At 40.9% G+C, this 110,380-nt stretch overlaps 2 protein-coding genes across 2 annotated transcripts; one reads left to right on the top strand and one right to left on the bottom strand.

Moving 5' to 3' along the window:
- Positions 1-7,958: 7,958 nt before the first annotated feature.
- On the bottom strand, positions 7,959-14,409 carry atox1 (antioxidant 1 copper chaperone). Its single transcript, XM_034690555.1, has 4 exons — positions 14,236-14,409; positions 12,602-12,677; positions 10,064-10,212; positions 7,959-8,713 (listed from the first exon to the last, which is right to left on the bottom strand). Exons 1-3 carry the CDS (start codon positions 14,239-14,241, stop codon positions 10,088-10,090), a joined length of 207 nt encoding a protein of 68 aa, XP_034546446.1. The 5' UTR covers positions 14,242-14,409; the 3' UTR covers positions 7,959-8,713; positions 10,064-10,087.
- Positions 14,410-21,593: 7,184 nt separating this feature from the next.
- On the top strand, positions 21,594-107,156 carry slc36a1 (solute carrier family 36 member 1). Its single transcript, XM_034690905.1, has 13 exons — positions 21,594-21,807; positions 29,870-29,949; positions 35,122-35,262; positions 43,677-43,791; positions 43,924-44,014; positions 46,933-47,021; positions 49,375-49,464; positions 49,644-49,728; positions 56,855-57,082; positions 60,391-60,489; positions 62,471-62,637; positions 65,565-65,734; positions 105,178-107,156. The coding sequence occupies exons 3-13, from the start codon at positions 35,226-35,228 to the stop codon at positions 105,453-105,455; spliced, it is 1,449 nt and encodes a 482-aa protein (XP_034546796.1). The 5' UTR covers positions 21,594-21,807; positions 29,870-29,949; positions 35,122-35,225; the 3' UTR covers positions 105,456-107,156.
- The last annotated feature ends 3,224 nt before the right edge of the window (positions 107,157-110,380 follow it).

Genomic DNA, 110,380 nt, shown 5'->3' with positions numbered 1-110,380 from the left:
CCTAAACTTAGGAGTCATCTGGCAACAAAGAAAGGCAGAAAACTCATTACATTTTATATTTTCAGGGGTTTATTTCAAGTTTAGCTACTATTTGTGTCTTTTTTTTAAACTATAATGGGTAAAATGTACTATTTTTAGATAACTTTAAAAAGAAAAACATTCTTGAAGGCATCTCATGACCCCCCCATTTGTGTCTCGTGACCCCCTAAGGGGTCTCAACCCACGCTTTGGGAACCCCTGTTTTAAATGAGAGCGAATCGAAAAGCCTTCTTGTAATATTGTTTCATCCACATCTATTTTTAATATACTTGTTTTAATGTTTTTCTTTCATTCACTCATTGTTTTGATTTGTTTTACTGATTTTAAATGTTTCATTGTTTTAGATTAGATTAGATTAAATTCAATTTATTGTCATTGAGCATGTAACAGGTACAAACAAGCAATGAAATATAGATAGCATCTAACCAGGAGTGCTTAGCAGTAAGTTAAATAACATGATTAATACAGATTATACAAATATGACTGATAAAGAAATATGATATAATATGTATCTACATGAATGACTAGATCAGGGGTGTCAAACTCATTTCAGTTCAGGGGCCACACACAGCCCAAACTGATCTGAAGTGGGCCGGACCAGCAAAATCCTAACATAATATGTTTGTATGGTCTTTTTTGCCATGATGAGTCTCACAGTGGGCTTTTGCTCTTTAAGCACTGAGACCTGCTGCGAACACACCAAACACACAAGTTATCCATTCACCTGACACAGAGTTTAATGTTTACTGCAAAAGAACAGATAGATTATAATAATGAAGAAGGGAAAGTGGACTATTTTGGACTCCTCAGTTCCAGCACGAACAGTTTGCTTGCTGGACAGTGTTGTATGCAGCGGTGTAGTGCTAGTGTTAGTAGTTAGTGGATCATCTTATAGTGCCCAAAAAAATCTTTATGAATCTCAATCGGATTATGCAAACAGCAAGTCATTTATTTTATCACTTTGAGAAAAAAAGTCCTGAAAAAAAAAAAAACTCTTTTCAGCTTCTGGTTCACTCAGTCAGCACCATAGACTGTATACAATATGCTGCTCGACTGCTGTCGAGCTATTGTGATGTAAAGAGGCTGGCTGACTAGTCAACAACTACAGTGTTCCCGCCTGTCAGTCAAGTCAGCTGTGCCTCTCATTGGAAGACTCATAATCTCAATATCTTCCAAATTGCTGCATTAGAAAAAAACTCAACCCCTACAGTGTGAGCCGATAGAGAAACGAGCTATCCAGACTACACTGGTCTTTTGTACCAGGCTGTAAACATGTTTATTTCTACTGTAAAGATCGTCTTGAGCCAGCCTCAAGCGGATCCTCAATGAACTGCAGTTTTTAGCACTTCCACATTGGACTCATATTTTATAGACCAGAGGTTGCCGCCTGATCTCAACTGAATTTTGCAAATAGCAAGTAATCTATCTTCTCACTTTAAGAAAAAAAGCATTGTTCAGGTTTTGGTTTACTCCTATGATTTTATGTGACCCCCCAGAGGACAAATCTGAAATAGTAGTTACTTTCATTGAAAGATTCCAGTTAATGTGTTCTCTGTAAGTTCTTCACTTTGCAAAGTGGTTCCGCGGGCCGGATTTGAACCTTTGGCGGGCCGGTTTTGGCCGCATGTTTGACACCCCTGGACTAGACTATATATGTACAGTAGTGCATAGGGGTTAAAAGAGATTTACATTTTACAGTTGTTGTTTTTTTTAATGTATATATATTTTTTGGGCCTTTTTGCCTTTATTTGTTAGGACAGCTGAAGAGAGGCTTGAAATATGGGGAGTAGAGAGCGGGGGGAGACATGCAGGAAATGGTCAACCGGCCGTGAATCGGACCAGCGACCCTGCGACAAGGACTGTAGCCTCTGTATGTGGGGCGCTTAGACCGCTAGGCCACCAGCACCCCATACATTTTACAGTTTTAATTGCTTTTAGTAGTTTCTCTTTTACTCTTTTATTCAGCTGTTCCTCTTAAATTGTCTTGCTCTATATGCCCCCCCCCTCCATGCTTTGTTTATTATTGTGTTTTTTTTCTGATGTAAAGCACTTTGTAACGTCTGTTTTGATAAGTGCTATATAAATAAACTGTATCATTATATCATTATAGTATTGACATCCAACATTTACCTTTACATACCTTTAATACCACCTCTGTAACGCCAAGCGTATCATATTTGATACCTCAGTTTTTGAGACCTCTACCTCTCAGATACATGCAGTGCATGGATAATCCACCAGGTGTGAGTAATTCATGCACCAGAAGGACGTCACTTGAGACATCCAGAATGTCAGCTGTGGATCAGAGACCCACTCGAGGTTTTTCAGGCATAGTTTTGCAAATTTAGAAAAAGTTTTGGGGGAAAAAAACATTCAAATTGTTCCTGAAACTTCAAGAGGAATAGTTACTGGATTGATGCAATGTGAAACTAATTAATATTTCATAACTTTATTCACAGTCAGACTGTGTTGAAAATCTGTGTCATTTTTTTACTTTTCATACATTATGCATTCAAAAAGCAACATGCAGTCTTTTTATTATTCAAGAAAATGTTTGAATGACATTAAATGATGTATATTTAGAGTAGAAATTGAAATATTCATAGCCTATATTGTATTTTTATATATGCAACCTGCTGTATCATGATGATTGATGACTGGTTGAATGTTACAATGACTCCCTAGTTAATAATTGTATTTTGTTTATTGAATTCCACTGAAAACTGAACAATTCAGGGAGGAAATGTTAAATTAATGTGTGTTTTTTTGATAGCTTAATTGTAGCAGATACAGAATATGTATGATGTTGTGCAAAAGGGAAAAAATTGTAATTTCTGTTTGAAATTACCTGGGGAAAAATTTAAGAAAACTCAAAGTTTAATCGGTTTAAAATGTTGATTTAATATGTTTTTGGTTGTTTAAAAAAGAAGAAACTTTGAGCCATAAATTGCACCAAAATACCCAATGTATCAAATATGATACAAATTAATACTCATATGAAAATTGGTATTTAATGTTTTATTTTTTTGTATTTGTCAGAAGGTCGATTATTTGGGTTTTTAAAGACCGACAGCTAACTGTGATCCTCTCAGACTCTTACCAGCCTGTCTTACACCTGGTTAACCACAGTTTCCCTCCTTAGTCATGATGCTTTTGGTGTTTTCTGTGAGGCACTTTGAATTGCCTTGATGCTGAAATGTGCTATACTGTATATTAACCTGCCTTTTAATAAAAAACAACCTTAAGTGAACAAAATCCCTGTTTCCTTCTTTCCCAAATCACAGACTCAGATTCAGATTCAGATTCAGGAACATGCCTTATGTTTTCATTTGAAAGGAATATGAGGAAACTGCTAACAATAAGAAAAGATAAGAAAAGATAAGATATACTTTATTGATCCCAAATTGGGGGAAATTATTTTGTTCCAGCAGCTTACAACACGGGACAGGGGAATACAACAATTATACTTACATATTAAAAATATAAGAAGAAGAAGAAGAAGAAGAAGAAGAAGAAGAAGAAGAAGAAGAAGAAGAAGAAGAAGAAGAAGAAGAAGAAGAAGAAGAAGAAGAAGAAGAAGAAGAAGAAGAAGAAGAAGGAGAAGAATAATAATATAGGTAAAACTGAAATAAAATAAAATAGAATACAATTAAATAAAGCACATATTACAGATATATACACACTGTGTACACTTCTATCTTATGAATGGATAGTGAGGTAAAATAAGTTATTGCACATGGATCTCAACCTTTTTTACCTTTCTGGTATTTTGGTCGTTCTACTGTAACACTAAATCAATGAAATATCTTTCAATTTGTCCGTGCATGTCTTAAAATACACCTGAAACACCCTCTTCAGGAAATACTAAGGCCATTTGTTGCACACCTGTCTCAGGAGAGAGACACCTGCCTGCCTGATTTGACCAGAAACATTAATTAATTTCACGACTCCTATCAGCTGATTCACTTCCTTCACTTATGTCCCACTTAATACCTGCTTTTTGAGGTCTTCAGGACACACATATCTACTCAAGGAGGCACATGAGAACTCTCAAGAAGCAGACTGCTTGATCTGACAGTGCCTCCTGGTGGTTGAAGGGTTGAGTTATAATGCAACATGTCCTGTTTCATGCCTCTAATTTGCAATGAGAGAGGAAGCATGCCAAGAGTTAAGCATGTGGTGGAAAGAGGACTATATAGGTGGACTGGACTCCTGCATCATGTGCACTGTCTATCCTGCAGTATCTGGAGACAAACCAAATATTTTAACAGTTCTGAGGCATTAAAGAGCCCATAAGTTTGACTTCTTAAGCCTTTAGAAACACACTTTGTACAAAGGGATGTAGAAACAGCAGAGGATCACCCTGCAACAACAAGATTGGGTATTTATCTGTAAGTCTAATATCACAGATCATGTTTCCTATTGTGCTCTATAGCCTGACATGTCCTCATATGATACCTGCTAATATTTTCCTGGATAATTGTATTAAAATATCTGGCCTCCAGCGAGAACTTTGATAAATACATGAAGGCAATTGGTGTGGGCTTCACCACTCAACAAATAGGCAACATGGCAAAGCCGAACCTGGTGATCAGCTTGGAAGATTCTGTCGTGGTTTCATTAAAGTCTGAGACCACTTTCAAGACCCCAGAGATCAAGTTTAAGGTGAACGAGGAATTTGAAGAGACCACTGCGGAAGGTGAAGCCCATGGTGAAGTGCTGAAAACTGCAGTTCCTCGAGCGTCCACTTGAGGCTGGCTGCAGAAACACAGGAAACCACATACACACCCATTCAAAGGAGACGATCTTTACGGCAGAAATAAACATGTTTACAGCCTGGTTCAAAAAACAGTTCAGGTCTGAATAGATCATTTCTCTCTCTGCACACACTGTACAGGGGTGAATTATTATAACACAGTGTTTTCTGAGCTTTTAAATAGGGATGGGCATATACTTTGAATATTTCCTCATTTTAAAAGTACAATTTTTCATTGTTTTTACTGGTGCCTGGTTGGTTCCCTGCGCTGTACAAGAAGGGACAAAGCAGACTCTTTCTGCTCAGGAGACTCAGGTCTTTTGGTGTGGAGGGGGCTCTTCTGAAGTCCTTCCTTGACTCTGTGGTGGCATCAGCCATCTTCTTTGGAGTGGTCTGCTGGGGAAGCAGGATCTCTGCTGCTGACAGGAAGAAGCTGAACAGACTGGTGAAGAAGGTCAGCTCTGTCCTGGGCTGCCCACTGGACCCTGTGGAGGTGGTGGCTGACAGGAGGATGATAGCAAAGCTATCTTCTCTGATGGACAACACGTCACCCCCCCCTCCAGGAGACCATAACACTGGGGAGCTCATTCAGGGACAGACTTCTTCACCTGCGGTGTCTCACGGAGAGATGCCACAGGTATTTTCTTCCTGCAGTGGTCAGACTATATAACCAATAATATAGATATATATATATTTGTTTTTTTACCTGTTTAATTTTAATATTAATTGCTAATAACTTTTTAATAATTGATATTTTATAGGCTCTTGTTTGCTTTATATTTTTTGCACTGTCTACTTGCTACTGTGACACTTGAATTTTCCCATTGTGGGACGAGTAAAGGACTCTCTTATCTTATCTTAAGAAAGGTAGCTGACATTCTGGATGTCTCAAGTGACGTCCTTCTGGTGCATGAATTACTCACACCTGGTGGATTATCCATGCACTGCATGTATCTGAGAGGTAGAGGTCTCAAAAACTGAGGTATCAAATATGATACGCTTGGCGTTACAGAGGTGGTATTAAAGGTATGTAAAGGTACTTTATTGATCCCCAGGGGGGGAGTTAAATTTTTTCACTCATGCTATTTTTTTGGACATGCTGCACATAGTTTTTCTGGTATATACATACAATGCACACACATGCAGTGAACATGCTTAGGGAGAGATGCACCCGGAGCAGTTGGGGGTTTGGTGCCTTGCTCAAGGGCACCTCGGCAGTGCCCAGGCAAGTGAACCAGCACCTCTCCAGCCACCAGTCCACTTGCCAAACTTAGTCCATGCTGGGACTCGAACCGATGACCCTTGGGTTCCCAAGCCAAGTCCCTATGGACTGAGCTACTAACTGCATTAAATAGCAAAAGAAGAAGAAGAAAACATTAGTGACAGGGATTTTCTCCGTTTCTGAATCTCACACTACTACACACGTATTTCCAGAGACTGAGCATGGCTGTAAAATGTAAACATGACCTGGTTAACGTGACTGCCACACAAACGGGCCGCTAATTTTGGCTTGAAATGCCAATCCCTACTATTAAACGTATGAGTTTTGCCCAAATAAGGGCATGCCTGACTTGACCGACAGGCAGGCAACCTGTAGCTGTTAGCGGAAAGGATAAAGGCCCGCCTCTTTACCCAACACTAGCTCGGACAAAGTTAGGTTGAGATCGGCATTTCCAATATGGCACCCGCTGATGATTGGCTTCAAAACAGTGCTTCAGAAACAGTTGGGTGACGTCACGGGTACTGAGCTACCGAAGGCATCCTCCTGCTGCGGAGTTACGGTTCTGGACTCCAGCGGCAACAGCTTCTACTACTCGTCTCATCACTATCACCTCTCTCTCTTATTCTCCTCTATCCCTCTTTCCAGACCCAACTCGGTCTCAGCAGATGTGTGTCTAACATGAGTCTGGTCCTGCTGGAGGTTTCTGCCTGTTAAAGGAAGTTTATCCTCACCACTGTAACTAGCTAAATACTGTGATGTGCAATGCTCATGGTGGATTAAGGTGGGGTCAGACCGAGTCTTACCCTGTCTTGGTGTTGGGTCTCTGTTCATAATTTGACATAGAGTGGTCTAGACCTGTTCTGTTTGTAAAAGCATCTTGAGATAACGTTTGTTGTGATTTGGCGCTATACAAATAAAGATTGATTGATGATTGATGCGTCCATCGTTTTTACAGTCTAGGTTTTTTTGCACATGAATAAACCTACCAGTATGAGTGAAGTTATCACTTAAAGGTGACATATCATGCAAAATGGACTTTTTAATGGTTCTATACCTGAAATATGTGTCCCTGTCTACAAACCCCCCTAGAATGAAAAGAATCCATTCTGCCCCTGTTCTGATTTCTCCACCTTTCTGTAAATGTGTGTGAAACGAGCCGTTTCAGTTTTCAGTGTTTTTGTTACGTAACAACAATATCCGGTCTGTCACGGAGTCAGAGCTCGGAGCTTGTTCAGCCCATAGACTGTATAAAATAATACTAAACCCCTCCTCCGTTTTTCATTACCTGCACACGTGTGCTAACAAGGAGCTTAGGAGGGAGGCATGCTAGTTGTAGGCTGTCTTAATAAACACAAAGGTCGGTTTTACTCCCCACGTCTGCAGATTTGAAGATCTAGTGGATGATTTTTATTTATCATGGATAAGTGCTAGCGCTAGTTAGCATAGCCACATAGCTACATGTTCGTAGCTGTGTACCAAGACACACGTCTACATACTGACAAATAAAACAACAAGAAACACTAAATCTGTGACCAATCCTTCAGAAAGGTCCTGCTGCAGGCGCCTCTCCGTCAGGATCAGATTCTGGATCAGATTCAGAGGGTTGAAGTAACGCGATCTCTGAGCAGCCGTGTATATTCAGCCAACATGTAAACATTAGATCAACGTGCTGGAGAGCCGACGCACATCCACTTCCTGAGGGGGCGTCGTCAGAGGGAAAACAGAGTGTTCTGAGGAGGACTGAAGAAGAGGGTTTTTCAGGCAGACCAAAATCTGATTTCAAAGTGTTTTTTTGAGCATAAACTTTAAAGACATGTTTTGGGGACCTCTTAGACCAATATATGTTGATGAAAAAAGCGTGTTATGTCACCTTTAATAAGCCCTGAGTAACTTGACTTTAATATGATTTAAATAAATAGTCCTAGTAATGAAACAATGAGCTGTTTTTTTCTGGCAGAAGTGACTTTATTTCTCTTGTGCCTTCACGGATTCAGACAGACAGTTAGAAAAGTACAGGAGAAGAGAGCTATATGTTTCATAAAGTAACAGAATCAAAGAGTTCATCACGTCGTTCAGAGACAACAAAGACACGTGTCAGTAAGTCTCAATAAACATGATGGATTTGACCTGTTGTGTTAGTGGATTATCGTAGTGTAAAGCGTGATGAGGATAAAAGGAAGCTGGTTGGACGGAGGTTTCTCCCTTGTGATTACTTTAAAGAATACTAAACGCAAAAATATAAAAACTAAGGATGGAGAAAACATGGCCGACTGTGCAGAGTAAGTCAAATTTAGGGAATGTTCTTGGATTGTGTCGGGAAGTTTAGTAGTGACCGGAAGAAGAGTCAAAGAGGTCTGAAAGTCAAATTTAAAAATCCTTCTCTCATTCAAACTCCAGCTAATTGCATCAGTTTACTGAACAGAGGCATGATGGGAAATGTTAGTAGAGAGATGATTTAAGAAACGCCTCTGTGTTCTTCTCATCTTCCTCACTTTCTTCTCATTCCTTCATTATATACCGATGTGTGCGTTTTGTTTCGTTACCCACACATGCTCAGCAGTTCTGTCGTCATGAGTTATTACATTTGAGATGTTTGTGCGTGTAAGCGTGGAGGGAGGAGGTGTTGGCCCGTCCGACTCTTCCAGTCAGTTAAAGAACAGCATGAATCTTCACTTTACATCAGCAGCAGTGATTTCCTGCAGAAAACACAAAGAGATAGAGGATATAAGTTAACTCCAGCGACTTTTAGGATTAATATGCTCCATTTGGATTCAGATTGAAGAAGAAGATACACTGAAATGATTTGTTTTGGCTTCTGATCCAGGAGGACAACTAAAAGTAAAGATATCTACAGGATCACTGTGAAGTATTTAGGAGGGGATATTGGAAGAAACACATCATGTAGGGGGTTAAAAAAATAGCTGTGTGAGAAATGCCTCCGGTCCGTCTCCGATCCGTCACAGCACCAGATCTGATAGGTTTCTATTCTAGTCAATGTGTTATCTTCCACTGGATCCGATCCGTTGTGTTCCGGCTGCATCTCTGATCCATTAGCTCGGAGCTCTCCGGATCAGATACACAAGACTTTTATTTTTGCCTGATGCCGGAGCACGACGCATCAATCTCAACAGAGCAGATGGAGCGGGACAGGAAGTCAGGCTCCGTCAACACCCACCGGTTGTGTTTTCAAAACACAGCACAGAGCAGGACCGCTGGACAGCTGGAGTCATGTGACAGAGGTTTTCCAGTAATCCCTGAATCAAGTATTCTCCTCCTCCTCCTCTCCTCATCCATGTTGTCTTTCTGGTCCTCTGAAAACCTCTGACCTGTTTAGGACTTGGTTTGGTTTGGATTTCCAGTTCAAGTCCAGATGAGTCAGTACAAAATGTGAACTGGTTTCTGCAGAGGAGCTTGTTCATCCTCTGTGAACTGCTGAACTGCAAGGCATTCAACCCTTTTTTCTGCTCTGTGCAACTAGGTTTTCAACGCGGTAATCACTGAATCAAGGATCCTCCTCCTCCTCCTCCTCCTCCTCTCCTCATCCATGCTGTCTTTCTGGTCCTCTGAAAACCTCTGACCTGTTGACTCCAGGCCTGGCTCCGCTCATCATGACTTTGGTTTGTTGTTGTAGTTAAGTGAAATACGATCTGGTGATAACACAGAGTGTTTTATTCTGAAAATTAACCGGATGTTTTCATTTTGTTTTGGTGAAACCTGACTTCCTGTCCCGCTCCATCTGCTCTGTGGAGATTGATGCGTCGTGCTCCGGCATCCGGCAACAAATAGAAGTCTTGTGTATCTGATCCGGAGGACTCCAACCTGCCGGATCAGAGACACAGCCGGAACGCAACGGAGTGGATCCAGTGGAAGTTAACACATTGACTAGAATAGAAACCTATCAGATATGGTGCTGAGACGGACCGGACACGGATCTGGTGGAATTTGGCCGTACAGTTCTAATCCCCTTTTTTCTCTTCATAGAAAATAACAAACAGGTTCCGGGGCAGAAATCACAGACATATGTGTCAAATCCAACATTACATCACCTGATCCACGTGGAGCAGGTTCCTTCATTTAGTGCCGTTGTACTTGACCTCCTTCCCACATTTCTCCAGCGTCTCCTGTAGAAACTTCACCTCTTTGTCAGACTCGATCCAGACCAGCTTCTTGGGCAGGTCGATCTCAAACTTCACACCTGAAGGAGCAGAGAACAAATCAGGAGCACGTTTAATAACTCCATGCACAGCGACGTTCAGAACCTGTCACGGTGTCATATTGCTCATGTTGTTGTTAAAGGGAGGCGTCCGGGAGTCATCCTTATCAGATGCTAAGATGTGACCTTCTTCATAAGACGTTCCGATGTGTGCTCTGATATCAACTGTTCCAAATATCCAAGAAACAACCATAACGAGTTCACCTGTGTGTTTCCTTCTGTTATTTTAAAATCAGTGGATTAAAGGTGACATATCTTGCAAAATTGACTTTTTAATGGTTCTTTACCTGAAATATGTGTCCCTGTCTACAAACCCCCCGAGAATGAAAAGAATCCATTCTGCCCCTGTTCTGATTTCTACACCTTTCTGTAAATGTGTGTGAAACGAGCCGTTTCAGACTTCAGTGTTTTTGTTACGTAACAACAATATCCGGTCTGTCACGGAGTCAGAGCTCGGAGCTTGTTCAGCCCATAGACTGTATAAAATAATACTGAATCCCTCCTCCGTTTTTCATTCCCTGCACAAATGTGTGCTAACAAGGAGCTTAGGAGGGAGGCATGCTAGTTGTAGGCTGTCTCAATAAACACAAAGGTCGGTTTTACTCCCCACGTCTGCAGATTTGAAGATCTAGTGGATGATTTTTATTTGTCATGGATAAGTGCTAGCGCTAATTAGCATAGCCACATAGCTATATGTTCATAGCTGTAGCTGTGTACCAAGACACACGTCTACATACTGACAAATAAAACAACAAGAAACACTAAATCTGTGACCAATCCTTCAGAAAGGTCCTGCTGCCTTTCTGGTAGAGGTCGGTTTTACTCCCCACGTCTGCAGATTTGAAGATCTAGTGGATGATTTTTATTTATCATGGATAAGTGCTAGCGCTAGTTAGCATAGCCACATAGCTACATGTTCGTAGCTGTGTACCAAGACACACGTCTACATACTGATAATAAAACAACAAGAAACACTAAATCTGTGACCAATGGTTCAGAAAGGTCCTGCTACAGGCGCCTCTCCGTCAGGATCAGATTCAGAGGGTTGAAGTAACGTGATGTAAACATTGTAAACATTAGATCAACGTGCTGGAGAGCCGAGGCACATCCACTTCCTGAGGGGGCGTGGTCAGAGGGAAAACAGAGTGTTCTGATGAGGACTGAAGAAGAGGACTTTTCAGGCAGACCAAAATCTGATTTCAAAGTGTTTTTTTGAGCATAAACTTTAAAGACATGTTTTGGGGACCTCTTAGACCAATATATATTGATGAAAAAAGCGTGATATGTCCCCTTTAAATATGCACTCTTTCTTTAAGAAATATAGCACAGCTTTAATAGTTGAACATTTGTACAGTACAATCCTTGTCAATAAACTATGAGGTCAAAAATCAAATAAAAAAAGCATTGGTTATTTATCACAACCAAGGTAAAATGTTCAATTAATAGGGATATCAATTTGAGGCCATATCGCCCAGCGCTATAGGATAGTTTAATAATACATGCCTGATATCCTGTCCCAGTTCTAAAACAGATTTAATATCCTTAATACATCAGGTCAAGAGGATCTGACAGAGAAGAAGATCTGAAGGGAGGACTCTACTTTGAGGGCAGGGTGCATTTCACTTCAGCACACAGCACTGACTTGATGCCAAATGAAAAGAACAAACAGAGCGCATCATGTGACACGGAGGATGACTCATTCTGAGACGATGAATCACGGGACGATTGTGATCCTTTAAAAGCTTTCGAACCGCACTGACACTGGAACAGAAGACAGCAGCGGGTCACTTACTGAATCAGTCTTCGGTTTTATTTGTTTTAACATGTTGGACGGTTTCTTCAATGATGTGATGAAGGAGCACATTCCAGAAAGGCCTCTGGTGTTTTGCTGAAGGGACGGCTGTTCAAATTTTATGTTGTCATCAGCACAACAAGATGATGCAATAAAAACAAACCTGGTGTACAAGTTAAAATTTAATCCGGAGGTGATTTAAGATTTAAATGTCAAAGCATTTGTGATAGCTTTTACAAATACACAATCTGGAATGTCTGCAAGGATTTATTCTTGTCCGTCCAAAGCCTCAGAAGCTCTCACATGGTGACACAATTTAGATGCAACAGTGTGAGAATCTTTGATGTACTCAAAGAGGAGATTTTTATTGCAGGATAGACTTTAAATTGTAAAGTATTGTAATACTGCAGGTGTGAAAGGTTAATGTTAGGTACCTGAGGTGTTAAGAGTCAAACATATCAGTGAATAAATAATAAAATGTCCTGGCCTGCTAACATCCAGCGTACCGACCTGCATGACATACAAGATAATCTGAGTGTCAGTCTTTTCTGAGAGATGGAGACAACCTGTCAGCCTCACCTTCCACCTTGTTGAGGATTCTGGTCACAGCTCCTGAGCATCCCTCACACGTCATCGCGACCTCAAACTCGTGCTTCTGTTAGAGACAGATTAAAACAATGTTATTATAATCCCACTGCGGTGCTACTGAGATGACTTCTTCTTCTGCAGCATGGAAATCCTCTCCTCTGAATCAACAGTCGGGCAACAGTTTAATTTCTTTATCAGGTGCATGTCTGGAGACAAGTTAAGAGTGCAGAAAAACATCTGCAGCAAGGAGGACAGGGTGTGTGAACAAACCTGCAGCATGCTCGCCAGAGATCATATCATAGGAGAATATAATGACAAAGTTATAAAGCTTCTCCTGTTTCAAACATGTCCCAGTCCAGTCCTGGCTTTGGGTGAGTAGCTACACAGTCTTTAACTCTTCCTGTCCCATTAAAAATACAAACCATAGACCTTTCTGGAGTCCCTGAGCTCCCTTGTCTCGTAGGTTCCTCTGGATCTCTGCTGTTGTGGACGTGCCAGACTCCAGCTGCTACAACTACTACTATCCGTCTCACCACTATCATCTCTCTCTCTTCATCTCCCTCTATCCCTCTCTCCAACACAATCTCAGCAGATGTGTGTCTAACATGAGTCTGGTCCTGCTGGAGGTTTCTGCCTGTTAAAGGAAGTTTGTCCTGGCTCAGGCTTGGACCAGCTCTTAGTTATGCTGCTATAGGCTTAGACTGTCAGGGAACTGGCACACTGGGATCCTGTCTTTCCCTCTCTCTCCTCTGTCTGCCCTGAGTCCCTGAGCTCCCTTGTCTCGTAGGTTCCTCTGGATGTGGACGTGCCAGACTCCAGTTGCTACAACTACTACTATCCGTCTCCCCAATATCATCTCTCTCTCTCTCTCTCTCTCTCTCTCTCTCTCTCTCTCTCTCTCTCTCTCTCTCTCTCTCTCTCTCTTCATCTCCCTCTATCCCTCTTTCCAACACAATCTCAGCAGATGTGTGTCTAACATGAGTCTGGTCCTGCTGGAGGTTTCTGCCTGTTAAAGGAAGTTTGTGCTGGCTCAGGCTTGGACCAGCTCTTAATTATGCTGCTATAGGCTTAGACTGTCAGTGAACTGGCACACTGGGATCCTGTCTTTCCCTGAGTCCTACTTTAACTCTTCCTGTCCCATTAAAGTTACTAACCATAGACCTTTCTGGAGTCCCTGAGCTCCCTTGTCTCGTAGGTTCCTCTGCATGTGGACGTGCCAGACTCCAGCTGCTACAACTACTTATATCCATCTCACCACTCTCTCTCTCTTCATCTCCTCTGTCCCTCTCTGTCTCAGAAGTCTGTCTAACATGAGTCTGGTCCTGCTCCAGGTTTCTGCCTGTTATATATAACCCAGTTAGACAGAGTCCTGTACCAGAACTAGCTTTAGGACATATGAACAGTTATGATACGAGCAACGATTCATTCTAATACTCAAACAAAAAAATAAAGACAGCTGATTTTTCTGTCACGTGGTCTTTAACTGTGATATTGTGAACTTAAAGGAGACTGAACCAAGTTTCACAGCGAGCTGTCATCCTGCTCGGCTCTGCGCAGGAGGAGAGCTAGCTGTGTTAGCTTCTCGGAGTAGCTCTAATTCAGATTAAATATCTGTAATGACTCACCGTCATGTCTGAAGAGATGTGGTCTAACCTCCGTCAGCTATCAGGTCTAACTCTGAGTGACGACAGTGTTGTGTAATCTCACAGAAACGCTCACTGCTAGCTTGTCTCTGTGAAGCTAGTGGGTTTTGGTCTACGTAGCTTTACTTCTTCTTCTACGGTTGTGTCCTGGCAGACATGAGTGGCGCATTACCGCCATCTAGCGGATTGTCTCAGTATTACAGCGCCAACAGTTTACATTATCTACAAAGTTAAATGTGCAAATAAAGAAGTTTCTGCAACGATGAAAAGTGAATTGCATGAGTTTCAGAAGTAAATCCTTTTTTTAAGCTTGTTAGTTATTATGCCAAACTTTAAATGGGCATAAATACTTTTGAAAACCAGCTTCCTTTCTGCTTTTTATTTGGAAAACTAAAAGCACAAAAAGTCCTTTAAGATAAGATAAGATAAAGATAAGATATTACTTTATTGATCCCCCGGGGGGGAAATTTAGTTGTTACAGCAACCCAGACATAAGTACAATCAAGAAGAAGTTTCAATAAGTAAAATAAAATAAAATAAAATAAAAATAAAATAAGATAAGTAAAAATAAAAATAGATAAATAAAGCTAGAATACAATTTAGATATATACAATGTTCCAATGGACTTTAGATTAAATAGCAGTAATTACAGGCAGTATTAAAAATGTTTCAGTAGTGACAGGTTGACATGGTGTGATTATGGTTGGTAATGACAAATTAAGCAATAAATAAAAATAATTTGGGTATGTAATATGACCATGAGTTGTAGTTACAATAATAATGTAATATAACACAATATGATATGGCAAAGATAATTATAATACAGTGTATTATGCATTATAATGCCAGCAGCAGTCAAGAGAGTCAGTTCAGGATGAGATGATATGGAGTGTGACAGACAATGCAGGGATGGTATGGATCTGTTCCGGTGGGGGGGGGGCAGTGGTGAGCGTGGTGCAGTCTGTGGCCTTCGTTCAACAGTCTGATGGCGGTGGGCACAAAGGAGCACCTGAAGCGTTCAGTCTTGCACCGTGGTGGAATGATGCGCTGACTGAACGAGCTCCCCATCAGCCACAGCTCATCCTGGAGAGGGTGAGAGGGGTTGTCCAGGATGGCTCGCAGTTTGTCCATCAACCTCCTCTCAAGCCACTGACTCCAGACTGTCCAGTTCTAGGCCAACCACAGAGCGGGCCTTCTTTACCAGCTTGTTGAGCTTTACTGTGAGGACTCTACTTTGTGCTTCATTTATATAAAACCTCTTTGTTGAATAACTCTTATAATTACTTATTTGTTATAATTTGTGCAACTTGACTCAAACTTTATTTAAAAGTGCAGCAGATGCAACCTTTATCATCCAGATAAGAAAAAGACTCCCTGAGGCATCTTGTAAAACCACCAGAACAAACATCTAAAAGCAAAGATCATGAATTGTTAAGCATATATGACATTTAGCACTCTGCATCAAATGCAACTTAAGGGACTTAAATTGGGCATATGTACATCATTTTACAGATAATCAGCTTGAATTGTGGATATGAAGGCTATCATGAGATTTCAGTGCAATATTACATCATCACATTTTTATTTAACCTTTATTGAACCAGGAATTCCCTTTTTTCTTAGAATAACTTTATTTATAAAGCACCATTCATACATATAAACATTCAGCCCAAAGTGCTTCACAAAATAACAGAGAGACAGAAAACAGCAGCAATGGTATAATTATAAAAGGCTTGGTTATAAATGAAATACTTAAATATAAAATAAATCAATACAGTAAAATTAATAAAATACGTAAGAGTGGAAAGAAAAGTTAGAAATAAGATAGCGTTGATAAGATCTGATGAATACAAGAAATAAATAGACAGTTAAACAAGATAAATAAATGTTAAATCAATGATTAAAATAATAATAATGCAGTCCAGGGCTAAATGACTTTAAATTAAAGGCCAGATTAAAAAGTTAAGTCTTAAGTTTACTTTTAAAAACGCCCACAGAGCTCGCCGTTCTAATGTCCAGAGGCAGAGAGTTCCATAGCTTAGGGGCTAAAAACAGAACAAATGTTTGATGCCTGTGTGAGACACACGAGGAACATTTCAAAAGGAATAAGCATCCTTCCCACGTTTAGCACCAGTGATGAGTTTATAACTGGTTATAAAACAGATAGCATTTAAAATTGAATGTCTTTTTATGACTTTTAAAAGCAAAAGAAACATCACCAAGGAGAGTTACTGTTATATTTTTAATTTCTGAAACCACCACCTGGGGGTAGCCTAGGTGTCAGAGCAATTAATTACTTAAAAATATCACCTTTTACAGCATCATGAGTAATACATTAAATTAAAGAGAGCTTTTTGTGTGTGAAAAAAAATAAAGGAATTTCACAATGCTTTGACTACAAGGAGTGAAATAAACACAATACATGTTGTATTATTACAGAAATCACATCTTTAATTCAAGCAAGGAATAGTGTCACATATCTTTTTTAAATAGTATCAAATAAATAAATGAATACAATGCAAGAAACATATTGTAACAGGGAGCTGGAATTTAAAGTCTAACTGGGGCTGCTGATTATCTATTCATGGAGAATGTTGTCAAGCTGTTTTAGTTACATTTTATTTTCTGATAGGTTGGAAGAGATCTCACAATAAGTTGACTTTCCACACAGAACACTACAGCTTGGTTTTAAGGATGTGAAATTAGCCAACTAGACAGATAAGGTAGCTTTGTCATGGGGTTGTGCTTTTGTTACAATTAAGAAACCAGATATCTGGGAAACGTAGTCACAATAATAGAAACTGTCTGGGAAAGTAACCTTGATGTGTCGATCAGGAATTAATCAGAATTTATAATTAAAAGATACAAAATAAATTATAATATATAGTATATAATATTAAATTAAATTAAATTAAATTAAATTAAATTAAATTACATTAAATTACATTAAATTAAATTAAATCAAATCAAATTAAATTAAATTAGATTAAATTAAAATAAATTAAATTAAATTAAAATAAATTAAATTAAATTAAATCAAAATAAATTAAATTAAATTAAATTAAATTAAATTAAATTAAATTAAATTAGATTAAATCCCAACTTTTTGTGGCAAAGTCGAAATTTATTTTACTTTAGTGCCACATGCTCCATGCTGTTTTTTTTCTGTCTCCCAAGAGTTTTTTTTGTCGTCTTTAAAACCACCACTTGTGTTTTTAGAGTTGAAGCCTAAATCATGGAAATTACAGAAAGTCAGCGATACTATTTTTAAAGCAGGACTCTGTGTCCATGGCAACAGCACGTCGGACAGCACGACACAAGGTGTGTTCAAGTACACCTCGGAAACTTTCACTTCCAGTGTCTTGGGATCGTTTGTCTGTCTTTGATGAGGAAACAAGATGGGTGTTATATAAAGAAGGTGTATTATGTTTTTTATACATATGTTTTTTTTTTTTAAGGTTTTTAATGAAAAGACAATTATGACGTTTATGTGACTTATTGCTTTAATAAATTAGTATTTTACCCCAGAGAGCCGCCTTTGGTCCATTAATTTGTGTGCAATATGTGGTCAGATTAACTGACAGAAATGTTGGTAAAAAATAATCCCCCAACGATTCTTCATCCTTCATGAGACTTATTTCAGTCTGGCTGTTATGTAGGGTTTAACTTTATTACTTACTTTTTGCTGTTATATTGATTTAAATGTTGCTTTATTATTTAACTAATTTTAACAGCTTATCTTATTTTATTTTTATTTATTCATTCATATATTTATTTTAATTTATCTGCACAGTTTTATTGACATTTTAGCCTTAATTTTATTTTAAACTCTTATCCTTACCCTTTTTAAATCTATTTATTTTAACTATTTATATTCTTAATATTAATTTGACGCTTTGAATTATTTTAATGACACATTTTATAGTTTTTGGTGTGCATTAGTCTCTATTTTTAAATCCATTTTTGTTTTTTAATATGTCTTGCCATTATTATATTTCTGCTTCTTTCTTGTTTTCAATCGCTGTAAAGCACTTTGGGTTGCATTTGATTTGTACGGTGGCCCTGAAGGACAAAACACATTTACAAAAGATGAAACACTTTTACAAAGTTGGAGACAATTTTACAAACGACGGAACACTTTTACCATTTCTGAAACAAATTAACATTTCATTTTTACTTAAAGGTGACATATCATGCAAAATTGACTTTTTAATGGTTCTTTACCTGAAATATGTGTCCCTGTCTACAAACCCCCCGAGAATGAAAAAAATCCATTCTGCCCCTGTTCTGATTTCTCCACCTTTCTGTAAATGTGTGTGAAACGAGCCGTTTCAGACTTCAGTGTTTTTGTTACGTAACAACAATATCCGGTCTGTCACGGAGTCAGAGCTCGGAGCTTGTTCAGCCCATAGACTGTATAAAATAATACTGAATCCCCTCCTCCGTTTTTCATTCCCTGCACACATGTGTGCTAACAAGGAGCTTAGGAGGGAGGCATGCTAGTTGTAGGCTGTCTTAATAAACACAAAGGTCGGTTTTACTCCCCACGTCTGCAGATTTGAAGATCTAGTGGATGATTTTTATTTATCATGGATAAGTGCTAGCGCTAGTTAGCATAGCCACATAGCTACATGTTCGTAGCTGTGTACCAAGACACACGTCTACATATTGATAAATAAAACAACAAGAAACACTAAATCTATGACCAATCGTTCAGAAAGGTCCTGCTACAGGCGCCTCTCCATCAGCATCAGATTCAGAGGGTTGAAGTAACGCGATCTCTGAGCAGCCGTGTATATTCAGCCAACATGTAAACATTAGATCAACGTGCTGGAGAGCCGAGGCACATCCACTTCCGGAGGGGGCGTGGTCAGAGGGAAAACAGAGTGTTCTGATGAGGAATGCAGAAGAGGACTTTTCAGGCATGCCAAAATCTGATTTCAAAGTGTTTTTTTGAGCATAAACTTTAAAGACATGTTTTGGGGACCTCTTAGACCAATATATATTGATGAAAAAAGCACGATATGTCACCTTTAAAGGGAATGTACCAAATACCGGAAGTGATCTGGAAGTGATCGAGTGAGGGGTCATTTAGTTTGTTTTGATGGAGAGAAACCAAACAGAGATGGGCATGGTTTACATATTAGGACATCCTCGGGTCTCAGAGAGGGGTATCAGACCTCAGATGAAAAAGCATCATGTCTCTGTAAAAGCTCCGTCATATCTCCGTCATAAACCTTCATTATGTGTCAGAGTCCAGATGAAATGTTAATTTGTTTCAGAAAACATCTTTTGTAAATGTGTTTCATTAAATGCAAATTTGTTTTGGCCTTGGTAAAAGTGTTTTGCTAATGCAAACATTGTTTTTATTTATCTTTGCTATTTTTTTGTATGTATTTTCTTTAATTGTGCAAATAAATAAATAAACAATAAAAGTCAACATGCTCATCACCGGCCCTCAGTCTCTTTTGTCAGGGTTGAATGTGTCCCTCTGACAACACTCTTGGCCCCAGCCTGGCCCTCCCAGTAAAACTGGTCTGGAACAGGGGTCAGCAACCTGAGGCTCTGGAGCCGCATGCGGCTCTTTCATCCTTATCCTGTTGCTCCCTGTGGCTTTGGAAAATAAATGATGAGTAATCAATTTAAGTGTATTCTATTTTTGTTCATTGATTTTTTTTTTTTTATTGTAATTCTAAATTTAAAGATTGTTGTAAACTTGTAACATTAAAATAAAAAACAGCTTTATTTGTTAATTTTTTTGTCGCTCAAAATATGCTTCACAATCTTCGAAATTCCAGCTGATGGGTCTCACACATCGGCACTTATACTTTTCAAATATGTATTTTATTAAAATAAAAAATTCAATTTAAGTCAACACTCTGCTGCACGCTCTGGTACACAAAGGATGACGGCACACAGCATTTTTGTTTTGCAGATGGATAATTTGAGTTCAGCTTTTTATGACATAAACCTTCCCAGCGTGTTTTTTCCCCCCAGAGTTTAAAATGATCAAAATGTTTTCTTTGCATACAGAAATACAATTTCATTTTCCCTTTAGCACTTCATTGATTTCATAAGCAACACACTATAGTTTTTTACACATAGCATAAAGGTAGAACAATAAATAAACAATAAAAGTCAACATGCTCATCACCGGCCCTCAGTCTCTTTTGTCAGGGTTGAATGTGTCCCTCTGACAACACTCTTGGCCCCAGCCTGGCCCTCCCAGTAAAATTGGTCTAGAACAGGGGTCAGCAACCTGAGGCTCTGTGGCTCATGTGAACCTCTTGTTGACTTGGGCCCTTTGGCAGATTCTTTGAGGCCAACAGTCTCAAACTTGGGTTTTAAGATGGACAGTGATTTTAAATTGGATCGTCAAATTAGCTCTGTAGTGAAGTCCAGCTTTTTTCAGCTTAGGCAGCTGGCAAAGGTGAAGCCTTTTCTTGCACAGCAGCACTTTGAGACAGTAATCCATGCTTTTATTACATCTCGGCTGGATTACTGTAACGCACTTTATATTGGAGTTAGTCAGTCCTCCCTCACACGTCTCCAGTTGGTGCAAAATACAGCTGCTCGCCTCTTAACTGGAGTTTGTAAGAGGGAGCACATTACTCCGATCCTGGCCTCCCTCTACTGGCTCCCTGTGCACTTCAGAGTCCATTTTAAGATTCTGTTATTTGTTCTTAAATCTTTAAATGGTCTGGCCCCGCCTTACCTCTCTGAGCTCCTTCACCCCTACCCTTTTGCTCGGTGCCTCAGGTCAGCTGGTCTGCTGCTCCTGGAGGTACCGAGGTCCAAACGGAAGCTCAGAGGGCATCGAGCTTTTTCCTGTTGCTGCTCCAAAATTATGGAATGAGCTTCCCCTCCACATTAGACTCCTCACTGTCCATTTTTAAAACTCATCTTAAAACCCATTTTTATTCCTTGGCTTTCAACCCTGCATGAGACTCTGCTCCTGTTTTAGTGTTTTATGGTTTGTTTTTAATTATTGTTTTATCGTTTTCATTGTTTTATTATCCTGTGTTTTAATTGTTTTTATGCCTGCGTTGTTTGTCTATTTATGTACAGCACTCTGTTCCGGCTGTGGTCGTTTTTAAAGTGCTTTATAAATAAAGTTGAGTTGAGTAGGAAAACAAGATATGCACTGTTATCTTCTATTTAGATGTCAAAAGGGATTTGCGGCTCCCAGGGTTTTTCTTTATTGTGGAATCAGGTCCAAATGGCTCTGAGTGTTAAAGGTTGCTGACCCCTGGTCTAGAACCACCACTGCTTGATTGATTGATTGATATTTCAGTCGGAGTCTAATTCGTCCGATTTTTCAGTGAACACGTGAACGCATCAGTCCTGAATAGGTCACATGACCGCTTCACTGCCTCCTCAGTCGACTCCTGTTTTGCCTTCAGTCCCTGCTCCTCTGCCGCTCCGAGTCCTCCCTGATATGGATCAGAATAGGAAAATTAAGAGGTCCACGGTGAGGTTAGCTTAGCCTCTTGTGAAAAAAAACCCAGACCAGAGACCAGGACAGGAGGCGGATTCCAGGTTTCTCCGAGGCAGGTTGGTGTTGACACAAAGATAGCTTGCTAACCTCGGCTGTGTTAGCTAAACTGCTGCGTACACAGAACAGATAGAAACAGGTGAAGTCATGCTCACAGCTTCATTCTCAGCATGTGGTTCTCTTCTTTAATATGTCAGTCCCTAACCCTGTTGTCCACAGTCCTGTTTAACAGCACAGTGAATCAGGAGGGCAGAGTTTCCTGGATCCCATCACTGGTGTTTGTCTGCTTATCTCTCCTCGTGCATGGAGACCACGGTGACCCTCTCACGCCTCCTGGACTCAGATTAGTCCAAAATGATGAGATTATTGGGTTTATCCGGGTCGTAGGTGTGTGTAGGTGTGTGTGTGTGTGTGTGTATTGGGGAAACTGTTAAAGGACAACAGATACAGGAGGATTTGGCCGCACCCATGACTCTGAAAGAATGTGTGTTTGGTTCTCACTTGTAAACAGTGAATCCTGAACATTTGACTTCCAGACCCTTTGAGTGTAAAGGTAGATTTCAGGAGATACAATGTGATGCATTTCTTCTGTTTAATTATATGGATTGAATATTTTGGAGTCTGAGCCACTTAATTTCAATCAATCAATAATAATAATAATACTGCATGGACCCAAATAGAAAGACATATATTGAAGATACAAGACCTGTCTTACACTCCCTACTGTTTCACGACTAAAAATATGAAGACATTCACGGCTAATCCCATCCTTAGCCACTCGGTGAAGGTATGGGAGGACGTACATAAATATATGAAACAACCAATCTCCCTCTCACCAAAAACACCTATAACGCTCAACAGTACTTTACCACCGGCCCTAAAAGACCAAGCTTTTAAGATATGGGCACAGAACGGTATTGAAAGATTCGAAGATTTATACCAAGGGAATACATTTAGATCATTTGAAGATCTGCGGGATGGCCATCAAATCCCAGCCACACACTTCTTCCGATTTTTACAGATACGACACTTCATACAGTCCAAACAAGGCGGTTCTTTGGATAGGCCGAAGTACTCCCCACTTGAGTCTTTACTGACTAAAGACAATCTGAGCAAACATATATCACAGATATACAGTTTATTGTTAGAATATTCAACGACCAACACAACAGCACTAAAAGACAGATGGGAGAGGGACCTGGGGATTAATATAACAGATGAACAATGGAGCCAGATCAATGAGCAAACACAGAGAAGTTGCATTAACACCAGGTATAGGCTCTGCAACTACAATTTTATACACAGGGCATATTTTACACCTGAGAGACTGGCTCATATTAAAACAGATATATCCCCTCTCTGCCTTCGATGTAAACTGGAAATTGGTTCGCTAATACATACAGTGTGGTCCTGCAATAAGTTAAGACAGTGGTGGCTGGGAATTGAGAATATTCTTGAGAAAGTATTGTCGCAGAATATTTCCTTGTCACCTGTGATAGTAATGCTAGGGGACTTGACCGACTTAAAGCTCCCCTCCCAAAGCTTAAAGGGTTTTGTGAGCCTAGCCATTACAGCTGCCAAGAAATGTATTACATCTAAGTGGAATCATGTAGACCCTCCAAACATTATTCAATGGATTAATGAGGTCAATTCATGTGCTCCTTTGGAGAAAATCACCTATTCCATCAGAGGTAGCCCACAGCTGTTTCACAAGACCTGGGACCCCTGGATGGCCTATCTAGAGTCCGGTCAATACAATGTTTAACTTATTGGTACTCGTACTTCATCTGTGTTCAAATATCAGCCACCTGTAGATGTGTGAGTAAAGTGTAAGGGGAAGATATGTATGTATGTGTATGTTACATTGAAGATTGTGGGTGCATCTCTCCTAATAATAATAATAATAATAAATAATAATAATACATTTTATTTATAAAAGCGCTTTAAAAGATTCTCCAAGCGCTTTACAGGAAAATAAGATTATACAATAGAATAGAAAAGCAAAGGAAAGGAAAACAGTGCAAAATAGCAAAGAAAAGCAAGGCAGCAAAATAAAACAAAACAAGAAACAATAAAACAAAACAAAATTAAAGCCACAAGCGGCGATGAACGGGCCCTCGCACACCCGCAGCTGCCGCCTACGCAAGCCGCCGCCACATGTAAACCGCTGCCTGATATTTGCCACCACATGATGCGAAAGCTAGATAGAAGCTTTTGGCAGATTGCCCACAAATTTTTGACTGAACAGAATTCCTTTAACAATAATTTAATCGTCAATATGTCTGCTATAGAATGTGCCTTGTTTGGACTGAATCAGAGAAAAACTCTAGGAGGAGCTCTCAAAAGTATGCACCCTTATTTGGGCGTCATTCTTCACATTCAAAGCTGTGTGTGCGTTTCATGCCCCGCCTCAACGCCTGCCACGCCCACAATTTTAGTCTGAACAGAATTCTTCGAACAGTTTTTAATCGTCAGTGTGTCTACTATAGGTTGCCCTTGGTTTGGACTGAATCGGAGAAATGGCTTCGGAGAAGATATGCACCCTTATTTGGACGCCATTTTTCATGTTCAAAGCTAGGTGGCGCTCTTCCTGTTAAGTTTGGGATATGGGTGCAAGAGGCTTTTTTGTGCGTCCTGATGCCATGAATATGTGTAAAATTTTTCAAGCATGTAGCTCAAAATAACCTCTATAGGGAGGGGTTTTTATAAACTGTAGGGGGCGCTAGTGAGCAAATTTTTTCAACTTTTTTTGCAAAACCCATAAATTGTTGCAATTTTTCCCTGCACTGATGAGTGTGTTGGATGAGGTGAAATTACGTGCATTTTAAACGTGACGTTTTTTTTTTATGCCCCGCCCCAAAGTCTGGCACGCCCACAATTTTCGTCTGAACGGAATTTGTTCTGATAATTCTTTCTCGTCAATGGGTTTACTATAGGTTGACCTTGGTTTGGACTGAATCGGAGAAAAGCTCTAGGAGATAATAGCGAAAGTATGCACCCTTATTTGGACGTTTTTGGACACTTTTTGGAGCCATTTTTGATTTTCAAAAATACGTGACAAAGAATAAAAATCAATCCTTAGAAGAACAATAGGGCCTTCGCCACCAGCGGTGCTCGGGCCCTAAAAAACAATCAACTATACTTTAAAAGCCTTTGTAAAAAGGTCGGTTTTGAGTCCGGATTTGAATGTGGTGAGTGAGGGAGAGAATCTGAGGTGTTGGGGGACAGAGTTCCAGAGGGTGGGGGCAGCGACAGAGAAGGCCCTGTCCCCCCAGGTTCGGTGCTTGGGTTTTGGTGAGACGGGTGAGGAGGTTGGCGCTGGTGGTGGGATTGTACGGCTGCAGAAGGTCGGTGAGGTAGGAGGGAGCTAGATTGTGGAGGGCTTTGTAGGTGATGAGGAGGGTCTTGTACTGTATTCTTGAGGGGATGGGAAGCCAATGGAGGTTCTGGAGGACTGGGGTGATGTGGTCTCTGGAGCGGGAGTGAGTGAGGAGGCGTGCAGCTGAGTTTTGCATGTATTGTAATTTGTTGAGGAGGGTTTTGGGTGAACCGTAGAGGATGCTATTGCAATAATCAATCTTTATTTGTATAGCGCCAAATCACAACAAACATTATCTCAAGACGCTTCTACAAACAGAGCAGGTCTAGACCACTCTATGTCAAATTATGAACAGAGACCCAACACCAAGACAGGGTAAGACTCAGTCTGACCCCACCTTAATCCATCATGAGCATTGCACCTCGCAGTATTTAGCTAGTTACAGTGGCGAGGACAAACTTCCTTTAACAGGCAGAAACCTCCAGCAGGACCAGACTCATGTTAGACAGCCATCATGCCTCGACCAAGTTGGGTCTGGAAAGAGGGATAGAGGGGAGTAAGAGAGAGAGGTGATAGTGATGAGACGAGTAGTAGAAGCTGTTGCCGCTGGAGTCCAGAACGTCCGCAGCAGGAGGACGTCTACGGCAGCTCAGAGGAACCTACGAGACAATGGAGCTCAGGGACTCCAGAAAGGTCTATGGTTAGTGACTTTACTGGGACAGGAAGAGTTAAAATAAGTGATGAAGGGGGTTAGCTAGGATCCCAGTGTGTCAGTGCGCCAGTTCCCCCGGCAGTCTAAGCCTATAGCAGCATAACTAAGAGCTGGTCCAAGCCTGATCCAGCTCTAACTATAAGCTTTATCAAAAAGGAAAGTTTGAAGCCTACTCTTAAAAGTAGAGAGGGTGTCTGCCTCCCGGACCCTGACTGGTAGATGATTCCAAAGGAGAGGGGACTGCAATTTGCATCATCTTCATCATTATGTAATCCCACGTCATCATTATTCCCACCTACAGCCTTGATAAGGATCATATTCAGAACAGAAGGCTTTATTGTGATCATATTTCCTCATTAAGAAGATCATTAACCAGACTAACGTGGTGTCAAAGCTCAGGATGCAATGATTAAATGGTTCCACTGTAAGTAAGTAAGTCCAATTTTATTTAGTATAGCACCTTTTCATAATCACAAAGTGCTTCACAGGAAAAATATTCAAATTAAAATGAAATCATGAAATGTTCAAAGGAGCAGACAATAAGATAAGATGCTCCTTTATTCGTCCCACAACGGGGAAATTCATGGAGTTACAGCAGCAAACAAGACGGTGTACAGAACAAGAATTTCAACAAGAATATATATAGGAAAGAAATGTCCATCAGAGACGACAGCTTGACCATAATCCTCCTCTCAGCCACCACCTCCACAGGGTCCAGGACTGAGCTGGCCTTCTTCCCCAGTTAGTTCAGTCTTGCTCTCCTGTGTCCTGTCCGCCCACAGCAGGTGTAATCCTTCCAATGTGGCGTTCGTGTCCGGTGTTAGCTCTGTTAGCATGATGCTACTCTGGTGCTGGGTTAGCTCGTCCACCTTATCGTAGATAGATCTTACATTCCCCATAACGGTGGGTGGAAGGACAGGTCCATGTCGTCTTTTCTTAGCTTCTTAGCACCTCAGTACCAGCACGTCGTCCTTGCCTCCTTCTCCTCAGCTCGCAGGGAACATCGGGTCTAGCATCGTTTAGCATTCGATATGGTACGTGCTGCTAACAGCTGATCTCGTATGTAAACAATGTTACCATGGATACACGCAGGATCTCCGAACACACACAGGAACAAAAATAGTGAAAACACCCCTGCAAACGTATCCAGTTTGGTGTCTATGGCCAACAAAGGGGTCATTAAAAGTCCTGAAAGGCTCCAAATACAAAGAGAACTAAACAGATATAAGAACAACGAAGAGAGAGCTGCTGCAACAAGCAGCCACTCGAGCGGCGCTTAGCAACGGAAAGGATAATATAAAAGCATAATTAGAACATTAGTCTGTACAAGGTGAGTCGAAGGCCTGTTTAAAGAGACAACGGAGACAGCTGAGTGAATATTTACAAGAAGATCGTTCCACAATGTTGGTGCCACCACTTCAAACGCACAGTCACCTTTTGTCCTTAAGGCTGTTTTATACTTCTGCGTCGAATCGACGGCGTACCCTACTACCGGGGGTCCGCGTAGCTCCCGTACCTACGCCAAGGCATACGTACGCAGCTGACGACGTGCACCTCCTCCAAAATGTAACTACCCGTACAGCCGACGCCGACCGCAAGCCCTGTGATTGGTCTGCTTGGCAGCGTTGTCTTTCCCGGCATGTTTATTTCTGCTGTAAAGATCAGCTTTTTTGAATTGGTGTGTATGTGGTTTCTGGTACTTCTGGAGCCAGCCTCAAGTGGACACTCCATGAACTGCAGTTTTTAGCACTTAAGCATTAGACTCATATTTGTAGACCGGAGGCTGCCGCTTGGTTTACAGCCTGGTACAAAATCGGCACACACTGTATGGGGGGGGTGAACTTTTTCATGACGCGGCAATTTTGAAGATATTAAGATTATGAGTTTTCGCCCAAATAAGGGCATGTCTGACTTGATTGACAGACTGCACTTTTAAGAGTTTTTAATTATGTGATTTTAACTGATGACTCGGGTGACTCTGTCATTTTGGTACTTTTGGACCTATCTGCTGCGTTTGACACTGTCGACCACACAATTCTCCTGTCACGCCTTGATAGTTGTGGAATTAAGGGTGTAGCACTCCGTTGGTTTCAATCCTACCTGACAGACAGAAGTTTCTCTGTCCATTTAGGAGATTTTTCCTCTGAGACAGCCCCTCTTACTTGTGGTGTTCCTCAGGGGTCTGTTTTGGGCCCTATCCTGCTCTCGTTGTATATGCTGCCCATGGGATCTATTTTCCAGAAATATGGCGTCTCATTTCATTGTTATGCTGATGATGTGCAAATTTATATGCCGTTCAGCATAAAGAGGAATGGATCCCTGCAGTCCTTATTCAACTGTTTGAAAGAGGTAAAGTTATGGCTGAGCCTAAATTTTCTGCACCTTTAACGAGGAAAAGACTGAGGTCATTGTATTTGGACAGCCCCAACAGTTCGATGGGAGCACTCTCGGCCCTCTCGCAGCAAATGTTCACTCCTCTGTAAAGAGCCTTGGAGTTCATTTTGATAGTGCCTTCAAATTTAGGAAACAAATCTCTTCTGTGGTTCAGTCCAGCTTCTTCCAGCTGAGACTCATAGCGAAGGTGAAGGCATATCTCCCTCCTAAGGATCTAGAGAGAGTTGTACACGCCTTTATTACGGCTAGGCTTGATTATTGTAATTCTTTGTATGTCGGCTTAGACATGGCGTCTATTCAGCGCCTGCAGCTTGCACAGAATGCGGCAGCTCGCCTCCTGACTGGCAGGAAAAAGAGGGAGCACATCACACCTGTGCTGCGTGCTCTCCACTGGCTCCCAGTCCGTCACAGGATTGATTTTAAAGTTGCACTTTTAACATACAAGGCCCTAAATGGATTGGCACCATCCTACTTGGCTGATCTTCTCCATGCTCACAACCCAACCCGAGCACTGAGGTCAACAAACCAGCTGCTCCTGGATGTGCCTAAAAGTCGCCTTAAAACCCGGGGAGACCGAGCCTTTGCAGCAGCGGCCCCCAAAGCTCTGGAACGGCTTGCCACTCCAATTAAGATCGGCCCCAACTGTTGAATGTTTTAAATCTTTGTTGAAGACCCATCTCTTCTCTTTGGCCTTCTCCTCGTGAAGAGTACATTAATATCCTGTTATGTTGTTTATTGTTGTCTTCATGTAATTTTTACTTTTTACCTTGCAAAGCACTTTGGCCAACACTGGTTGTTTTTAAATGTGCTATATAAATAAAGTTGACTTGACTTGACTTGACGTGAACACTGGAGCTGTTGGCTAGGAGGCTCAAACCCCGCCCCTTTACGTCACACTCTTTTGGATGAGTTCAGCATTTCCAATATGGCTGCTGGCCGCGATTGGCCTCAAAACAGTGCTTCAGAAACAGATGGATGACGTCACTGACACTACGTCCATTATTTACACATTCTATGGTATCACCTTTACCTTTTTGGCGTGCAGTGCCAAGTTTGACGTTTTCCACACTTTACCTGCAACTTCTTCTGTGTCAGGTTCTTCAGATCACCATTTGGTCGTACCCGAAATGCTCCCACCCCGCTGCCTTCACTCTTTGTTTTTTAATTCGGTTCAGGTGGAACATATTGTACCTTGGACAAAAGGAACAGGACAGTGGAGCCTTTACGATCAAATCCGTGCACGCAAACACCAGCGCATTCTCACTGGATCCATAAAACACGCACGTCTACTGACCCCTCTTTACTATCTCGGCTTGAACAAAGGAGAACAAGCACATTTTGTGTCGTCAGACAAAAGTCCAGTTTAAAACTAGTGATTATTCTATATGTTTAAGTCTCAGCTTGACACACAACACTGCTTTTGTGAGTAAACGTCTTTGTTTTCATATGTTTGAGGAGCAGTGGTCGTGATAACATCTCAAACACCCTCTGTTTGTTTTTAACATGCTGCTGTAAGGATTTGCACACCATGCGCTATCTGTGTGTCCACAGTGGTTAGTCTGGTTTAGTCTTCTCATGTCACGGCGGCGAAAAGTGCTGAGTAGCTTGTAATTTGAACACAGCGGCCGGCTTTCAGTTACATTGTGGTTGATAGGGAAGTCACACTTCTTCTGTGAACATGTTTTTCTCCTTTCAGACACCTGAGAGGACAAAGAAGAAGAAGGAGCAGCACCTGGAGGGGGGATTCTGCACCACCTGTGAAAGCTTTACTGTTTGGTGAGTAGCCAGGGTCTTGAGTAAACACAGACAATCCATTCTCTCACTTTGTGCTGAAGTCATTTGACCTGAAATAAAAGAATCTATCTGACGCTAAGATTAAGGAAGTGTCGCCTCCGGAGAATGCAAACGATCTGGTTCCTTAAAAAATGCACCAAAGTCCAGACTGTGCGTTGACCTCAGAGCAGTGAATCAGCAGGTGGACAGTAAAGCCGCGGTGCAAATCCCCTGTGTGATTAGAAGGAGAAGCAGCAGCAACAACACACCGCAGGTCATGACACTTTCTCACAAAACCCCGGCGCTGCTCTTACGCAACAGCGTGGTTAAGTGAGCTTTACCCTCCTCAGAGACCATCCAGCGAGCGGTTACTCTGACACGAACCATGATCACCGCTACGTCTCTCCTTTAAGCTTCTTTTTTTTATGAGATCGCAAAAAAGATTTTCCACTAAATCACAAAAGTTGAATTTGTTAGAGTGAGTTTAAGGTCCTGACTTGTTTATCAGATGAATAATTGAAGGTTAAGCATACAAAACTTAAGCATACATAAACATTTGAGATGTTTTTAAGATAAAAATAATAATCATGAAGAACGCTGATTTCCTTTTAGTGCTGGGAGAGTGATTGTGATTTTTATTTTTATTTAAAGGTGACATGTTATGCTCTTTGTCATCAACATATATTGGTCTAAGAGGTCCCCAAAACATGTCTTTAAAGTTTATGCTCAAAAAAACACTTTGAAATCAGATTTTGGTCTGCCTGTAAACCCCTCTTTTTCAGCCCTGCTCAGAACAGGCTGTTTTCTGTGTCTGTGCCTTTAAATGAGAATGAGCTCTCTGACCACGCCCCCTCAGGAAGTGGGTGTGGCCTCGGCTGTCCGGCTCGTTGATCTTATGTTTACATGTTGGCTGAATATACACGGCTACTCACAGACCCGCGTTACTTCAACCCTCTGAATCTGATCCAGAATCTGATCCTGACGGAGAGGCGCCTGCAGCAGGACCTTTCTGAAGGATTGGTCACAGATTTAGTGTTTCTTGTTGTTTTATTTGTCAGTATGTCGACGTGTGTCTTGGTACACAGCTACGAACGTGTAGCTATGTGACTATGCTAACTAGCGCTAGCACTTATCCATGAAAAATAAAAATCATCCACTAGATCTTCAAATCTGCAGACGTGGGGAGTAAAACCGACCTCTGCCAGAAAGGCAGCGGGACCTTTTCTGAACCATTGGTCACAGATTTAGTGTTTCTTGTTGTTTTATTTGTCAGCATGTCGACGTGTGTCTTGGTACACAGCTACAGCTACAGCTACGACATGTAGCTATGTGGCTATGCTAACTAGCGCTAGCACTTATCCATGATAAATAAAAATCATCCACTAGATCTTCAAATCTGCAGACGTGGGGAGTCAAAGCGACCTTTGTGTTTATTAAGACAGCCTACAACTAGCATGCCTCCCTCCTAAGCTCCTTGTTAGCACACATGTGTGCAGGGAATGAAAAACGGAGGAGGGGTTGAGTTGTATTTTATACAGTCTATGGGCTGAACAAGCTCCGAGCTCTGACTTCCTGTTACAGACCGGATGGTGTTGTGACATATTTCAGGTAGAGAACCATTAAAAAGTCGATTTTGCATGATGTCACCTTTAAGTTATATTTTTGGGTATTTTTGCCTTTAATGGACAGGACCATAGACTGTATATAGTGCATATATATATATATAATACACACCACTTTATATGGACGTCATCTCACTCGGAAGTGAGGCCGCCACAAAAACTGCTCCCCCTGGTGGCTGGCTGCAGTATAGGTCAAAAACTCTGTCTTCCCCCATTCATTTGAATGGGGCTGCAGTCAAACTTTAATAAATAAATACACGTGGTACGAATGTTTCTCACATCCGTATGCTGTGGTGATATGTAGTTATTATTTGACTGTTTTGTGTTCAAGGCCTCTTTTTATATGTACAGTCTATGGACAGGACAGTTGGAGAGAGACAGGAAATGTGGGGAGTAGAGAGTTGAGGAAGACATGCAACAAATAGTCCAGGGCTATAGCCTCTGTATATGGGGCGTGCCTAGACCGCTAGGCCAACGGTGCCCCAATGATTTTTAAACAATGAGGAAAAACAAGGATTAAATGGTTCCCAAAGACCAAGTTGGCATCGTTGAATCTTGTATTTTTGTTCCAAATCCTTGGAAAATTCTCCCCACCCTGAAATAATCCAGAGATAAACCCAGCAAATCCAAAAAATATCAAGCAGCTCAAACAACCTTTGGAAAATTCCAAAATACATCTTTGAAAACACAGTTTTCTTTTCTTTTCATACCTGATTAAGTTTTCTTCATGATTAGGTTTTTTTAAGGAGCGTCACAGAACAGAAAGAAAAGCTCGAACATGAAGACTTTATTTATAAGAACCAGGAAAACACACAAGCGAGCTGAAAACCAGGATCAGGGAAGTGTTTGGACTCTTTTTTCCTGCAGAAATGTCAAATATGTGCAGGTTTGCATTTATTCTGGAGCTCTGTTGATTTAGTGTTTTGTGGTACGGCTTCATCTGAATATGTTATCTAACACACACTCGTTGGAGCTGGTGTGATGTCTTTCATTACTTAGGAACTTTACCCAGGAACTTCTTGCGTTTCACCTGGTGGACCCAGGGTCTAAATTTAGTTCAGGGGTAGATAATCTCTCCCCTAAAAATCCCCTGCTAGGGTGGTAGTACTTTTCAAAAGGCCCCGGGGCTTTCGGGGGGCGGGGCCTGCAATGCTGAACGTGTCTGATTGGTAGATTAACCGCAGTGTTTTTATTCTGCCCGCCGTCCACAATAACATCACACACATCTGTGATTCACTTGATTTCTCTTTCTTTCATTAGTTTTTATTTGTTCTATCTTCTAAAAGAAGAAGCTGTGATTCGCCGGGTCAACTTTTTTTAGATTTTTTTTTTTCATTTTGTTTTTGCCAATTTTTTTTTTTTAGATTTTTTTTTTTTCAATTTTTTTTCTTGCAAATTTTAATTAAAAAAAAAAAAAAAAATCAAAAAAATTTTTTTCTTTTTTTTTCCTTTTTTTTCTTTTTTTTGGGGTCAATTTTTTATTCAAATTTTCTTTTGTCAAATTTTTCCAAAAACCATTCACAGTCATTGTTTTTTCCATCTGTGATTCTCTTGATTTCTCTTTCTTTCATTAGTTTTTATTTGTTCTATCTTGTTTGTATGTGTGTGTACTTTTCAAAAGAAGAAGCTGTGATTCTCTTGATTTAGCAGCTTGTAACAGTAGTCTTCTCTCAGCCCACCGTGAATGCGTCTCTCCTCCCGGTGTTCCGGTTTTAAAAGTGACCCTGGAAACCGGGGGCCCACCAGCTGAACGTGTCAGTGTTTGTGGAGTTTACACAGCTGTTGAAACACAGGCTTCCGGGTCAACTTTTTTATCACATTTTTTTTTGTCAAATTTTTTTTTTCGTATTTTTTTTTTCTTTATTTTTTGTCAATTTTTGTTTTTTCGTATTTAAAAAAAATAAATAATCCCCAAAAATTTCCCCAAAAAATTTCTACATTTTTTTTTTCAAATTTTTGTTTACAATTTTTTTTTACAATTTCTTTTTTTCAAAAAAATTTTTCAAATTTTTTTTTTTTCAATTTTTTCCAAAAACTATTCCCAGTCATTGTTTGTCCATCTGTGATTCTCTTGATTTCTCTTTCTTTCATTAGTTTTTATTTGTTCTATCTTTTTTGTATGTGTGTGTACTTTTCAAAAGAAGAAGCTGTGATTCTCTTGATTTAGCAGCTTGTAACAGTAGTCTTCTCTCCCACCATGAATGCGTCTCTCCCGGTGTTCCAGTTTTAAAAGTGACCGTGTAAACTGGAGACCTTCAGCTGAACGTGTCAGTGTTTGTGGAGTTTACACAGCTGTTGAAACACAGAGGGAGTTCCTGGGAATGCAAACTAGTTTAGTTTGTATTAAGATTTCAAAATATCCTCATCAGATATTTAATGATGGTCTAAAGACGTTTATGAGGGACGCATCCGGCTGAGAGTCTCCAGTTAACAGGGTCGCTGTTTAAACCAAAACACCGTCCGATCTCTGCCACGGCTTTTTGAGTTCAAAAGGATTTTAAAGCCGTGTTGAAACGTCTTTGCTACTCGCGCTTATCTCCTCTCACGTGTTGATTCATTCATTGCTTTTTTCATGTTTTTAATCGCAGGAGAAAATTTTCACTTTTTTTCATGTTTTTCTGCTTTTGGAGCACAATTTCACATTTGAGGAAAATTTATTATTTCGACAGGACCAGGGTCAACTTTTTTGTCAAATACTTTTTTTTCCAAAAAATGTTTCAAAAATGTTTTTTCAAAAAAAAAATTTTCAAATATTTTTTTTTTTCACTTTTTTTTTTCAAATTTTTTCTTGTCAAAATTTTTTTTTCAAATTTTTATTCAAATTTTTTTTTCAAAAGTTTTTTTTCAATTTTTTTCAAAAGATTTTTTTTCAAAAGATTTTTTTTCAAAAGATTTTTTTTCAAAAAATTTTTTCAATAAACACCGGCCGATCTCTGCCACGGCTTTTTGAGTTGAAAAGGATTTTAAAGCCGTGTTGAAACGTCTTTGCTACTCGCGCTTATCTCCTCTCACGTGTTGATTCAGTGAATCCATCTGTGATGAAATATAGCACCATCTAAAACAGACCCGCTGAGTCTCTTCATGCTAACAGGCTAACTGTTGTGTTGCTCATAATGATACCTGCCTGTCCGTCTGCTTCTATGGTGTCATCTGTGATGAATGGCATTCCTCTTTGTTTTACTGCCCTCTACTGGTCTGGTGGTGTAGTGCATTTACTTTTCTTTCCTCCATACGTCACTGGCCTGATTTGCACAATATACCCGGGACTTCAGCCCGCGGTCGAAACGCAGACAACAATGGGGGCACAGGAACCTTTCAGTTCCTAGTAAAGTAGTTCCGGGGGCTAAAAGACCCTGGAACTCTTGGTTAAAATGCACCTACTGATAACACGCAGCAGTGAAAATAATGCAACACGCAGCCCTGATGAGTCAGAGAGGCAACATTTGACTTGGACAGAAACATCAGTGTGTCATTTTCTCTGTCAAAGCTCATTACCCTCAGAATGGATTTATTGGTGGTGCTGAATCTCTCACTCTCTCTCTCTTCTCCGCAGCGGAGAGCTGTCAATGCTGGACTCCCTGATCTCTCAGCGAGAGGATCTGTGAGGCTGGGGGCGAACGACACCCAGCCGACCAACTAACCACCACCACACCCAAGATGATGGCTTCCAGCGATGTGGACACCCGTGCTGAAGGTACAGACGCTTTTTCTTTCATGAGCACATCGTCTTCAAACTTAAATGAAACAGAAAAAAAGAGCTGTGTGTAGAAACTTGAGCGCTAGCTGTAATAATCTCAAGTAGACTCAGTGGGATTATACGTAATCCCAGTTGGCAGGTTGACAGAGAATCATTAAAGCAGCTTTAATGTTTTCGGCACGGCTGGTGAATAATTTGGCGGGATGTCAAAACAAAAGATTAAAACTCCAGCAGCTTTTGATGAATGTACAGTATCTGCAGCTCTTTCTCAATCAACACATTATTCCACATTCTGTTCTTTATTGTGTTTCCTAATAGATCTATTACTGCATTTAATCCTGAACTCTTCACATTAGTAATCTGGCAAGTTTCATTCTTTCATATCAGATTATTTTGTCACCTTAAACCTTGTCCAGGACAAAAGCAGAGCATATCAGCGCCGTCTTCACGCTCGTTGGTCAAACACAACCTGCAAATATTTGCCCGTCCATCTGCGTCAGCCGGGGTTCATAACATCATCGCATACAGCTCAGTTCAATTCACCACCGTCTTGAAGAGCTGTGTCTGGATTAACTGTTCCTCTGCTCCCAGCTTCCTAAGGATAATCAGGGACCGGTTTGAGGACGTGTCGGGTAGGTCAGGCGTGGTTCAGCTATGTTTGGTACCAGAACTTCTTGAATGGATACCGACATCTGGCATTCTGTTTCAGCTGCAGAGAGGCGTGGTCATCGTACGAAACAAGAAAAACAAACCCTGCGTCAGAGAGAGGAAGTCAATGATGCTTCGTCAGATGTTTGAACCATTTAGAGGCAAACAGCGTTTAAGAGGTCGGACGTTTGTGGAGATTAGGGATGAACATTTGTTAAGTATTCTCTGTGATCGATCTTTGGAAATGTTAACGGCCAATTATCAATTATTCAATTAAAAAAACATTGAGTTTTCTTATGTCAAAACTAGGGATGTCACCAATTAACTAGTTTTGATTAATTGATTGTGAAGAACTTACTCAAACACGTTTTTTAGTTTTGATTTTCTATCACATGGAACAAACATCATGTGGTCTCATATTTCACTCAGCTATCAGGAAGGTGTTTTAAGTTTAAAGCATGTTTCAGTGTTGCTGACAGCGGAGACGCTCAGCTGGCGGCTGCAGCTGAGTGACAGGTCTCCACGAGCGCTTTTTTTCACCACCGTCGGACTGATTACGACCCGGTTGTGCTCCCGGCTGACCCCTGACCACGATCACATGCTTATTCTCAATAAGAACGAGTAGACAGAAAACTGGACACTGTGAGTCTGAAACATGTTTCTGTTCAGTTCCCTTGTTGAAGTCTGAGCCTTCACTTTTATGACTGTATGTCTGCAGAGATTATGAGCCTGCTCCACATGTTGATATTCAGCGTGTTTAACATTTTGAACACCTCAATACGATCCGTAGATATTCAATACTGCCAGTTATAAACATTGTATCATGAAGGAAGATTTGATTCAGGGGGAAGAAGAAGAAGAAGAAGAAGAAGAAGAAGAAGAAGAAGAAGAAGAAGAAGAAGAAGAAGAAGAAGAAGAAGAAGAAGAAGAAGAAGAAGAAGAAGAAGAAGAAGAAGAAGAAGAAGAAGAAGAAGAAGAAGAAACGTACTTATTAATCCCCAGGGGGGGAAATTGAATTTTTCCACTTGTGTTATATTTATTGGTCATGCTTCACACACAGTTTGGTGTATACATACAATATTAAGCACAAACATGCAATGGACATGTTTTAGGGAGAGATGTCAGAGTGAGGATGCTGCCATCAACCAGCGCACCCCGAGCAGTTGGGGTTCGGTGCCTTGCTCAAGGGCACCTCGGCAGTGCCCAGGCAAGTGAACCAGCACCTCTCCAGCCACCAGTCCACTTGCCAAACTCCGTCCATGTTGGGACTCGAACTGGCGACCCTCCGGTTGGCAAGCCAAGCCAAGCCCCTATGGACTGAGCTACTGCCGCCCCAAAAAACGCGTTTGGCATTGTTTTTGACATGGACAACTTTTACGTTCTTCTTAATGATTAACCAATAATTGATCATTAACATTTCCAACATTTTTACATCCCTAGTACCAGAACTTCTTGAATGGATACCGACATCTGGCCTTCTGTTTCAGCTGCAGAGAGGCGTGGTCACACACTTAATGTGTTGTGATGTTGTGTGGATATCATTGCAATAAACAAATGATGAGAAAGCTACGCTGTAGATCGCAAACAGCTTTAAAAAGGTTGGATGTTTGTGGAGATCATTTTGTCTTTGTGAGCTTCTGTAACAGCGACACAAACTTTTTTTGCTAATCTTGCAGCGGTGATGAAACTTAGTGAGTTTGCATCGTCTTTGCTCAGTGATATCCATGATCTCCACAGTGTGTGCAGGCTCTGCTGAACTTGAAGTTGAACCCCCCGCTGCTTGAACTTACAAGTTTGGTTGTGCATTTCTCAGGAGTGGTGTGAAGGTCGAGTTCAGCAGGGAGATTTTAAAACACTTTGTGATGTAAAGACGAGCCTCAGTTTCACTCCTGTATTAGTTTTCACACAGCGAGAAGACATTCAGTCGACTGACGTAACAACCAACGCTCTGCTCTTCATCTCTCCTCGGCCCTCGGCTCCTCTCTAATGCTTAAAGGGTAACAAGAGTCACGAGAGACTGAAGTGAATTCCACTGAGGCCAGCAGCCTGGGCGGTGTGTTTCACATCAGTAAACAGGCCCGTGGCAGGAGTTCAGCTAAGCAGCAGGGCTTTTGTTTAGGCCGAGACTTCAGGATGTACAGCCAAAGCTCATAATAGTTGTCTTGTGATTATTACAGTTCTCAGGAGACTTTTTTTTTTGCAGGAATCCCTCTGTTGAATTCGGTCACATGACATTGTTGATGATATTGCGTAGTGCTCAGCAGAAAGCACAAAAAAGACTCTGATGCTGCTCGAACACAGAGGGGGTAAAGATGCATTTTAAGAATAGGTATAAACTTTATATTTGACTTGGAGAGAAGTGACTGAAATGCTCTACAGATGAGGCTTTGGTTCCTGGTTTTAATCTTGCTTCAGTTCTTCTCTTTGGACGGACACTTGCATGATTTATAGTCACAGTTAACATCCAAGATATATCCAGATATCATCAAGTTTTACACACTCACTTTGAAACATACGAGTGTATCCCAAGCATGCTGTGATTTCTTCTGTCATGAAGTCATTGTGGACAAAATCTGACAGACGTTTTAGAGTTCTGTCCCTTTTCGTCAAGCGTTTTGGTGGCAGGTTGTGGTGCAACGGATCATTGTTGATCCTTGATCCGTACGGACGTCTCTCCACGGTTCAGCACAGACGTGGTCCACGGATTGGTTGAAGTTGCTTGTGTTCACGTGATGACCGCATGTTCAATCCACACTCACTCGTCAAGCGCAGTGGTAGTCATGGCAAGTGGAGGAGTAGAGGAACTTGAAAAACCTCCTGCATCTGTTGCGCTCACCACAGACGGGTGGACTTCCAGGGCAACGGGATCTACATAGCTATGACCGCTAACTTCATCAGAGCGGAGTGGGAGATGAGGAGCCCTGTGCTGAAGACACGCCCCCTCTTCTTAAAGGAAGAAGATATGCCTTAAATTGCACTTTAAGTTGTTTTCATATCATTTAAATGCCTGAATTGGACATTTTGAGTTGAATGTTGTGTTTTACAAAATAAATGGAGGACAAAGTTATATTTGTCTTGTGTGCTTTTTTTTTTTTTTTGCCGAACCGATCCGTGACTCAAAACCGTGATACTATCCGAACCGTGAGTTTTTTGATCCGTTGCACCCCTAGTGGCAGGTGTAGTTTTGTCAAATGTACTTATAAATAAATGTCGTGTCGTATCTTATTGTATCATATCGTTACGTGTTGTGCTGTCTCGTGTAGTATAGTATAGTATTGTGTTGTGTTGTTTAGTATTGTATCTGATCATTTCGTGTCATGTCATTGTGTGCCGTCATGTCGTATTTAATGTTGTATCGTTCCATATTGTGTCGTTGTCCTATAGTTTTGTGTCCTTTTGTGTCATGTTGTGAATTATCTTATTGTATCTTATTGTATTAGAGGTGTGAAATAATATTGATACAGCAATATATCGCGATACTTTGACCTCCAATATGATATCGATATTTCAACTCTTAATATCGATATTTTTGTTATCATAAAAATTCATATTTTAGCCGAGTTGGAACTAAAATACAACTTCAGTATTTCAAAAAACAATAAAGTGGAAAAGTTGTTTTTAATCAAATAGTTTTGACTTAATTTGTCCTTTCAATTTTGAGTAATAATTGGGTGATTTACATTTACACCATCTCGATTTTTTCTTAGTTAACTGAGTAGAATATCCCAATATATCCCAATATTGTGATATATCGTGATACTATCGTATCGTGACTAGGGATGTACATTTTAAGTAGTTTCCGTGATTGATTTTCGGAAATGTTAAAGATCAATTATCGATTAATTGATTAAAAAAAAGTATTAGTCGTACGTCAAAAACAATGCCAAATACGTTGTTTTCCCCCTAAATTTTATTTTCTACAGCAACAAAATGCATAAAACTGACGGGATTGAATACGGGTACATGTTTGACACGCAGAATATCAACGATCAGGCTCATTAAAATATTCTCCGCGGACTTAATCTTATAAAGTGAAGTCTCATAATACTAACAGAAAAGTACTTCAGACTCACAGTGTCCAGTTTTCTTTCTCCTCGTTCTTATTGAAAAAAATCAACATGTGTATTCAGTCAGGTGTCAGCCAGGAGCGCAATCGGGTCATTATCAGTCCAGCTGCAGAAAAGCTCAGACGGCTCTGATGTTGCTGCTCTGTAAACGTAGCGTACCTGAATTTCCCACCTGTCTGTTGCCTTCGTATCCAAAGGTGGGAAATGTCCTGTTTAAAGCTGTCAACCTTCGTGTCGGTGTCGTTGTTGGCAGCAGTTTTGTATTGATCCTCTTTTAAAAAGCGTTCGTGGACACCTGACGCACCCCCGTTTTTCATTACCTGCACACGTGTGCTAACAAGGATCTTAGGAGGGAGGCATGCTAGTTGTAGGCTGTCTTAATAAACACAAAGGTCGGTTTGACTCCCCACGTCTGCAGATTTGAAGATATAGTGGATGATTTTTATTTGTCATGGATAAGTGATAGCGCTAATTAGCATAGCCACATAGCTATATGTTCATAGCTGTAGCTGTGTACCAAGACACACGTCGACATACTGACAAATAAAACAACAAGAAACACTAAATCTGTGACCAATCCTTCAGAAAAGGTCCTGCTGCCTTTCTGGCAGAGGTCGGTTTTACTCCCCACGTCTGCAGATTTGAAGATCTAGTGGATGATTTTTATTTATCATGGATAAGTGCTAGCGCTAGTTAGCATAGCCACATAGCTACATGTTCGTAGCTGTGTACCAAGACACACGTCTACATACTGATAAATAAAACAACAAGAAACACTAAATCTGTGACCAATGGTTCAGAAAGGTCCTGCTACAGGCGCCTCTCCGTCAGGATCAGATTCTGGATCAGATTCAGAGGGTTGAAGTAACGTGGTCTCTGAGCAGCCGTGTATATTCAGCCAACATGTAAACATTAGATCAACGTGCTGGAGAGCCGAGGCACATCCACTTCCTGAGGGGGCGTGGTCAGAGGGACAACAGAGTGTTCTGATGAGGAATGAAGAAGAGGACTTTTCAGGCAGACCAAAATCTGATTTCAAAGTGTTTTTTTGAGCATAAACTTTAAAGGCATGTTTTGGGGACCTCTTAGACCAATATATGTTGATGAAAAAAGCGTGATATGTCACCTTTAAAACACCTCCCTGATAGCTGAGTGTAATATGAGACCACATGATGTTTGTTCCACGTGACGGAAAATTGATAACAAAAATGTGTGTTTCGAGTAATTTCTTAACAATCAATTATTCGATAATCGATTAATTGTGGTCATCCCTAGTTGGGAGTTATCTTACTGTATCTTATAGTATTGTAGTGTTACATGTTGTGTTGTCTAGTGTCATGTTGTACAGTATCGTGTCATGTAGTGTCATGCCTTTATCACATTGTTTCGTGTGGTGTCGCAGTGTGTCGTTTCAGGTCATTTTATGCAGTGTCATGTCTTGTTGTTTCTTATTGTATTGTAGCGTTGCATGTTGTGTTGTCTGGTGTCATGTGGTATGGTATTGTGTCGTGTTCTGCAGTGTAATTTTGTATTGCATCGTTTCGTGTCATGTCGTTGTGTAGTGTTGCATCTAACGTATGGTGTCATGTTCTATCAATTCGTTTTGTGCCATGTCATGTCGTATTTGCATCGTATCTTTTTGTGTCGTATTGTTTCATGTCATTTTGTGTTGCATTGTATCTAACTGTATCATATTGCATTGTGTCCTACAGTATTGATGATTTCATGTGGTATAGTATCATATCCTGTTGTGTAACATCATACCACATTGTATCCTGTCGTGTCGTATCATGACTCATCCTGCGATTCTTATCCTATTGGTTACAGACGTCATTCTGTGAAATCTAGCAGTTAGCTCCTTTGTGCCCAGGTCCTCTGCTCTGCAGCAATACATTACAGTACACCTAATAAACAACACACAGGCTTTTTGAACTGAGCCTGGCTCTTACTGTATTTCATGCAGATCATTCTCTCTGCAGCAGAGCACAACCTGCACACTTATCTGATCACTAAAACACTCTTCAGTTGAAGTGTGACTTTAGACGAAGCTGCAGAAGTGCTGAAATCTTTATATAGAATTATTCAGCAAACATCAGGTTGGTTCATTCGGTTTGAAACATAGTGGAGCATAGTTCACACTGCTTTTACCTTGTTTATTATGTCCATTAAAGCTGGGGTTGGTAATCAGATTTAGATCCACTTTTTGTTATACTGGTTAAAATGATCTTTATGTCCTGATGGCAATCAATACATAATGTGTTCCTAAAAAAGAGTGAAAAAAAGCTGCTATCTACAGCCGGAGTAAACCTGGGAAAACACCAACCAATCACCGTTTTTTGGCTCCCCAAAATTTACACCAATCAAATCCCGTCCAGCCGTTCTGCCCTCCTCCTGCGCGTACATTTCCCCGGCGTGCACTCCTCCGAGTCCCGGTCTCCTGCCTCTACTTCCCCTGACTCTATTTACTGCCCCTCTCGCTCGTCCTCGGGCCTGTCCCCTCTGACCTGATGAGGTGCTTTGCTCAGGACTGTAGTCCGGATCAGAGTCTAAAAAGCTCTCACCAACAAGCAGAATAATTAATGACGTTCAGTAAGTCCTACAGAAAATCTAGATGTACTGTAGCGTCCGTCCGGACGCTGTAGTGATGACGAGCCGATTCGTGAACACGTTGAGCTTTAATAACCGGTCACTGTCGGCCGTTACCACGCCAACCAACAAAACAACAATCAATGTTTGAATGAATGAAGAACTTCTCCTCTTGTCTCTCCTCTCTCCCGCTCACACACTCTACACCTCTCCTGATGCCTTCACTGACCGTCAACACTGTAGGAATTAAGAACATCTACAGTGAACGCGTTTAACAAACAGTAGAGTTGTTACAGTGTTATATATGTGTTATAACTTTTCTCCTGATATCATGTTACCGGTACAACTGGATAATGCTAGCATGACAGTTGTGAATGCTAACAGCAGCCATGTTTGTTTGTGTTTTTAACTTTCACTATGAGAATGTTTTGGTGAGGACCGGTTTTGAATCAGTCACCATCATATGGTCGAGAATCAGCGGCGCTCGTGCATGTGAGCGGGGGGGGGGGCGTCGTTTTGGAGGAGCTCTGAGGGAGGAGGGGAGGGGTTAGACGGAGTCATGAGGAAAAGCTACATTCAAATTCATGCTGGTTTACCGAGACTACCAACCCCAGCTTTAAATTAAGTCTATGCAGAAAGAGGGGTTGAATCAGACCATTAAATCTAACAGCTGCCATCCTCCAAAACTGAAGCACAAGACGTTGTCCTAGCTCAAAATGTCACCATGTCAGACTCTATATTTGATGATCAGTGACTGTTATCCCTTAGACTTCCTGTCTGTACCAGTCTTTAAAATCCTGGATCTGCCAGGCTCCTGTTACTGACAGGACCTTGTCTTTATAACGAGGGACTCTGCTTTCAGGGCAGATCCTGTTTGAGCAACCACCTTAAGCAAACACCTTCAAACTGATAAAGTAATGTCTGTTTAAACGTCGTTCATCAGCAGTTAATGCTTCGATTACAAAGCTATTGTGTGTTTGGTCGTACACTTTATTGCAAGTTTATCTCGCTCTTGTAAAATAAAAATAGGACATCATCTTTATGATCCTGTAAAGTCTGAGTTTTATGTTAGTGTTGCTCACACTGTCCTGTGTCTCTCTCTCTCTGCAGGTTCTTTATTCTCTGACCAAAATCCCTCAGAAATGGACGCCCTCTGTCCCTCTCCCCCCGGACCTAACAGACCTCAGCGTAACTACGAGAGGATTGGAGAAAGGGCGGGAACCTCGTAAGTATCAGAAAACCGGATCCTGCTCCTAACAGGAAACAGCAACTGTCCATCCATCAGGTTTAAAAGTGTAATAAAAACAAACCTGCAGCAGTTTGATGGTTTGTGTAACTTCTGTTTGTTCTCCTCCAGGTTCTGTCAGACTCTTATCCACTTGTTAAAAGGGAACATCGGCACAGGGCTGCTGGGTCTGCCTCTGGCTGTTAAGAATGCAGGGCTGGTGGTGAGTACACAGAGTCTGTTATCTGACCACACTGGATCACATGACAGGTCTGCAGACACTGAATTAGATTCTGTTTCAACTACTGTCAGATAGTCACGATAAAGCTCAGATGCGACCCAGGCGGGTTGTGCCGCCACAGCAAACACAGCCAGACTTGGATCATTGAAAATGCACCGTGAGACGTGCTCTTAAGCCAGTTCATCACACACAGTTCATTTAATTTTTCACATGCAGATCAGATGTTCCGGGAGCTACACTTCCCCCACCTGGGACTGTGGTTGACAGAGTCATGCAGAGAGCTGCGGTTGTGGTGTGAAAGCATTTACATGTTGCACCAAAGTGAGAGACTGTGGTTGAAGCCATCACACAGGTTGTTAGCGCTGCAAGATAAGATATGAACTGTTCCCACAGCGCTCTAAGAAAGTGTGACGAAGCTGGTCGTTGACTTTCAGCTGCTTTACTTCGATGATAACGTTGATGTAGTTAAAGGTGACATATCATGCAAAATGGACTTTTTAATGGTTCTGCACCTGAAATATGTGTCCCTGTCTACAAACCCCCCAAAAAGTAAAAGAATCCATCCTGCCCCTGTTCTGATTTCTCCACCTTTCTGTAAATGTGTGCTGAAACCAGCCGTTTCAATTTTCAGTGTTTTTCATACGTCACAACGCCATCCGGTCTGTAACAGGAAGTCAGAGCTCGGAGCTTGTTCAGCCCATAGACTGTATAAAATACAACTCAACCCCTCCTCCGTTTTTCATTCCCTGCACACATGTGTGCTAACAAGGAGCTTAGGAAGGAGGCATGCTAGTTGTAGACTGTCTTAATAAACACAAAGGTCGGTTTTACTCCCCACGTCTGCAGATTTGAAGATCTAGTGGATGATTTTTACTTTTCATGGGAAAGTGCTAGCGCTAGTTAGCATAGCTACATAGTTACATGTTGGTAGCTGTGTACCAAGGCACACGTCGACATACTTCTGGATCAGATTCAGAGGGTTGAAGTAACGCGGGTCTGTGAGCAGCCGTGTATATTCAGCCAACATGTAAACATTAGATCAACGTGCTGGAGAGCCGAGGCCACACCCACTTCCCGAGGGGGCGTGGTCAGAGAGAAAACAGCCTATTCTGAGCAGGGCTGAAAAAGAGGGTTTTTCAGGCATGCCAAAATCTGATTTCAAAGTGTTTTTATGAGCAATAAACTTTAAAGACTTGTTTTGGGGACCTCTTAGACCAATATATATTGATGAAAAAGAGCAGAATATGTCACCTTTAAAATAAATCTGAGGAACAAGTTAGGCTGAGCTGCTCTTGACCCAGATTGTTGATTCTTAACGATGAGATGGAAATGGAAAGTTAAAGGACATTTTAAGGAGCACACTTGAATAGGGTTGCAAAGTTGAAAACTTTCCATGGGAATATATCAGGAATTTACTAAATTGAAGGTTGGCTCTTAATAGGGAACTTAAATATAGTTGGGGAAAATATGTTTAAGCATTAATTGTGTTATTTTGGATGGATGTCTGCTTATAACAAAACAAATATTTATGCTTGGATATGGTACCTTTCAGTTAAATTACCCTCAATTCCCAGTTAATTCCCATTCATTCTTCATTCTTTATTGGCCACGGTTACATGATGTATTTTAATTCTGAATTAATTATTCAGAATGAAATAATTCGTATTTAAAGTTTTCTCCTTCGCGTTTACATGGAAATAGTAATTCCGAATTGAGGTTAACATGGAAAACGTCTTTATTTATCATCGTCTTTATTCAATTCCTCTTAAGGTCTGGGGGTTGGGAAGGGTTCTGATTGGACAGGGGCAGTCTACGTCTACTTGAAGAAAACAGACTCCAGTTCCTGCTTCTTTCATTTTCGGTTACAACATGGAAGACCACACAATAAGAACAACTTTCACTTTGATTCTAGTTTTGAATAAGCAGCTCGACACAAACGTACTGCTTCACTTTCGTCAGCTGAGGAGGAGAAGAGAGATAGAGGACCGGAGAAGGGAGGCGGAAGACCGTACTTTGGCGAATCAAAGCCGGTTAGTTCAACGGCTGCTCTACCTCATCCTGGAATATGTGCGTCATGGCGACAGGACAAGGGAACGAGCATGCTCAGAACGACCGGAATTAATTTAAAGAGGAATGAACGTATACATGATGGAGGAATTATTCAATTCAGATTTAAAATCAGAATAAACCAGACACTTACTTCAGATTGAAGTTTAATTCATAATGGTCCTTTTTATTCTGAGTTAGGTGTTTACAAGGTCATTTTTAATCTTTTTAAAGAGGATTTAATTTTAATTCTGAATTAAAGAGGAATTAAAAGTCTCATGTAAACGTAGCCATTCATGGTCGCTAGTCTTCCAGGGGTCCACACAATTCAATTCAATTCAATTCAATTAATTCCCATAAATTCCCATTAATTCCCATGGCAAGTTTCCAATTTGGAATATTTCCAAAATTCCCTCAGCTTAACTTCCCATGGAAATTTACTGGAAATGTTCCACCCCTTTGCAACCCTACACTTCGAACACGTAGATCCAGTGTCTCCAGTCTCATACTCCTCTCTCTTTCTCTGCCTGACATGACACTTTGAGGAGTGAAAATGGGATCTGAACAAGTTTATTTTTGACCGGGATCATTTTTACTGGAGTTTTTCAAACTCATGTTTATTTTTATTTAGCTTTAAGCTCCAGATAGGAGTTTCTGATTGGCTATGAAGCACCCTGAAATTGATTTTGATGTTTTTTTGACCTCCTAAAGCAAACACTCACCCCCTGTACTCTCTCTCTCTCTCTCTCTCTCTCTCTCTCTCTCTCTCTCTCTCTCTCTCTCTCTCTCTCTCTCTCTCTCTCTCTCTCTCTCTCTCTCTCTCTCTCTCTCTCTCTCTCTCTCTCTCTCCTCAGCTCGGACCGGTCAGCCTGCTGTGTATGGGGGTCGTAGCCGTCCACTGTATGAGGCTGCTGGTCAAATGTTCCCACCACCTCAGTGTAAAGTGAGTGAAACACCTCTGCAGCCACACCTCGTTAACACACATAATAAATGAACTGACTTTTAAATGTCAGCTCATCCTCACAGAGCAGTACAGGCATCTTCTCTTTTTCTCAACACCCTCTCTAGATTATTTCCTGCTAAATTGGGATTATAGGGTCATATTTTTTTAATGACACCCCCATGCATATCAAGCGTCTTATTAAAAGCACCGCCAAGGCCATGTCGTTTGAGCTGGTCGTCCATTACTCACAGGATTGAGCTCCATTTCTAAGCGTCACTAATTATCGAGCCTGTACAAAGTGTGAAAGTCTGCAAAGAGCTTTATTTTAAAACATTCATTTTCCAGGGTCAGAAACAGCTTGGATTTTGATAATCTCCTTAAAAACAAACTTCATTTTCAGAATAATCTGCGGTTTCACTCGCACAAAACTCACCAACATCAAAAAGCTCACCGTTAGAAAAGAAATCAGCACTTCTGCATGTCTTTTTTAAAAAAATGAAAAGGTTGCAGGTTGATGAAGTTGATTTTCTTACACTTCACTTCTTGTTAAACCCTGGCATCATTAGGGCGATCATCTAAAACTTGTTTCCTTCATGCACTGCACTCTGAAGAAAGTCCAAACTGTATCTGGATGGACTGCATTTTTCTTTGCAAAACAGACAACATTTTTTACAAACAATGGCTTTTGTTAAAAAAGCAACTCAACTTAACTCATTTTAATTTATAAAGCACCTTTCATACATTCAAGCCTGCAGCACAAAGTGCTTCAGTAAAGATCAGAGACAGAAAACCACAGCAACAGATGAAATGATTCAAGACTAAAACCAGATAGAGGAATGTGACGTGAAATACTTTAGAAATAGAAACTAAATAAAATCAATTAAGATAGATAGATAGATAGATAGATAGATAGATAGATAGATAGATAGATAGATAGATAGATAGATAAATATACTTTATTTCAGACTCATAGGTCCATAACAGCACAAGAGTGATATAAAAGACTAAAAATAAGTAAAATACATGTCCAGCAAGAAATAAAGAGATCACATGACCACAGTTTACACATTCATTTTGATCAGAGCATAAAAAGGCTTTTGTTCCAATGTTTCCAAAAGCTGTTTAACAGAGAGGTAATGACAAACACTTGGAACCTTGATCAGGCATTAAAAAATGATTCATTAGAAACCCTGACTGTCCTTTAAACCAACACTAATCACAAAGCTGAATCGTCCAGCGCTCCCCTCTCCTGTGAAGGCAGCACCGTCCCTGGATTGAACTGTTGCTCAGTATTTTCTCCTGACCTTCAGCGAGATAAGGCAGGTTGAGATAAACCAGGTTCAAATAAAAGGCACTAGGTTTACATTGTTATTATTTTTTTCCGTGTAGCTGCAGCTGTTTGTTTCCAGATCACCGCCTGGAGACCACTTCCTGTCACTATCTGTGTTTCCCTCACAGCAGGTCCGCCGTGGCTTTTAGCTGCTCTGTAATCTATTCACTGTGAAACCACAGCGTCTGCTCGCTCGCCGTGTGTGCCGAGCTGTTCACCGAGGCAACAGTTGCTGTTTGTTGTAGCTGACAGATTAAAGTCTACTTAGGCCAGACTGTCCACCCTTCTCTGAAGGCTATAAGGGAACTAAGTTTGGGATTGTTTAACAGAAATAACGTGACTGACCTGTGATCAGCTCCATCAAACACACGTGCTGCAGTAAACGCTGTCACAAGTCAAGTTTACAGCTCAGAGGTTATATAACTGACTCCTGAAGTGATCCCTGATCTGTTCACAGCTGTAATTGTCTGACACCTGAAGTGATTATCACACTTAAGTGCACTTAAACTTGCTAACAGGGCTCTATTAGTGAGCTGCAGTTTGTGCGGCCTGTCGCAGTGTCACCGTCCTGCCCTTTGCCCCGTTCACGCTGGGACATACGCAAGCATGCCCTGCGACGCTAAAGAGGATTAACAGACAGAGAGCATGAATGACGAGCGTGTACACAACGGGCCTCCAGGAATAGATCCTCCTGTACTTCTACTCCACTTCTAAAAATACACAACCTATATCAATCTCATAGAATACAGGGAGAGATTCTGCTGCTGCTGCTGCTTCGGCAGCTTCTTCATTACAAGGCCAGAAGCTTCAGTTCCTCCTCTTAGACATGCACGATCAATAGGCTGCAGACTAAACTTGCAATTACATCCATCTGCAGAGGGCTGGTCTTGTTAGCAGCTGTGCAGATGCATTTTTCTTCATTGTGCACGCTTACTTTGAGGCTGTAAAGGGTTTCCTACAACTTTCATCTTGTTTTAGGAGTACTAATAAGAAGTATTGATGTGACTTTGTGTCTCTGTGCAGGGTGAACAGGCCGTTTCTGACCTACGGCGAGGCGGTGCAGTATGGGATGGAAAACGTGTCATGGCTGAGGAGACACTCACAGTGTGGAAAGTAAGACAAGTATCTCACCTTCTGTGCTTTGTTGAGAGGTTCCTATTTGAAATCCACTCATCTCTTCTTAGTTTCCCCCCAGGTGTTAAAAGCAAAGTAACAAAGTTGCACATGATAAACAGAAACACATTCCTTCTCTTTGTCTGACCTCCTCTGTGTTTTTTTTGTGTCTCTCTCAGGCAGACAGTGAACGTGTTTCTAATCATCACTCAGCTGGGCTTCTGCTGCGTCTACTTTGTCTTCCTCAGTGACAATATCAAACAGGTCATGGTCACACACACACGACACACACTCCACTCATTTTTATTCATATATCTGTGAAGGTTCTCAGTCATCCAGGTCATGGTAATCCAAAGCTTGATCCGTAAGGCAACTGGACTGGTAGAAATCCTTGAAGACGTTTCAAGAATTCATATTGCACATTTCACACATTCAAGCATGCAGCTTAAGGTGCTTCACAAAAATATTAAAAAGAAAGAAACAGACTGAAAACAACAGCAACAGGTAGAATGATACAAGGTGGAAGGAAGATAGAGGAAAGTTATATGAAAAAGTTAGAAATGAAAATAAAATCATTACAATTAAATCAATAAAATAAATATCAGAAAAATACAATAAAAAATAAAATCAGTACAATTAATAATAAAAATATAAAATACATATTTAAAAAAATCTAACTCATTACAATAAAATCAATGAAATAAAACAATATCAGAAAAAATAAAATCATTACAAAAAAATCAATAAAATCAAATCTGATGGATATCAGAAAAATACAATAAAATAAAAATAAAGTCATTACAATTACAAAAAAAGGTAAATATGAAAAGAAAATCTAAATCATTACAGTAAAATAAATACAATTAAATCTGATACAAATCAGAAAAATTTAATAATAATAAAATCATTACAATAAATCAGATAAATTTCATAAACATAAATCAACTCATTACAGTAACATCAATCAAATAAAATCACATAAATATCAGAAAAATACAATAAAAAAAATTAAAATCAGTACTATTAAAGGTGACATATCATGCAAAATCGACTTTTTAATGGTTCTCTACCTGAAATATGTGTCCCTGTCTACAAACCCCCCGAAAATGAAAAGAATCCATTCTGCCCCTGTTCTGATTTCTCCACCTTTCTGTAAATGTGTGTGAAACCAGCCGTTTCAGACTTCAGTGTTTTTGTTACGTAACAACAATATCCGGTCTGTCACGGAGTCAGAGCTCGGAGCTTGTTCAGCCCATAGACTGTATAAAATACAACTCAACCCCTCCTCCGTTTTTCATTCCCTGCACACATGTGTGCTAACAAGGAGCTTAGGAGGGAGGCATGCTAGTTGTAGGCTGTCTTAATAAACACAAAGGTCGGTTTTACTCCCCACGTCTGCAGATTTGAAGATCTAGTGGATGATTTTTATTTATCATGGAAAAGTGCTAGCGCTAGTTAGCATAGCCACATAGCTACATGTTCCTAGCTGTGGACCAAGACACACGTCGACATACTGATAAATAAAACAACAAGAAACACTAAATCTGTGACCAATGGTTCAGAAAGGTCCTGCTGCAGGCGCCTCTCCGTCAGGATCAGATTCTGGATCAGATTCAGAGGGTTGAAGTAACGTGATCTGTGAGCAGCCGTGTATATTCAGCCAACATGTAAACATTAGATCAACGTGCTGGAGAGCCGAGGCCACATCCACTTCCTGAGGGGGCGTGGTCAGAGAGAAAACAGACTGTTCTGAGGAGGACTGAAGAAGAGGGCTTTTCAGGCAGACCAAAATCTGATTTCAAAGTGTTTTTTTGAGCATAAACTTTAAAGACATGTTTTGGGGACCTCTTAGACCAATATATGTTGATGAAAAAAGCGTGATATGTCACCTTTTAATGATAAAAATACAAGATACATATTAAAACAAATCAAACTCATTAGAGTAAAATCAATAAAATCAAATCTGATAAATGTCATAAATAAAAATAAACTCATTACAATAACATCAATCAAATAAAATCACATAGATATCAGAAAAATAAAATGTAATAAACACAATGGTAATAATGGTAACAATGCAGTCCAGGGCTGAGAAGAAATTAATTCAAATTAAAAGCTATATTAAAAAGAAGTACACACTACTTTAAAAAGGGAATTCTCTAATTCCTAAGCCTGTGTGTTGGGCACGTAATTATAAAGACATACAGAAGCTACTGTGATTGCTCCAACCAACATGTGGATACTTAACAGGCTGTGTAACTGATGCCATCTTTCTAAGCTCAAACTAAGTTCAAACTAGTGTGCAGGTACCAGCCGTCTTCTGTAACATGCTGTTGTCTTCATGTTGTGGGAGAGGCTGTTTGCTGTGTCAACATTACACACAGGTCACTGTATCTTCTGACCTTTCACCTGCTCAGCTCTAGAAATCAGAACAAATCTCTGGTGTTAGCAGGCCCCACCCAGATAAACGTACCTGAACCCAGTTTGATTACGGACTTGTTAAATCATCTCGGTATCATCATGAAGATAATTTGGTTCATGCAGCAGGTGAAACGGAGGAGAAGGCGCTCAAGTCCAAGCTGCAAAATTATTCAAGTGTGTAGAAGTGAAGGAGACGAAGAACATGTTGCTGTAGATGTTCATACATGGTGTGGATATAAATTCCCATAGTTACATAACAGGATTATCCACACATGCACTCAGCCAGAGAGTGAGTGGGCTTCAGTGCGTTCAATGTTTACACATTCCACACCAGATACCAAGAAGTGGGTCACTAGGAGGAGAGTGATGGTGCAGACCTGAGGGGAGATGTTTCTGTGCATCAGCTCTGACAGAAGTTTGACTTTACATAAAACCACACAACGTCCGAAAAGAGTTGTGCACAGAAAAAACAAACACTGGAGGAACTCTGTCACCACTTTGTTGCAAAAAATCCTGCTTGAAGATGCAATGAAATTTGCAAATCATGAACATTATCATGCATCGGCTTTAAGATAGTGCTGAACCCCCCAGTGTCCTCTGTCACAGAAAACTGTTAAAGTTTTCCTGCGATTCAAAAACTCAGACATCCAGAAGACAGGACTTTAAATAAGGGAATTAATTCTGATGGAAGTCAAGCTTTCCCCTCTGTGCTCTTATTTTATCTACGAATGACTTTCGACCTGTGTTCTCATCACCCTTATCACCCCCGGGTTAAAGATCTGATGATCTAACTGTTTATGTCCCTGAACGTTACACCGCCCGAATGCCTCAAAGTGAAACCCTTTATTCCTGATTCAGGACAAAGTTGAATCAGACTCTTGTGTTTGAATCTATCTGTTCCTGAGATTCTGACTTGATAATAACTTTATTTAAAAACAAATGTTTACAAAGTGCTTTGACAAATAAAGCATGGTTTGAATAACAGAGTGAACCTTTAGACAGACAGGGAGGAGGAATTTTAACAACGCAAAACAGAATACAATGCAAGAGGTTAAAAGGAATACTTCAATTAAACACAATGAAGTGGTGTGACAATAGACCAGTAAATTAGTATTGAGAGGTTTTTCCAAGGGTAAATAGATCAAATAAATAAATAAATAGAAGAAGATAAGTAAATAAAAGCATTAAAAGGACAAAAAAGAGGTTTTCAGAGTAAGAGGACGACATCACATCGAGAAAATTAGAAAAAGTGAAAAGTATAAATAAGGAACATTAAAATAATGAATAAAAAAAAAAAAAAAATACATTTAAATGATAAATAATCAAATAAAATGATCAAATAAAATTAAGAAAATTAAAGGTGACATATCATGCAAAATTGAATTTTTAATGGTTCTTTACCTGAAATATGTGTCCCTGTCTACAAACCCCCCGAGAATGAAAAGAATCCATTCTGCCCCTGTTCTGATTTCTCCACCTTTCTGTAAATGTGTGTGAAACCAGCCATTTCAGACTTCAGTGTTTTTGTTACGTCACAACAATATCCGGTCTGTCACGGAGTCAGAGCTCGGAGCTTGTTCAGCCCATAGACTGTATAAAATAATACTGAATCCCTCCTCCGTTTTTCATTACCTGCACACATGTGTGCTAACAAGGAGCTTAGGAGGGAGGCATGCTAGTTGTAGGCTGTCTTAATAAACACAAAGGTCTGTTTGACTCCCCACGTCTGCAGATTTGAAGATATAGTGGATGATTTTTATTTGTCATGGATAAGTGCTAGCGCTAATTAGCATAGCTACATAGCTATATGTTCGTAGCTGTAGCTGTAGCTGTAGCTGTAGCTGTAGCTGTAGCTGTAGCTGTAGCTGTAGCTGTAGCTGTGTACCAAGACACACTTCGACATACTGACAAATAAAACAACATGAAACACAAAATCTGTGACCAATCCTTCATAAAAGGTCCTGCTGCCTTTCTGGTAGAGGTCAGTTTTACTCCCCACGTCTGCAGATTTGAAGATCTAGTGGATGATTTTTATTTATCATGGATAAGTGCTAGCGCTAGTTAGCATAGCCACATAGCTACATGTTCGTAGCTGTGTACCAAGACACATGTCGACATACTGACAAATAAAACAACAAGAAGCACTAAATCTGTGACCAATCGTTCAGAAAGGTCCTGCTGCAGGCGCCTCTCCGTCAGGATCAGATTCAGAGGGTTGAAGTAACGTGATCTCTGGGCAGCCGTGTATATTCAGCCAACATGTAAACATTAGATCAACGTGCTGGAGAGCCGAGGCACATCCACTTCCTGAGGGGGCGTGGTCAGAGAGAAAACAGAGTGTTCTGAGGAGGACTGAAGAAGAGGACTTTTCAGGCAGACCAAAATCTGATTTCAAAGTGTTTTTTTGAGCATAAACTTTAAAGACATGTTTTTGGGACCTCTTAGACCAATATATGTTGATGAAAAAAGCGTGATATGTCCCCTTTAAAGTACTCTACCCTTACTTACCGTACTCCAGCTTGAAGCTTCGGGGCCGTCTCCGCTTGCTCCCATGAAAACAGGAGCTTAGTGTAACGACAGTCACATGTCACATAAAGAATAAGCTGTTTACATACATAACCGTTAGTGTGAGAGAAAACACTCCTCGTCATGTGTCTTTGTAGACCTCTTGTTAGTTTTAATCTGATGTTTAATATCTGCTTAGTTTGTTAAAAGAGCCTGATGGTCTTGCATAGACCCGTCCTTGTATCACATGTTTTTACCACTAGGTGGTGCCATCCTTCTACTCAGTCAGCCTCCTTTCTTCAGCTGCAACTCACACTTAACCAGGCAGACTTTAACAACCCCTCGTGCTTCTTTTTGTGTGCACATTTGAGTTTTTTAATCCACTCTCTGTTCTTCTTCCAAATCTGTTTTTAATCTGTCAGTCAGTAAAAACAAGTGGTGTAGAAACATCACCAATAGCATCAATCAATCAATCAATCAATCAATCAATCAATCAATCAATCAATCAATCAATCAATCAATCAATCAATCAATCACTGGTGGGGGGCACTTTCTGTCGCCCCCCACCTTCTACTGTTACTGTACCAAAGCATCATCCAACCCATTCTCCTCTACTGTTCCCCCTGCTACTACAACATGCTAACTGTCTCCAACAAAAACAAACTCGTACGCACCACAAACACTGCCACCAAAACCATCCGCCTCCCCACACCCAACCTGTCTGACCTCAACAACAGAGCCATCACACGCAGAGCACGCACTATAACACTGGACCCCCAACACCCCCTCTACTCAGTCTTCACACTACTCCCCTCCGGTCGCAGGTACAGATCCCCTTACTGTAGGCGAGCCCGGTTTGGCAGAAGCTTCGTCCCATCGGCCATAGCACTGCTAAACAGAATGCCACTGTAATGTGTTCGGTGTGTTTATATGTGTCCGGTGTGCATATATGTGTCCAGTGTGTTCATATGTGTTCGGGGGGGTTTTATATGTGCCCAGTGTGTGCATATGTGTCTGGTGTGTATATTTGTGGGATGCGGGGCACCATTGCTGTGAGGCTGGGTGGATGGTTATGGTTATTGTGTTCATACATGTATTCCTGTACAGACGGTGGCAACAAATCTCCTTATTATTAAGGACAAATAAAGATCTATCTATCTAATCAAGCTTTATTTATATAGCTCCTTTCATACAAATCAAATGCAATTCAAAGTGCTTTACAGTGATTGAAAACAAGAAAGAAGCAGAAATAAAATAGTGGCAAGACATATTAAAAAACAATGATGGATTTTAAAATAGAGACTAATGCACAAAGACAACAATAAAATATGTGTAATTAAAATAAATTAAATAAATAGTTAAAATAAATACATTAAAAAAGGTTAAGGATAAGAGAATTAAGGCTAAAAAAATATCAATAAAGTTGAAAATAAAGTAAATAAATAAAAATAGATAAATAGATAAAAAATAAAATAAGATTAACAGTTAAATTAGTAAAATAATACAGCAACATTTAAATAAATATAAAACTAAATAACCCTCAATAACCTCGCCCCCTCTTACCTGAACAACCTCCTCAAACGCCACTCCCCATCTCGCCGCCTCAGATCATCAGATGCCAACCTCCTGTCCCCCTATCACCAAGTCCAAGCACCGCACCTTTGGGGGACAGAGCCTTTGCTATCACTGCCCCCACTCTCTGGAACTCTCTCCCTCCACACATCTGCAAATCTGACTCTCTCCTCTCAATTAAAAACCACCTCAAGACCTACCTGTTCCAAAAAGCATAGAACCCATGACCTCTCCCCCCCCGCCCCACCTCTGTCCCTGTTTTGTTTTATTTATATGTTTTATTTTTTAGTTTTACCTTTATGTAAAGCGACTAAAAAAGTGCTATATAAATTATATTAATTATTATTATATTATTAAAAAGTAAGTAATAACATTTTTAAACCCTACATAAAAGCCAGACTGAATAAATAGGTTTTTAATTTACGTTTAAAAGTCTCAATATCTCTATCAGCTCCTCTCAGATCCTCCAGCAGCCTGTTCCATAGTTTAGGAGTGTTGTGTCTGAAAGCAGCATCACCAAATGTTTTTGTTCTCCTCTTAGGAACAGCTAAAAGAAAGGAGGCCGAGGATCTGAGAGGCCTTCCTGGTTTATACACTTAAAGCATCTCTGCTTGATGCTTGTGGTTCATGCTTGTGGTTCATGTTTGTGGTTCATGTTTGCTTTAAGCATGTAAAACAAAAAGAAAGTTGCATCCAAGAACTGTGAAACATGTTAATTTAAATGACTTGATAGTAGAAAGAACGAGGATCCGATCCCCTCTAGTGTTCCTGAATGGATCACTGATCTGTCAAAATAAGCAGCTATCTTAGGGGAAGATGAAATCAGTCTCAGTAGTGACATTTGTAGATATTTCCTCTGACTCTTTCTCCTCTTCGTCTGCGTCATCCCCAGGTGGTAGAAGCAGCCAACGCCACCACCTTCAGCTGCCACGTCAACTTCACCAACCAGACGCAGGTCCTGGTGCCCAGTTTCGACTCCCGTCTCTACATGCTCTGCTTCCTGCCCTTCTTCGTCCTGCTGGTCTTCACCCCCAACCTGAAGTACCTGGCCCCCCTCTCTCTGATGGCCAACCTGGTCATGACGGCCAGCCTGATCCTCATCTACTTCTACTCTCTGATGGTAAACAGCAGGTTTATCTTTCTCAGCTTGACCTTAATTCATTCAGAGAAGACTTACTGAATTCAGTGCTGTGGCTCAGAGCGGGCTTTCTTAACCTGGCTGCAGTTCAAGGTACAGAATATTTGATTATGTTACAGACCACACATGGGTGCTGAGCCAAGTAGACGTATGTTAGACCCCTAAGTCCAGCAGGTTCAAAATGTGTTGCTCTTTTCTTCTTGAGAGGTATTCAGCCCTTTTCTCTCCCAATCTAAAACCACTTCTTTAGCACAGAGTTATTCAAAAAGTTGGCATAAAGTTATTCCACATTTGAAGTAACTGGCAGTGAGGTTTGTGTTAACATCTGAGCTTTAAAATATGAAGTTTAAACAGATCTTTTGATATCTGCAAGCATCATATATCACATTGAATCATGCAGCAATGAGCGCTCGCTGTCCGCTTCTTCTGTCTCATTGTATAAAGAAACCACAATACTACCAGCTGTCTGCAGGACTCCAGCTAGAGACGTCTGGAAAAACGGATACAGATATTATTAAAGGACCACTTTCCCCACTTTGTTAAGAGATAACAAGCTTTAAAATCAATAAACGCTCTCTGACTGGACACTCCCAGCGTCTTGGAGTCTTGGCGTCTCCCTCCAGCCAGCTGACACTTCATTAGGGTTCTTGTATCAGAACAAGGAGATATCATTCAATTTACTCCTCATCCACACATCATGGTTTAACTGCTCCTCGTCCATGTCTTTGAGAGGGATAGGTATGCGTACATACCAGATTCAGACTCCTTGAAATTTAAAGATACATTCATTAGATTTAGATTTTAACATGTGTGATTATCAGAATCAGAAATACTTTATTTATCCCGGGAGGGGAATTCAGTCATTACAGAGCTCTTATAAACAGTATGTAAGACAGTCAAAATATTAATAGAAGAAAGAATAAAATAAGATATAAATATGAATAAAATAAAGATAAAATATTAATATAAGAAGGAATAAAATAAGATATAAATACAAATAAAATAAAGATAAAATATTAAAAGAAGAAGGAATAAAATAAGATATAAATATGAATAAAATAAAGATAAAATATTAAAAGAAGAAGGAATAAAATAAGATATAAAGGCGAATAAAATAAAAAATAAAGATAAAATATTGATAGAAGGAATAAAAAAATAAGATATAAATACAAATAAAATAAAATAAAGATTAAATATTAATTGAAGTAGGAATAAAATAAGATATAAATACAAATAAAATATTAATAAAAGAAGGAATAAAATAAGATATAAATACAAATAAAATATTAATAAAAGAAGGAATAAAATAAGATATGAATACGAATAAAATAAAGATAAAATATTAATAAATGAAGGAATAAAATAAGATATAAATACAAATAAAATAAAGAAAATATTAAAAGAAGAAGGAATAAAAAAAGATATAAATTTGAATAAAATAAAAAAAGATATAAATTTGAATAAAATAAAATAAAGATTAAATATTAATTGAAGTAGGAATAAAATAAGATATAAATACAAAAAATAAAGATAAAATATTAATAGAAGGAATTAAAAAACAAGATATAAATTTGAATAAAATAAAATAAAGATTAAATATTAATTGAAGAAGGAATAAATTAAGATATAAATACGACTAAAATAAAATAAAGATAAAATAAAATAGAATAAAATAAAATAATAATATATTGTACTCTTTACTATTGAAACTATATCCTATTTTTTTTACCATTGAGTACCACTAAATGATGTGACTTGACTTCAACATTACCTGCATGTCTGTTTTGTAGACATTGTGCCACATGTACATTTCATAGCTAGTTTGCGATGCAACTAAAGACTGAGACTACAAATGCAAAGAGAGATCTTCCAGGCCAGCAGTGACATCAAAAGATTATATAAAAAAACAGCTTTTAAAGCTGCACCTGAGAGGAAACTGCAGGCATTTTTCATTCTATACACCCGGCTCGGATAGTTACAGATAAGGTTGGAAATTGGTGACATTTCCCTTTGATTTGCGTCATCTGGTCCGACAAGGTGCTACTTTTCAGAAGCAGGAAGCAGCATCACAGTTTTAGTCTACTTATTGTCTGTTTGACTCCAGTAAAGCTTCAAACATCAACACACAGAGCAGTGATTGTTTTCTGCAGCGATAAATTAAGATGCCCACATTTAAAACACGCCCTGCAGTTTGCATCCTGGAGCTGAAACCTGATTCAGAAAAACTGAAATATACGGACACATTTGGATCCGCTCCTCCAAACCAAGAGGTGCAGTTTGGTGCTTCACTCAAGAAATAAGTGCATGCAGAATAATCCAGATTGTTTTGTGGTGAGTTAGGTGCAGATTTTCCATTTGTAAGACTATAATCTGTGATGAACTAATAGCAGCAGAAATCCAAAGCGACCTTTTCTTCATTTCATTCTGAAAGTGGCCTCCTTAAAGCACCACTTCTCCCTCCGTGTGTTATAATCCATCTCTTTGTTTCCACTCTGCTGATTGGGTCCCCGGGTTGTTATGGATAACAGGACAAGTGATAGTGACAGAGTCTGCAGATTACCTGGTTTCCTGTTATGGAGTATTTCATCATGCAGCTTCTGCCCTTTACAGATATATAGCAGTCGTGTTCCCAGAGAAACGGCCTTGCCTTGGAAGAAAAAAAAAAGAAGCAATTTCTTGCATCAGAAAGCTTACAAAGATTCAGCACTAAGTGATCTATGCGGCCTCTGTGGTCTCTCTGTGGCTGATGAATCACCTGAACTGAGAGTTTTTGGAAACACAGAAGCATAAAGGCCACGAGCATGGCCGAAAACTTCTGGAATCTCGCTCCGTTTGATTTCACGCCTCTTCTTGTGTTCGAGTTTCAGTGTTAAACACAGGTATAGCCGAGGTTCTTATGTGCCTGCCTCCATTTGGGTTTTAATGATTCCTCATGATGGTTTTAAGGTTTTGGCTCATGTCTGTGACCTTCATTTTAAGAGGAGTTTAAAATATGATCATCCAGAGTAAAATCATAGAGGATTCAGTATTAAAGCAGAGACAGCAGCTGTAAGTCCAGCCTACCTCACTGATCTTTGGAGTTATGGTGGACCGTAGAGCTGTTAAAGTTATTTTAAATGTTGATCATCATAAACTCTGGAACCATTTTTATCCTCCAATGTGAAAATGTGATGAAGTCTTTTATTCTCTCAGCCGTGTCCTCTCTGTGCGAAGTGTTCGTTCTCCATCTGATTGTTCATTGTTTGTTTTTAGCAGTTTCTAAGTCTTGTTTTCTGTCTCTCTCCACACAGAACATCACCTACCCCATCGATCTGCCTAAAGTAGGCCGGGCTAAAGACTACCCTCTCTTCTTTGGGACGGCCATCTTTGCCTTTGAAGGGATTGGAGTGGTACGTGACTGTTGATTACTGCTGAAGCACTTTAAACACGCAGTATGAAATGTGTCCCTGGAGACCTTTGTCCCTCTTCTTCTTTTTTCACTTTCATTCGTCTTGTCTTGTCCCTGTTCTTGTTCCCAGTCCTCTATTCTGTTCTTGTTATTCTCTTTTTCCCCTCATTCCTCCTTCTGTTCCTCCTCTTGTTCTTGTTTTTGTTCTTGTTCTTCTTCGTTCTTATTCCTGTTCTGGATCTTTTTGTTCTGGTTCCTTTTCTGGTTCTTCTGTCTCTTCTTGTTCTTGTTCTGGTTCTTCTTCTGTCTCTTCTTGTTTTTGTTCTGGTTCTTCTTGTTCTTAATTTTGTTCTGGTTCCACTTATTTCTCTTCTTGCTCTTGTTTTTTTCTGATTCTTCTTCTTTCTCTTCTTGTTCTTGTTTTTGTTCTTGTTCTGGTACTTCTTTCTCTTCTTCTTCTTGATCTTGTTTGTCTTCTGGTTCATCTTCTTTATCTTCTTGTTCAAGTTTTGGTTCTGGTTCTTCTTCTTTCTCTTCTTGTTCTTGTTCTGGTTCTGGTTCTCCTTTTTTCTCTTCTTGCTCTTATTCTGGTTCTTCTTCTTTCTCTTCTTGTTCTTGTTCTTGTTCTGGTTCTCCTTTTTTCTCTTCTTGCTCTTATTCTGATTCTTCTTCTTTCTCTTTTTGTTTTTGTTCTGATTCTTCTTCTTTCTCTTCTTGTTCTTGTTTTTGTTCTGGTTCTTCTTCTTTCTCTTCTTGTTCTTGTTTTTTTCTGATTCTTCTTTCTCTTCTTCTTGATCTTGTTTGTCTTCTGGTTCATCTTCTTTATCTTGTTCATGTTTTGGTTCTGGTTCTTCTTCTTTCTCTTCTTGTTCTTGTTTTTTTCTGATTCTTCTTTCTCTTCTTCTTGATCTTGTTTGTCTTCTGGTTCTTCTTCTTTCTCTTCTTGTTCTTGTTCTGGTTCTTCTTCTTTCTCTTCTTGTTCTTGTTCTGGTTCTTCTTTCTCTTCTTGTTCTTGTTCTGGTTCTTCTTCTTTCTCTTCTTGTTCTTGTTCTGGTTCTCCTTTTTTCTCTTCTTGCTCTTATTCTGGTTCTTCTTCTTTCTCTTCTTGTTCTTGTTCTGGTTCTTCTTCTTTCTCTTCTTGTTCTTGTTTTTACCTGGTTCTCCTTTTTTCTCTTCTTGCTCTTGTTTTGGTTCTTTTCTGGTTCCTCTTCTGTCGTTCTTGTTTTTGTTCTTGTTCTTGTTCTTGTCCTTTCTCTTCTTGTTCTTGTTTTGGTTCTGGTTCTTTTTTCTCTTCTTGTTCTTGTTTTTTATTCTGGTTCTTCAACGCATCTTTCATAATGGATGATTTAAACAGTCTGCACATGATTGTCATGCATCATGCTGCACAGGCCTCATATAATGACACAGTGTAAAGCATACGCTTTGCATAGCAGGCTGGTGTGTAACTGACAGTTGTTGCTCATTTATCAACCTTTTTCTGAGTTTTAAAAAGAGGAAGTGTTGTGCATAATTTAAAATGTATAAAACATGCTCAGCAGAGTATTGGGACTGTAAAGGTTGGTTGAAACCTAAGTCAAGAAGTCGTGTTTGTTGTGGTGAGACGTACCGATCAGATATCTCTGCAGAAGTTTTTCAGTCCACAGAGATCTCCTCATTTGTATTCTATCAGCAGCGTCCAGAGTGCTGAGAGAATACTGAACTTTCTAATGGGTTGAGTGAAGAGCAGGAGAGCCTCGGCCTCTCGCTGAAATGTCAAAACAAAACTTAGCCTTCATTGTAATGTCCAAAATCAAGACATGTCAGCCTGAGAGGAAGTGACTTTTCAAAAATAACAAAACTGACTGCAAACCTTCGATGACGTCTTCTCCTTTTGAAGTCTTAACACTGTTGTTCAAATGTCAAAAAGAGAAGGCGACCCGTCCCGCACATCATTTGTTCTGTTGCTCCGTTATGTGGCTTACAGTGTCTCTGTGGGTCTGCAGGTTCTTCCCCTGGAGAACAAGATGCAGAAGCCTCAGAAGTTCATCCCTGTTCTGTATTTGGGGATGGGCATCGTCACCTTCCTCTACATCAGCCTGGGCACCATAGGATACATGTGCTTCGGGGAGCACATAGGAGGGAGCATCACTCTCAACCTGCCAAACTGCTGGTAAGATAAAGTCATGAGTTTAAATGGTGAACTACTCCTTTTTTTAAATCAAGGTTCCTCTTCCTCTTTCTTATTATTTGGAGGGAAGTCTGAATTATAAACAGGTACAAAAAGTCTTGGTTTTACTTCAGTACAGTGTGTTTGGCAGCTGAAAATGGTCTGTAATGGCTGCAGGGTAATCCCCTGGCACGTTGATGCACACAGCTTCTTTTTCTAAGTATTTGACAACATGACAGAGAGGATGTCTTTCCACTCTCTGCAACTCTGACTCGTGTTTCTATCCTGAAATCCCAAGAAAACCTCAATTTTTACAAGATTTCAGAACAAGATACAGCGGCACTTCTGTTTCTGAAACTTGCTTTCAAATGAAAAGGTCTTTCACTCTGCAGAAAACACCAGATTTACCTGTTTTAAAGGCACTGTGAGGAGTTTTTCACTGATTTGAAGAAGCCTCCTTTCCATAGGACCATTCCCTAAAACATAATTTACCCCATTGTAACATTTTTACATCCCATACTTAATGATTTAACATATTTCATTACAAATCAATTTGAATATTTGCTTTAATGAGACGAAAGTGTTACTAGTGAAACCTCCAGACTTTCAAAATCCACGATATTTCCCTCACTGTGCGTCTAATCTGTTGAAATGTAAGCATTACACTCCTCTGACAGGCAGAGTTAGCTAGTTGAAGGTGTTAGCTTGGTCACCTACCTGCAACATGTTTGCCGTGTCTACCAGCTCTCCTCGCCTCCGTGCGTCATTGATCGTTTTTACCCCTCATGTGCGTTGGTGACGATGACAAAACCAGCCACCAGGGGGCGTATGTTTGATATTTCATGTTTGCCATTTTTCGACACTATCACCGTTAATAGCTCCAGGTATACAACTTAATTTATTCCAGTTTGGTTCAACACATTTAGTTTGATGTTTCAACGTTCAAAAGAATCCATTCTGTCAGAGCTCGGAGCTTGTTCAGCCCATAGACTGTATAAAATACAACTCAACCCCTCCTCTGTTTTTCATTCCCTGCACACACGTGTGCTAACAAGGAGCTTAGGAGGGAGGCATGCTAGTTGTAGGCTGTCTTAATAAACACAAAGGTCGGTTTTACTCCCCACGTCTGCAGATTTGAAGATCTAGTGGATGATTTTTATCTTTCATGGAAAAGTGCTAGCGCTAGTTAGCATAGCCACATCGCTACATGTTCGTAGCTGTAGCTGTGTACCAAGACACACGTCGACATACTGACAAATAAAACAACAAGAAACACTAAATCTGTGACCAATGGTTCAGAAAGGTCCTGCTGCAGGCGCCTCTCCGTCAGGATCAGATTCTGGATCAGATTCAGAGGGTTGAAGTAACGCGGGTCTGTGAGCAGCCATGTATATTCAGCCAACATGTAAACATTAGATCAACGTGCTGGAGAGCCGAGGCCACATCCACTTCCTGAGGGGGCGTGGTCAGAGGGCTCATTCTCATTTAAAGGCACAGACACAGAAAACAGCCTGTTCTGAGCAGGGCTGAAAAAGAGGGGTTTACAGGCAGACCAGAATCTGATTTCAAAGTGTTTTTTTGAGCATAAACTTTAAAGACATGTTTTGGGGACCTCTTAGACCAATATATGTTGATGAAAAAGAGCAGAATATGTCACCTTTTAAAGCTAGGGTTGGTGGTCATGGAAAACTAGCATGAATTTGAATGTAGCATTTCCTCAGGACTCCGTCTGAAGTGTGCTGATTTCAGCTCTTGGTTCAACCCTGATTCTAAAATCTGATCGACTGCATGGAAGAGTTTAAAGAGAGAAGATGTTTGGACTAAAACTATCAGACATGTTCGTCTAAAGACTTAATCTGAACACTGGTTGTCGCTCTGTGAAACTTTCAGCCTTGTAGTTCTGGATCAGAGACATCCTTGAAACCCTTCACAGACTTTCTGGTGATTAAATGAACGACAGACCTGCAGCGGCTCGTTGTTGCTTCAGTGTTTGTGCAGGTAAAGGATGAAATCTGAGTTTGTGTGGGCTGCGTTTCTCTCTGTTTGTTCAGACTCTGAGCCTTTGACTGAAAAGTTAACTCATCAGTTGTCAGAGACCGACACCTCTCATGCACCTGAGAAAGTTTTGGAGAAACCCTGACGTGGTTTTATGGTTTTTGAGGCCCGGTTTCCAAATTGATATTTTTCAGTATAATCACACAAAAAGCTTTTCATGCCACCAAGATTATTACTTTTGTGCTGAAAGGAAGTGTCCTTACCTCAGAGCTCAGCACACACAGACGGAGAGCTAATCACACAAATCTGAAACCCAGACGTCACATATAAAGTAGGTTAGAAAATTAATCTTCACTCACAAAGCAGACTAACTTCTCAGGCAGATCTGTGGAGCGCGTCCTCTGATCTACTCCTCTGCAGTTTTGATTAACACCATTCATCTCCTCCTGTCCAAGAAAGAGGCTTCAGGAACGGTGTGTACTCGCTCGACACCCTCTTCCAGCTCATTTGGAGTTTGAGGGATGATAAAGGTAGTAAAACTAAACAGTGGGGTTTGGATCTGCACGCTCATTACTTGTTAGTATCTTCACAGGAGCTGGATTCTGAAACGGCAGGGCTGATGTCGTTAATTACTACAACAGATCGGCTGCTCAATGAGGTTGAAAACTCAAAGACTGTAATTAGCAGCATCTCCCTTTCAAAAAATGAGTTTGTTTTACAAGGACCACAAATTGATTCCTCTTCATCTTGTGGTTTGATATCTGATGGGTCTTAAACATGAAGATTACGGCCTTGTGTTGACTTTGTATTCTATGATTGGATGCATTTCAGTGCTTTGAATGAGTTTAAACATGCTGATTAATGGTTGTTGAGCTGTAACTTTGCTGCTCAGCTCTGCTCACTCTTGTGATTCCTCTCTCTCTTCATGCTTCCAGGATGTACCAGGCCGTGAAGCTGCTCTACTGTTTCGGTATTTTCATCACCTTCGCTCTGCAGTTCTACGTCCCGGCAGAGATTCTCATCCCCCCGGTTGTGGCTCGCGTGTCGGAGAGGTGGGAGAGGCCCGTCGACCTCCTGCTCCGCACCCTGTTGGTCATCTTCACATGTAAGTCATCACCAGGCTGAACCAACACACTGGTTCTAGTGGCTGCATATGTTCGACATCGTATTGTTTGTTTCTCTCTTTGAACAAATCAAAGCCTTGTCCTGATCATATTTCAGGTATTAGCTGCAGATCAGTAGATTGAAACTCGTTGTAGCTCTAAGTGAACACCAATACATGTACAATATGACACATAATTCATGTTAGAGCGCTAAAAGGAAAAACCCTGCAGAGGCAAATCCATAAAAAAACCTCTGGGGTCACATTCTCAGAAGAGAAGAGACCTTGTGTTGGCGACAGCTGCTTTTGCTTTCTGATGCTGCATGAAAAGTAAAAATCTCAGGAGTCTAATCATCAATACTTAATAAATTCATGTGTTTATTATGCATTGATGATTAGAAACAGATGATTTTTTCAGTTGCAGATTAAAAAAGTTAAACTGATGAAAAGTTGAGAAATCCTCTTTTTTGTCAAACTTTCCTAAAACTTTGATTTGTTTCAAGACATTTTAAAGAACTTATCAAAACACTGGTCACCTCTGAACACCAAATACTACAGGAGCGCCATCATCCAATCATTTTACAAACAAGTGAAGAACTTGTCAGGAGTTGCTGCCGCCCCCGTCCACAATAACATCACACACATCTGTGATTCACTTGATTTCTCTTTCTTTCATTAGTTTTTATTTGTTCTATCTTTTTTGTATGTGTGTGTACTTTTCAAAAGAAGAAGCTGTGATTCTCTTGATTTAGCAGCTTGTAACAGTAGTCTTCTCTCAGCCCACCGTGAATGCGTCTCTCCTCCCGGTGTTCCGGTTTTAAAAGTGACCCTGTAAACTGGAGACCTTCAGCTGAACGTGTCAGTGTTTGTGGAGTTTACACAGCTGTTGAAACACAGAGGGAGTTCCTGGGAATGCAAACTAGTTTAGTTTTTATTAAGATTTCAAAATATCCTCATCAGATATTTAATGATGGTCTAAAGACGTTTATGAGGGATGCATCCGGCTGAGAGTCTCCAGTTAACAGGGTCGCTGTTTAAACCAAAACCAAAATTTTTTTTAGTTTTTTTTTGGAAACAAATTGTCAAATTTTTATTTTTTCAAAAAAAAAAAAAAAAAAAAAGTCAATTTTTTTCCAAAAAAAACCTAAAAAAATTTTTTTTCAAGTTTTTTTGTAAATTTTTATTTCTAAATTTTTTTTTCAATTTTTTCCAAAAAACATTCACAGTAATTGTTTTTTCCATCTGTGATTCACTTGATTTCTCTTTCTTTCATTAGTTTTTATTTGTTCTATCTTTTTTGTATGTGTGTGTACTTTTCAAAAGAAGAAGCTGTGATTAAGATTTCAAAATATCCTCATCAGATATTTAATGATCGACTAAAGACGTTTATGAGGGATGCATCCGGCTGAGAGTCTCCAGTTAACAGGGTCGCTGTTTAAACCAAAACACCGGCCGATCTCTGCGATCACGGCTTTTTGAGTTCAAAAGGATTTTAAAGCCGTGTTGAAACGTCTTTGCTACTCGCGCTTATCTCCTCTCACGTGTTGATTCAGTGAATCCATCTGTGATGAAATATAGCACCATCTAAAACAGACCAGCTGAGTCTCTTCTGCTAACAGGCTAACTGTTGTGTTGCTCATAATGATACCTGCCTGTCCGTCTGCTTCTATGGTGTCATCTGTGATGAATGGCATTCCTCTTTGTTTTACTGCCCTCTACTGGTCTGGTGGTGTAGTGCATTTACTCTATTCCTACATACGTCACTGGCCTGATTTGCACAATCTACCCGGGACTTAAGCCTACGGTCGAATGGGGGCACAGGAACCTTTTAGTTCAGGGTAAAGTAGTTCTGGGGGTCATGATGTGCCATGAAGCTAAACAGAAGGAAAGTTCATCTCTTTGGGCATCACATTCTACCAGCTGCTGAGTGTAGCTGTTAAGTTATTCTTATTGTAGACAGGACCCGACACATCATGTCTGTCGATTATTTAGTGAAGTATTGAAGAGAGAAGGAATGGATTGGACTGCTGCTCTCAGAGAGGAGCCATATAAGGGAAAGAAAGCTGTTCTTCAAAGTTATATTCCAAGCCTCATCCTTTTGACACACAGACAGAAATCACATGTGAAGTCATCCTTGTGTGTCTTATAATGTTACCTGTACCAGAGCAGCACCTTAAAAGCACCTCCTCGTCTATTTGCACGACTTAAAGATGCTCCTGATGTTTGTTTGTTTCTTTGTGGGTGCAGCTGTGTGTGTTTGCAAGGTGTGTGTGCGTGTGTGCGGTGCTTTCAGAAAGTGTGTGTGGGGTCAGCACCTCTCCAGGCATGAGTTTCTAAAGGATGATTACCTGTGTGTTTCGGAGAGTGTTGTGTGCAGCTGCAGTCAGATGCGTGTGGTTGCTTCACGTGAATGGAAAGGAAACCCAGTAACTTTCGGTCCACGTGTCGCTTCGGCACACGCTCCCAAACACGCACACACTTCCCCATCCGTTCACACTTTCAGGCAGCGGCACACAGCCCCCTGTAATAGCTCTGCCGGGCTATTTATAGCAGAAACAGTCCTCCGATTGCTATTGATTCCCATCCGACGAGGACTGCTGATCCCTAAACTCGCTTGCTGCCACGTGTCTGCTGATTCAGGGAGGAGATGCCAGGGCTCGCTGAGGTCAGCAGGGGGCAGACTTCTACCCAACCTAAGATCATTATGGTGATATTTATGCTGCAAGAGTTGAGATTTCAGATTCCTGTGTCACTAAATGCAGCTGGGTTTCATCTGTTGGAGATCTTTCATAACAGTTAAACTGTTTATGAACTTTTTAAAGACAAATATACTCAGACCTTGCAACTCTGCATGGAAACAGTCTTTTTGATGTCATTTCATGCAGAATTTTAGATGCCTCATATGCAGAAAATCTGTAAAATCTAAGCTAAAAGTTAATGCAAGTAAGGAAACAGACTTTATTGGTTGTGCTGTTGTTTCTGAGGGTAGTTTGAATCCAACAAGACACAACTGCACAAACAAGAGAGCAAAATTAAGCGCCTCATTTTCAGTCTGCAGTTATTCTTTTCCTCATATCTCAGCTGTACCTGTCTTTAAAAAACAATAAGCGCATAGAGCTCTGTGTGTGATCTCTTACGGCCAAATTCCACTGGATCCGTGTCGGGTCCGTCTCAGCACCGGATCTGATAGATTTCTATTCTAGCCAATGTGTTAACTTCCACTGGATCTGCTCTGTTGTGTCCCGGCTGCGTCTCTGATCCAGCAGATCGTAGTCCTCTTTTCTTTTAAGGGCTCTTCCTCAGACCCTTCTGGGGTTGTCTCCATCTGTCTGTACTCTGATCTTTTATCTTTTACTGCCCAGATTTGACACCTGACCAAGCCCTCGTATGAAAAAGATCTGAATTTAAAACTCCTGGAGGAAAGACAGAGTGATGATTAAAGAGAAAAATCCAAAACTAGATAAGTTATTGTACTGCAAGATGTTCAGTGGAAATGCAACATCGAGCACTAACGGCAAAATTCCACTAGTGTCCGGTCCGTCTCCAATCCGTCACAGCACCGGATCTGATAGATTTCTATTCTAGTCAATGTGTTATCTTCCACTGGATCCACTCTGTTGCGTTCCGGCTGTGTCGAAGCCCTCCTGATCAGATACGCCAGACTTCTATTTGTTGCCGGATGCCGGAGCACGACGCATCAATCTCAACAGAGCAGATGGAGCGGGACAGGAAGTCAGGTTTCACCAAAACAAAATGAAAACATCCGGTTAATTTTCAGAATAAAACACTCTGTGTTATCACCAGATCGTATTTCACTTAACTACAACAACAAACCAAAGTCATGATGAGCGGAGCCAGGCCTGGAGTCAACAGGTCAGAGGTTCTCAGAGGACCAGAAAGACAACATGGATGAGGAGAGGAGGAGGAGGAGAATCCTTGATTCAGTGATTACTGCAGGAAAACCTCGGTCACATGACTCCAGCTGTCCGGCGGTCCTGCAATGTGTAGCATTCTGAAAATGCAACGAGGGGGTTTGACGGATGAGAGAGCACCGCAGTGGATCAGAGACGGACAGGACATTGATTTTGTGTAAGTCCCGGGTCAGAGTGTGAGACAATCAGATGTCCATAAGAGCAAAATTCCCCATATTTCCAACAAAGTGACAAACAAATGAAGTAGTTGAATAAATAATCTTTCTCTTGTTCAATGCACTTAATATTTTAATGTTGAACATCAGCAAATGAAAAGAGGTGTATACCATCCTCCCTAAATATTCTACCCCTCATACTCACCTGTCTCTTTCCCTCCTCCCATGCATCACCAGATATTTCCTCACTTTTCACTCCAAGGCCATTTATAAGGAAAGTATCTCCACTGACAAACAGTACTTATTTCAGTCGCTGCAGACATAGTGACACCAAACTCTAACTGCAATTTCCAAGAAAGACTAGTGTGATATTTACAGTAATAGCAGCGCTCCATCACTGGGTGTTTTATTTGAAGAGGTCCCACAGAGAGGGGGAAGTCAAGTGAATAGGATTCAGTGATGACAGCGGGAAAACCTCGGTCACATGACTCCAGCTGTCCGGAGGTCCTGCTCTGGACTGGACACAGATCTGGTGGATCCAGGGTTAACCTGAACTTCACCTGCTAAGGAGCAGTACTGAAGATATCTTGATAACTGCAGCTTCGTAATTCAGCCCTCATGACTCCAGTTAGCATTCATGCATCATCTTGGAGGTATTTCAGGCGAGTAAATTGGGGTTTTGCATTTCACTGTGTCTGGAAACAAGTCAGGGAAATACCTCAGAAAGAGAGAGACAGTCTGGAGTAGAACAACCTTGATACCTCGAGCTGCAAAGAGGATGGAAAACCGATGAGTACTTCAAAGTGCTTCCAATAAAAGCAGCCACTAAATGGTTTAATCAACTCCGCTTGCTCCGCGCGGTTTTTAAAACCAGTTGCTCGATTGATTCTTCCTGTTAGCCTGAATTTGATTGCTTTCTGTAAAACGTGATGGATGGCTCTAATTTAATTTTGGATGGAGGGGATAGCAAATGGCAAACTGACGCGATACCAACCTGTGTTTCCTTGTAAAAACAGAGAGTGAGGCCTCGGTATTGTTCTCACCGCTGTTCAAAGAAACAGAGAGGCTAAACGAGGTCTTATAAACGGCTTACTTTGTCAAAAACAAGGAACTGAAGGAGTAATTGAGTTTGCAGCAGGCACACTGGAATCGATGAGCAATCTACAAGTAATGAGGAGGATGGAGGCTCACGTCCGTGTTCCGTGTGCTTCTACAGGGGTCCTTATTGAGGTCCTTATTGTTGGTTCCGATACTATAGCTTCCAGGGTTGCTCAGTGTATTGGTTCCCTCTCCTCTGCTGTCCAGTCTAAACTCAGAAATCTTGGAGTTATATTCGATCAGTCCATGTACTTTGATCACCACATAAAACAGCTGTCCCGGTTATGCTTCTTCCATTTACGAAACATTGCCAAACTCAGGTCTGTTGTGTCACATCCCGAACTGGAAATGATCATACACGCTTTTGTTTCATCCCGACTGGACTATTGTAACTCACTTTTCACCTGCCTCAGTAAATCGTCCCTCCATCTTCAATTAGTCCAGAACGCTGCTGCAAGGCTGTTGACCAAGTCCAGCCGGACAACCCACATCACTCCGATTCTAGCTTCCCTACATTGGCTTCCAGTTAAATTTAGGATTCACTTTAAAGTCCTCGTTTTCGTGTATAGAGCTCTGCATGGTCAGGCTCCCGAATACATCGTCGACCTGCTCCACCCCTACCTTACCAGTAGGCCACTCAGGTCTTCTGACCAGGGCTTGCTGGTTGTCCCTCGAGCGCGCTTAAGAACAAAAGGTGACCGTGCTTTTGAAGTTGTGGCACCGACATTGTGGAACGCTCTTCCTGTAAATGTCCGTTCTGCTATATCTGTTGTTGCCTTTAAAAAACTTGTGAAGACACATTTATTTAAACAGGCCTTCGACTCACTGTGTTCAGACTAATGTTCTATTTATGCTATTGTCTGTTTCTTTTAATGTGTTGGATATTTTCCTGTGAAGCACTTTGTGATTTTATTCTGTGAAAGGTGCTATACTAAATAAATTTACTACAGAAGACGTGCAGGCTCGGTTTGTGGTCAGTTGCATTCTGAGCCTTCTGTTGCTCACTTTAAAATGTTGCTTTCTGAAGTTATGTGTTTAATTCATTAACAAAAAACCTGCAGAGTCTTATCAGGACCAAAGTTTCAAACAAACAATTCAACCTGCACAAAACATGAAATGAGTTTTCAGTGTTTAGCGTTTTAGCATCTGTAGATTGTGTTTTCCAATTAAACAGCAATGTTCTTTTCTGAATCCATTCTTACTTTTGTAGAAATCAACGTGTAACTTTATGCATCAGCCGATATCTTGAACATAATTTCTCTTTTTGCCGTTTTGATTCAACCTTTCCTACTTCCTTATTTCAGTGTGTGTCCTCAGAAACTTCCTCAATCTGCTGACTCTGCTCACGCTCTCTTTCACCTTTGCAAACACACACCTCCACCTCTGGTCTCATCCTGCACACACACACACACACACACACGCTCACTCCACCTCCCTCTCTGTGTTTCTGCGAATTGTTTTTCACCCACATTTCCATTTTCTTTGCAGCAAGTGAGGCGCGTGTTGAGGAGGGTTGTTCCATAGAGTATTAAATCAACATGCATTTAAAAACAGGCCTCAGTAAGCTTTCATTTCACAAGAGCGGTGAACGATTGTCGGTAGAAGAGCAGAACAGGGAGGTTTGGAGTTGTAGAGCCGGTTTATTTACTCTGATTAACCAGCGTTCTCTAGAGAAGACGGATACGTCTAAACCATAGACTGTATAAAATCTGGACGTAGTATCCATGACGTCACCCATCTGTTTCTGAAGAGCTGTTTGAGGCAAATCGTCGGCTGCAGCCATATTGCTTCTGTCGAGCCAGTGTGACGCAAAGAGGCGGAGTTTGAGCCTCCTAGCCAACAGCTGCAGCGTTCCCACAGGCAGCTGTGCCTCTCATTGGAAGACTAGTAATCTCAATATCTTCGAAATTGCTGCTCTAGAAAAAAATTCACCCCCCTCACAGTGAGAGCACATCGAGAAATGAGCTATCCAGACTACACTGGTCTTTTGTACCAGACTGTAAACATGTTTATTTCTGCTGTAAAGATCGTCTTTTTCCCATTCATGTGTATGTGACTTCAGGTACTTCCAGAGCCAGCCTCAAGTGGATCCTTGATGAACTGCAGTTTTTAGCACATCCACATTGGACTCATATTTTTAGACCGGAGGTTGCCGCTTGGTCTAAACCAGGCATGTCCAAAGTATGGCCCAAGGTCCATTTATTCATGGCCCCAAGCTTCCATCTTAAATTGTGTTATGTATAGCACAGATATTAATCACATTCTGAATCATCTGTACATTTGCAGTTTCTTTCAAGCACACAAACAAAACTAAAGTCAATCCAGAAACGTCTCAAAAAGCTTCATGTGGACTACCTGTCTAAAGCCAAAGCTCTGGGGATTCTGCAAGACGCCAATAAAGAAGAAACACAAGAACTCTTAAAGCTGACAGGTTTTCAAATGAATGTTTTTATCATGATGTGAAAATGTTCTTGATGAACACTTAAAGTTCAGAAGACACAAAAGAGGACACAAGACAAGATCAAAATTATGAAATTGTGCAGAAAAGGCAAAATTTGGTGAATAAAAAATAGTTCAGAACTCAGGACAATAATTATTTTGTTATAAAATGTTGTCTGCTGGTCAGAAAGTCATAGACACAACATGAAAAAGAAGTGTGATGAAATCCAGATCGTGACCCTGCCATATGAAAATAATGATACAATATGTTTCCAACATTGTCCGACTCTAATGAAAAACATTTTCCTCCAGAAGAAGATGAAGTTTGCTAATCTTTACATGGCTTGTGGAGAACTGAGGACTACCAAGTTACTGATTTATTGAGAAAACATTTAAAATAATTGTTATTAAATATTTCATATATAACTTTTATGATTCCTAAGTCTCAGTAGGAGCCACTGGCCCTGAGGTATTCTGACATCATCAAATGTGGCCCTCTTTGAAAAAAGTTTGGACACCCCTGGTGTAAACGCCGACTGCTTTGGTTGTCATTTATAAAAGTGGTGACCTCACTCAAAGTGTATGCATGGAAAACAGAAGAAAACTGTGTCTAGAACTCCTTCAGTGGTAAAAACTGTGAATGAGAGTCGTGGAAAACATGGCTTTATGAATCAGTCACGATCATATGGTCGTGCATGTGAGCGGGGGGCGTCGTTTTTGGAGGAGGAGGGGAGGGAGGGGAGGGGTTAGACGGAGTCCTGAGGAAAAGCTACATTCAAATTCATGCTAGTTGTCTGTGACTACCAACCCTAGCTTGAACAGTCAATTAATCAATACTTGATTAATTGTTTACATCCCTAGTTTAGACTACTGTGTCCTCCAGTGTCCTTTACAAAGTGCATCAAAGCTGCCTGTAAACAACTTTCACCTCATAACCATAGACTGTATAAAATATGGACGTAGTATCCGTGACGTCACCCATCTGTTCCTGAGAGCTGTTTTGAAGCAAATCGACGGCAGCAGCCATATTGGTAATGCGGAACTCAACTAGGCAGAGTGTGACATAGTGTGAGTCTCTTAGCCAGTGGCTGTGTGTTCCCGACCGGCAGTCACGTCAGTCATGTCCTTATTTGGGCAAAACTCATAATCTTAACATCTTCTTAACCGTCGCGTTAGAAAAAAATTCACCCCCGTACAGTGTGTGCCATTAGAGAGATTAGCGTTGTAGGGCCAAGCCGTTTTTTGAACCAGGCTGTAAACATGTTTATTAATGCTGCAAAGATCGTCTTTTTCCCATTCATATCTATGTGGTTTCCGGTGTTTCTGCAGCCAGCCTCAAGCGGATTTTCGATGTATTGCAGTTTATATCACTTCTGCATTGGCTTCATCGTCTGAGACTGGAGTTTGCCGCTTGCTCATAACTGGATAAATTGCTTTGGATGCACCTTTTTTGTACAATCATGGTGATTTTCTCTTTAAGTCTTTAAGTTCAGTTTATTCTCAAATCCTGTCATCCATGCACATATCACATGCAGCCTCATTGTGCAACATGCAACACCTAAAGTCTGCATCTTGAAAGTTTGTCATGTTTCCAACCCACTTGCAGCAATGTGTCGCTTTGCACAGACGCCTCAGTTAAATGATAAATGTTAGGACTTCTAATTCACACCACTCTGCAGAGAGACGTGACGGGTTGGTGATATCGCAGATGAATGCGGCCATCCCGAGTTGAGTTTCATACAGATGCTGGTTTCTCGGCACAAAGGAGTTCTTAAGGTATTCATATCATGCAGAAGATGCAGTGCGTGAGGGAAACAGAGCAGAGAATGAGATGAAGTGTAGAAGCGGCGGATGTTCATCGTGTGCAGCTTATTTAACTCTTCCACTCAGACGCCCCTGCTGCTATTCAATACCAGGGTTTACGGCTGTGCAGTAATCAGACTTTGACAGATTAATAGTTACACTTTGCAAATATGAAAGTTTTCTTCTTAACAAGAAACGTCCAGCCTCAGTTCATTACCAATTCTCTCCTCACTGCACTTCACATGGAATGAAACCTCAAGTCACGGCAGACGTATTCAGTTAGAGATCCGTGGCGCTGGTTAGCCCCGGGTTCTTCATTTCCTTTATTAGCTGTGATTGGAGCCTGTAGAGAATTATGCAGATGGCATTTGCCACGCGGTATAGGTTTCTGCACATGCATGTTGATCAGCTAATAAAAGGGAATAAATGCATGCATGTGCCACTTCATGACTTCAGGTAATTTGCAAGGCAGGCACTGGGCTTCACTGGAGCCGAGCGGAGCGTGTGTGTGTGTGTAGTGAATGTAGAGACGGTGCAGCAACAAGAAAAAGCATCGCTTCCAGTGGGATCTCACTGATGCGTGCTTGAATGAAGGAGGCGAGGGACAGGGACCCGAGGAAGTTGTTGCTCTTACATACACGTCTGCGAGACGGAGATTGCTTTAAGTTTTGAATCAGAATACGAGATGAGATTGAAGCAGCGCGTCGTCGTCTGCGTATGTGTTGAGTAAGTCTTCGAGAGAATGCCTCTGAGAGGGTTTGAGTCGAGAACAGATGCCAGTTCCTCGGCTGTCCGGAGGGAGAAGCTTTTGTCTTTACTTCAGAGGGTGTGCTTTGGTGATGCGCTTCTCTTTGCATTGCAAGGTTATCAGAGGGTGCAGCGAAGAGAGAGAGACCGACTGTGTGCAGAAACAAAGCACTGAACGGCTTTACACGGAGCAGGTTCATCCCTCCTCAACAGATTGTTCTAAATCTCCCAAATACTTAGAAAAACAAAAAAAAATTTACTTTGTTTTTCTTGTTTTTAGCACATCCAGCATTCACAGAGTGCTCCTGGAAGTTATTCAAATAAAAAATTGGACAATGTGTTCACAAAAACAACACAACTAAACACGGTGTGAAAAAAAGGAGATATATAGGAGGTGTGTTTTCAGCAAATGAAGGACAAAAACATTCATCAAAAACAAAACTAAATATAATAAGGACTATATTTCCTCACAATTGTTTCGCGCTCATCTCGATCAGATATAACTGTGTTTTTAAAACTGCCCCAAACAAACAAAACAAGACCTCTCACGGACCTGGAATATATCTTAGTGCCTCTATTCTGCAGGTTTTAAGATCACACTGCAAGAACTCAAAACTAAGCATGTCTCATTTCAGGTCAAAATTAGTCAAGAGAAATGTCTTATTTTAATCAATCAATCAATCTTTATTTGTATAGCGACAAATCACAACAAACGTTATCTCAAGACGCTTTTACAAACAGAGCAGGTCTAGACCACTCTATGTTAAATTATGAACAGAGACCCAACACCAAGACAGGATCAGACTCACCTTAATCCACCATGAGCATTGCACATCCCAGTATTTAGGTAGTTACAGTGACGAGGACAAACTTCCTTTAACAGGCAGAAACCTCCAGCAGGACCAGACTCATGTTAGACAGCCATCATGCCTCGACCGAGTTGGGTCTTAAAAGAGGGATAGAGGAGAGTAAGAGAGAGAGATTGTAAAAGCTATAATTAAGGCCTGAATTGCATCTAATGGGTACAAAGAATTCTGCAAATGGAATAAGACAAGTGTACTTGTGAAGTTTCTTGAATTAAAACTTTTTTCTTATTTCAAGAAACCTCAATGGTACATTTTTCTGATTCCATTGGCAGATTTTTTTGCTCATTACAATCAGTTCAGGTCTTATTTATGGCTTTTAGTATCTCAAAATGAGACTTTTTTTCTGGACTTGTTTGGAGAATGTGGCTTATTAAGTCTAAAAAGACATTTCATACTAGAAATAAGAGACTTAGTTTGGAGTTTTTGCAGTGCATAAAGGGTTTAGAAAATAACTGAGACTGTAGATAAACATAGTTGGTTTAAACAGGAGAAGGGTCATATTGCATGAAATTTGCATGTGGACACTCGTGGCCAAATTCCAACAGATCTGTGTCCGGTCTGTCTCCGATCCGTCAGGACAGGACAGGACAGGATAGGAGGAGTTGATAGGTTTCTTTTCTAGTCAAGGGAGCATGCCTATGTTCCCACATTCTGCTGCTGATTGAAATTAAACTACTCATTCATTCATTCATTCATTCATCTACTATGAAGTGCTTTCAAAACAATCTTGTGGGAGGATAGTGCTTAAATTGAAGGAAAATGTAGGAACACCTCATTTTGAAAATGTCCTAGAAATGTGTGAACATAGGGTTGGGGGACAATTGGGATGACCCCCTAGTCAATGTGTTAACTTCCACTGGATCCACTCCATTGCGTTCCGGCTGCGTCTCTGATCCGGCAGGTTGGAGCCCTCCGGATCAGATACGCAAGACTTCTGTTTTTTCATCATCCGGTTAATTTTCAGAATCAAACACTCTGTGTTATCACCAGATCGTATTTCACTTAACTACAACAACAAACCAAAGTCATGATGAGCGGAGCCAGGCCTGGAGTCAACAGGTCAGAGGTTTTCAGAGGACCAGGAAGACAACATGGATGAGGAGAGGAGGAGGAGGAGGAGAATCCTTGATTCAGTGATTACTGCAGGAAAACCTCGGTCACATGACTCCAGCTGTCCGGCGGTCCTGCAATGTGTAGCATTCTGAAAATGCAACGAGGTGGTGTCACGGATGAGAGAGCACCGCAGTGGATCAGAGACGGACAGGACATGGATTTTGTGGAAGTCCCGGGTCAGAGTGTGGACTATCAGATGTCCATAAGAGCAAAATTCCCCATATTTCCAACAAAGTGACAAACAAATGAAGTAGTTGAATAAATAATCTTGCTCTTGTTCAATGCACTTAATATTTTACTGTTGAACATCAGCAAATGAAAAGAGGTGTATACCATCCTCCCTAAATATTCTACCCCTCATACTCACCTGTCTCTTTCCCTCCTCCCATGCATCACCAGATATTTCCTCACTTTTCACTCCAAGGCCATTTATAAGGAAAGTATCTCCACTGACAAACAGTACTTATTTCAGTCGCTGCAGACATAGTGACACCAAACTCTAACTGCAATTTCCAAGAAAGACTAGTGTGATATTTACAGTAATAGCAGCGCTCCATCACTGGGTGTTTTATTTGAAGAGGTCCCACAGAGAGGGGGAAGTCAAGTGAATAGGCAGTGGATTTTTTGAATGTCTCCAATTTTCCCTTTAGCTCAGTTTGTTTACTTGATGTGTTGTTTAACATTTAGAAAATGTCTCCGCTTAATGGGAGATCAATCAGCCGACACAACCTCTTTGTGTGGATCTGGGTTGTTGACACAAACGGTGGAAAATGTCACAGGAGTGGGAGTATCGAATGATGTCTGGAAGTTTTTCTTGTTGACGCGATTTCACTGAGGAGGGCTTTCAAGCTGCAGAACTGTAAGATGAACCGTGACGTTGCTCAGTGTTTCCACTTGCTTGCTTCCACCACAACAATCCTCTCCCCCGTCAGTGGTGTCAGTTCGAGTTAAAGCAGTAAGATAAGAGTAAAGAGGGAAGGACCCTGAGCAAACTCTCCCTCTCCCTCTCTCTTTAGCTGAGCTCTGACTCATGCTGCAGCTGGAAAGGTCAGTTCATTTCAATGCAGGGAGATTTCTTTTGAAGTGAGCACTCTTTTCTAATTTAGCAGAGATAGGCTGGTGAGCTTACTCGTACTGTTACAGGTGTTCTGGATCAGAGAGTCTCTGAGTGGCAGCTGTAGAGATGCTACATGACTTTACTTAGTTTCTCACAGTTCCATGTGAGTTGATACCGTGAAGTTCCAGGGTTCAACAAGGTTTGCCAAAAGGTCGAGTCTTTTGATTGCTGTTTGATCAAGCCTATAAACCTTAAATTGGCACTTAAATTCTTAATGCAGAGCCCTATAGTAGAGCTGCATTAACTGGAGTCTGGACAATGAGGTCAATGATAATAGGGAGAGTATGGTCTAGACTTTCTTCATATAGAAAGTGCCTTGAGATAACTTTCCTTGTAGCAAAAGATCAGGAACGTTACATGAAAAATCGAATATATGAAACTCTGAAGACTTTAAACATGGAAATCACACGCCAGGTCACAAAAATGCTACAAATGATCAGGTTTCTGAAGTAGAAATTCACATTTCACTCATGCAAACTCATGTTTTTTGCATATTTTATAATTTGATTCTGCACTCAGGAGTGTTTTTTAACCCCTGATATGAATATCATTGACTTGAGTGTTGTCAGAGAGTTGATTTCTACAACAACCTCACCCTTCTACTGTAAATAATTGAGTACAGCATGCATCAGCCAAATGAAGACCTTACTCCAGAGGCAAAGAGATGAGATATAGGATGCACCGTTAGGGAGGTCAGGTCAAATAAGACACCTTGGATGCCAGGATGCATGAGAAACTGCTGCTGTCATTGATGGAAATGAGCTGAAATGAAGCTAAAACAGCTGGTAAGGCTGCTGAGTTTGATTCTGATACCCGAGTGTTTTGACACCGCAATGATATTAAGTTAAAATGTTAGATGTCAATACTATACGTGAGCAAAAGTTCAGATTGTGAGGTAATGAAGCAGATATCAAAACCCAACAGCCTGATTCAAAGTGTAAAAATCACACAGAATGATTACCACACTAGATTGTCAGTGACTCGACATCAGGGCAATATAATCTGGATTTTCAAAATAAAAGACGTCTGTAATATGAATATGTGCGACAGCTGGGGAACTGATATATATTTAACATTAACAACCCTGTTTCCACGCAAATATTTAGATTCAGATTTATAAGAGATCATCTTAAAATGTGTTCTGTCAGGCTGGTTTAACAAGAAGTAAGTGATAAGGGCGTATGGCTTGCGCAATCTGTGATGTCACAGATTGGTGAGTCCAAACTTTACGGGTCACATTTGGGGTCCAAAAAATAGGGCCAGATTTCATAATTTGTCATTTACAATGGAGTTGCACTGGTTAACTCAATGAATATGAACATGGCAACAGTAGAGGAGGCTTCCTGAGGGCTGGCCAATTGAAAGAGAGTGAGTTCAGAGTGTACAGAAACTGAAATACTGAAATTATTAACCTTAAGTCATGTAAAGCTACTACAAAGATATCAGAGGGGCAACTTGAAGTCTGAAATGGAGCATAATGCCCCCTCTCTGCATTTTCCTGCAAGCTAGTATGAGTTTACCAATGTCAAAATGCTTCATAGGGCTTTGAAATCCACAAAGAATACATCACCAAGTACCCTCAGACCCTGGACAAGAAAAGAGTCTGATCTTTTTAAACTTAATGTAAACAAAACAACAACAACTCAATGCCAGGAGGGTTAGGTAACCAATCCAGGCAAAACAAAGCCAGAGGTGTTGATCCTCAGCTTGATTCTGAAACCAGCAGCAGTTTTGCATTACAAACGAGTCTCTGCTTATTTTTGTATCCGAACAATTAGAAACTTTAAGCTCTGAAAAACTCACAAAATGATCTAAAGTGAGGCTGCAGCAGAAAGCCGTGCACCCCTCCACCCCTCAGGTCTGAGCTGAGGACACAGATGAATGGGTTTTTGTTAACATATACAATGCCTTATGCATAACAATAAATGATCTCTAACAGGAACTAATGATATCAGAAGCATTTGAAAGATGCTGCAAACACACAAAGTACTCTACATAATAACACCACTGATAGGAAACCTGATCCAGCCTGATCCTTCTTCTTTCTGTGGCGCCTCTTTTCAGCTTGATAACACAGGTCACGTCCGCCCATACTTCCCGAGGAGTCATGAAACCAAACCATTTCTCCTGCCCGCACAGAGTTTCATCGCTGCACTGGTCATTTCACTTTGGCTTTGAAAGTTCTGCCCGTTGTCTGAGTCACTTAGCCACAGGCTCGCAGAGAGCAGCTAGCGTGTGTTGTTAAGCTGTTGACGGGAACAAGAGAGGACGTGAGGATGTCGCGTGAGCCTCCTCTTTTCTCTCTTGTGTTTTTTTTTTTCTTTCAGCTTCATCCTGGAGCACTGTGGCACAAAGGTGGCGTGCCACCGGGAATGCTTTGCTGCATGTAGCTGGACTGTGGTGCTGTCATATTTTTACCCTTTCAGGAACATGATGTTTGCACACATTCACCTTTAAGTCTTGTGGAGCTAACTCACCTCTGTTGTTTGGCCTTTGCTTCTGTGCAGCTGTGTGGGCTCATCTGAATTACCTCGTGTCTGTTAGGAGAGGTGGAAGTCAGAGATGAGACGACTGATTGTGTGATAAACTTTCTGTAGACGTGAACGTGTATTTCAGAGAGTTATAAATCATATTATTGAGGAGCATTTAGTTGAGCCTTTAATTTGACACAAAGTGATCTCAGAGTCATCCTTTTTCATTTTTATTGCTTGATTTAGGGATTTGAATTTCAAGTATTTTCCATTATCGATCTTTGGAAGTGTTAACGATCAATAATCGATTAAAACAAATTTTCCTTCACGACACAATGTATAGAACTGACTAGTGGTGGAACGGATCATCGTTGATCCGTGATCTGTACGGATGCCTCTCCACAGTTCGGCACGGACTTGGTCCGCGAATTGGTTGATGAAAAAAATAAAAGTGAAGGAGCAGAGGAACTAGAAAACCCTCCTGCATCTTGTAAGTCACATGTATGGGAGCATTTTGGTTTCCCTGTGAAATACAGAGAATGCTGAATGTGCTTGAGACACGTTATGAAATTCAGTTGCGCACCCACTAGACCAGAGACCCTCAATAGGCGGCCCCAGGGTCGCATTCGGCCCGCCGGCCGCCCATTTGTGGCCCCCGAACTGTTACTCCTTCACTCTGTGTTTTGGTCGGGTCACCGCGTGTTTACTGGTACTTGTCTCCATGTCAACGATACGCAGACAGGCTGTTACTGGGTCACTTAGGCTGTTTCCGAAATCGCCTACTATACTAGCAGTACGTACTGATATGTCCAAAATTCAGTATGTAGTAAGTAGTATGTGAACAAGAGCAAAATCTGCAGTAAGCCAAAACTCCCCGGATGTCTACTGATTCGGGAAAATATCTCAGTGTGCATCGGACCAGTCTGCCTCGCGTACCGTTTCCCATAATGCACAGCGCTCGTTCTGCTTTTTCTTTTTCCTCATTTTTTGACGGGAGGAAATCTGTTTTTGGGTGCTGTGAAAGTTATCAAATTACATATAAACCACTTCCTAACTTTTCAAATCATAAATGGATTCTAAATAAGCATTTTATTTATCGGCTTCGCAGTTGTTTACTTCCGCTTTCCGAAACCGGAAATCCAGCGAAGTCTGGCTCAGCATGCTGCATGACATATCGGACAGAACAGTCATACTACATACTAAATTCAAACGCAGTATGTAGTAGGCAATACCTACTGACTACTACATTAGTAAGTAGTATGTAGCAGGCCGTTTCGGAAACAGCCTTGGAGTCCAATGCTGCCAGTGCAAGTTTTAACTTTCACTTTCATTTATGGAGCAGTTCACATGTTGGCACTTTGCCAACTGTAGGACCCTAGAATAAAACGGTGTGTTCACAGTTTGCAGCTCAAAGAAAAGTGGACGGTGAAAATCAGCGATTGAAAGAAGTATGGAGTGAAACTTTAGAAGTTCCTCTGCTCCTTCACTTGTCATGCCATGAAATGCAGTGAATGAGGCAGGACTGGGCCCACAGATAGGGTGCTTTGCACATGCAGTAAATTTTGAGTTTAATGTTGTTTTTATTTAATGGGCAAAAGTGTACAAGTGTTATACAAAATAAATAGAGGACAAAGTTATATTTGTCTTCTCTTCTTTCTTTTTTTTCTGCTGATCCGAAAAATGATCCGATCCGTGACTCAAAACCGTGATACGATGCGAACCGTGAGAACTGACAGTATTGAATAACTACGGATCGTGTTGAGGTGTTCAAAATGTTAAACACGCTGAATATGGGGCGCTGGTGGCCTAGCTGTCTTTGTGCCCCACGTACCGAGGCTATAGTCCTCTTCACGGAGGTCGCAGGTTCGATTCCAGCCTCGACTGTTTGCTGCATGTCCTCCCCCTCTCTCTGCTCCCCACATGTCCTGTCTCTCTTCAGCTGTCCTATCCATCGGGGCAAAAATGCAAGAAAAATATAACTTTAAAAAAAAAATAAACATGCTGAATATCTACTTGTGGAGCAGGCTCATAATCTCTGCAGAAATACAATCATAAAGCGAAGGCTCAGACTACAACATGTGGATTTACTGCAACAAGAGAACTGAACAGAAACATGTTTCAGACTCACAGAGTCCAGTTTTCTGTCTACTTGTTCTTATTGAGAAAAATAATCATGTGAACGTGGTCAGCGAAACTGGGTCATTATTAGTCCGGCGGCAGAGAAAAAAAGCGCTCATGGAGACCTGTCACTCAGCCGCAGCCCCCAGCTGAGCGCCTTCGCTGTGAGCAACACCTTCAGTCAGCTGACTCACATCGAAACATGCTTTAAACTCAAAACACCTCCCTGATAGCAGAACAAAATATGAGACCACATGATGTTTGTTCCACGTGATAGAAAATCTAAACAAAAAAATGTGTTTGTGTAAGTTCTTAACAATCAATTAATCCATACTCGATTAATTGTTGACATCCCTAGCTTGAGTACATTAAAATGAACATGAAAACCAGGTACAAAATCTGCCTCACACACGTGGGCAGAGCTAACAGCCCTGTAGTGATTCCTCCAAAAGTCAATCAAACCCACGGCTTTCATATTCTGCTGCTCCAGCCCTCCACTCTACTGGCTGCAGGCTCCCCACCAAATGTTAAACCTGACTGCAGGGATTTGCTGCCATTCAGCCACAACCCATTAACTGTTCTCAAACTTGGATGTTGGGCAGTAAGGTCTGGCATGTTCCAGGTCTTCCCAAAGGTGTTGGATGAGGCTCAGGCCGGAGACAGTCAAGTTCTGAACATGGAAAAACATTTCTTCGTGGAGGTGGCTTCATGCACCGGGGCAGGGTTGTGTTAGAACAGGTTTATACTGGTTTATTCAGTGGATCCAACTTACACAAGTCTTTGCAAGACACTTACAGGTGGATGTTACTTTCTTACAAGCATATAAAACAAGACCAAAGAAAGTTAAGTCGCAAAGAGCTCATATGTATTCTTTAATTTTACTTTTCAAGCAGTTGCATGCTGGGGCAAGCTGCAGGAAAAACAAGAATCTGAATCTTTGAGGAACATTTTTTGAACGCACCTTTCTTTTGAAAGTAATAATATTTCTAAAATTAGACACATCCTGTCTCAGAGCGACGCAAAAAAAACTAGTAACATTTGTTACCTCCAGGTTAGATTACTGTAACTCCCTCTTATCAGGCTGTCCCAATAAGTCTCTAAAGACTCTTCAGCTAGTTCAAAACGCTGCAGCTGGAGTATTGACTAAAACTAGGAAGAGAGAGCACATCCTTCCAGTGTTAGCTTCTCTACACTGGCTCACCATAAAATCTAGAATAGAATTTAAAATCCTTCTTTTAACCTACAAAGCCCTTAAAAATCAGGCACCCTCGTATCTTAAAGAGCTCATAGTGCCCTATTACCCCTCTAGAACGCTACGCTCCCAACATGCAGGCCTGCTGGTCATATTTAAAGTCTCTAAAAGTAGTATGGGAGGTAGAACCTTCAGTTATCAGGCCCCTCTCCTTTGGAATCATCTACCAGTCAGGTTCCGGGAGGAAGAAACCCTCTCTACTTTTGAGAGTAGGCTTCAAACTTTCCTTTTTGATAAAGCTTATAGTTTGCGCTGGATCAGTCTTGGACCAGCTCTTAGTTCTGCTGCTAGAGGCTTAGACTGCTGGGGGAACTGGCGCACTGACACACTGGGATCCTATCCCACCCCCTTCCCCCTCATCAACTATTTTACCTCTCCCTGTCCCATTAAAGTTACTAACCATAGACCTTTCTGGAGTCCCTGAGCTCCCTTGTCTCGTAGGTTCCTCTGAGCTGCTGTAGGCGTCCTCCTGCTGCGTACGTTCTGTACTCCAGCGGCAACAGCTACTACTACTCGTCTCATCACTATCACCTCTCTCTCTTACTCCCCTCCGTCCCTCTTTCAAGACCCAACTCGGTCGAGGCATGATGGCTGTCTAACATGAGTCTGGTTCTGCCTGAGGTTTCTGCCTGTTGAAGGAAGTTGTTTTGCGCCTTTATTAGGGTGGGAAGGACGGTGGATAGTGCTGGAAGCAGGGAGAGAGTGGGGGAGTGACATGCGGGAAAGGGGACCTGGGTCAACCGCTTTATGGATGCGCAATTTAGCCATCAGGCCAAATCTGCGCCCAGTAATATTTTATTTTAACAGAAAACTCTTCTTCCTCTCAGACATAACTGCACAACAAGACATCTTGGTGGCTAGTTGTTGTACGAGGGCGTTTAGGCTCTTTTGCTGCTGCAGTAATTTGCAACATGACTTCACTAATGCTAGTGCAAGATAACCCAGATCTTGGATAACCATAACTGTGTGCTTGCATATTCAGTGGCTATTAAAAAACTGTGCATTTAATTTATCTCTCTCCTAAGCTGCATAAGCAAAATGTGACAAAACGCCCCCGCTCGTTCGTATCGTCCTCAAATCCAGTAGAGAGAACTCTCCCGGGCGTTTTTTTCAGCTGGAGCGTGTCTTAATTTGAGCCACTCAAGCTGGATGTCACTGCTGCCAAACCCTGCCTGAGTACATGGTTCATGAAATTGAAACTTAAGTAAGAGATGTTCGCTCTCCTGCATTGAAAAGTAAGTTTCCTGTCCAGGGAGAGAAAAACCAAAGTCATCAACATTTGATCTTTGCTTCTCTTATCTTTGAGCTCTCCTCTGGTATAAAGCGTCACAAAGTGGCTGCGTTGGGAAATAGGAGCTTGCTGGGTGAAGTTTCGTGTCCTGACAAGATGAGACTGTGGAATTTTAAGTTTTTCGGAGTTTGCACTTTTACAGCAGGAAGGTAACTGTTTAGAGACTCCGGTACGGCTTTTATACCCGGGAGAGTCAGCAGAATGTCAAACAGGACATCTGTCCCACGGTGACCTCACATTGTTTCCTTCATCGTTGTTAAGAAAAGGCAACAAGGGCTTGTTTGAGAAGTATCCGCCTCCTCCAGCCTTTAGTTTGGAGTGTGTTTTTGACCCATGACAGGGGAAAAAAGTTGTGTTTCTACTGCAGGACGAACAGGTCAACACTCTGTAAAAGAGCCTGTGTTAAGCCTATCTTGCACTTTCATGCCACCTCAAAAACTTGAGTATCACCCGAGGGCTCTTAAATACAGACGGGTCAACGTAATGTCAAGCCACAGAAGGACAACAGTCTCTGTGATCCTGCTGCTCGTTTATCCTCCGCCTTGTTTGCTGAGGAGATAAAGTAAGGTGTCCGCTGGGAGTCCGCAGTGCTGGACTCCTTTTGTCATTATTTCATTGTAGTATCCCCTAAAGGTGCTTACAGCTTCTGTTTGTTGTTGAAAGAAGAAAAGGGCTTTTGAGTTTTTTTTATCAGTTTAGGCTTTTCTTCAACTTCTTCAAGAGAAAAGAACTGTGAAGGTTTTAAAGTGTGCGCTTTGATGGCACAACCTTCAACCGCTGATATTGATTTCAAGGCATCAAAACTTTACTAAACTCAGTCACAGCATGAAAACGCTATTATATGAAAGTTGTTCTCTTGATAGAAGAGCTGTACTGAGAAGGTGGCGTAGCTGATGATATAGTTATAAGAGGCATTAAAGCTAGGGTTGGTAGTCACAGAAAACTAGCATGAGTTTGAATGTAGCATTTCCTCAGGACTCCGTCTAACCCCTCCCTTCCCCTCTGAGCTCCTTCAAAACGACGCCCCTGCGACCATATGATGGTGACTGATTCCAAACCGGTCCTCAACAAAACATTCTCATAGTGAAAGTTAAAAACACGAACAAACATGGCTGCTGTTAGCACTCACGACTGTCATTCTAGCATTATCCAGTTGTACTGGTGACACGATATCAGGAGAAAAGTTATAACACATATATAACACTGTAACAGCTCTACTGTTTGTTACACCTGTTCAGTGTAGATGCTCTTAATTCCTACAGTGTTGACGGTCAGTGAAGGCATCAGGAGAGGTGTAGAGTGTGTGAGTGGGAGAGAGGAGAGACAAGAGGAGAAGTTCTTCATTCATTCAAACATTGATTGTTGCTTTGTTGGTTGGCGTGGTAACGGCCGACAGTGACCGGTTATTAAAGATCAACGTGTTCACGAATCGGCTCGTCATCCCTACAGCGTCCGGACATCTACATTTCTGTAGGACTTACTAAATGTCATTCATTCTTCTGCTTGTCAGAGCCCCCATAGTGAGAGCTTTTTAGACTCTGATCCGGACTACAGTCCTGAGCAAAGACCCTCATGGGGTCAGAGGGGACAGGCCTGAGGTGGAGCGAGAGGGTCAGTCAGTAGAGTCAGGGGAAGCAGAGGCAGGAGACGGGGAGTGAACGCCGGGGAAATGTACGCTCTGCAGGAGGCGGGCAGAACAGCAGGACAGGATTTGATTGGTTTAAAATTTGGGGACCCAAAAACGGTGATTGGTTGGTGTTTTCCCAGGTTTACTCCGGCTGTAGATAGCAGCTTTTTTTACCTCTTTTTTAAGAACACATTATGTATTGATTACCATCAGGACATAAAGATCATTTTAACCAGTATAACAAAAAGTGGATCTAAATCTGACGACCAACCCCAGCTTTAAATGAAATAATGATTTGATATTTATTGGGGGATAATTATCGACATCAACCGATATGAAAAATGTAATTGTGATGACACCTTTTTTTTCAATATCGCCCAGCTCTACTTGTTCCCACCAACAATTAGAGGGTATTTACCTCAACATCAAATAACCAGAGTTGCATAAAACCACCTCATGCATCGTAGAGGATAAACCCTTAAGAGTTTTAATGACCCGTACCTTTCTTCTTTGTTATGTTCAGTCAAATTACAGAGGCTGTCTTTAACATCTCAGCCTCAGGGACGGACTTGAGAGGCTGTAGAGTTAACTTTGGTCGTGCAGTGTATGCCTGGAAAGCTCATCTTTTCCTCTGTGGTATTTGACTGATCTGTATGGTTTCATCTCCTTTTATACTTTACAGTTTGATGGACATCAGCAGGTTAGCTGTTGAATGAAAAGAAAAGATGACCTTTCTTTATCCTGCTCCGATTCTCTGTTAGTACGCTCTCCTTTCTTCAACTTCCTGTTCATGAATGCGACAGGTTCCTCCTCATAATCTGATCTAAACTTTATTTTTTTTCCATCTCATCACGAAACATGATTGCTCACCCCAAGTCCTGCTTTCCGTTTCGCCCGAGATGCACGTCAGTTATTTCAAAATTACAGTTTCAGGAGGGATTGATATGTATTTATTCATGAAACTGCGCTCTAAACAAGCAGCAAAACATACTTATTTATCATACAGTCCCTCACAGCCATGCAATTTAGAGCAATCATTCTCCACAAATGTCGCCTTTCCTACAGAAGGTAAACACTCGTCTGCATTTGTGGTAATTCCACCTGGAAGCACATAAACACACACACACACACTGCACCCACCCTCGGCGTTGAGGCTTATTACCCAGCACACACACACACAAAGTCCAGGCGGCTCTACAAGGCCAAAATCTGTCTCACTTAGGATCAACACTTAGGAGTGTGTTTATACGCTGATAATGCTGCGATACATTAGCATGTCCTCGTTGTTATTTGACGTTTAAAGTCAGCTTTTATCACCTTTCATTTGCATTTCCATGCTGGCCTAACGTGTTTATAGAGAAGGAGCTCTGCATGCCTCGGTTCTGCCTTCATTTTAATCATTCACTGCTGAAGGGCTATCGAACGTTGGGCTTGTTTTGCGACCGAATCAGTGCACTTTAAGTACAATTAAACTTTATTTATAAGGCAGCTTTCATACATACAAAGTGCCTCACAAAAGAGCAGAGAGACAGAAAACAACAGGGATGGGTAGATAAGGAAAGACATAATAAAACATAAGAAATACTTCAAAATAAAATACAAGCAATGCAGTAAATTTGAATAAATAAGTTAGAGTAAAAAGGAGAATTAAAAATCAGTTAAAGTAAAAAAAAGAAAAGATCAGATAAATAAATAAATAAGACAAATAAATGTTTATTAAAACAATAATAATAGTAATAATAATGATGTAAATAATGATGATAATGTTAATAATAATGATCATAATAATAAGAATAAGATTAATAATGATGATATTAAGAATGATAATGATAATATTATTAATAACAACAATAATAATATTAATAATAATAATAATAATGATGATACTAATACTAATGGTAATAATTATAATAGTAATAACAATAATTATGAAAAGAATAATTCTAATAAAAATAATAAAATAGATCATAAAATAATAATGATGATGATAATATAAATAAGAATATTGATGATGATAATATTCTTATTAATAATGATAATACTACTACTAGTAATAATGAGGATTTGAATATTAAGAATAATAATGATGAGTGTATTATTATTCATGATTATAATAATAATATTGAAAATAATGATAATAAAAAAAAATAATAATAATAATTGAGTTATAATGATAATGGTGTTAATAATAATAATAATAATAATAATAATAATAAGGATGATTGTATTATTATTAATGATAATAATAAGAATATTGTTAATAATAATAATAATAATAATAATAATAATAATTGTGTTAATAATGATAATGGTGTTAATAATAATAATAATAATAATAATAGTAATAATAATAATAATAATAATATTGCAGTATAAGGCTAAAAATAAATTACTCTAAATTAAAAGCCAGATTGAAAAGGTAAGTCTTAGGTTTACTCTTAAAAACACCCAGAGAGCTCGCCATTCTGATGTCCAGACTCAGAAATACAAAACCAGTGTATCTTTTCAATAAATGCATTTTCTTCTTTATCTTTATAATTTTTCACAACAGATGACTGGTTTTATTTGTAAGGAAAGAATGTCTCCGAATACAACTGACCGCTTAGTTCGCTCTGTCAACCTTTCAAAGTTCTTTAGCCTTAAATTTAGAAATGATGAAATGATCTCAGAGACAGAGAAAAGGTTTGATGCCAAGAAAGTGCAGCTGTATAAATCAACCCTTTCCAAAAGCATGCTGAGCAGATGTTTTTGTTTATGGTTTCCATAAGATGTTTGAGTTTGTGCTGTGAAGGGCAGAATGAAGACAAATCTACAAGTAAAAGTTTAATAAAGTTCCTAAAATGGGTTTGTTTTTGGTCATGTAGGAAAGTTTAGGACTGTGACTGCCTTATATTCTTTAGACTGACTCATGCCGTGGTTTCTTTATCGAGTCGTGAAGAGGTTGAGTCAGAGAGTCAAAGCCGGAACTCTTTGGCTTGAATCTGTAACTAGTTTAAAAGTTACCTGAAGACGCCTGCAGGTCGGTGCAAACAAACCCTGTGATTTAGTCTGTCGCTCCAGTATGTCTTCAGTTTGAGTCATCACACATCCTGAGACGATCCTTTTTAGTCTGAGAAACTTTTTTCACTGCCACAAGCAAAGGTTTCACACCGCTTTATGTACCACTTTAATAGTTTCTGTCTGCTGTTTGTAACTCGGCGTAGTTTCCACCTCAAATGAAACTTTGAGATGATTGAGGTAGCTCTGGTTTTATAAAGGTTAAATGAAAATTAAATAAAAAAATCAGCACAGTCAGGTTTGATTACCAGCCTGCAGCGGACTGTCACCTCCCGATTAAATGAACCCAGCGACTGGAAAAAGGTTTTAATACCAGCTTCTGTTGGCTGGTAGTTTTGTAATTTCAAAGAACCATCAGCCATGGTGAAGTGAATTGGACTTTGATTAGCGTGCGTCATATTTTCACTTGGCCAAAACGCTCTTGCATGTTATCCCAAGGACTGAAATAATGTATTAATTTCTGAAGACATGGTTTGAAGAGGATCTAGAAGGAGTGGTTGACAGACAGACCCTCCAACGAGAGTTTGTAATTGAGGAGCAAGGGAGTGTTTCTGCTTTCTATAAATATGCGTGAAGGACCGGCTCGTCACATTTCTCTGGTGAATGAAAATTCCTTTTATTTTTTCCTGGAGTCACGATGACTCAAACTTGCGTCTGTAAAAGGCATGCTCTTGAACTGAAGGTGCATTGTACTACATTTGGCTTTAAAGTAAATCAAAGTTTGTCAAACAGTTTGCAAAGTTGTCGACGTACTTCAGAAAAACGGCTTTTACCCAATGAGTGCAAATCTGTTGAAACCAGTACGCACAGAAGCCTTGCTCACTGACACTGATGTGTTTTCTCGGACAGAAACCACTCAAAGTAGCTACAAACTTTTTTTTTGTAAACATATGTTTTATTGATTTTCACATTTTACAGGGTATTCACAAAATGTATCAAAACATACAGAAAACACATACAAACCCCCTAAATATTGGCAGAATATTACACACATAAAACACATACAGAAAACTTAATAAATAAATAAGAGTAACAATAACAAAATAAGAATAAGAATAACAAAATTAAAACAATAATAATAATAATTTAAAAAACTAAAATGCAGCAAAATATTATAAATATACATATACTGGCACACATCTGAGTTTTTCATACATTCCTCAAATCGTAAGCCTACAAACAATTTGGATGGAGGCAAAAAACATAGACAATGGAACCTGTTCTGCAAAAAAAAAAAAGGCACATAAAAGTTTGCAAACATGACTGAAGCAACATTAGATCATATTTCTTTCAGACGGAAAAACAAACAATGCAAAGGCATTGATAGTGAAGCTACAGTGATTCGATTGCTCAATCAAAAATAGTTAAATTTTCTAGTGGTTGCTGTCACATCTCCTGACCAAGCGGCAACCTCCAGTCCCAAAATATGAAGCCCAATGTGGAACTGTTATAAACTGCAGTTCATTGAGTGTCCACTAGAGGCTGGCTGCAGAAACACAGGAAACCACATACACATCTATTCAAAAAAAGAAGATCTTTACAGCAGAAATAAACATGTTTACAGCCTGGTTCAAAAAACAGTTTAGGTCTGAATAGCTAGTTTCTCTATCGGCACACACTGTATGGGGGGTGATTTTTTTTTATAAAGCAACAGTTCAGAAGGTATTAAAATTATGAGTTTTGCCCAAATAAGGACATGACTGGCTTGACTGACAGGCGGGAACACTAGCTGTTGGCTAGGAAGCTCAAAGCCCGCCTCTTTACCTCACACTAGCTCAACAGAAGTTAGGTTGGCTGTTTTCGAAACCGCCCTACTATACTAGTAGAACGTACTAGAGGTGATCCCCAAATAGTCGAATATTCGACGATTCGTTCTAACGAGCCTTAGTTGACTGCCAATCTCATAGTCGAATATTTGCATATAAAACGTGGATCATTCCATTCAAACCATGGGGGTGCTCAATGCCTAATTTTACACTATTTTCCTGTTTCCTGTAAAAATAGTGTCTCATATATCCTATTTTGATATAAATATAGACTTATTTAATGTAATTCTGAGAACAGCTCTTGAAGTGTTAAATCTCCTTAAAGTGGTAATTAAATCTCCCCTGGTAATTAAAGGTGGACTCTCCCATTTAGCGGGACCTGTGGAGCAGACGTACCTCAGCTGGCCTTAAGATCTTTCTTAGCTCAAAATGTCAGGAAATAAAACTTCAGTTGATCCTAAAAACTAGTGATGAAGATGAGGAGCAGCTTCATGAAAAGGGCTGTGAGATCAAGGATTACCGGACCACACAAAAACTGTACGGGGCCAAAAGAACCAGGAGGGATACCCAAAGCTGTCTGAAGCCTCAAAAACAATCCACAGCATCCCATCCACCTCCACACCATCAGAGAGGATATTCTCAAAGACAGGATTTACAGTCAACACAGACAGGAGCGCACTTCTGCCCGTACACACGATGGTTTTCCTCACGTACAATGTGAAAAGACTCACGCGGACAAAGACGAGATGAAAGACTGTTTTAAAAGGTTCTGTTAAGAGATTTAAAAACCCTTTAGCTGGTTCAGGTTTGAGTTTGAACATTATACAAATGTTTAGTCTTAAGTTGGACAAACTACCCTCTGCAGTGCTGCTCTCTGCTGTGTGAACACTGTTTAAATATCTCCTGATTCCTTACTCTATAGTGGAGCGTTGTTCCATGATTAACTGATGGTGGCCTTATTTGAGTTTTCTCTCCTTCATTACCTCGTTGTTTTTGCAATATAGATTTAAAACATCTCATAATATTCTGTTGTCCCTTTTACTTTAAGCTACCAGTCTCTTAATTGTAAAGGGTTATGCGTAATATTGTCATGCGGTCACCATCATGCAGACTTTGGGTCAGTAAGGAAAAACAACAAACATTCCACTATTCATCCACTACGGGCAAAATCTGATGAATCAGATTCGACTAACAAAATCCTTAGTCGGGCTCACCCCTAGTACGTACTGATTTGGCCAAAATTCAGTATGTAGTATGTGAACAAGAGAAATAATCTGCAGTATTCCAAAAATGGAGCAACGCCTGCAAGCTAGTTCAGGCAGACAACTCGAGCTGCACTGCTACACACGTCACATGTCCCACTCTCATAACCATCATCCAATCACGCCCTCTGCTTCTCAATTTGGCGGTCTATTTAAACTGGGGAAATCTCCCATCTCTCCCTCTGCCTGTCAACGACTCTGCTGCTGCATGCCTATTGCTGAATTTTCTTTAATCCCCACCGCCACCCCAGCATCCACCTGCAGGCTCCGGGGGTGTTGAGTATATTTTGCTCATCACTCCTCAAAGTCTGCATGTAAACTTATCTGCAGGGAGTGATGAGGCCGGAGCCTGGGCGCCAAACATTTCACAGTACGCATCGGACCAGTCTGCCTCGCGTACTGTTTCACAATGTGATATGATCCAAATATATAAAGTTACAGTCATAAAAAACGCAGACAAGCACCAAAGTCTCAACATTAAAAGCTGCATCCAGAAAGTATTTGTTTTATTGGGCTCCCTGTCGAACATTCACCTGGTTTTTCACAGAGTTTCCTGTGTACATCACTCGATACTCACATCAGCTCAGCCCTTGCAGCTGGATGAATGGCCCCTAGTCCCTTTAATTGACCTCACACCTACAGTGAAACAGTCACAGCTTCATCATTCCTTTCTCCTCTTGTGGCGGTACAAAAAACGCTCCGTACGTTTGAAACATCCATTCTTAAAGCAGCAGTCCAAAGTGAGTAATCGAGAACACCATCTGTCGGCTCATGAGGCGAGGAGAAAAGCTGATTGCTGACTCAACAGCCCAATGAAGTAGTGGGAGAGGGGGGAGTCGAGCCAGAGGTTGGGTTGATGGAGAAATGGAGGGCAAAGGGGAGGGAGAACAGCAGAGGAGGTGCGTTTGATGCCAAGGTAATGATCGTTAGGGATCATGGCTGTTTGGACAAGTCATAAACTTTGCCGGTAATGACAAGAGCACAGCACATGAATTGTAAATCAGCTTACACCCCAGTTTTATAACTTCGTCTTTCTCTTTGCAACACCATGGTTTATAGATCCGTCATTGACCGGGTGGACTGACGAGCACTGTCCAGTGATTGTGGAGATGGTGTCCATGAACACAGCATTGAACCCCTACAAGTTCAAGGAGTCTTGCCAATTTTCTCAGTGTGAATCACTATTACTGTTTGCTCTGCCATCAGCAGTAGATCACTCTCTGCAGTGTAATAACATAGGTCAATAGACAGCAGCAGCAAATTAAATAGTAGCCAGCAGCAGGGACTACAGTTCATTGGAGGATTACAGAGTTTGTACACAATGGAATAATCACATCTGCAAAACTGCACAATAGGAACCGGAGGCAGAGTACTTCTGCTGGGTTTGAGAAAGGACAAAGTAATATCCATGAATGCATTTACTCAAATGAGATGGTACGTGATATATTCAGAGTCTATCTTGACTGTGAAAAGGCTCAGCATAAGACCACTTAGCTTAAATCAACAACACCCTACATTTACTTTTAAGGGTCTCGTATATCTCCTAGATGTCTTTTAAACAAGGTTTTGAATTCACCGTAGAGGATCCACAGCCTCTCCGTTTCTAACCTCATTCATGCACTGATCTGAGTGGGTGTATGCCATGATAACAAGGTGCTTCCTGAATCTTGTCCAAAGGGGGAAGGGTGCAGACTTGTGCAGATGGATGTAGAGGCGGAAAAACACCAAAACAAACATGGTGCACCAGAACCAAGCCAAATGTTACTTGTAGTAAATTAAATATTACCACAAAACGGCAACACTCTTCAATGGCCTGTCTGCTGTTTTGGGGTCACAAACAAGTGGCAACCTCCGGTCTTAAACTATGAAGCCCATGTGGAAGTGCTAAAATCTGCAGTTCATGGAGCGTCCACTAGAGGCTGGCTGCAGAAACACAGGAAACCACATACACACCCATTCAAAGAAGACTATCTTTGCAGCAGAAATAAACATGTTTGAAGAACAATTTAGGTCTGAGTAGCTCATTTCTCTATCAGCACACACTGTACAGGAGGCAAACTTTTTATAATTGTATTTTCGAAGGTACTAAGATTACAACTTTTGCCCAAATAAGGACATGGCTGACTTGATTGACAGGCGGCACCCTGTAGCTGTAAAAGGCTAAAGGCCCGCCTCTTTACCTCACACTAGCTTGGATAGCGTTAGGTTGTGTTCAGCATTTTCCAATATGGCACCCACTGACGATTGGCTTCAAAAAAGGGCTTCGGGAACAGATGGGTGACGCCACAGATACTACATCCATTTTTATTCAGTCTGTAGTCACAAACTGTTTGGAAAGATCCTTCTCCAGTGTCAAAACTAACCCTGCTTTGTACTGACCCTCGTTGTTGAGGCAGTCTGAGGTGAAGTGGCTGTCACAAACTGAAACAACTGTAGCCGGCACATCGTTGCAAAAATAAAAAGCAACCACTTTAAACAGAGCAGTCGGCGTGTCTGACTCTAACCTTTGACATCTTGACTCTGCAGAAGCAAAACCACAGGAAGCAGAACCGCTAGAGGAGTGGGAGTTGTTGTGCATGTGAATTCAATCGCTCCTGTTGTTACATCATCACAGGAGCCAATCAAAAACTTGTTAGACCCAAAGATTGCACCTGCTCACCTCAGTTATAATTGCTTCTCTGCTGCACAGTCCAAAATGAAGTTCTTATCTTAGTTTTGCAGAAGTCTTAAACACTTGAAACCTTCAGAGATTAGAATTCATAACGGAAAGAGTCATAACTGACCGTGAGACAGATCTCTCATTAACAGTTTTATGGAATTATAATATAAAACAGTTTACCATGGGGAAAACAAAACTCATTTAAGCTCATATCTTAAGGGTTTCATGCGGTGCTTTAAAGCGGAGCAGGGCCCACTTGGAGAGTGCATCAATCAATATGAATGAATGGACAGAGAATAAGAGCAGAGGTACCGTTTCAGGCGCAAACTGATATATAAATTTATATATATGAAAAGTGTGGTTTAAGTTTAAGCTGTCATTCATCTAATGAGCTAATTCATCACCTCGTTTAAACATCCTGAGGAAAACAGAGCTTTCTCATCTTTAGTTGCCTCTAGACTCGATCTACTTGGGAAACTTTGTGATGTTTCCCAAATTCTTAGTCATGATTGATTAAAGGTGACATATCATGCAAAATTGACTTTTTAATGGTTCTCTACCTGAAATATGTGTCCCTGTCTACAAACCCCCCGAGAATGAAAAAAAATCCATTCTGCCCCTGTTCTGATTTCTCCACCTTTCTGTAAATGTGTGCTGAAACGAGCCGTTTCAGACTTCAGTGTTTTTGTTACGTAACAACAATATCCGGTCTGTCACGGAGTCAGAGCTCGGAGCTTGTTCAGCCCATAGACTGTATAAAATAATACTGAATCCCTCCTCCATTTTTCATTCCCTGCACATGTGTGCTAACAAGGAGCTTAGGAGGGAGGCATGCTAGTTGTAGGCTGTCTTAATAAACACAAAGGTCGGTTTTACTCCCCACGTCTGCAGATTTGAAGATCTAGTGGAAGATTTTTATTTATCATGGATAAGTGCTAACGCTAGTTAGCATAGCTAGATAGCTACATGTTCATAGCTGTAGCTGTGTACCAAGACACACGATGACATACTGACAAATAAAACAACAAGAAACACTAAATCTGTGACCAATCCTTCAGAAAGGTCCCGCTGCCTTTCTGGCAGAGGTCGGTTTTACTCTCCACGTCTGCAGATTTGAAGATCTAGTGGATGATTTTTATTTGTCATGGATAAGTGCTAGCGCTAATTAGCATAGCCACATAGCTACATGTTCATAGCTGTAGCTGTAGCTCTGTACCAAGACACACGACGACATACTGACAAATAAAACAACAAGAAACACTAAATCTGTGACCAATGGTTCAGAAAGGTCCTGCTGCAGGCGCCTCTCCGTCAGGGTCAGATTCTGGATCAGATTCAGAGGGTTGAAGTAACGTGATCTCTGAGCAGCCATGTATATTCAGCCAACATGTAAACATTAGATCAACGTGCTGGAGAGCCGAGGCACATCCACTTCCTGAGGGGGCGTGGTCAGAGAGAAAACAGAGTGTTCTGAGGAGGACTGAAGAAGAGCGTTTTTCATGCAGACCAAAATCTGATTTCAAAGTGTTTTTTTGAGCACAAACTTTAAAGACATGTTTTGGGGACCTCTTAGACCAATATATATTGATGAAAAAAGCGTGATATGTCACCTTTAATGCATTGACAGGAAATAGACAGGGCGCAGAAATGAAGCCTCTTTATTGTACTGTCAGCAAAGCTTTTCTCTCCCTGCTGCTGCTGCTGCTGCTGCTGGCTCCATGGTGAGTAGAGTGACTCCTGGCTAATAAACATTAGCATACTCAGACCTTGACTGTTCACTTGCTAGTCCCAGGGAAAATACGAAGAAAAGGAATCTGCCGAGGAGACTGAGCCCCCCTTCGTTTATTAATGAGCTTCAGTCCGCTGAGCCGCTCACTCAGGGTGTTACCAGATGAATAGTCCTGAGCTTGAGGCAGATGATCGCTGTGGCTTCGTCCTTCTGGTGGCAAGGTGAAGAAATGAGACCGTAGAATGGCGTTTCTCTATATCCAGGTTGACTGCGGTGAGAAGGCAACCAAGACCCTTCATTTCAATCTTTGATCCAATCTCAAGGCGACCACCACTGCTCCCTGTGTCTGTGTGCCTCTGGAGGTAATTGACTCCACCTGGCTGACGTGCTGTCTCTCCCACTGGTTTTTAAAGTTGTGGGCTCAGTTCAGTAACAGCATGCTGACAGTTTTCCCTCCACTTTCCTCCACCCCGCCTTAATCTTCTTCTTATATGCCTCAGCCTGCCCAGTTGTCTGTGTGCTGCAGGGTGTCAAGCGAGGAGCTCAGCTTCCAGTTTCTGGACACCATGTTGTCTTGCAGTGAAGATCTGATAACTTAACACATTTCTGAACCAATTCACCTTCAGACTCGGTGACGATAAGGCTGTGAGATGTGTTAAGCTTTCATTTTGTTATTCTCACCAAGCTCTGAATTTAAACTTGGACCTCTGTCTGTGCAGCTAAAAGCATTAAAGAGAGGGTCTTAGGCTTTCTCATATTTCAATTGATTCGATTTCCAAATAGCTAAGCATGCATATGTTGTAGTAATCCCTGAATCTGTGAGTAAAGTTCTCAAAACGGTCCGTTCTTCAAATACTGCGAGATCTTCATGAGATCTTCACGAGACCTGCTGAAATAATGATGTCATCTCATAAGGGTCTCCTAATTGGCTCGTCTGTGCTGCTGGAATAGCGGAACACAGAAGGAAATGCTCTGCCCATAGCTCCGCCCCCCAACAGGCCTCTGGAAGGCGAGCCAATCAGAGGAAAGGATGTTTGTGAAGCCTTAAAGAGACATCAATCAATCAATCTTTATTTGTATAGCGCCAAATCACAACAAACGTTATCTCAAGACGCTTTTACAAACAGAGCAGGTCTAGACCACTCTATGTCAAATTATGAACAGAGACCCAACACCAAGACAGGATAAGACTCAGTCTGACCCCACGTTAATCCACCATGAACATTACACATCGCAGTATTTAGCTAGTTACAGTGGCGAGGACAAACTTCCTTTAACAGGCAGAAACCTCCAGCAGGACCAGACTCATGAACCACCTCGACCGAGTTGGCTCTTGAAAGTTGGATAGAGGAGAGTAAGAGAGAGAAGTGATAGTGATGAGACGAGTAGTAGAAGCTGTTGCCGCTGGAGTCCAGCACGACCACAGCAGGAAGACGTCTACGCCAGCTCAGAGGGACCTACGAGACAAGGGAGCTCAGGGACTCCAGAAAGGTCTATGGTTAGTAACATTCAATGGGACAGGCTAAACATCAGCTAAAACGAATCGTGGTCAGATCTGCTTAAAAAGTTAAGCTTTTAGATATCTAGGTTATATTAAAGCCCTGTTTCAGTAGCATTTATGACACTATACTAAGATGTTTGTATGGACATGTAAACATCTAAGTGTTGTTTAAACACGTTGATACTCTAGGTATTCTATTGCCCCTTTTCGACCAAGGTAGTTTCAGGGCCGGTTCAGAGCCGGTGCTCAATTGTGAACCGGTTTTTCGTGGTTCGACTGTGAGTGAACCGACTCCCGGCCAGGAAATCGGTTCCAGAGCGGCTCCAACTCTTTGCTGGTTTAGAACCGCGAACCGCTTTCGTCAGGAGTGAGGGGCGGGGTTGCTGTGATCAAAACCAAACGTGTTTCCTCCATTGTTCTGCAGTGAAAAGATAAAACAGACTAATGGATTCCAAGGCAAAGCAGTGGTTGACCAAGGAGACAACGAGCGCAAGCACCAGCCCGGAAATACAACCCGGTTCACGTTGGTGGAAAAGAGGTCTATATGGTTCCAATGGTCTCTAGTATCTAAGACCGATCTTGCCACCTGCTAAGAGCGCTCAGTCTCAGTCTGGTGGGTTTCCATTCACTGGTTTTCTGATCAAGTCTGAATACAGCTCAGTTTACGTGGAGCCCAATATTCCAGTTCTTATCCTTTATAATCTGTATTCTGTCTTTGTCAAAGTCTAACAGAGTCCTCCTCTAAGCACCAACTCCTCTGCCCTGTAAGGTGGTGAAGTCAGCCTCGTTTCATGACTCCTGGCTCAAACAATCCACACGGGTATTCCCAAACTTTCAGAAACTATAGATCATTCAAACCCTAAGATATGTAAAACTCAGGCTCTGGGTTTAAAGCCCTGAACTCCCATCTGAAGGGAGTTTCTTTCCACTATCGTCTTGCCCTCACAGAGACTTGAAACTCAGCAGATTCCTTGTTCAGCCTCAAAGCCTCGCTGTTGGTAAGGTCACTCATTCACCTTGCCTCTATCAAACACTCTCCACTTCATAAAATCACTATCATCACATGTTCTTCTTCTCCATTGTCTTGGTTTCCCTCCAAAGGGGGCTCCTCTGACTATGTGGAGCGCTCTCCAGCATACCAAAGCTCCAGCAGGCTGAGAGGGGGAGAAAGCTGTATCTTTTCTTTGTTTCTTGAGATGAACGGAGGTTGGGCGGTCAAATTAATGTGCTGGGAGCGTTCCCTCCTCGGGCCTTTTGAAGCAGCCTGACGATCCACGTTCTGCCTGCCTCTCCAGGGAACAGCAACCCGCCTTCTCAAGCTACAGCTCTATTCTTTATATTTGCTATACACACAGTCTTTAGGTATTCCCTTCCTCTTCTCTCGCCGTCCTGCGTCATCGCCGTGCTCGCCTTGTTTGATGCTTTGGAGAGCTTCACAGTTAGTTTGAAGAGCACACTTCAGCGGCGCGGGCCTCTTCTCAGAAGTGACAGGGTTTACTTGCTGCGAGTAAGTGGTGGAGAGGTTGCTTTCACCATTGCTTACCACATGAAAGCTCGACCTTGCCGTCGCCCTCGCAGGGTTAATTTGACAGACTTTAGAAGACGCAGCAGCGTGTGATTGATTACGGTTCAAAGGCTCTTTTATCAGCTGCTGTAACCGCTGTCCGACGCAATGAGAGAACAAGAACCGCCGACTTATCCTCTCTTCTGACGTTGGAGATGATGCTACCAGACAGAGCTCTGCATGTGTGTGTGGGTGTGAAGCAAAGCAGGCCGGTCTCTTCTCAAGTGTGTCCATGCGTGTAACAATCGCCCATGTGCTCGCTTCAGGGTTATAAGCTCAGCCCTGGAGTTTGTCAGCAGGAACGAAAAACACACACCTCGGTCGTGACAATGTGGCGCGGATAAAGGTGACTCAGGTCCCCGGGGGGGCGCAGCGGTGTGGCGACCGCTCCAGCCCACACGTGAAAAAACAGTCCCCACAGTCGTCACAGCTTTATTTAGTCACCGAAGGCCCCCTTCCTTTTTTTTCTCTATTTCTCTCTTCTTTCTCCCTTTTACTCCGCTGCCCACATCCTCTCTTTATTACCTCCTACATTTCACCTAAATTCTCCTCCTCCACTCTCATCTCCATAACCCCCCCCCCCCCTCCCTCCGCTCTGTTCTACTGCAGGTTTCATTTCTCCACCAGATTTGTGCGTCGGGGCAAATGAAAATGAAGAAACCGTTGCTTTTATCTTGTCAACAACAAAGTCATTTCCTCATCGAGCCCCTCTATTACACGTGATCATCCTTGTGTGACGGCGGATGGATGGCTTAAATCAGAAAAGATGCTTTTTGCCGGAGAGATGGTGTTATTAAATTCGCCTCACGAAACACAATGTAAGAGTTTTCCGTGATTCTGTCAATGCATTAACAAAAAACAAGCCCTCATAAAGGAACCCTGCACAATGGCTTCTGTGCCTTTTGGTTTAAATGCAAATTCACAATCACTCCTTGTAGTAGAAGAAACAGCGGAGCAGTGGGGGAAGCTTCACAATCAGCTGAAGAAATTATTATTAAAAATCTGAAAAAGTCGCATTTCAAACATTTTAAAATTCCTTTCATCATTGCAGCAAGGTCATTTGGACTTTTTTGAATTTGGCGTTCAACCTCATACAACCATGAGATTAAAGGTGACATATCATGCAAAATTGACTTTTTAATGGTTCTCTACCTGAAATATGTGTCCCTGTCTACAAACCCCCCGAGAATGGAAAGAATCCATTCTGCCCCTGTTCTGATTTCTCCACCTTTCTGTAAATGTGTGTGAAACCAGCCGTTTCAGACTTCCGTGTTTTTGTTACGTCACAACAATATCCGGTCTGTCACGGAGTCAGAGCTCGGAGCTTGTTCAGCCCATAGACTGTATAAAATACAACTCAACCCCTCCTCCGTTTTTCATTACCTGCACACGTGTGTGCTAACAAGGAGCTTAGGAGGGAGGCATGCTAGTTGTAGGCTGTCTTAATAAACACAAAGGTTGGTTTTACTCCCCACGTCTGCAGATTTGAAGATCTAGTGGATGATTTTTATTTATCATGGAAAAGTGCTAGTGCTAGTTAGCATAGCCACATAGCTACATGTTGGTAGCTGTGTACCAAGACACACGTCGACATACTGATAAATAAAACAACAAGAAACACTAAATCTGTGACCAATGGTTCAGAAAGGTCCTGCTACAGGCGCCTCTCCGTCAGGATCAGATTCTGGATCAGATTCAGAGGGTTGAAGTAACGTGATCTCTGAGCAGCCGTGTATATTCAGCCAACATGTAAACATTAGATCAACGTGCTGGAGAGCCGAGGCACATCCACTTCCTGAGGGGGCGTGGTCAGAGAGAAAACAGAGTGTTCTGAGGAGGACTGAAGAAGAGGGTTTTTCAGGCAGACCAAAATCTGATTTCAAAGTGTTTTTTTTTAGCATAAACTTTAAAGACATGTTTTGGGGACCTCTTAGACCAACATATATGTTGATGAAAAAAGCGTGATATGTCACCTTTAAAGGCTCTGTAGAAGTTTAGAAAGACATTGTTGGGATTTATTTCTATTCAATATTAAAAAAATATACTCACACTAACTCAGTCAAGGCGGCAACATCCGGTCTTAAAATATGAGGCTGATGTGGAAGTGCTAAAAACTGCAGTTCCTTGAGCGTCCACTTGAGGCTGGCTGCAGAAACGCCGTAAACCACATACACACCCATTCAAAGAAGACGATCTTTACAGCAGAAATAAACATGTTTACAGCCTGGTTCTGAAAATGGTTTTGGTGTGAATATCTCATTTCTCTATCGGCACACACTGTACAGGAGGGTGAATACTTTATAACTTGTTAGTTTTGAAGATATTACGGGTATGGGTTTTGGCTATTTAAGGGCGTGGCTGACTTGATTGACAGGCGGCACACTGTAGCTATTAGCGAGGAGGCTAAAACTATGACTCACATCAGTTCTCAGGTACCCCTTTTCTACAGAGGCAGTTTCAGGGCTGGTTCGGAGACGGTGCTCAATTGAGAACCTGTTTTTTCATGTTTCAAATGCGACTGACCCGGCTGCCGCCCGGGAAACCGGTTCCAGAGCCGCTCCAACTCCTTGCTGGTCTAGAACCGCGAACCGCTTACGTCAGGGGTGAGGCGCGGGGTTGCCGTGATCAAAAACACAAACCAAACGTGTTTCCTCCATCGTCCTGCAGGGAAAAAATCAAAGAGACTAATGGATTCCAAGGCAGAGCAGCGGTCTGCCAAGGAGACAAGCTGCTGTTGTCCGCCATTGTTGTTGTTGTTGTTGTGAGGGAAAGTTCACGCTAGCACTGCTGGGAAAAGCGGTCACATAAATCTGACGTCATGAGGTGACTCTTCCAGGGGCTCGAGCGGGCGGAAAAACAAACGGGTGCTGCGCTGGTTCGTGAGTTCAACCAGCGCGAGCACCAGCCTTGAAATACAACCCGGTTCACGTTGGTGGAAAAGAGGTCAGGGTAGACTCGCACATTATCAGCCGAATATCTGCACTTGAGGTTTGTAGCTGGATGTAAACCTTCTGATTACTCTCCTGGTCTTTGGGGGGGTTCTGGTCATAGTTATGTACATCACAGAGCTGTCAGGTCCTTCTTTAGAGTTCATATATTTACATCAGTCCTGGTTGTGGATGGAGATGTGGGATATGAGCCTCAATATGTCAGACACAAATGTGAAGAGCTTCAGCTTTGGAGTAGAGCATGTCTGATCCACTTGAATACTTTTCCTGGTCATCCTTGAAAACTGTTTTATGTCTTCATTTTTTTTTAATAGTCCATTGTTCATTTTTCAAAGAGGTTGCTCTGCGATATTAGAGGACAATGTTTCTTCTGTTGGGTTACAAACTCATCGTCTCATAGAGAACAGTCACAGAATCCTGTGTTGAGTTTATTCTAACTAAAAGATGAGGGTCCCTCTGTGCACAGTAACGTTCAGGAACATTAACAACAGCTTCTATAGAGACCAGCAGGTTTAATAAAGGAGGACAGAGTCTGTCCTGTGAGTTAGATCACATTAAGAATGAGATTTATCTGATGCTTGAGAACAAAAGGGACATACCTTTTTAGTAAAATGTCCTCCAGTGATGCTGACTCCTCCTGATTGGACGATTAGGAGAATCTTGAGTTGTGTTTGTAGTGGATTTTATCTGCAGAGCTTCAGAGAAACTGCAGAATCCTGTGTTAAAACATGACTTGCTTCTGAAACAGCAGCTGGTTGGACTGACAGGTGGGTGCGTCGTGACTTCCTCACCTCCACCTCTCGGCCTGTGACTAACTCAGGTTCCAATACGACAACGCCGGTGTAGAAACCAGTGGGCGATGTCACAGGAGCTTCTTTAATACCGTCTCTGACCCTGCCTTACTCATCCCTCTCCTCTCGTCCTCCTCCAGGTGCTCTCGCCATCCTGATTCCGGAGCTGGACTTGGTGATCTCGTTGGTGGGCTCGGTCAGCAGCAGCTTCCTGGCGCTGATCTTCCCCCCCTTGCTTCAGATCGTCACGTTCCACTCGGAGGGCCTGTCACCCATCTCGGCCGTCAAGAACGTCATCATCAGCGTCTTCGGGTTGGTCGGGTTCCTCACGGGGACCTACATCGCCATCGAGCAAATCATCACTCGGAACGGACTCAAACTCTCAGAGGAGACGTTCTCTTCTTACCTGGTGCAGTGATGAAGAGGAGGGACTGTTGGCAGGTGGATGTTGACACCCACGCCGTTTAGTACACGTTTTTTAGGGCACATTTTTTATCATTTCTTTCTTTGATTTGCTGCTGTTGGATGTCGTGACCATTTTAGGATTAATCTAGCACATGTTTTTAAGTACGGTTATTTAGTGCAATGTAATGAAAAGATTTGAAAACGTCATTCCTTCAGGTAGGACATTATTTAAACCATTCAAAGAGGGACTTGTAGAGGTAATTTATCAATCCACAGTCTGAGTATTTTGATGTGTTTCATATTTGGGTCAGAAAATCAAACTACCTCACAAACTGGTATTGATTTGGACTTTGAAAGTTCCAGATTAGACGCTGTTGTTGAAGTAGTGTTGACTTGTAGCCTTCATCCCGAAACTGCTTCTCCTGTAGAGCTTTCAGAGTTCGACCAACCGCCTCGCCCAGGACAAGAAACTTCTCTTTGTGTTGCACTTTGATTTATGCCTTATTCAGCTTCGACGTAAACGACACATCACGCAAAAAAACTTAAAGTCCAGAGAAACTGGAGATGAGAACTTGCAGAGATGAGAGATTTGTAATTAAATGTAGAACACAAAAAAAGAAAAGGGTTGAGTATCAAAATGCTTTGGAGTTTGAGCCCCCTAATGAACAAGAGCGATGGATCCTTTGAATCCTGCTGCTGATAACTGACTCCTGGTAACAAGATCAACACCTTAAAACACAATCAAACTAATCCTCTGTACAGAGCAGGCACTTTAATTCTAAATTATAGCATCTAAGTTTGTCTTTGTATGGGTAAAAACTATGTTAAATGTTTGATTAACATGGACCCTGTGAAATGCAGACATGTAGTGGAGGAGGTGGGAAGTGTTTTAGATTATGCTTATATAAACAGTAACATGAATCAAAGGGAAAGTAGAGTTATATGACAGGATGATGAGATCTTGGACCCTGATGAAGCGGTAATCCTAGATGTTCTCTGTGTGTGTTTGTGCCTCATTATTTTAACTATCCAGGACGCCAGAGTAGCATGACGATCTGACTAAACCGAGATACTGATCCAGGATCACGTCTCTATTTCATCATTCGAGTCCAACATGTGGATCTTGACTTATGAAATGCTCAATATGAGAAAGTCTGGGGTCTTAAATCCAAATTCTAATAGTTTCAGTGTGATTTTTCTTCTTCATTCAAGTTTTAGTTTGATTTTTTCAAATGATTTTTAAAGTGGGGTTGTATGAGGATCTCGTCTATAGTGAGTGTTTTAACCACAGAAGACAAATCAGGTGTGGAACCAGCTTATGGACCACCACAGACAGGTCATTGTTACCACATACTTTGAGCTAGCTTCAGTAACCAAGACCCAAATATTGACGTGTTTTTAAGCGCTTTACTCTCTTATAAGAGAGACCGTTAGTTTGTAGAGTGCACTGGAGAACTGTCTGGCTTCCTGGTTGGAAATATACTTACAGTTGACTCAAGATGAGACAGGATTTGCGTTTATTCAAGTGATTGTTAAGTAAAGAAAAATGGAATAGTTCATGTGACTGTTATCTACAGAAGAGGATTAGGGCCACTGGGGGGGAAAATACAGACAATACAAAAAATGCAATACAATTTTTTTAAATCTGAGATTACAGAAAATTCTGATTTTTTCCCTCAGGATTCTGAAAAATGAATAAAGGTGCATTTTTTTTTTTTAAATCTGGGATTAAAGTCGTATTTCTGACTTTAGTCTCAGAATTAAAAAAAATGAAGGTGCAATATCATTTTTTTTAAATCTCAGATTAAAGTAAATTCTGAGTTTTTTGGGAGGATTCTGAAAAATAAATTGAGGGACAATATATATTTTTTTAATTCTGGGATTAAAGTCATATTTCTGACTTTAATCCAAAAATAAAAAAAAATTAAGGTGCAATGTTTTTTTCTTTTAAGTTACAGGATTAAACTCTTAACTCTGACTTTAATCCCAGAATAATAATTTTTTTATAAAGTGCAATATTTTTTTTAATTCTCGGATTAAAGTCAGAATTCTGACTTTAATCTCAGAAATAAAAAGAAAAAATAAGCTGCAATATTTTTTTTAAATTCTCTGATAAGAGTCCTAATTCTGACCTTAATTTAAGAATGAAAAAAAATTAAGCTGCAATATTTTTTTTTTTAATTCTTGGATTAAAGTCAGAATTCTGACTTTAATCTCAGAAATAAAAAGAAAAAATAAGCTGCAATATTTTTTTTAAATTCTCTGATAAGAGTCCTAATTCTGACCTTAATTTAAGAATAAAAAAAATTAAGCTGCAATATTTTTTTTTTTAATTCTTGGATTAAAGTCATAATTCTGACTTAAATCCCAGATTAAAAAAAAAATTGCACCTTTTTTTTTTTTTTTTTTCAGTTTCCCAATCCTCTTCTGTCATTATCTCATCCTTAAAATGTTTGTTTTAATAGCCTCTAATTAATTGTAATGTGGAATAATCTCCTGACAGTGGTTGTAGGGACATTAAATAACAAAAATGTGATAATAATAACATTCCTGATAACATAAGAAAGCATCAGTGCCAGCTGCCATTAAAATGGGTGTGGCTCTATAATGTTCAGAATGCAGAGAAACAGAGAAAAACACATCAGTTTTTACAAATCCAGACATTCAGAATCTAAACCCACTGATTAAAATGACCGCAGTGAGGAACCCTATGCAAAACGATATACATAGAATTTAATGCATCTTGAATCCAGAAAATTTGGACAAAGTTTGCAGAAAGGGTCACCAAGAAAATTCTTTACAAAACTTTAACTGTGCACACGAGTGGTTCAGAGATAAGAGATAAAATAAGATAAGATATTCCTTTATTCGTCCAACAATGGAGAGATTTAAAGTGTTAAAACAGCAAAATAGATCAAGTATTAACTAAATAAAAGCACATCAAATAGTAATTATTAAAACAATATTAGCAATTAAAACAGTAAATTAGCATACCCTAAGAAAAGTATGCACAGAACTAAATATGAGAGGAACTTCTATGAAATCTTTAGAGGTATAATATATCAAGAACTTTGCACAATCATCAAATGTGTCTCTATTGGATTAATCCTCACCTCATATAACTCCACTTTAATAAGAACGAAGCACGAGGAGAATCTCTGAACTCTCTCTGATACTCAACCCACAACCAAAAGTTTAAAAATCACATTGAAGATCAAAGAAATGTTAACTTTACTGTGTTTATGTCAGAGGACGTCGGACATCTTTTTTTCTGTCTTTAAAACTTTTATTTTTTTGGATCTGAATCTTTTTTAAGTGTTTTTATGTTTTAATATATTACTAAATTAACAGTTGGATTTAATGGAATATTTTTTTTAAATATTCAACAGCATGCTTTTTTTTTTTTTTTTTTTTTTTTTTTTTGGTAGACTCACACCTAACTTTGAAAGTATTAGTTGAATGGAAGAGAGGCTCTCTGCATGTAACATAATGTACAATGTATGTAATATAAGAATATAACTTTAATTACAGGCTGTAGGTATTACACCGGTTAATCACGCCCCATTCATCTGCTTCAGTGTGCAGATAAAGACCAACACAGTGTACTGTAGGTTCACTCTAAAGCTTCTGTACTGGTGTGTGTGTGTGTGTGTGTGTGTGTGTGTGTCTTCAGTGTTTCTGTGGCAGTATAAACTTTATAAATTAAACGCTGGTGTTCATCAGTGGAGATTGGTACAAAGAAAGAAACGTGTTAAGACTTTGTTGGAGTGTTTTTTCTGGGATTATAAACACACGTGTTCACGTTCACGTCTGCACACGTGGAGGAAGATGTCATTACTCCCTGTCACCTGTGCTCGTGTGCTTTAACTGTTTGAATGAGAACTTGTACAGATTTCCTCTTGGAGACTTTGAAAGAATGAAGATGATGATGAGGATGTGCAGCATCCCAAAAAGACTAGTTTCATTCCCGCCCTTTCTTTCTTTACGGCTTCAACCATCAGTTTACCAAGTGAGCTCAAGACGTCACCCTCCAGCTTCACAGTTAAATCACTCTGATAGAGAAAGGCTTTTTTAGACTCTAAACCAATAATCCTTTTCATTCTAGCCGTCTTTTATATCTCTGTTTGATTATCAGAATAAATACGTTGATCCACTTGTCACTCACTGATTTGCTGCCGAATAATCCTTTCTTTTCCCCTTCATCTTTCTCCTTTTACTGGTGACTAAATTTCCCTCCAGTCACAGTGAACTCAGACAGTTTGTGTCATCATGTGAAACCTTTTTCAGCCTTTAAGACGCGTCAGAAAACCTCATGGACGGAGTCACCTGAGAACAAATATCAGGATGCATTATCTGATGAATTATGCCATCTTCCATCTTCTTCCGGGTCACGGGGGCAGCAGTCTCAGCAGGGAAGCCCAGACACTCCTCTCCCCGGTCACTTCCACCAGCTCATCTGGGAGGATACCGAGGTGTTCCCAGGCCAGCTGAGAGATATAATCCCACCAGCGTGTCCTGGCTCTTCCCCTGTGGCCACCTCCCAGACGGACATGCCCGAAACACCTCTCCAGGGAGACGTCCAGGAGGCATCCTAACCAGATGCCCGAACCACCTCATCTGGCTCCTCTGGATGTGGAGGAGCAGCAGCTCTACTTTGAGTCTAAGCTCCTGACCCTCTCTCTGAGGCTGAGCCCAGACACCCTGAGGAGGAAGCTCATTTCAGCCGCTTGTATTCACCATCTTGTTCTTTCGGTCACAACCCACAGCTCGTGATCACAGGTGAGGGTTGGAACGTAGATTGACCGGTAAATCGAGAGCTTTGCCTTCTGGCTCAGCTCTCTCTTCACTACAACAGACCGGTACAGCGTCCGCATCACTGCAGACGCCGCCCAATCTCACGCGCCGTCTTCCCTTCACTCATGAACAAGACTCAGAGAT

This window comes from Notolabrus celidotus, chromosome 8, assembly GCF_009762535.1.
Source record: "Notolabrus celidotus isolate fNotCel1 chromosome 8, fNotCel1.pri, whole genome shotgun sequence".
Classification (NCBI taxonomy): domain Eukaryota; kingdom Metazoa; phylum Chordata; class Actinopteri; order Labriformes; family Labridae; genus Notolabrus; species Notolabrus celidotus.
Note: the sequence above shows the minus strand (reverse complement) of the source record. Positions and strands in the feature narration are given on the sequence as shown.

Bases quoted from the DNA above. Each gene is read 5' to 3' on its own strand.
- atox1 (XM_034690555.1), bottom strand. The intron at 10,213-12,601 runs GTGAGGCTGACA...CTGCTCCTTCAG, and splicing joins AATCCTCAACAAGGTGGAAG to GTGTGAAGTTTGAGATCGAC.
- slc36a1 (XM_034690905.1), top strand. From the start codon at position 35,226: ATGATGGCTTCCAGCGATGTGGACACCCGTGCTGAAG. The intron at 43,792-43,923 runs GTAAGTATCAGA...GTTCTCCTCCAG, and splicing joins GGAGAAAGGGCGGGAACCTC to GTTCTGTCAGACTCTTATCC. The intron at 57,083-60,390 runs GTAAACAGCAGG...CTCTCCACACAG, and splicing joins TCTACTTCTACTCTCTGATG to AACATCACCTACCCCATCGA.